The sequence below is a fragment of the Leuciscus leuciscus genome, assembly GCF_965113295.1.
Source record: "Leuciscus leuciscus genome assembly, chromosome: 12".
In the NCBI taxonomy this organism is placed as follows: domain Eukaryota; kingdom Metazoa; phylum Chordata; class Actinopteri; order Cypriniformes; family Leuciscidae; genus Leuciscus; species Leuciscus leuciscus.
This window is the reverse complement of record NC_138736.1, coordinates 2,216,462-2,336,461: the sequence shown is the minus strand read 5'-3', so window position 1 is coordinate 2,336,461 and position 120,000 is coordinate 2,216,462. Positions and strand designations below refer to the sequence as shown.

General features: G+C 38.1%; 1 protein-coding gene across 1 annotated transcript; it reads right to left on the bottom strand.

Moving 5' to 3' along the window:
- Positions 1-10,930: 10,930 nt before the first annotated feature.
- Positions 10,931-81,343, bottom strand: angpt1 (angiopoietin 1). Its single transcript, XM_082185908.1, has 9 exons — positions 80,268-81,343; positions 47,479-47,634; positions 46,939-47,060; positions 43,481-43,722; positions 34,826-34,953; positions 33,375-33,476; positions 30,040-30,206; positions 15,459-15,589; positions 10,931-11,750 (listed from the first exon to the last, which is right to left on the bottom strand). The coding sequence occupies exons 1-9, from the start codon at positions 80,604-80,606 to the stop codon at positions 11,587-11,589; spliced, it is 1,551 nt and encodes a 516-aa protein (XP_082042034.1). The 5' UTR covers positions 80,607-81,343; the 3' UTR covers positions 10,931-11,586.
- Between the last annotated feature and the right edge of the window lie 38,657 nt (positions 81,344-120,000).

Here is a 120,000-nt window from a genome sequence, read left to right as displayed (position 1 = left end):
TGCGCATTCTTGGACTAATCCAGTTGCCGTAGTCAGCTGTGCTGTGCATTATGGGATGAGGAGAAATGTTTGTTGACAGTCTGCACTGTAGGCATGGCAGCTCGCGGACACACTTGGAGTAGTGAGGAGGTGCGGCGCCTGATAGAAATAATTAACGTTATTTTCGAGCCGCATCCTCGCTTCATTCTCAAATATTATTGTTTGTCTAAAGTGGTGTAGAAAAACGATATAATAAAATATGACCAGGGATACAATCAGCCCACGCAGTCGTCTCTCCATAACAGCGGCGTGTTGTCTGCCGGATTTTCCACCTCTTTGTTTACTTCCGGGAGTTCTTTTGGAATTTTCCCGCACGTTAATTATGACCAATCGAAGTGCAGTTATGGAAATGCGTTCGAACCACATCTGGCCAACGAGTGATGTGGATGTTGTCACGTGACTGCATTTTGGTTCGTTTTATCAACTCATGAACTGATTCGGACCAGAGCGATCAGTGTGAAAAGGAACCAAAACGCCTGAAAAATGCTACAAAGTATCATTTTTCGCCCTTGGTCCGGAACTACAGATGTGAAAGCACCCTCGGAATACTTTTTACTTGACAAAGGCCTATTATCAGATTCATAAAAAAGATTATTACATTTTTTAAATATTTCATTGAATTTATTACATTTCAGTGTTAAATTTGTTTTAGGCCTATATATTATATTTTTAAATCTTATTTATTATGTTTTTATAAAAAATAACAATTAATGTTATATATATGCATACATATACACATATACAAGGCCTAAAACTAACTTTTTGCTACACCTGTCACCTGAATATGTACCGGCCATAATCATGATTTACCGGCCATGAACTGTTTTTGCTAAAACAGGCAGTGATGACACAAATAGATGACTACATTTTAGAAAATAGTAACAATTCACAATTTTCAGGTAGAGAAATTTAATGATGTAAGCAAATGTAAAATAACACTGCATAGTCTTCACTGTATAAATTAAAATGAAATGATTAATTAATCCTTATTAAAGTTACAAAAGTTATTCAGTGAAGAGCAGTGAGTGATTTTTTTCTTTGTCTTTTGTTGTTTGATTAACATTAGAAACACAGGCCGCTGGGTTATCAGGCTGCTTTACACTGATACTGACACACATGATTTACTTTCTCAACTGTTTACGTTCACTTAAGGCATAACTGACTATCCTTACCAGGATACTCGCTATTTTTGACAATATTGTATAAAAAATGTGCTGATGTTCAGGAAAACAATACTTAAAAACAAGAACTTATATGGAGACTTTTTTTCACCGTATCTTGGTATTTGGAAGCATTTTTATTAATTTTGGGGCATTAGAGTATTTATATACATATATGCATATTTATGCTATTTTTCCTTTTTCAACATAATGTATTTCATGTGAATGTATATATTTGGAAGAATCTGTCAATCCTCAGAACACATCTTTATGAGTTTGCTCCTGAGTCAGCATCCCTATGGAGAAGTGTTAAGCAAACTCAGCAAGCCATGACCTCATGCTAGAGAACTGTGTGTCAGACACTGAATCCACCGAGGATACACTCAGAACATCCATTACAACTTCCCGGAGAAGCACAACTCCACATAACTGTATTAAAACATGGATGCGATCTGAGAGTTCAGCTGGAGATCTGAGAGAGAGAGGAAAACATGCTTTCTCTCCTCTACGGAGAGCTTTATTTAAAAGATCTTTCCTTCGTTGTGTGTTTTACATGATTGATTGTCCTTCATCTTTGCTGTGCTGTAATTGCTTTCCTTTGGGACATAATGGATAAAAATGTATTCTTACACAAATACTGTCTGTCCGCTCACAAGAGGATTTAAAAACCTTTTATTAACATGTGACGGTTTGTGCCTTCACTTATCTTTACACCGAAAAGGATGATGTTGTGCATACAAAAAGAGATTTTTATTTTAAATCTGTGTTTTTCAGCTCAAGGCCGCCCCCTTGTGGTCAGAAACACTTGCTTTATGTTTTTTTTTCTTTCTTCTTCTGTGTTGATTTATATGCCGTTTTTGTTGTGAATTATGTTTGCTTTGTAGGTTTCATTGCTCAGGAAATACAGAAAAAGTCAGCCGATCACTTCTGAGCCAAAGTTATTATAATTAACGGTAACACTTTATTTTACAGTGTCCTTGCTGCATATGTTACATGTACTTACCATAGTAATAACAGTAAATTATGCATAATTACATGCAACTAACCCTCAACCAAATCCTAATCCTACCCTAACCCTATAGTAAGTACATGTATTTGCTTAATATTACTCAGTACTTAAATATATAATTACACTGTAACGACACTGGGTTACACTTTATTTTAAGGTGTAATTGTTACAGTGTAATTATATATTTAAGTACTGAGTAATATTAAGCAAATACATGTACTTACTATAGGGTTAGGGTAGGATTAGGATTTGGTTGAGGGTTAGTTGCATGTAATTATGCATAATTTACTGTTATTACTATGGTAAGTACATGTAACATATGCAGCAAGGACACTGTAAAATAAAGTGTAAGGTAATTAACTAATATCTCAATGATACTAAAATAACAGTGTTCCAGCTCCCAGTTACGGCCTCTCAGCCTTTCCTCGACGTGACTGGAATACAAAACGGTTCTGCAATCCCGTATAATAAAGTCAATGAAAGCAAACTGGCGTTTTATAAAGGGCTCTGTGTCACTGGGGATCGGCGCTGGAGAAATAAAGGCTAATGCCACTGAGCAACCAAACAAACAGAGGTTTTCTCAGTGGGAAGGAGCGTCCCGCGGGTCTGATTTAGCTGTGGTTAACAGTACGACCGGGAGTCTGACGAACAGCCCTTCGACTCCATCATAACTCTTCTCCTCTTATTACCTCACCGCCTCCAAATTGAGTTTCACTCTTACGCTCTCCATCCATCCATCACCACCAACACCTTGTGGACTTCTAAAGTGAGAGAAGTCCCAAACCACGGACTGAGTGTTTACACTGTCAGACTCGACATCAGCGCAGGCTGACGATGCCAAGCGGGGAAACCTCCAGGGCAAGCCATCTGTCGATAGACTGAGGATCTGTATCTGTAAAACCACGGATGTGCACGGACTGCATTTTTAAAATAGTGATGACCCTGATCAACAAAGTGCTGACCTTTCGATGCATATTTAAAATGAATCATTTATTCAATGGTGTCGCAATGAGGTTGTGCGTTTCTCAGGCACTAGTTGACCCAAAAAATGAGAATTCTGTCAACATTTACTCACCATCATGTTCCAAATCCTGTTATTTCCATTCTTCTATGGAGAACAAAAGAAGAAATTTGGAACAATCTCATTCCAATGTCAAACCTATAAGGGTCAATGTGGTTCTAGAACTCCAGGGTTTTTCCCAGTAAACAATTACCGTCTCTCAACGTTGAAATATGGTTGAAAATAAGTCGGTCCTCCTTGGGCTTTGTTTCCCGAAACCTCCTTAACTCTACGTCGTTCTTAAGTTACACCTTACCTTATCGTTAATACATGTTTCCCGAAACCTCCTTAACTCTACGTCTTTCTTAAGTTACACCTTACCTTATCGTTAATACATGTTTCCCGAAACCTCCTTAACTCTACGTCTTTCTTAAGTTACACCTTACCTTATCGTTAATACGTGTTTCGCGAAACGTTCTTAGTCAAGTAAACCTTCTGTAAGTCATACGTTCGGAAGGTTGGTCTGGACCACTCTTAGCTTTACCTTATCACTGTTGCAGGGCTATACTAATATAATACACCCAGACAGTGGTCAATTAGGCTAATTCAAGTGTTTTCATGCAAAGAATAAAATTGTCATTACACTGATTGTTGTTAGATTTTTAATTATATTATTATACAATATTATTAATTTAATTTAAAGAGTGCTTTTAAAGGCCAGTGAAAGCATAGGCTACTGTCAGTTAAGTTCTATTCGGACGCTGATATTGTTTCGCATGGGCTCGTCCGGTATTTTAAACATTTACAGGGGTAAGTCTGTGATTTTAGTGCCGTCCAAATCCACAATATCAGTGTTTTTTCTCACCCAACCCGCGTAAAAATCCCTGGCCAAATTAGTACCTACGATTTTTTGACAAACAGGTCGTGTGGTGATTTAATTGCCGTCTGAATCCACATCTCTGAGTTTACAAGAAGAGATTCAAAATCCACTGTTTAAATCCTTTTTGATCACTGCCGAGCACCGTACGTTAGATGTACACTTTTATTACTGAAATGCTGGAAAGTATTTACAAGAACAATATTTCATCGCAGCTCCACCTCAGCGAACAACAATGGGAAAGAGAAGAAAGCACGTAAAAATTTGAAATGGCAGCAATATATGATACAATTTAAAAATATGTAGGCTAGGCTATTATAGTTTGGATTATTTTTTATAATATCCCATGAGGCCTAATAAATGCAATTTCAACAATTTCTGAAGAGCTTCTTTTATAAAGAACACCGCTTTCTCACATAAACAGCCCCTGCACGAGAGAATAACTGATTCTCGAGTCATCGATATCAGCAGATTCAGCAGCAACGCCACGAACAGCACCAGGTAACGTCACACGTAAGAGGGTATATAAGTCTTGGTTTAAGTCTTATCTCTCAGATCGCAAACAATTTGTTGTGCTGGGTGGCTGTAGATCAGAGGTTGGTATGGTAAAATATGGTGTACCTCAGGGTTCAATTTTAGGTCCTTTACTTTTTAGTCTATATATTTTTCCACTTGGCCAACTCTTGAGGTCTCTTGATCTCGATTTTCATTTATATGCTGATGACACCCAGATATACATTCACTCAAAGCCTGATGTAAATGTAGCTGTTACTCACCTTTCTAACTGTATTGCAGAAATCAAAAATTGGATGTCTGTTAATTATTTATGTCTAAATAGCGATAAAACTGAAGTGATGCTGATTGGTTCGTCTCACCAGTTACGTAGTGTGAAATCTGTAGCTATAAATGTGAACGGCTCTGATATACAGTTCCAATCTAAATTAAAAAAACTTGGGAGTCATTTTCGATTCTAATTTAACTTTTGACCTGCATGTACGTAATACTGTTAAAGTTTCATTTTTTTCATCTTAGAAATATATCCAAATTACGGTCCATGCTGCCTTTTTCTGTAGCAGAAAAATTAATTAATACTCTGTTTTTTTCTAGAATTGATTATTGTAATGCCTTGTTGGCGGGAGCATCGAAATCTATTCTGCACAGACTTCAGTGGGTACAAAATAATAATGATAATAATAAATTTAAACAAAGATGTCTGCGATTTTGAAGTTGGAGGAGAAAATGAGATTACATTTTTCGCCCTTCCCTTCCTCTCTGAACCGGAGTACACAGACAAATAACTTTGATAAATGATGTGACGCGTGACCTTTCCAACGTGATGACATAATGCGTGGCACATCTCAGAGATGGTTCACGACCAGCATTTGTGGTTAAAAAGTATATATAAATATTTTTTTAGAAAATGGCCGATCGTTTCTCTGGATAAGACTCTTATTTCTCGACTGGGATCGTGTCGAGACTTTGAAGCTGCATTGAGATGGACATTTGAACCTTCTTTGAACATTGGAATAGTTGGTTGCCATTGAAGTCCATTCTGTGTAGAAAAATCCTGGAATGTTTTCCTCAAAAACCTTCATTTCTTTTCGACTGAAGAAAGAAAGATATGGATATCTTGGATGACATCGGGGTGAGTTAATTATCAGGACATTTTAATTCTGAAGTGAACTAATCCTTTAATCATGTTGTGGTGTGTGACGCTCTCGTTCGCTCTATAGTGTCGTCTGTTCTCTTGTCTGATCTGGCGTCAGGCCTGATGTTCATCAGCGGACCGTTTCTCTGGGGTTCCTGCAAAAGAAAACCTTCGGCTTGTGCAAACAGGAAAGGATCCGTCTTCAGAAACGCCAGTGGAGCGTTTGAGTCGGCCTTCACTGGAGACTAAACGATATCAATGTGTCATCAATACACATGTTAAACTATCTCTCGGAGATGCAGAGACTCTTCTGTTTTATTATGTTGTGTTGAATCCATTGCACATCCTGAATGAGTCTTGATTCTCCATTGTGCCCGTCTGGTGTCGAGGGTGTAGTGGGTCAGTTCAGGTGTTGAGGGACACGTGGAGGTTTACAAGCGCCCGTCGTTTGCTCAACCCTTCGATTAGTGTGTAGGAATGTCAACTCTGGGGGTTTTGTCCGTCCCGACAGCATCGCTTGACACCTCTGCAATCCGTCACGGCCGAGAGCTCACAGAACTCACAGAACTCCCGACACAAAGGTGTCTCGCTCGCTCAGGGCCCGTTCTACACACAAATTGCTCTTCTTTATGTTTTCTTCTTCTGCCGTGTGTAAATATTGTGTCTATAGGAGCGACGTGACTCAAATAGAAAACGCTGAATAGCGGCGTGAAAGAAAAAAGAAAGACTCTGGATTCCAGAGCATTAGGAGTGATCGGGGCACACACAAAACCTTCCACACATCCCAGCATGACGAAACTTAGTGGATTTACTAGTTGCCATATCAACACTGTATGTAGAGGGAAAAAAATTCGCCAAAATTAACATTTATTTAAGCATAGCAAAAGTACATTTTCATCTCTGTTTTTTGGTTTTATTTAAAATTAGACACATCTGATATTATTTTAATCTTATCTCTGTTATATAACAGTTGAGATCGTTCTTTAATGCTGATCTAACCAGCAGAAACACTCGCCGGGTTCAAACCCCAGTTGCTCAGGCGGGGCATGTTGTCACACTGCGTTACAATGAGCCTCTATTAGAACTATGATATTCTGTTCAATACTTTTATGAATTCTATTGAGAAACCATGAGAAAAAGGTGAATAAAGACTGAGAGTCAATGTTCAGAAATTATTAATTATTATTATGTTTTGAACTATGCTGTATGCTGTATATAAAATCTATAGATTTTTAATGATGAAAAAATGCCCATATTTTATATGAAAAAGTTAATAATTGTATTTTATTGAGAACATTTTTTAGTTTGTCTTGTATATTTTTTGATTAGATCAGATAACATTGTAATCTGTCATATGGTCATGTTATAATGTGCTCCACCTATGGGGCATGTTGTCACATTTCACTTCCATTCTTTCAGGGTAAATCAAGAAATAAATAAACACTGTATTAATGAAACAATACCACATAATTGTACCAGACATGTTTGAAATTGATGTAATGTAAAATAAATACTCTGAACTCTAAGTAGGTTTACACAAACTGAGAAAGTCAGAAAGCGTGAGGTTGTGCCCCGCTCTCTCGTTTTCCAGCACTAATCTATCTAAAGATTCTTACATCAAGATACATTTACTGGAGAAGCAAGATGACATTAAGTCTTGTTTTTAAAAAGAAAAACAAATCATCAAAATTAAGTGAGTTTGTGCTTAATAGTACATAATAAAAGCACTTAAAGGATTAGTTCACTTTCAAAAGAATTTTTGCTGGTAATTTACTCACCCCGATGTCATCCAAGATATCCATGTCTTTCTTTCTTCAGTGGAAAAGAAATTAAAGTTTTTGAGGAAAACACTCCAGGATTTTTCTACACAGAATGGACTTCAATGGCAACCAACTATACCAATGTTCAAAGAAGGTTCAAATGTCCGTCTCAATGCAGCTTCAAAGTCTCGACACGATCCCAGTCGAGAAATAAGAGTCTTATCCAGCGAAACCATCGGTCATAAAACAAAAAACATACAAAAAAACAATTATACACTTTTTAACCACAAATGCTTGTCTTGTACTATCTCTGAGATGCAGATGAATTTTAAAAAAAAAAAAAAAAATAATAATAAATTAAAACAAAGATGTCGGACGATTTTGAAGTTTTTGAGTTTTTCACCCTTCCCGACCTTTCTGATCCGGAGAACACAGACAAATAACTTAGATAGATGATGTGACGCGTGACCTTTCCAACGTGATGACGTAATGTGTGGCGCATCTCAGAGATGGTACACGACGAGCATTTGTGGTTAAAAAGTATATATATATATTTATTTTTTTTTATTTTTTTAAATGACCGATTGTTTCTCTGGATAAGACTCTTATTTCTCAACTGGGATCGTGTCGAGACTTTGACGCTGCATTGAGACGGACATTTGAACCTTCTTTGAACATTGGTATAGTTGGTTGCCATTGAAGTCCATTCTGTGTAGAAAAATCCTGGAATGTTTTCCTCAAAAACCTTCATTTCTTTTCCACTGAAGAAAGAAAGACATGGATATCTTGGATATTTTGAAAGTGAACTAATCCTTTTATTAATTGAAACAAGAACAAGTCTCATTGGAGTTTTTGCAGTGCATTAATAAATTACTAAAACACTGTTGATTCAGTTAAGCATGAGGCATCAGTTTCTTTTATTATTTGAACTAACATCATGAACATTGTTACAAAGGACGAAGTGTTTAAATAACATGACAAATGAAATTTAAATGAGAAAAAAAAAAGTCCAAACCATTATTGTTGCTTTAACCACATCTTTGTTCATTCAGAACATATTGATGTCTCTGCGCTAATGAAACATAAAAAGTAAAGCAGTGCTTTCCTCTGAAAAGCAATTTCGAACACAGTATTTGGAGTGTGATCATAAACATGCCATTCTGCAGCTGAGAAGCCAGTTTATGGATTTACAATAAAGTACCTGTTTCCAGTAAAATGCTCCACGCTGTAGACAGTAGTAAACTTACTTACAGCGACACAGAAGAATATTATCAGACTTGTTTGATGAAAGACAGAAGCGAGTAGAACTTCTGTGAGCTAAAAATAACATCTCTATACAATCCTGCCAACTCAAGAAAGAACATTTACAAAATTATGCTTTTTTTCCACAAACCAAAACAAAATGTATGTACATTTGTAAAGCGTGGTAACACTTCACAGGAAGGTCTCATTAGTTAATGCATTAACTAACATAAACTGTGTTCATTTACCTTTGTTAATGTTAGTTAGTTAAAATTAAGGGTGTAACAATATATCATGTCACAATATATCGCAATACAAAAATGCAACAATATGTATCGTGGATAGTGACAATATATGTATTGTGCATATTTCACCCAACATAAAAATGTACGTTTTCACCCGCAATGTAACACCAAATTTTGCATTTTAATTTAACCTTTTATCATGTCTTGGAGTATCTCAATAATATCGTATCGTGAGTTCAGTATTGTGATATATGTATCGAATCGTGATATGAGGATATTGTTAAACCCCTAATAAAAATACATCTGTTCAATAAAGTTCATGGGAGAATTAACAGATGCAACTTTTTTTCATTGTTAGTTCAGCAAATGGACCCTTCCTGTAAACCGTTACTGAAACCCGGGCCGTTCACAAGAACGCGCGAGATGAAGCGCTTATGGAGAAGAATGCCAGGTTTCGGTCAGCTTTAAAAGTTGAAAACATGATTATCATTGTCATATTCATATCATGTTATTGTCTGGCGCATGTTTGCATGTGAAATGATTAAAAAGCCGCGCAGTGGAATGAAAAACATGAGTGGAAGAGAATGCAGGATTTACAACCAGCTGATGTTTCAGTGCAAAACAAAAAGCAGCAAAGAATGTTTAAATACAAAAACTGTAAAAATAGAAAAAGAAAAAGCATTCTGTGTGATCCGGCCCTAAAACCACAACATTAAACTTCACATAAATGAAACTCAGGCGCTTACCTGACTCCATGAAAGCTTTTCCTTTCAATAATTCACAATTATTCAACACTTCTGCAAACCTTAGGTTCAAGGATACATGTGAAAGATCATCCAAGCTTGTCGGTAAGAATAACACCGCTTTAGAGAAGAAATACTACATATAAAACTGCAAAACATTCTTAAAAAAGACAATATGGTATGAATGAATTAAAACAGTGTTATTTGTGTTATACTGCACCAGTACCATATGTGCCATTGGCTTTAGTTCATCAGTTGTATAACGGTGATTAATATTAGATCAATATTTTTTATGGTGTTATCTGTAATATCTTTGGCATGCATTCAAAATCTGATGCCAAGCAATGTTGTGTTCACAAAAGTTCAAAGCCATTAATAATATTCACTTTGCACACAGCACAGTATTTCCGTCTTGTTTTCCAGATCAAGATACATTTACTGGAAAAGCAAAATTACTTTTCTGAAGAAAAAATTTAATAATCATGAATATTAAGTGAGTTTGTGCTGAAAACAAGAAAAAATCTGACATATTCAAAGGGAAAACAAGATGATTTTTCAGATTTTTGACAGTGTCAGAAAAATCATCTAGTTTTCCCTTTGAATTAAGATTATTTAAGCATAAACTCACTTCATTTTGATGATTTTTTTCACTAATTTTGCTTCTCAAGTTAATGTATCTCAATTTAATCTATCTGGTAACACTTTATAATAATGTTCAGTTGTAAGTCATTTATAAGTGGTTAGTTAATGATGACATTAATTCATAAATGATTAGCAAGTAATATACTAACATTTTATGTATGTTTTGTAAATTCCACACAAAAAAAAAAAAAACCTTTTATGAAACGCATAGTCATGTTTTGTAAATCCCCCCCCCCCCCCCCCCAAAAACAAAAACATTTATGAAATGCATAGTCATGTTTTGTAAATGAGTAGTTAATCATTAACTAATCAAATGTAAATGACTCATAACTGAATCTACAAAACATACATAAAATAATGAACATATCACTTATTAATCATTTATGAATGCATAGTCATGTTTCATAAATGATTAGTTAATCATTAACTAATCACTTGTAACGGAATTTACTAAACATAGTATATCACTTGCTAATCATTTATGAATAAATGTCATCATTAACTAACCACTTATAAATGACTTACAACTGAACGTTATTATAAAGTGTTACTGTATATATATATATTTATTTTTATTAAATTGTTTTAATGGAAAGCAAGTAAGAATATGTTTTTTGCAGGCTGGAGGACGGCTGTGCTATTCTTTGCTGAAAATGTTCCTTGTAAAAGCACTGTAAGTCACCTTTAACGCTGCATGCTATGGTTTTCTTCACTTTGACAGGAATAATGTACAAAATAAAAAAAGTAATAATATACTGGGTTAAAAAAAAAGAGCATAAAAATGTGAAGTAAAGTATCATAACCCAAATATAACTGTGCAACACGTTTGTATAAAACATGAATATGTCCTTTTAGGATACTGGAGGACATTCAAGCTGCTTTAAATTCAGGTTTGAGAGCCAGACGATCGCAGGGCGACGCACTTCCATCAAAGGTGATGTGTCTGCATTAAAACAATCCACCGGTCCTGAGTGACAAGTGAATGGCACTTGAATTCATACCTCTGATATTTAAAAATAAAAGCCGAGCCAAGTCCGCTCCTGCCCTAAATTCCCAGGGAGTTTTCCATCTCTCCGTGAAGGTGTCAGGACGGCCTCGTATTCCCAGGATTCCTGTTTCAATGAGTGTTATCTCACATTAATGCTGCATTATACGCAGGGCAATGTCACAGGCCGGAGAAATAACACTTTTCCGAAGCTTTTGTGGGTTATTTGTGGAGGACTACGAGAAGTCGGCCGGTCGGATCATCATGACAGTGGATCGGAGAGAGTAACTCGGGCCTTTAAAATAGTGCCACTTGATTCCATTGAATTTTCCGACATGTTGTCCTTGTCTGTAGTAAACGCCGTTCAGGTTGGATGGACCGCAGGCATCATACCACCATCCTAACACACACACACACACACACACACACACACACACACACACACACATTTACAATCGTTAATGCAGTTCTGTAGCAAATTATGAATCTTGTTTTCCAGTGCAAATATCTAAACATTATTAAATCAAGATGCATTTACTGGAGATGCAAAATGACTGAAGATCTTAAGTCTTGTTTTCTTTAGTTTGTGCTTTAAACAAGAACACACATCTGTCAGTGGAGTCAGAGAAAGAAACTTAATTTAAAGGGAAAACGCTTATTTTTTAAGCATAAAGTCACTTAATTTTGATTGTTTATCTCCCCGAAACAAGACTTGTCATTTAGCTAATCAATTAAATCTTGATTTAAGAATGTTTCGATATTTTTAATGCAAAACAAGACAAAATGACTGAGTAAGATCATTATGTTTTTCTGTGTATGCGTTCAGTCTCACAGTATCCTGAAAGAAAGCGAACATGCAATATGATATAAATCATATAACAAGTCCTTTTCTCATAAAGATACAACCACATCACATTAAAAGCCACTGTTGTCAAGGACAAACTTGCAATGCGATACAGTGGAAAAAACAACAACGAGTATGAGACGCAACAAAATCAATCCAAAATCACTGCCAATCAGAAGAGTTTGTGGGCGGAGTCTCTCTGCAAGCGCACCGCACTCAAATCCAAATCAATCTAAAGTCACAGCCAATCAGAAGAGTTTGTGGGCGGAGTCTCTCTGTAAACACACTGTACTCACAACCAAATCAATCCAAAATCACAGCCAATTAGAAGAGCTTGTGGGCGGAGTCTCACTGCAAGTGCACTCTATTCGCAACTAAATCATTCTAAAATCACAGCCAATCAGAAGAGCTTGTGGGCGGAGTCTCTCTGCAAGAACACTGCACTCACAACTAAATCATTCTGAAATCACAGCCAATCAGAAGAGCTTGTGGGCGGAGTCTCTCTGCAAGTTCACTGCACTCACAACTAAATCATTCTGAAATCACAGCCAATCAGGAGAGTTTGTGGGCGGAGTCTCTCTGCAAGTTCACTGCACTCACAACTAAATCATTCTGAAATCACAGCCAATCAGAAGAGCTTGTGGGCGGAGTCTCTCGGCAAGTGCACTCAATTCGCAACTAAATCATTCTGAAATCACAGCCAATCAGAAGAGTTTGTGAGCGGAGTCTCTCTGCAAGTTCACTGTACTCACAACTAAATCATTCTGAAATCACAGCCAATCAGGAGAGTTTGTGGGCGGAGTCTCTCTGCAAGTTCACTGCACTCACATCCAAATGAGGGAAAAAAAATCAATTTTTCTGACTCCACTGACAGATATTTGTTCTTGTTTTTAGCACAAACTCACTTATCAGAAAACAATACTTAATATCTGACGTACTTTTTATTCTCCAGTAAATGTATCTTGATTTAAGAATGTTTAGATACCTGTGCTGGAGAACAGGACACAAATACTGAGGAAGAACAGCTTTTTTTCCACTCATCTGGCCTTCAATTAGACACGTACACACACAACATGTGTCCGCATGGTGCCCATTTTAGCACGTCTCTTTCCCATTAAGGACTCGAGGTTCACTTCACAGGCTCACATGCCAGAGAGATCTGTGCCATTTTACCAGCCGCCCGCGAGCCAACATCGCTGCTCTCTGTCACGACTCTCACTGACACAGTAAACTGACTGGATGCTGATTCTACTTATTTCTCATCTCATTATCTGGGCGAGTGCCTCGCTGTGTTTTATAGGCTTGTTAACCACACTGCATAACAAGAAATGAGGCAACAGAATGATAAAAAGTTTGATTTCATGATATAAACCAGAACTGGAACCAATATATCTTTCATTAAAGCACTTACGCTACAGAATTTAAAGGGTTCTGCTTTTGAGGCATTTCCGCGATGTTTTTTTCATTACAAACTCATTAAAAATCTTTCACCGCGACACTATTCTTTTTTATTATTTGCATTGCACAAATCCCCTTGCATATACAGCGTATTTATGCATGTCACCCTACTGTAAGTCTCATATTTATTCTCATCCTGATATTAAATATCTCAGAGATGAATCACTGTCAGGGCCCCGTTTAGATATTGGCCACCAAGGACGGTGAAGGTGATGGCAGATTCGGGTGGACAGGATCGCTCTCAGTGCCGGCTTTATTAAATGATTCACAGTGATTTGAGACCTAAAGGCTTCCAGGATGAAAAGCATAAGCTGTCGGTGGTCTGAACCCACGAGGAGAGACTACACGAGTCCACAAAGACCTCATTACTATCACGGTTTATGGCAGTTCCTCTGCCAAACACAGAGCATGAGGTGTACACAGACACACACTGTGTTTAGACTGGATCCTACTGTCTGCACACTTCACAGAGTCTATGTAGAGAGTGTCATTATACTAGCTATTTACGTAGGTTATGATGATTCATGGCGCTCGGGTCCATTAGTGGTTCTTAACTCTTGATAAGTTGTTCCGGCAATACGTGTTTTCACTGTTACACTGCAAAACATGCTTTTCTTACTTAGTATTTTTGTCTAGTTTCCAGTCCAAATATCTAAAAATACTTAAATCCAGATGCTTTTACGAGATGAGTAAAAGGCCATAAGATGTTATGTCTTGTTTTCTGTGGAAATAAATCCAAATTAAGTGAGTTTGTGCTTAAAACAAGCAAAATGATCTGCCAATGGGGTAAGAAAAATAATCTTGTTTCTGTTTGATTTACAGTAAAGTCTGTTTTGACTTATTGGCAGTTAATTTAGCTTTTTTTAAAGCAGCAACTCACTTAATTTTTATTTATTACCCCAGAAAACAAGACATAATATCTTATGGCATTTTACTAATCTAGTAAAAGCATCTGGATTTAAGAATTTTTAGACATTTGGACTGGAAACAAGACAAAAATACTGAGCAAGAAAAGCTTTTTTTTTGCAGGCTGTTGCGCGTCCCAAATCACAGCCAATCAGAAGAGAGTGTGGGCGGAGTCTCTCTGTAAACACACCGCACTCACAGCCAAATCAATCCAAAATCACAGCCAATCAGAAGAGAGTGTGGGCGGAGTCTCTCTGTAAACACACTGCACTCACAGCCAAATCAATCCAAAATCACAGCCAATCAGAAGAGAGTGTGGGCGGAGTCTCTCTGTAAACACACCGCACTCACAGCCAAATCAATCCAAAATCACAGCCAATCAGAAGAGAGTGTGGGCGGAGTCTCTCTGGAAGCGCACTGCACTCACAACCAGATCAATCCAAAATCACAGCCAATCAGAAGGCTCTGTTTTTTCTTTTGATATATTGACTGTTTACATATTCATACAACAAAATATTATGGGAACCATATGATCGAAAATACTGGTGGGAAAAGAGTTAAACATTAGCAAAGTTTTGCAGATGTGAATGGAACTCAAATACACTGTTACTGAGTGATCAGTGTATTTCGACTCCTGAACAAATGACTCTTATGAGTCCGTTCTTTTCAGTGAATCAAAAACATACAGTGTGCAACTTTCAATTCCCACACTAATGACTGTTACGGACCAGTTGTTATTAATGAATCAAAAGCACACAGTACAAGTACATTTTGATTACTAAATTCTCCATTTGTATTTATTCAGCACTAATGTCAGCCTCTTCCTGAGAATCATGGGTAACTGCAAAAGGAACAAGATTGGTTTGCAATAGATGTTTAAATGAGAAGTGTGTGTCTCACCGCCGCTGAGCATCAGCGCACACTTGCATGTGCAGTTGTCATTGTCGACGTCTTTAGTGCTGAAGTCAGTGCCGTGGATCGCCAAACTGCTCTGCCGGCCCGCAGTCCCACTGTGGCTCTTCAGGAACAACCTGAGAGAGAGAGAGAGAGAGAGAGATTTTTAAACAAGGAGGCCTTGGATTTACTGCCAGAAACATCCATGAGTGATTTACGCAGAATTCCTTCACACTCATGACCCACGTTTCCATTCCTGAGAGTTAGCATTTTTCCCATGTTCATCTCTAGTGTGTAATGTTGCTGTTTGAGGATGAAAAAGCTCCAGCTCTTCTCTATATCAGTGTCAATGTTCCTGAACTCCTGAAACGCCTCCATTGTAGTCTTGAGTTTTTTCCGGGAACGAACACGTCACAATATTCCTCATTATAATAATTCATACACAGAATAAAGGGGCGGGGCCTGGTTGAGTTAGTTAGTAGTGTGTTAAACTGGCGGTTATGGGAAGGGCCGGGGACATTTCCCAAACACACTCGAAGCGCTCGACCAATCACAACACACTGCTCCTGCCGACCAATCAGAGCACAGTGTGCTTTTCAGAAGGAGGGGCTTCATAGAGACAGGAACTAAACGGGGTTGTGTTTCCCGAACAACGGCGTAACTTGCTGCTTCACTATCATAGTACGATTCATTGTTGAAGAAATCAACTAGTCACGACTGTTTCACAAAACTGTATTGTCGCAAATTGGTCGTTCAGACACGTTGGATAATGATGTCACGCAGGAGTAATAACTACTTTTAATGAATCTGTTTGAGATCTAATTAATGCTAGATGTTTTGCTATAAATTACAGACATAGCATCTGAGGACTATTTCTCATTTTTCTCAGTTATTTTGCTTTATTTCCAGATTCGATCATAGACTCGTTCTTACACTAGAGCTCGTTCACACATGCGCACTCTTCAAAAATGACGCTTTAAATCTCTTTACAAACTAAAAGGCGTAAATGACATTTGTATGTATTCTAAACAAAAGATACAGATTGTACTGAATGTCAGCTTGATTATTTTACTCAGGATAAGGATTTATTGAGTCCACATGTCATGCAGGTCGAGATCTGTCGCTCAAACACACAACTCTGTGATGATCTTTGCGAATGTTCGTTGGAACGATGTTTTCGGGAAACACCGACTCGATGAACGGCTGATAACGACGGAACTTGCGACCATAGTTGGCTAACGATGCTTTCAGGAAACACAGTCCTGAGCGTTACTGACAGACTGGGAAGAGAGGAGCTGCAACAATGGAGAATATGAGGAAAATAATCAACATTCAAGCAGGAAAACCTGTTCTAGTAGAGCCTGAAAGTAAAAGGGCATTGGCTGGGAAAGCCCATACCGTATACTCCAGAAACCACACAGAGCGTGTAACTCAACTCCATCCATCCACACTTGAGGATTTTAACCACAAATTCACAACCTTCACTTAATGCAGGCTTGGGTTCAAACGCTTAATTGTGTGCAGCATTGACGCCCAGAGTTTGGTGGTTAAAGGACGGCCTTTGATTTTCCCATCTTGCTTCATTGTGTCACCAATAGTTCTGCCCAAGGTCTTAACCTGAGGGTTATTACCCCTCCGACTAGTTTTTTTATTTATTTTGATCCAAAGTGTCATTCTCTGAGCCAAAAAACGAAACTGCATAGGCATGCCAGCAATGAAAGGAACACCAAATGAAACATGTACAGCCCCACAAAATCATTTCCTGAAAGTCATCGCCACAAATAAGATCAGACAGTAGAGATTGAGCTTTATAAATCTCCTCTAAGATGAATCTTGGAAAGAGACTTGGAAAATGTATTGTATTTTAGGGATGTCCAAAGAGGCCAGTGATGCAACAACAGGCTTTAGAGGCCAAGTGTGTGATTCTCGCTCTTATTGTTAAGTGGGATTTTTTTTCCCTTTTTTCAATGTTTTGTTCCTCACACTTCATCCATCTCACAGACGTTCTTGTTACACACTGTCTAATCACTTTAAAGCCACCCACATCAAATAATGCTGCAAACATCGTTCGGTGACATCATGCTCATTAAGATGAAGTGCATCGTTGCGGTCTCCAAACCAAGATTAATGGACTGGTTGTTCGCGGTTTCTGCGTATGATCGATGTATTCTGTTCTTCGCTGACAGGCTATATTTTTACATCTTATATTAAGACACAAGTGCAATACCGACTGTTCAGAAAGAAAGCATTCTTCACTTTCTGTCATACAAAATGTCAAACTTGTCAACACACAGAGAGGAAATAAACTTCCTCGGGATTTGAACAGCCGACGCAAACATGTTGCTGCATAATTTGACTTGTATCTCTGCATATAGTGCTTAAAGGGGTGGTATAATGCCATTTTCACAAGATGTAAAATAACATCTTGTTATGTATGTGTGTGTGAAGTTTTAGCTCAAAATACCCCACAGATATTTTTATATAGCATGAGGGTGAACAAAAACGCACTGTTTTTGTGACTGTTCCTTTAAATGCAAATGAGCTGCTGCTCCCGGCACAGGGGGCGGAGCTTCAAGAGCTTGTGTTCTTTTACCTCACACAGACACACACTGAACATTTCAAAAACTTTCAGCCTTTTGTGTTCAAACCGGAGTCAGACAATGATGGAGAGACTCTAGAAGAAGAGACAACATGTAGAAGCAACAGGACATTTCTGAATGGTTAGTTGATGAATTTATGTAGCTTATGTGTAGTTATCTTTAGTCATTGATTAGCATATTCTGTCTTGATAATCTATAAATCGTGTTCTGGGGGCGGGGTTTATGTAAATTCTAGGGTTGGTGATGTCACTAACCCGGGAGGAAGCTCGTGTAGTCTCTACCAGCCGTTTGTTGTAGTCCTTAAAAAGTGATTTCTTTAAAAGCAAATATCTCCGTTTGCTTTGAACTTTGAGCGTTGTAACTTTGCAGATGTTGTTTATGCTCAAACAGCAACATTACACACTAACTAAAGCTAGAAAAGTCTAATCATAATCAACCACCCCATATAATTTTCACTTCTTCATAGACATTGGTTGGGGAAGATACCACATTTAAATCTTTTTTTTATTAATGTAAATTATTAGAATCTTTTTTTTTACATTTTACATTATTGTTTATTAACATTAAAATTAACATTAAAATTAGACCTGGCACAAAATGCACAAAAAAGAAAGACAAAATGTGACAATACTATATGCTTAATATACATTAAGATTGTGACAAGTGTGCATTAAAACACTGATACTAGCTAGAATATGATCATTCTTTCTAAAATCAATCTTTGTCTCATGCAGTGATGCACATCATAAACCATCTAAATGTGAGCTATAAATTAATTTTGATTGAATGTTAACATGCATACCAATCAATTGTTTTGGGGTCAGTAAGAGTTTTTGAAAGTCATCTCTTCTGCTCTCCAGAGCTGCATTTATTTGATCAAAAATACAGTAAAAAATTGTGAAATATTATTACAATGTAAAATTACCATTTTCTATGTGAATATATAATGAAGTGTAATTTATTCCTGTGATCAAAGCTGAATTTTCAGCATCATTACTCCAGTCTTCAGTGTCACATGATTATTCACAAATCATTCTAATATGATGATTTGATGCTCAAGAAATATTTATGATTATTATCCGTGTTGAAAACAGTTGAGGAAACGTGATATATATATATTTAGGAATCTTTGATAAATAGAAAATAAATAAAAATACCCCATAATTTATTTGAAACTGAAATCTTTTGTAATATTATAAATGTCTTTACTGTCACTTTTGATCAATTTAATGCATTCTTGCAAAAAGAAAAAGAAAAAAGAAAACAACAAACTTTTAAATGATCATGTAAATTGATAGATCCGAAAGTGCTTTTCTAAAGTGTTTGCTATATAAATGTGACTCCCTGTAGACAACCCTGGTTTAAAGCCTTGAAAACTATAATATCTTTATAATTTCTCTGTGATATAAAAGCATGATCAATGCTCTCACACACATAAACACACGACCGGGTGAATCAACACACACCTGCTCATCTCCAGCTTCACCTGAAGGCCGATCTCAAGTCTCTGAGTTCACAGAAGAGCAATAGACTCGCAATCTCATGGAAATGCGTCTCTATAGCATGTATTGTGTTTATCGTGCAATTTGTACGCGAAAATTAGTTTTCATGTGCATGATACACACTTTATTGCACACCACTAATTCTACCCAGACGTATAACACACACACACACACACACACACACACACACACACACACACACACACACACACACACACACACACACACACACACACACACACACACACACACACACACCCCACACCACTACTAAACATACCCATGCATATCATATGCACGTAAAAACTCATTTTCGCGTATAAACTGCAGGATAAACACGTGTGCTATAGAGATGCATTCAGTGTGACCGGGTTGTATATATATAGACTGTTACACTAACGCTGTTGTGTGTCATGATGTGGTCTTTGTTTCAGTCTGAGCTCGAACATCTGTACGGTCAACAGAACACAGTTCATCTAGACTTCTTCTCGCCAGCCTTAATGAACTTTTGCTGAATCACTCCAAGCCTTACTAGGAAAAGCTGTGATGAAAACCGAGATTTATTTGGTGTTGCACAACAGCCCAGGGGAAGCGTTCTGGTGTCCGGTCTTTCTATTTTCCTAATGTGAAATGATGGCAGTTGTGTAGCGTTCCTCACCGGATGATGTTTACACAGAGTAAAGGAGGACGTATGGATGTGTTTGTCTAGATGAAATCTACATTTCTTGAATGAAATGAAGTGTTCATCAGATGAACATGCTCCACAAACCCAAACTGTTGTTCGGCAACACAGACTCAAAGCATCTGTGGTTAAAAAGTATATAAATGTTTATTTTTTTAAAATAAAATGTCCGCTGGTTTGTGTAGATAAGACTCTTATTCCTCGGCTGGATCGTGTCGAGACTTTGAAGCTGCACTGAAACTCACATCTGGACCTGTTGGACCCCATTGAAGACACTATATGGAGAACAATCCTGGAATCTTTTCCTTAATGTCATTTTGACTGAAGAAAGAAAGACATGAACATCTTGGATGGCGTTGGGGAGAGTAAACTATCAGGAAATTGTAATTCTGAAGTGAAATAATCCTTTAAATAAACCACCTTTAAAACGGGTCATTTAAAACAGAGGCTCAGAATGAGGGTTGAGATTAGACAGAAGAAGCACATCATTTTTTTTTCAGTACAGAAAGCCCAAACACAGGCGTTTTACAGTAGAGGAGCGGAAACACAACACCCGAGTGCTATAATTCACGTGCCATAGGGGTCCGTGTGTCACAGCAAAGCTGAACTCCTCGCCAGAGACTGAAAATAAAAGCGTTATATACTGTTTCCTCTCCGAGGCTGAGGGACATGTCAGAGCTCCTCGTGTGTGATGAGCGTGAGGACCAGCGTTACACACACTCCTGTATATATGGCCTTTAATACACACAGAGCAAACACTCGACAATCCGGCAGCGCCGACATTTCTTTCATTTGCTACTGTGGAATTTAAGGAAAGCATAATAAATATCCAGAAGACACTGACAGTTACGCTGCAAAAAATGAAGTTCTTCCTCTGTATTTCTCTCTTGTTTTCCAGTACAAACACCGAAACATTCTGAAGGCGAGACACTGTTTCATGCATCTGTCAGGTCTGAGATTTGGGGATTTTTAGGCTTTTTAAAAGTTTTTTAAAGTTTTTATTTTTATTTATTTTTTACGTTGTTTTTAAACACTTTTAACTGTATCTTTTAGAGCACTTTATCTATGTGCATCTGTAGATTTATATCTTTAAAGACCGTTTTCTCTAAACGAGTTTTTCCTCCTACATTGAGCCAGAAATCTCTTACACACACCAAACTTTACAGTTTTATTCTCATCTATATTATGAAGGTTTTTACAGAGGAGTTTGTTCATATATAATTTTCTTGATTTTATACAACATTTTATCCCTACAAAAATTGAGAACATATTTTTTTCTGGCTGTTGACAGTGTTTTCTGATCGAAACATCGAGAAATCAAAAATCCCCTCAGTAAAAAACTTTGACTAATATGTCAACAAAATCAAACGAATTTTAAACCCGACATCATCCAATGTTCAGATGTTTGTTTTATAAATGTATGCGAATGAGTGCATATTTAATTAGATAATGCCTCATTTGCATATTTAAACATAACATTTCAGAAAACTTGTAATACTTTTTATTTTATAAATTTTTTGCACTTATTAATGTAATCAATCAACTGGGGAAGTGTGTTGATATCTATTAGTTGTTTTGTTTTGTTTTTTTACCTGGGCTGTCTTGCCTTAAATACAAGAGATATTTACTGGAGAAACAAATTGATTGAAGATGTTTTATGAAAAATGGCTTAAAGGTTTCATCTCGCAGGCGAAAGCAACAAATGCTATATTTCACTGTTACTTCTTTTTGACCTCATTTGGAAATAACCTTGAGCAAATCATGTACAAAAGTTGGCTGTCAATAAAACAGACCTTTGAAATGTGTGTGTGTGTGTGTGTGTCGTTTTGCTGACAGCGCTTTGGAAGAAGCCTGTGATATTGATAGTACACACTTTAAATGCTTTAGCAGAGAATTCACAGCCTACAGTGTGTGTGTTTGTGCCAAAACCACCGTACAAAATTCACACCAGACACAGCTGAAGAAACCTCTGCTAAATCTGTGGATCTCAGACTTGGCTGGATGAAAGAGTTATTAAATCAATATTGTTTCATCTGCTTCAAGGACAAACATATACAGCCGCAATTAAACCTCTTCAGGACCTGAAAAGCAGACAGATGCTGTATAACCTCACACGTGTCTGTGCAGAAACACTCAATACTGGACTGTGGCATTACCATGTTTCAGTGTCTATATGCTCTATTGAAGACACACAGATTTGACTGAGGTGCTTTCAGTTTTAAAGTATCTTAATAAATACTTTAATCTGAAAATGAACCAAAACACACATATACACACACACACACACACACACACACACACACACACACACACACACACACACACACACACACACACACACACACACACACACACACACACACACACACACACACACACACACACACACACACACACACACACACACCCAGGTTAACCAGCAAGACTTGGTGAATCCGCTGCACTGGTAAACACTGTGTCTCTGCTGGCACAAACCAGTCTGGACTGAGCTGGTCTCCGCTGGTCTTTAGCAGGGATACACACACTCCACTCCATCAGTATACACACACACTTCACCCCATCAATACACACAGCAGTGTAAACACAGGGAGTCTGGGAGTCTGTCAGTGCTGTGGGCATTGGCTCCGGGTCAGTGGCGTCCGGCCCAGGAATATGAACAAGACCCCCCACCCCCCCATGACCCCATTCCTCAGGGAAAACACGGCTCTGGATCCCGGATACTGACCCACACACACTCTCAGAGGAGAAGCTGCTCTACTTCAATAGTCCACTTTAGACATTATTCTAACTATATCGTCACTGTCGAGCGGAAACATTGTATCTCCGTATTTTGTCACTTTTACTTTTTCCTCATAAATCGTCACTATTGCGTTGGTCATCCTTTACGACTGGCTGTGTGTTCTGCACATATTTAACCAATTAAAGTATTAAAAAGAGCAAAAGAGCTAGTGATTAAACCGCGTAACTCCATTGGCTCTTCAAACTGTCAGTCAAACCTCATAACTCCGCCCACCTCTATCATGACACATTCTGGAGCGTCTCTGCTTGATTGCAATGCAAGGGTAAATAAATACATAATTTTCTTTACCCAGAAACACTATCTTTATAAAGGCTAATGTTTTATGTATTTGAGGAGCGAAGAAGAGTATCCAGCATTTGTCAGAGTCAGAGCCAATAGTGTCTTAAACAGCCTGTATGAAGCACTTCATCTTTAATAACATGAGATTTTGGCCAAATGACAGAAAAAACTGAGCGCCCACATATAGCTACAGTGAACCGTATAAGCTGTAAATGGACATAATGCACTTATTACTGCCTCTAAAGACGGACAATACACGCATGTCTGATATTTGCTGGTCAAAAACATCATAACTCCATTTAAGCTTAATTTTGGTCAAATGTTAATAATATAATGACACATGCAAGTGTCTGACCATATATAACACCACAATATCAACTCAGATGTCACAGTGTTTAATCATTTAAAAAATACAGTGTTTTTTTCCATTTCCTGAAAAGTAGCGGTTCCGTCAGGCAATTTAGGGGTTCCCATCACGGGATTATTTTATAGATTTAGTTTTAATTAATACATTTTTTATTTTGATAAAATTTTATGAATAAAGCAGCTTTTTTTTAAATAAAAATTAAACATGAGAATATTATGCATCATAATTTAAGACATTTCTCCTTATATAGAATCTTTTTAAATTCAAGAACCCTTAGAGTTCCAAATAGAACGCGACTGACACATTGTATCCTCAATAACTTTTCTTGTTGCGCCACCGAAACAAAACACTCTCGCAAATTCCAGCTCGCATAAAATTGTGCCCATTATGAAAATAATCTAATTCATTTTGAATTACGGTTAAATATCATTTTTCAGCTTTTGCTTAAGTGGAGTAGCTGGATAAAATGCTTCTGCTCGGCAGGAGATTGGCAATATACTGTAAGTTATGATCATATTCAATACAGTGATGTCGAGCGCTGTACAGGTGCCAAGAGAACATTACCAGTGTTGAGCTTTTGAAGCAATCACTCTCAAGATCCATTTAACTGATTATTACACTTCCCGAAATGAAATCGCTTTAGGATTCATAAGTAGTGTAAACACGAGTGTAATACGAGCTGGTGTTTATCAGCAGAATCTGCAACAGGCAAGAAATGAAATACACAATATAAATGGTGTAATGGGAGTTTTTCCTCATTCTTCATGTTAGTTTTCTCTCTTCTTTTTGCCTTGCTTCAGTTTTCTTATCCAGATTAGACTATTTTATCTACATCATCTGTGGACCGTCTCAGTCTCAGTTTCGTTTTGACTGGTGAACAACAGACAGCGTTTGATTTATTAGGGATTTTGCAATCATTTGTTTGCATCAGTCATGATGGACGTGCGGTGGATCTGATGAAACAATGCATCCATTCAGCCCTGAATATTAATATAATATATATAATCAATCAAATACACCCGCAACGACAACACTGGAAAATATCAAATGCTCTGGATAAAGATCTAAGACATCTAGGTTACATATGTAACCCTGAACTGCCTATTTATGTATTTATTTATGATGTTTTTAAGTATGAAATGGACTCTTTCTCTGCCTCCAGGTATTATAAACCTACTTGTATAAACTGTGAGACCTCATGATGACAGATAAACATTTTTACATGCATCTTTCTGTACATGTGCGATATATCACTCTTATGTATTTCTGTGCATACTTTTAATATTATATTTTCTAGTGAGTGTGTGTCACAGTCATTGATCATGTTCACAATTGCTGTCATGGTCTGTGTGTTCAGTTTTCCAGAAAACAGTTGTAGTTTCCACTACATAAGCGTAAGAAGTGTGTATCGGGCAGCGCTGTGGTCAGTTAGCGCCACCGAGGCATATCACATTTCCTAGATAACTGGACCTGAGGTTTACCAAAAGAATGCACAAGACCTGGAAAAAATATATATTTGGAAAGATTGTTTTCTCCATGCCAGAGTCAGATTTTCATCTGGTCTCAGTGTTTACACTTGAGGATATCTAAATCTACACTTGATTTTTTTGCTGAAATATTCTTGACTTAAATTCATATTGTAGTACAGAGGTTAAAAATACACGCACACACACACGCACACGCACACACACACACACACACACACACACACACACACACACACACACACACACACACACACACACACACACACACACACACACACACACACACACACACACACACACACACACACACACACTGTTTGTATACACACACACTTTTGGATGGTAGTTATTCATATTTACATTATCAGAATAATATATAAAAAGTGACTGAATTTGACCAAGGAGTAAAAATGATCTCAGTTTAATCGTAACATTAGAGATTTACTATTGAAATCATTAAAGTGTCAAATCTAATATGCATTTGTAATATTACAGTCTAATAATGCTGACTGATTTGCTGGATCACACCTCTCACACCCCTCATATACCCCGCATTAATACGCCCGGTCCTGCATGCCGAAACTTGGTAACGCGAAGAAGAAAAAAATAGATGGTCATTATAAGAAATGAATTGTTGTGAGCAGCGTCTAGATTCAGCCAAGAGCTCTCTCACCTCAGCCTTTACCCTCAGTGCAGTTTGGAAATCATTAGGACTAAAGAAAGGTAATAAACTTGACAGTTAGTCCTTTTCATGATTTAGGTTTTGGGATTACGCTCCACTATTTCTGTGTGCAATTACTTCTGTTCTAAAGCTTTAAACGCAGTGCAAACATTTCCTGACGGACTGGAAAGTCTCCATGTTGGTTCTGACAAATAGAAATGCTTGTGCATCGTAATATGTTAAGCTCTAAATTATCCTTTGTGGATTCATGCACACGCTTGCAGAATTTTAATGTGCTTTTATGAGCCATGTCTCCAATATGTATGTGTGTGTGTGTGTGTGTGTGTGTGTGTGTGTGTGTGTGTGTGTGTGTGTGTGTGTGTGTGTGTGTGTGTGTGTGTGTGTGTGTGTGTGTGTGTGTGTGTGTGTGTGTGTGTGTGTGTGTGTGTGTGTGTGTGTGTGCGTGTGTGCATATGTACAGTATGTGTGCATGAATTGAGCACAACTGGATCCTGATATGCTGGAGTTCCCGCCAAGCTTTGTAAGGGATTATTTTCTTGTCTTCAAGTCATTCCAAACATGTCTGATTTATTTTTCTGTGCAACACAAAAGAAGATTTTCTTTTTTAAGAGTCACAATGCATCCAAAATGGCATATTGTGTAGTAGGGACTACATTTGGTTAAAAACGTGCTTTGTGACGTTCTATAGAGTGTGAGCGTAATCCATATGTACTATTCTGTCATTATTAGGTGTTTTTCACCCACTGTTTTTTTTAATACTTTGTATTCTGAGAACATATACTGTTTTCGCATACTATTTAATTGGATTTTGGATGAAGTGTCAGTGTGTTTTTTTGTCAGTGGGGTCCAGTGTTGTTTTGGACCCCATTATGTTTCATTGTAAACTGCAAAAAGAGTTTGTGTTCCAGTACAGATATCTAAATATTCTTAATAAATCACAATACATTTACTTGAGAAGCAAAGTGATGTACGATATTAAAGTCCCCCTGTGGTGAAAATCCAGCTTTTAATGTTGTTTATGTGTCATTGTGGTGTTTTTAATCTGCTTTAAGACAAACCATGTGTAAGTTCATAAGTCGACACCATTGCTGAGTATTTCCTCCTTAAAACTGCAGTGAACCAAAGACAGTCTCAAAAACACGCTTTGAAATCGCTGGTGTTTCTGACGTCACAAACTACCTTGTAACCAATCAGATCAACGTGTGATCGTCAACCAGTGGATCTCTGAGCTGAGTGAGTGAGTGGAGGCGGGGCTCATTTGCATATTCATAGAACCGCGTATACTAAATGAGCCAAGGGTGTCGAGTTACATTCAAGATATTTTAAGGCATTTTTCATGTTAAAAACGTTTAAATATGTCATTTTGGTGATCAAAGATGAGTTTTAAGGAATACAATGATTGACTATGAAGACTTTAAGTCTTGGTTTCTGAAATAAAAACTATTCAAAATATTTCGATTTGTGTTCCACAGAATAAAGTCACACCGGTCTGTAATGACACACTGTAAGGGATGTAAAGATAAATGTAATCTAATCAATGATAATACATGTTATAAATGTAAATGATGACAGAATGTTCATTTTTGTGTCAACTAGCCTGTAACTAACTTACCCTTTACCTTCCTCTTCAAAAGAAAAACGAAAGCAAAACACAAACCACACTGGAACAGCATAAAAATTCCTTCGCATAAAGAAAAATCAGGCTGTGAACATTTAAAAGCGACTGTACTAGATAAAGCATATCTTCATAGTGCATCTACTGGTTGTGCTTTTTATAAGCACAAACTAAAAAGGTTCTCAAGTCGGAATCTGAAGGTCTAATCTGAATTTCCAGAAGTAGCAACCTCTTGCACACTTTGTGTTGGGCCACAGAAAGGGTCAGTATTCTCAAGAGGCAGTGAGTGATTACCACAGCATAACCGTTCGAGAGAACACATCTATTTTTAGAGATGAGAATGTTGATTAGATTCCTGAAACTCTCCACTACAGGCCGGCCAAGTGTGCAGGCCTGCTGAGATACACACATCTGAGGTGTGTGTGTAGCCGAACACCTGCCTGTGTGTGTGTGTGTGTGTGTGTGTGTGTGTGTGTGTGAAGAGTCAAAGAATACACACACACACACACACACACACTATATTATAGACTTCAAAATCATCATATTAGAATGATTTCTGAATGATCATGTGACACTGAAGACTGGAGTAATGATGCTGAAAATTCAGCTTTGAACGCATGAATAAATTCCTTTTTAAAATATATGACAGTAGAAAACAGTTATTTTAAATTGTAATAATATTTCAGAATATTACTGATTTTACTGTATTTTTGATTAAATAAATGCAGCTTTGGTGAGCAGAAGACACTTAAATCTTACCGAACCCAAAACTTTTGAACGGTACTCTGTATAAAAACCTAAAATCAAAGTGTATGTATCTTTTGTGTACCTATCTTTAACTAGGGGTGTAACAATAAATTGTGTCACAATAATATCGCAATACAAAAATGCATCAATATGTATTGTGGATAGTTCACCCAAAATAAAAATTACTGTGAGAGAAAGAATTCAAGTTTACAGAGTTTTAGTGTAAGTACTACATTAAACTACTATATATAATGTTGGATATAAAGTTCAAGTCTATTCATTTACACCCACAATGTAACACCAAATTTAGCATTTTAATCAACAGTACATTTTTTGATAACCTTTTACCATATGTCTTGGAGTATGGCAATAATATCGTATCGTGAGTTCAGTATCGTGATATATGTATCGAATCGTGACATGAGGGGATCGTTACACCCCTATCTTTAAAGGGGTCATGACATGAGAAACCAAATTTGCCTTGATGTTTTGGTATATAAGAGGTCTTTGTACCATTAAAAGTTCCTGCAAGTTTCATAGCTTAAGACGTCCTCCCCATTATAAACCAAGCATTTATTTACTCAAGCTCTAATGACAGCTCGTTGGGGATCCATGGTAAGAAGTGATGTCACGGTATGAGGTGACGTACCAGTCGTTTGCATATGACCGCCTCCAGCGCGAGACAACTACGCCTCTTTTCGCCTCTTTTCGCATCATACTCCACAGGTGTTCAGTGGACGTGCAGCGAGTGTCTGTTTACAGAAGATCGCGATGACGCAGATGTGCTGATCCTGGCTGTGGACAAACAAGATGTTTGAATTCGCTGCCGAACGATCCAGACGTCAGGGAAAAATGGATGCAGTTTATTCTTTGCGGACGTCCCAGTCACGACGGTGTTCATTTAAGTGTGTGTTCTCTATATTTCTAGGATGACTGTTTTGAGAACAAATCGCAGTGATGCTGGCTTTGCCAGAAAACCTTTGCTTAAAGATCAGGCCGTGCCGACTATTCTGGGCCCAACGACGCCGCCGCAAACTGTAAGTAATGTATTTCATCTTAAAACTACTTTTAGCCAATGACGTTAGCCAATCATAACAGTGGGCGTTACCGCTGAACTCTTAAAGGGGAAACACCCCCAAAACAGACTGTTTGAATCAGAGGATGAGAAACAGGGTGGGAAAAGGTCATAAATCACTACAATATTTTGTTTGTTTTTATCCAAAAAACTATAGTAATACTATAATTGCACCTAAGGGAACATAATAAAACAAAAACAAAAACCATGTCATGTCCCCTTTAACATACAGTAAATGTAACTTTGAGTGCAATGACAAGATGTGTAACTGGCTGTGGCAAATAAACAACAAATACTACAAATAACTACAAATAACTACAAATAAACTACAAATACTACAAATAACTACAAATACTACAAATAACTACAAATAACTACAAATACTACAAATAACAAATAACTACAAATAAACTACAAATACTACAAATAACTACAAATAACTACAAATACTACAAATAACTACAAATAACTACAAATACTACAAATAACTACAAATAAACAACTACAAATACTACAAATAACTACAAATAACTACAAATAACTACAAATAAACTACAAATACTACACATAACTACAAATAAACAACTGCAAATAGACTACAAATAAACTACAAATACTACAAATAACTACAAATAAACAACTACAAATATATATATATATCATTATACATGAATGCATATGCATTTTATAATACATATGCATTATACTCACACTCTGTAATACATTAAGAATAATGGAGAAGAGACAGTACCTGTAATTGTGTTTTTCACTGTCGATGTGGAAACTGTCGTACTGGGAGAAGGCCTGGTGTCCGTCCCAGTCGCTCAGCTCCACACGCAGGCCGAACTGCCTCTGATTGGTCAGAACGTGAACGAACTCGTTTCCCAGCCAGTGTTCGGCTGACACACTCCCGAAGCCCTAGCAGAGAGAGAGAGAGAGGGTCGAGTGAGGGTCAGGTTAACCATCGACTCGGGTCACGGGAGGCCTTGGATGAGACAGTGGGAAAGGAAACCCTGTCCAAGATATTTCAAGCCTAATAGAATCAACACAGGGAATGAATTCCACAATTCATCATTTTCTGGAGATAATAATTACAGATTTCCAGAAATCTTTGACACACGAGGGGTATCAATAACCACTGGTCCGTTTCTGAGCCTGAATGTTCAACGGCTGCATCAGATCTGGAGAGACTGTGAGAAAACACTCTACATTATGACATCTACAGGACTAATTTATGATTTTTTTGTGCAATGCCAATGAAAAATGCAGAACTGTGTATATAGCATATAATTAAACATGTGCATGACTTGAGTCTCGATGAGAAGGAGTGTGTTCTCTCTTGTAATTCCTATGCACACAAACACACAGACCATTTAACAGTCTGGTTTTTGCTTCCAAAAGATGTTTTGGACGAGTTTTCATGTGTGTAATGGATCCATTGAGCTCTAAACAGCTGGAGAAAGGCTTCTGAAACATGTCATAATGCAGTGCTGGAGCTGACAGTAATAATTACAGTGCGGCGTAACAGAACCAATACAAGCCTTTAATGAGGAACATCTGTAATCAGTAAAGCTTTCTCTGCATTCCTCTCTGCGTCAGCCGAATCAACACATTACCAGAGATCACCAGATTTAACATGCGCTTCCATCACTTATTATCATGCAATTTCTTTCCTATTTGATTTTTGACATAATGTAGCTCTATAAACAAAAATAAAAAGGATAAATTTAAAAAAGGATAAATAAAAGCAGTAGAAATCACGAATGATAGTCAGATTTTAGCACGTTTGTCACCATCACATAATATTTTATTTTTTATTTTTTATTTATGGTACAAATTTTCCCATTAGATTTTTTGACATAAATTAGCTCTGATGACACAAATAAAACAAATAAACAAACAAATACATACATACATAAAAAAAACAAAAAAAAACACAAGTGCAGGATGGATTTTAACAGTTTTTTTTTTCATTTGATTTTTTGACAAAAAATTGCTACAATAAAATAAAATAAAATGATATTTAAAAATCATAATTTTTTTATGTTGATTATTTTTTATTTCAGTTTTAGGCTTAGTTTTATTTATTTCCAGTTAATAATTTTAGTGCTTCAACAAGGCAACTTTTTAAAAAGTTTTATTTAATATTTACATTATTTCAATGAACAGAAATGTTTTCAATAGTTTTAATTAACGATTATTATAACCCTGGTTATTTATGCGCTAGGCGAAGTGAAGATGATCTGACTCATGTTGCGTTACAGTAATGATTAATTCCTGGCTCGTGGGAGCCGGTGATTAATGAGCAGTAAATATGAGACACATATGAGGGTCTTTACCCTCTGAAAACCCTGGTAAAGTGTGTGAAACCTGACGTGTTTTGCGTAACCTGCGTGTGTTGGTGTTGCTGGGTTGAACTGATCGTCCCTGAGAAGCTTTCTCGACACGAGAGCGTTTCACACGCAGAAACCGCATCGTTCCCTACAGTGTGTGAACACAGTGAGTAATGTGGAGGAACAGTTGATATCCAATCCTCTAAAACAGGGAGTTCTCGAGTGTGTGGTGTTCTGTGCAACACAACATCGGCGTCTCAACAACTCACTCGGTTGCTATGTTTCAGAGGAACACTGCCAAAACCTGGAACAATTCTTTCCATAGTTTAAATATCTGATTCCATTCTGATGAAGAGTTTCACCCATCTTCCTTTGGGAAAGTGTTTGGGGAAAGAGAAATATAAGCGCTGATGGAGCTGATAGGGATTGGCTGGAGCGGATACTCCTATGAGGAGAGGTGAACTTATTCCAATACTTCATTAGATCCAAACCAGGGAATACAAAACTACAAATAAAAACTGAGTGAGGAGTGGAATGACTGAGTTTATGCAACTCAGCCTCAGAGGTCCAGGTCAAGACATGCTGTAATTCATCACATCCAATATTAGAAGAAGAGGCATGTCATCAGATCCAGTCAGTCATCATGTGTTATTCTGAGGGCAGGTGGATCTATTCTCTCTCTGCCTCTGTGTCTGAGCACTGAACATGTTGCTATTCTTAACACAGCGCAACACAGATGAACGTTTGGATCTTTTTGTCCTACGTTTGGAATAAGCATATTTGAGCTTTGATGTTAGTGGCAAGGCCAGCACTGCATATCATTTCATTTGCATTATGTGTATGTTACAGTATGTTTGCTAGCTATCGGGTGTGACAGCATGTCAGAAAGTTCTGCAAACACTTATAAAAAATAACAACAATAATTATAAAAAATAAATAAATAAATAAAAAATGACATTAAAATTCTGCTAAGTTTGTGATTACTTTATATATAATACCAAAGACAAAATGCAAAAATAAAATAAAATCATAACAATTTTTTTTTTTAAATACAGCTAGGATGATTACTTTCACTTCTATAAAAAAAATAAAAAAATAAAAAGCATTAAACCAAAGGCAAAAAAAAATTTTAACAAGTAAAATAACATTTTAAATGCAGTTAAGGTTGTGATTACTTTCACTTCTATTAAAAAATAAATATATATATAAAAAATAAATAAAAATAAAAATAAAATAATAATAATAAAAAAAATCAGTAAAACAAACGCACATAAAAGTCTGTGTATGGAAACAGCTACGCAGTGTGTGAGATAGACTTGTATGTAAACCTATAGATGTAAACTAATAGACTAGTTAGCGTATGCAACGGAATACAGCATCACGTCTGAAAGTTAGCATGAGTGTCATAACTGTGTCGAGAAAACAAATCCAGCACTGACGTCCCACTTTATACGACTTCTGGGTTTTATAATGCTCATTTTTTTCCAATAAAGAATAAGACTGACTATAACAATGACTATATGTGTCATGCAAACTATCATTCTGAAGGCTAGGAAGAATCCCGTCATCCATGGTTATCCTTCACTCTTCTGAGAGTTAATCAGAGACAGATGAACAAAGAAGATATATGGTACATATGCACAGCTTTAAAGAGAGAGAGAGAGAGAGAGAGAGAGAGAGAGATGAAGATCATGCGAATCGTTACAGGAAGAGTCAACCTGAGGTTAGTGGGAAGGATTCTGGCTTTACGCACCATTTTATATTCTTTCCATGTTCTTTGGAAGTCCACGCTTCCATCTTCACGTCTCTGGATGACGGTCCAGCCTCCGCCTGCAGACTCCATGTTGCAGAACACCTGTTCAGAGACACACACACATCACACACACACACACACACACACACACACACACACACAACCGTTTATCTTGACCTTATGGATCCGCATATCCTTATAACAACATCAGAGTGATTAGACAGTGATTAGAGGAGAGGAGCAGACCTGAGATCAAACCTGGGTGAAATCGAGCACAGTCACCTCACACACACACACACACACACACACAGCTGAACACACACACACCAACCTGGTTGCAATTACTCCAGTATCACTGGCTGGAGCAACACTGAAAGCAGATATTCAGGGGCATGTTTATATATTCACAGCCTTTAACACACACATTCACACTGTAAAAGGTGAAAAAAATTGCACTTCTACCTCACCTGTCACAATATTCCTCATTATAATAATTCATACGCAGAATAAAGGGGCGGGGTCTGGTTGAGTTAGTTAGAAGTGTGTTAAACTGGCGGTTATGGTAAGGGGCGGGACATTTCCCAAACACAACCAATCACAACACACTGCTCCAGCCGACCAATCAGAGCACAGTGTGCTTTTCAGAAGGAGGGGCTTCATAGAGACAGGAAGTAAACAGAGCGTTACTGACAGACTGGGAAGAGAGGAGCCGCAACAATGGAGAATATGAGGAGAATAATCAACATTCAAGCAGGAAAACCTGTTCTAGTAGAGCCTGAAACTACATCAAGACTTTATTATGCATAAAAGGGCATAATATGTTATTTTTATTAATGACTTTTGTTGGTCTATAATACAGTCAGTTTGATTGAGTCATATTAAATATTTTTGGATAGAATAAAATTAGTTACTTGACTAAAAGGGGATGAATTATCCCTCTCTATTATATATAGCGAGAAGTGTCGAAAATTGGCCGTGGGTGTGTTCTCATATCAAAAAAATAATGCAAAATAAAATTATAATACAAAAATAATTCAAAAAAATGTAAATAAAAATAAAAACAAAATAAAAACAGTAAAACAAATGCAAAATAATAAAATAATAAAATAAAAAAACTAAATAAATTGAATTCAGTTAAAATGCTGCTAAGATTGTTTTTACTTTCACCTCTATTAAAAAAAGTTTTAAAAAAATGCAAAATGCAAAAAATAAATAAATAAATAAATAAATGCAGCCAAGGTTGCGATTACATTCACTTATATTTCATATAATATTTCAGTAAAACAAATGCATAATACAAATAATTAAATAGAATTCTTTGACTGTGTGATCCTATGTGCAATTTTGTGATTTTTGCAAAACATGACATTTTTTATGACATTTACATGACTTTTACGTGACTTCTGTGTTTTTGTTTAGTTTTTAATATGAAATTGGGATTGGATTCCTACCTTTTTCGTCTCTTGTGGGCTAATGTTGATCGTGTAAACTCCATTTTTCTGGAATCCGGCTTGGTAGAGGTCGGCACAGTCCCGAAACTTCCTCTCCTCGTCAGCTTGCTTTGTGCTGTTTGGCACCACTGAATACACACAGAAAACATGTCAGAACCAGCAAAAACATAAACCACCAGCGAAATAATAAATCAGGCTGTTTATATTGGTACACACACAACGGAAAGCACCTCTGGATCTGCACTGAACAAATAAATCAGATTCACTCACTCTCTCACTCATATTCAGCCAAACAGAACATTTTCAACAAGACAGCGATGATGCAGACACACAGCCTCCTGAAAACCTGGCAGCTGACAGCTATTTGACAAGCGCTGGTTTTAATTTAATTTAATTTAATTTAATTTAATTTAATTTAATTTATTTTATTTTATTTTATTTTATTTTATTTTATTTTATTTTATTTTATTTTATTTATTTTATTTATTTTATTTATTTTATTTATTTTATTTATTTTATTTATTTTATTTATTTTGCATTTATTTTGTGCATTTCTTTCACTTCTTTTAATAGTAATCACAACCTTAGCTGCATTTTAATTTAATTTATTTTGTTTTTAACACAGAAGAGGCTTATTTATGAATGAATAATTGTGATTGGCAATGCGTAAACAGTATTTATTTCTTCATCTTCTGTCAGCATGTGTATAAAACTCTCTGTATCTAATATCGGTTTCATGCTACAAACCCATTCAAACAGATCAAAATATAGCAGAAAATATCAATGTTGTAAAGTATTGCTCGCTGTGGGATAAATCACATGTAACCCCTTCAAAAACATATACTGAGTTAATGGAATAAATAACACAGGGCAAATTCAAAATATTGTATCATTTTTCATGCAATATTTCCAATCTGGATGGAATTATTATGAGATTAAAAAGGACAGCAAGTACATTGGTGCGTTATCAACATAATCTTCTTCCAGTGACTGACATTTTTCCGAGTGTGAAAGTGTTTTAATCAAAGCGTGGATCTCTGGACTCCGACAGCTGCGTCTCTCTACATCTGCACACAATTACAACGCCGATATTTTGAAACCAAGCAAGAGTCTGCGGACAAAATACTACAAGCTATAAATTTCAAGTTCCTGTTATAACAAGTGGTTTATATTTACCCACCGTGTCCCAGTTATATAGAAGGACATTCCTTCCGATTCCCCTCTCCTCTTTCCTTTCACTGTGAAAGATCTGAGTTTTCACACTAGTGCTGTTTCTTTTATTAACAAGACAAAGAAATAGACCAATGACATATCCAAACAAGTACACACAGAGGGGAGAAAAGAAGAAAAAGAGGAGAAAAAGAGCAATATATATATATAGGTAGAGTAATAATTTTAATGAATAGGTTATTCCAGTGTGATATAACAACATTTTTGATTATATATATATATATATAGCTCTTGCCCCCCTTTTTTTTCTTATTTTTCAATTTTTTCCCCTATGAGTAGATATTCTCATTGATCTTATATATAGGTCTCACACACTCGTGTTGTGTGTGTGTGTGTGTGTGTGTGTGTGTGGAAGAACAGGAGATTCACTGCTGAAGATCTCAGTTCTCACACACTCAGTTCTCACACACTCGTGTTGTGTGTGTGTGTGTGTGTGTGTGTGTGTGGAAGAGCAGGATATTCACTGCTGAAGATCTCAGTTCTCACACACTCGTGTTGTGTGTGTGTGTGTGTGTGTGTGTGTGTGTGTGTGTGGAAGACCAGGAGATTCACTGAGAGTGTCAGGGCTGTTTAGGCAGAACTTTGATCCTGTCGTGGGACGGAGGGCAACTCTTCATCCAGGGATGTTATTCCTGCGCTCCGGTTCAGGATTGAGTGTCAGTGACGAGGATCTCCCGCTGTGACGGAGAGGAACTTCTGAACCACTGAAGCCCAGCTGTGTGTCAGACGACCGGGATTTACCGCTTTAAAACAGCAGGACTGAAGAGAGCGACACGAGCAACGCTAATCAAAGAGGATAAAGCCTAATGCTTATTACTGTACGTTCAAATAGATATATGAGAAATATAATATGATATGATTAACGATACGATAAAATAAAAATACAAATTAAATAATTTACAAATTTTTTTTTATTTTTGTATATATACTGTATATATAATTGTATATGTATAAATATATATATTAAATTAAATTAAATTAAAATGTATCCCACAGAATCTCTCCAGATCCTTCATTCCTCCATACAGAATCTCTCCAGATCCTTCATTCCTCCATACAGAATCTCTCCAGATCCTTCATTCCTCCATACAGAATCTCTCCAGATCCTTCATTCCTCCAGAAAGAATCTCTCCAGATCCTCCATACAGAATCTCTCCAGATCCTTCATTCCTCCATACAGAATCTCTCCAGATCCTTCATTCCTCCAGACAGAATCTCTCCAGATCCTTCATTCCTCCATACAGAATCTCTCCAGATCCTTCACTCCTCCATACAGAACCTCTCCAGATCCTCCATTCCTCCATACAGAATCTCTCCGGATCTTCATTCCTCCATACAGAATCTCTCCAGATCCTTCAATCCTCCATACAGAACCTCTCCAGATCCTCCATTCCTCCATACAGAATCTCTCCGGATCTTCATTCCTCCATACAGAATCTCTCCAGATCCTTCACTCCTCCATACAGAACCTCTCCAGATCCTCCATTCCTCCACACAGAATCTCTCCGGATCTTCATTCCTCCATACAGAATCTCTCCAGATCCTCCATTCCTCCATACAGAATATCTCCGGATCTTCATTCCTCCATACAGAATCCCCCCAGATCCTTCATTCCTCCATACAGAATCTCTCCAGATCCTTCATTCCTCCGTACAGAATCTCTCCAGATCCTTCATTCCTCCAGACAGAATCTCTCCGGATCCTTCATTCCTCCATACAGAATCTCCCCGGATCCTTCATTCCTCCATACAGAACCTCTCAAGATCCTTCACTCCTCCATACAGAATCCCTCCAGATCCTTCATTCATCCATACAGAACCTCCCCAGATCCTTCATTCCTCCATACAGAATCCCTCCAGATCCTCCATACAGAATCTCTCCAGATCCCTCATTCTTCCATATAGAATCTCTCCAGATCCTCCATTCATCTCTCCAGATCCTCCATTCCTCCACACAGAATCCCTCCAGATCCTCCATTCCTCCATACAGAATCCCTCCAGATCCTTCATTCCTCCACACAGAATCTCTCCAGATCCTTCATTCCTCCATACAGAATCTCTCCAGATCCTTCACTCCTCCATACAGAACCTCTCCAGATCCTTCACTCCTCCATACAGAATCCCTCCAGATCCTCCATTCCTCCGTACAGAATCCCTCCAGATCCTCCGTACAGAATCCCTCCAGATCCTCCGTACAGAATCCCTCCAGATCCTCCATTCCTCTGTACAGAATCCCTCCAGATCCTCCATTCCTCTGTACAGAATCCCTCCAGATCCTCCATTCCTCCGTACAGAATCCCTCCAGATCCTTCATTCCTCCATACAGAATCTCTCAAGATCCTTCATTCCTCCAGACAGAATCTCTCCAGATCCTTCATTCCTCCATACAGAATCTCTCCAGATCCTTCATTCCTCCATACAGAATCTCTCCGGATCTTCATTCCTCCATACATAATCTCTCCGGATCCTTCATTCCTCCATACAGAATCTCCCCAGATCCTTCATTCCTCCATACAGAACCTCTCCAGATCCTTCACTCCTCCATACAGAATCCCTTCAGATCCTTCATTCCTCCATACAGAACCTCTCCAGATCCTTCACTCCTTCATACAGAATCCCTCCAGATCCTCCATACAGAATCTCTCCAGATCCCTCATTCCTCCATACAGAATCTCTCCAGATCCTCCATTCATCTCTCCAGATCCTTCATTCCTCCATACAGAATTCCTCCAGATCCTCCATTCCTCCATACAGAATCCCTCCAGATCCTTCATTCCTCCACACAGAATCTCTCCAGATCCTTCATTCCTCCATACAGAATCTCTCCAGATCCTTCACTCCTCCATACAGAACCTCTCCAGATCCTTCACTCCTCCATACAGAATCCCTGCAGATCCTCCATTCCTCCGTACAGAATCCCTCCAGATCCTTCATTCCTCCACACAGAATCCCTCCAGATCCTTCATTCCTCCGTACAGAATCTCTCCAGATCCTTCATTCCTCCGTACAGAATCTCTCCAGATCCTGCAGATTCCCAGATCCATGTTCTCTTCAGTTCAGCCCACTCCTCTCCTACAGGGTTTAGGTCAGGGACTGGGACGGCCATTGCAGACGCTTGCTTTTGTGCTCAGTGACACATTTTTGTGTTGATTTTGATGTTTGTTTTGGACCGTTGTCTGGTTGGAAGAACCAAACACGGCCCGTTATAAGATCTCCAACAGATTTTTTATTTGTTGGTATTTGATGGAATCCATGATGCCATGTCTGTGAAGAAGATGTCCAGGACCTCTGGCAGAAGATTAGGATTATTTTACACATAGGGCTTTTTCATCCCTGTGTGAACCAACCGCATATTAAGTGTTTTCTGCCAAAACGCTCATTTTCTGTCCATTTAATGAATATTTTGAAAGGCTGAAGGTTTCTTGAGTTTGGAGTTTGTTGTAACGGATGTGAGGATTATACAGCGATGTTTGCAAAACATCTGACAGCGTCTGGATGAACACGAACATCTTTACATGTTAATCTGAGCTATTAAACAGCGTGTGTTCTGGCTCATACAGTTATACTCACAATATTTATTTACATTTGAATTCTTGGTGGTTCAGTGGGAACTTTAGTTTGGGACCGAGTTTATGTGAAAGGAGCAGTGATTTTATAAATCAGGATTCTCTACACACTCGCGCACACAAAACACAGTTTAAAATGAACAAGAACTGAAAATCCCAGTGCGGTGTGTGTTGGCGAAACCAATACTCTAACCACACACACACACACACACACACACACACACACACACACGCACACGCACACACACTGACGACAGAGTCTGATTCCTTCAAACGGACGGAGAGACCGTGAGAATAATGACCACCAGCTGAACACGCAGAACTCAATAATGAGTATATTTAAGAACATTTCCAAAGCCATAAACCATACAAATCATAATGTCAATCTTTAATATCAATTTATATTTGCATGCAGAACTAAGTCAAAGTTCGTGCCTAGAAAACTTCATTTACAGACAGAAAACAATATTTTGCTCACTAAAAATGATTGATGCCATCGAGTAAATAATAATTAGCAACTAGGGATTTATTACAGGCATCCATAGAGGAAAACGCTTACATCTCATAATGCAAAGTTATATTTTTCATAATAACCCGTAATAGTGCAATTATTGCAATATAAAATTATAATTATGAACTGTGTGTGTGTGTGTGTTGCAGACAGAGACTGACGGTGCCGTTCTTGCTACCGATACGTGCGTGTGTGTGTGAGAGCGTGTATGTGAGTGAGGAAGGATGTGTGTGTGTGTGTGTGTGAGAGAGAGAGAGAGAGAGAGTGTGTATGTGAGTGAGGATGTGTGTGTGTGTGTGTGTGTGTGTGTTGCAGACAGAGACTGACGGTGCCGTTCTTGCCACCGATACGTGTGTGTGTGTGTGTGTGTGTGTGTGTGTGTATGTGAGAGAGAGAGAGTGTGTATGTGAGTGAGGATGTGTGTGTGTGTGTGTGTGTGTGTTGCAGACAGAGACTGACGGTGCCGTTCTTGCCACCGATACGTGTGTGTGTGTGTGTGTGTGTGTGAGAGAGAGAGAGAGAGAGTGTGTATGTGAGTGAGGATGTGTGTGTGTGTGTGTGTGTGTGTGTGTTGCAGACAGAGACTGACGGTGCCGTTCTTGCCACCGATACGTGTGTGTGTGTGTGTGTGTGTGTGTGAGAGAGAGAGAGAGAGAGTGTGTATGTGAGTGAGGATGTGTGTGTGTGTGTGTGTGTTGCAGACAGAGACTGACGGTGCCGTTCTTGCCACCGATACGTGTGTGTGTGTGTGTGTGTGTGTGTGTGAGAGAGAGAGAGAGAGAGTGTGTATGTGAGTGAGGATGTGTGTGTGTGTGTGTGTGTGTTGCAGACAGAGACTGACGGTGCCGTTCTTGCCACCGATACGTGTGTGTGTGTGTGTGTGTGTGTGTGTGTGAGAGAGAGAGAGAGAGAGTGTGTATGTGAGTGAGGATGTGTGTGTGTGTGTGTGTGTGTTGCAGACAGAGACTGACGGTGCCGTTCTTGCCACCGATACGTGTGTGTGTGTGTGTGTGTATGTGAGAGAGAGAGAGTGTGTATGTGAGTGAGGATGTGTGTGTGTGTGTGTGTTGCAGACAGAGACTGACGGTGCCGTTCTTGCCACCGATACGTGTGTGTGTGTGTGTGTGTGTGTGTGTGTGTGTGTGTGTGTGTGTGTGTGTGAGAGAGAGAGAGAGTGTGTATGTGAGTGAGGATGTGTGTGTGTGTGTGTGTTGCAGACAGAGACTGACGGTGCCATTCTTGCCACCGATACGGACGGGACGTCCCGCAGGAGTCATTAGGTTTGAGTAATTGAGCCAGAGGTCAGAGGTCAGGAGAACGACCTCTACACTGGAGCGAGAGCTGGTTAAGATCTGCATTCATCATCACTGGTTTGGTAATATGTTCTTGTGTGCACAATTATAATTTTTTTGTTAAAATCTCAGAGAAATCATGTTATGTGTCTCGTTACGCCAAACCACAGTGAACCTAAACTCTATTTTATACGCTCAATTGAGGCACTAAATCAACCCAGCGGTTCAGAAATAGATCAAACTAAGCTGGACTCAAACATGCTCTCGTTTAGTGTGATTGGCTGAAGTACAAGTGTGAACGTCTAATCCAAGAGAGATGCAGGGTGTTCCAGTGTGTGTGTGTGTGTGTGTGTGTGTGTGTGTGTGTGTGTGCGCGTGCGTGCGTGTGTGTGTGTGTGATTTTTGCAATAGGCTCATTGGAAAAGATTGCCTCTATCTGCTCAAAGACCGTGTGTGTGTGTTGCAGACAGAGACTGACGGTGCCGTTCTTGCCACCGATACGTGCGTGTGTGTGAGTGTGTGTGAGTGTGTATGCGTGTGTGTGTGTGTGAGTGTGTGTGTGTTGCAGACAGAGACTGACAGTGCCGTTCTCGCCAGACGTCTCAGGTATATGTTCTGTGCCGCAGAGACGAGGGGTCGTGAGGTCATGAGGGTAATGAGTTCAGGACACTGACTCCTGCTGCTGTGAAGACAAGCGTGAGGGTTCGAGGAAACGACTGTGAGCTTGCGCTGTAACTCAATCAGAGGCTGTCTGACACTCACTGGACTGTTCAGCGCAGGCCGTGTGTTGAAGCGTGATAACACACATCCGTTGAGCTTCAAACGTCACGTTTAACCAGAAAACCACACACTTCACACCCACCAGGAAGAGGCTTTCCTCACTGATAACATGCATGTTTTTCTATCTCACCATTCCCTGCTACACTTATAGTTTTGTTTCACTTCCTGGTTGACGTGTTTTTTGAGCGTGTCTTGCACCACTTTTTGTTTAGTTTTGTCCTGGATGACTTGGTGACACATGAGGTGAAACAATATATGAACAAAATGGTGATTTGAATGAATGAATGAATGAATGAATTATTTTATCTATAAAGCCAATACCCAAATCCTGACCGAACAATATTTTATAAATATATAGGAGTATTTAATTAGAAATGTATATATGATATATAATTCATATCAGCCCAAGAACAAATCCTGATCTAACAAACAAATAAACAAATAAACTAATAAATATTTATTTATGATTTTATGTATGAATTCATATACCTGGAACCAAATCCTTTTCCAAACAAACATGAATACATTTATAAACCCCAGGCCAAACAAACAAACAAACAAACAAACAAACAAACAAACAAACAAACAAACAAATAAATAAATAAATAAATAAATAAATAAATAAATAAATAAATAACTATTTAATTATTATATTATATTTAATTATGTATTTAATTATGGTATTATATGTGACCCTGGACAACAAAACCAGTCACATGGGTCAATTTTTTTAAACTGAGATTTATTCATCATCTGAAAGATGAATAAATAAGCTTTCCATTGATGTATGGTTTATTATGATATGAAAATATTTGGTCGAGATCCAACTATTGAAAATCTGGAATCTGAGGGTGCAGAAAAATCGAAACATTGAGAAAAACTCCTTTAAAGTTGTGCATTTATGTTATATACAGAAATAAATGTTTTATATATTTATGATAGGAAATTATATCTTTACTTAATATCTTAATGAAAAAAAATCGATAATTTTGACCCATACAATGTATTGTTGGCTATTGCCACAAATATACCTGTGCGACTTGTGACTGGTTTTGTGGTCCAGGGTCACATATATTAATGCATATGAACCTAAGACCAAATCCTGACCTAACACACACAAATAAACAAACAAACAAACTTAGAACCAAATATAATCCTGCCCTAACAATTAACTAATTAATAAAATGTATTTCTCTAATAATAACATGCACATGGCTCTTGGTCCACAGCTAGGAGTTCGTCTCCATGAATAAAGAGTGAGGGATGTGTGCTCTTACGTGCGGTGCCGGCGTCCCGGTTGCAGAGTTGGATCAGGTTGCGGACGGTCTCCATCAGGTCCTGCTGTTGTGTCTGCAGGACACTAGTGTTCCCGCTGGCTCGGGTCAGCTGATCCTCCAGCTCTCGGATCACTGAGCTCTGTCTGCTGACCAGCGCCTGTAGACTGAGCTTCTCCTCACGCACGACCTCCAGCTCCTGCTGGTGCCGGTCCTCCATCTCCTGCATCTTCCCCTCCAGGAACCTGAAACACACACCAGATCATCATCTAATGCTCCATACACCAGATCATCATCTAATGCGCCACACAACAGACCCTCATCTAATGCTCCACACAACAGATCATCATCTAATGCTCCATACACCAGATCATCATCTAATGCGCCACACAACAGACCCTCATCTAATGCTCCACACAACAGATCATCATCTAATGCTCCACACAACAGACCCTCATCTAATGCTCCACACAACAGACCCTCATCTAATGCTCCATACACCAGATAATCATCTAATGCGCCACACAACAGACCCTCATCTAATGCTCCACACAACAGATCCTCATCTAATGCTCCACACAACAGATCATCATCTAATGCTCCACACAACAGACCCTCATCTAATGCTCCACACAACAGATCCTCATCTAATGCTCCACACACCAGATCATCATCTAATGCTCCACACAACAGATCATCATCTAATGCTCCACACACCAGATCATCATCTAATGCGCCACACAACAGACCCTCATCTAATGCTCCACACAACAGACCCTCATCTAATGCTCCACACAACAGACCCTCATCTAATGCTCCACACAACAGACCCTCATCTAATGCTCCACACAACAGATCCTCATCTAATGCTCCACACAACAGATCATCATCTAATGCTCCACACAACAGATCATCATCTAATGCTCCACACAACAGACCCTCATCTAATGCTCCACACAACAGATCATCATCTAATGCGCCACACAACAGACCCTCATCTAATGCTCCACACAACAGATCCTCATCTAATGCTCCACACACCAGATCATCATCTAATGCTCCACACAACAGATCATCATCTAATGCGCCACACAACAGACCCTCATCTAATGCTCCACACAACAGATCATCATCTAATGCGCCACACAACAGACCCTCATCTAATGCTCCACACAACAGATCATCATCTAATGCGCCACACAACAGACCCTCATCTAATGCTCCACACAACAGATCCTCATCTAATGCTCCACACACCAGATCATCATCTAATGCGCCACACAACAGACCCTCATCTAATGCTCCACACAACAGATCATCATCTAATGCTCCACACAACAGATCCTCATCTAATGCTCCACACACCAGATCATCATCTAATGCTCCACACACCAGATCATCATCTAATGCTCCACACAACAGATCATCATCTAATGCGCCACACAACAGACCCTCATCTAATGCTCCACACAACAGATCCTCATCTAATGCTCCACACAACAGATCATCATCTAATGCTCCACACAACAGATCATCATCTAATGCTCCACACAACAGATCCTCATCGAATGCTCCACACACCAGATCATCATCTAATGCTCCACACACCAGATCATCATCTAATGCTCCACACAACAGATCATCATCTAATGCTCCACACAACAGATCATCATCTAATGCTCCACACAACATATCATCATCTAATTCTCCACACACCAGATCATCATCTAATGCTCCACACACCAGATCATCATCTAATATCAAATATTATACTATAAAGCCCTTTAAATTATATAATTATATATTAAATTAGTTTTTTAATGACCCTACATGTTTGATAAAACCATACAATTATGAGGAAATGTTTTATATATTTTTAAATATTCTAAATATGGGGAAGAACAAACATTAAACTTCTTTAAGGTATTCATCTGACAAAATGATTTGGCAAAAAAAAGGCAAATTACAGCTAAAGGTTTTATTGTATTATGCAAAAAAAAAAATGCATAGAAAAACAAAAAGCTGACAGGAAAAAGCACATTGACCACAACATAATCAGTTATTAATATTTCACTGATTCTCTCTTGTTTTTGCATGTGTTCATAATTTCTTTGTATAACAGCCTGGCCAAAAATTATATCGCACAATTTGGCATGTTTAATTGCATTATTATCAAAATTAAAACAAGCACCGTTATGCAATATGCTTTCAAAATACTGTAATGATATTTGAATAAAGGGTGAAGATGTCAATTTTCCTCACTTCTGGCCACTACTCCACTTCAAATGTTCTATGATACAATAATGTTTCTTTATTGCAATTGCTTTAGTCATAAAGAGCAAATACACACACTTAGATAGTACAGATAATCATATTGCATGGTTTGTATGTGTGTGTGGATCCAGGTAAACAAAATGACTTATGCAAGAAAGTTGAAGAACCCCTGGCTTCATCAAGACTTGATTTGATGATACTATATTTACAGAATGTTTCAGTAAAAGAAATGGAGAGCGCTTCATTACAGCTGTAGTGAATACTGACATGATGAATGAAGTCAGACTCTATAATTCACAATCCATACAAACACTGGGGATCAGTGAAAGTCTTAAATGGATCCAGGTCTTAAATCTCGGAAACCTGATGCTGGATTCACTCGCTTATTACAGCAAAATCCAATCCACATAAATAACTTAAAATAATGCATTCATTTTAGACTGGAATCGGATAAAGTAATAACGTCAATCTATATAAAAGGATGAATAATTACATCAACATTGGTAACGAAAACATGCAACATAATAGTTTTTTTTTGATTTCTTAAATAGGATGCTTGTTTGTGTTCAACAACAGCTGGGCTCAAACAGAGCGATCACTGGGAATTAAAGCCCTGAACATGTCCTGTCAGACCAATCAATACATCCCAAACTGGAACGAGCTCCACAAGTTTGCATTGAACTCATGTTCTCTGAGGATAAAGTTGACCGGCTGGTCACTCGTGTCTTGGCGGGTTCCACCGGACGGGATCGAGCGAAAGCCTGAGAGCTGGCGATGTCAAGAGTTGAAAATAATTTTGTGAAATGATCTGTATTGTGGTTCTGGCATTAGAATCTGTGTTTCCTCACAATTTTACAGGCGAGTGAGACTTGAACATCTGTACTGGCAGATCATACAGTGAGACGACTGAAGAGCAGTCACTACTGTACATATATACGAAATCTGTGTTTTCTGCCTCAGTCTTTTGTGCAGTGTTGAGAAGCAACACATTAAAAGTAGCAGCAACGCTACTAATGTAACTATATTTATCAGTGGCATTAAAGTAGTAAAAACTTTCTGTCTGTCTGTCTGTCTATCTATCTATCTATCTATCTATCTATCTATCTATCTATCTATATCTCCATGTTTCATATATTGGTGTGTGTGAGGGGTTGTTGGAGTGGGATGTGAGTGTTTGAGGTTTTTACCCATTCTTGTCGTGGATCTTGTTGATTTCATTAATCTGTATCATGAGTTGTTTCTCCAGCTTGTTGGTTGATAGTGAATTCTCCAGTAGCTGAATTTCCAAGCGTGATGTCTGATTTAAAACCTGAAAACAAGGACATTCCAATAAAAATACAGTAATCCTTCCGCAAAAACACAGACCTTATAACCATTAAGTAAGTTAATACTAACGGAGCGGCACCTCATGAGAAGTCATAAACAGAACCGCTTTACCGCAGAACCATACGGTAGCACTTATGAACAGTTATTCTCTCAAGTCAACCTCTTATTTGACAAATCAGCAAAACACAACTTTACCATATCCCTCTGTGTCCCATTGAAGCGCACAAGTCATAAAGAGAGTCAGCAATAAAAACATTAGAATGATACATAAAAAGAGACTGTATGTCTAAAGCGGCACGAGTGTTTTTCTTGGCTTATTGAGAGACGCATTAAGGGAATACATAGGAAAAAAAAGATAGTTGGTGTAATGGAGCATGAAATGTGTTCTGGGAGGAAGATACCTGTGTCTCGACATCGGTCAGCTTGCGCGTCTGCTCGGCTGTTTGCGAGAGAAGACTCGTGCCCATCTCTAACATGGCCGCCGTGTGGTTGTGAACGGCACTCTGTTGTAACTGCACCATCTCCGTCTTCATATTGTCTTTCACGTAGTTCTCAATCTGTGACGACAAGCAAAAAGACCATGTTTGAAAACAGACATATTTATGGACACTCTATGAATGTTTTTGCATTATATGAGAAAATAATAACCCAAGTGGCTTTTACTACAAAACAAAAACACTGAATTTTAAATTGTCCATTGACTATTAAAGGTTCCTAATTTAGTTTTTGAGTATCCTACAAAAGATTTACATGCATCCGAGGTTAAAAAAACACACATTTTCTCATAATATACTGTACATTTCAGCATCAGCTCTTTTCTCTCAGTGTCTGAAACGCTTCGATCAAGGATTCAGTCTCTCTAAACCCCGCCTCTCTGACAGCTGCTCTGCTCTGATTGGTCAGAAAGCAAACGCTCATTATCATATCTGAATCTCAGCTCTTGACACACAGTGATACGAACAGTAACGATGGCGTGGGTTTCACCGTATCAATATCATCAAAGTGGATTTGCTTTGTCAGCAGAAAACAGCGTCTTCTCGACACGAACAACACGAACCAAACTCTTCCAGTCTCAGATACACTACAGTGTTTGAGGGCGGAGCTAAGAGACACCGCTCAGCCAATCAAGAGCATAGACTGGCATTATGCAAATGAGTTTCAAACCTATGTCGGTTCAGCAGGAAGTGAGACTGAATTACTGACGACTCGTTTCAGTTCAGAATCGCTTCTTTCTTTTAGGAGACAGTATCTCTGCACTTTGATCTTTGAAGCTTTGCAGAACTTTTACATTCCCAAGCAGCTCAAAAAAGCATAATACTAAATGCCAAAACTAAAGTAAAAACCAAGCTCGGATGTCAACACGACCTCTTAAGCCTGATATTATGGATTCTCCAGTGGCTGTAAAATCCATTGAGAGGTAAAACACCCTTAACTTGACAACTCCAACAGTCCTAAAGACACTTTAACACCCAGAGCACATGGAGGGTCTGACAAACTCTTTAAGAGGCCAATAAAACGAAAGGAGACACCATTCTGCACAAGGACACGGGGGTAATCAAACCCATCACAGTTATGACTTCCTTTAAAAAAGCCACACAGTAACTCTTTAAAGAAAGGACATTTCCATGTTGGCATCATTTTAAAGGAATGTCTTATCTAAGCCTCTTCATGATGACCTCGAGCGGCTCAGTTTTAAACGAACTCCAACAGAGCAGTAACAACTTCTTGAAGAGCCAGCCTTAAAGGTAGTGGAAGCAGATGTGGGTCATTTGTTCAGAGAGGAAGAGATGTAGATATCTATACGCTCGGCTTTATCATGAAGGCTTTCATTCTAATCTTCTATAGCTGGAGAGATGACAAGACCAGAACAGGCTTTACAAACACAAAGATACTTCTGTTGATTAAACCTCGAGAGATGCCCACTGACACTGAGGTCATTAGAAACGACTCGAAACATATTTTGTTGATCCTGGAATAACATTCCTGTCCCAAACTTTAGTCCTTACCCTATCCCTACCCCTAAACCTAACCCTACCCATAACTTTCCCTAAAATCAGAGGGAAATGAGAGGTGAATAACACTGATGTTGAAGCACCTCACCCTGGGTCTAAGCCTAAACTTGACATAAACTGTAAACTTGTCCCTCAAATCTGATTGGTTGATTGGAAAGTTGTTCCAGGATCCACAAAGATGTTGATCCAGAAACATGTGGTACTTGGTGAAATCACGTTCACCCTAGAATTATATCTATGCTCATCACAAACCATCAGTTTCTAAACCTGGTGCTGAGGCTGAAAAGAGTTCAGTTTTCCTGAGAAATATTGCACATAATCTGCAATAATTGAGTGTTAAATAACACAAATGTACTTTATACTCTCACTTCATTGACCAATGTCTTTTCTGCTGGCCTTTAATGATCCAATTCAACTATAATAACCAGCAAAAATGACTTACACTGTTTTTGTTGCTGAAATCAGTGTTGAACTTATTTTCTTGAATTTTATTGTGAAAGGACCTTTACATTCGGCAAATAATATAACTTTTTTTGTTGTTGTTATTAAAAAACAAACATGCAAGCTCAGCCCAGGTGAGAAAAAGTAATCTAAAAGTAATGTAACGCATTACTTTCCATAAAAAGTAAATAAGTAACCCAGTTAACTAGGGAGTAATGCAATATTGTGACATTTTACTTTTAAAAGTAACTTTCCCCAACTGTGTGTGTGTATCTATCTATCCATCCATCCATCCATCCATCCATCTATATATATACACATACCATATGTTTTCATGTCTTTTTTATATTTGTCACAGTCATGTTTTCTGTTCTTTCATGTGATCTACTCAGGTGGTTTCTCTGGTTTGTTCTTGTCAGGTGTTTGTTAGTTCTGTCTTAATTATCTTAATTATGAATATCTCACAGGTGTATCTTGTTAGTCATTAGTCTTTGTGTATATACCCCTCATGTTCCCATTGTCTCTTGTCTAGCTTTGTTTTATGTAACACACTGTGTGGCATTTATTCATGTCAATATTCAAGTCCAGTTTCTTCAAGTCATGGTTCTGTTTGCTTTGTATGTTCTGTACTCAAGTTAATTTAACTCGCCTTCAGTGGACGATTGTTACAATGTAAGATACATATTTCTCATACACCGCATCATTACATTACAATTATCAACTTATTGGCGTGAGCTACACTGCTTCACTCTTAAACTTGTTCAACTAACAAGCTGCATCTGGGTTATATGTACATCAGGACCCGTCACTAAGCGAAAACGAAACACCCTGATGTGTGACGGAAAATATCTGACTGGAAGACACTTTAGCAAATCGACTGTGACAACAGAGTCCACTTTCTCCATGAGTCCAGCTGGCCATGTTGTTCCACTTATTAAATCATGAACGATCCCTTGTGAATCCACTGAAGAGAACAGACCAACAGGGAGTCGCATTTTAACAAGACTTCACCACTAGTCAGACCCCACGTCCGATTCAATTGCAGTTCAAGGACCTGATTGTCACCATGCTTTAATAGCATTTCAATGAACAGTTTTATCATATTTATAACTGCTCTAGTCATTCCCACAAGTTTGCTTTGTTTCGTATGAAGGAGTCAAACTCGGCATGCACTTTAAGATGAACACTTTAAACTGAACACTTTAAGATGAACACTATAAGATGAACACTTTAAGATGAACACTATAAGATGAACACTATAAGATGAACACTTTAAGATGAACACTTTAAACTGAACACTTTAAGATGAACACTAAGATGAATATTTTAAGATGAACACTATAAGATGAACACTATAAGATGAACACTATAAGCTGAAAACTTTAAGATGAACACTATAAGATGAACACTTTAAGATGAACACTATAAGATGAACACTATAAGATGAACACTAGATGAACACTATAAGATGAACACTAGATGAACACTATAAGATGAACACTATAAGATGAACACTTTAAGATGAACACTATAAGATGAAAACTTTAAGATGAACACTTTAAGATGAACACTATAAGATGAACACTTTAAGATGAACACTATAAGATGAACACTATAAGATGAACACTAGATGAACACTATAAGATGAACACTATAAGATGAACACTATAAGATGAACACTTTAAGATGAACACTATAAGATGAACACTTTAAGATGAACACTATAAGATGAACACTATAAGATGAACACTATAAGATGAACACTATAAGATGAACACTTTAATATGAACACTATAAGATGAACACTTTAAGATGAACACTATAAGATGAACACTATAAGATGAACACTATAAGATGAACACTTTAAGATGAACACTATAAGATGAACACTTTAAGATGAACACTAGATGAACACTAGATGAACACTATAAGATGAACACTATAAGATGAACACTATAAGATGAACACTTTAAGATGAACACTATAAGATGAACACTATAAGATGAACACTATAAGATGAACACTATAAGATGAAAACTTTAAGATGAACACTAGATGAACACTATAAGATGAACACTTTAATATGAACACTATAAGATGAACACTTTAAGATGAACACTATAAGATGAACACTAGATGAACACTATAAGATGAACACTATAAGATGAACACTATAAGATGAACACTTTAAGATGAACACTATAAGATGAACACTTTAAGATGAACACTATAAGATGAACACTTTAAGCACATATATTTCGGTTAATCGTTGCCCTGCACTCGTTGTAGTTTTAAAGTTTTGAGCACTTCAGCTTATGACTCCATCCAGAGATGGGCTGAGATATGAAGTCATTGTGATATAGATATTAAACAAGAACCCAAATGAAAGGGTGTGGAGATCTATCTCTTCACTTGCCGTCATCTGCACACCAAACAACTGGGAAAAACACCAAATTCCACCTGTTACTGCTTTAGCCACCAGCAACTTGTCATGTAGAATTAACATTACAGACGGCAGTGATTATAAAGCCAATGCCTTTGTTGTACGTAATAGTCGATATAGTTATACAGATACAAGTGTCTCTTTACAATAAACAGACAAACCTTGACGGAACAGATTGGAAGGAATACAAAAGGATAAGACTGCAGGCTGCAATTCGATCAGTAGTTTTGCCGAGACGTTTGAACTATGACATTGAGCTTCCCAATCTGTGTCTGCGTCTTCCATTAAGCTCTCTCCACGGAGAACACGCTTGACTGGGATCCAGTTTAAGAGGCTTCAGAGATGATGTTGGCCAGAGCTTTGCGAGCGAGTTAAGTCACCTTCACAAGGGTGTGGAAGCGTTTCTGGTGGCCTGGAGAAACATTAGACCAGAGATCCTTTGCTTTGCCTTTCTGAGGGAATTTCGCTCATTCCCTAAACTAGCGGTGGAACAAAGGAAGGAGAATCAAGATTACACAAACAGAAACTTGGTGTTAAAAAACTAGTAGAGGAAGCAGTAAAGGGCTTTAGTGGGTGTATAGTTATTCCCCACTTCCATTCATAAATAAACGTGCCTACCCAAAGACAACAGATGAGGTATAGGGAAATAATCCTGTTTTTCAATTGGTTTGAGTCATTTAACTCTTTCCCCACCAGAGTTTTTTTTTTTTTTTGCCAGCCACCGCCAGGGTTTTTGATCATTTTCACAAAAGTTTCATGACCCTCAGAATATTTTGTTGTATGAATATCTGAACATGCAATATGTCAAAAATTATGTATTTTTTATTTTATTTTTATCAACACTTGAACATGGGTAAGTTTCATAAATAAATACAAATATTTGAGCAAAAAGCTGAGAAAATATTTTTTTTGTCAAAGACAACATCCAGATCAGATTCAGAACGATGATCAAAACACATATGGAGTAAATCGAGTCCATCAACACCCTAAAGCTCCACAGTCCTGCACACATGCAATGTTCACGCCAATGACGGTTACCATAACGATAACTATAACGATAACTATATTAGCATTCACACCTGTTTATTATTATAAGCGTGCTGCAGTTTTGCAGCTTTGGACGCAGGATGGATTCTGATTGGCTATCAATGTTTTTATCTCTAATCAGCTGAAAAAAGTGATTCATACAGTCAAACCAAACATTATTCAGACACCAGATATCATTTTTGATATTTTTTACAAGTGTGTGCAGGACACTATAGTTCATTTATGTAAGTGAGGAGAGCAATATAAAGTAATCTGTGACATATTATACCCAAATATTCTTCATACAGTGACATTTATTACATTTTGGGACCACAAAAAATTGGGACACTTTGAGCTGATCATGTTTTGCTGAAGTGTTTTGTCTTTAATTGCTAATGCTCTTTTTACACACAGACTGAACAAAATGAAGCATTGCTTGGTGATTGGTTGAGCTAAACTGGTATTATCTAATTGTGTAGTTAAATTTAACAGCTGACAGATATTCAACATAATTCATGTGTGAGACAGTCTAACAGAAGGACGGACAAAACCAGTCAAATATCAACTGAGTTCTGCTCATATTTTAGTACCATTTTCTAAACTATAGCGAATAAACTGTGATAATGTGAGAAATGTTGAAGGTGTCTGAATACATTTAGGTTTGACTGTATATTGTTATCATTATAGCTGTGCTTGTGCATATCTTGAACTGAATATGAATAAAGGCAAACCCTGTGAAGACTGTCACCTGCAGTGTGTCTCAGAGATGTGTGTGTGTGATGGAGTCGCTACACCTGGGGATTGTCTTACGTCTCACACTCGCCCACCAGCACAGGGTCAGGCCGAACGAGTCGAGGTCAACCGTATCAGCGCTCACAGATCTGACCCGAGAGCACTCACGTCTATATCCATATCACTGCAGCGCTTAAACTGCTCCGCTAAACATCGCAGATTGATTGTGTTTATTTGCAAAGTGCAGCGATGTGAGAAAGTGAACGGGCGACGTGTTCAAGACACACACATTTCAGAGGTCAGAAAGTTCCTGTTAGACTTTTATTTCGTTTTTCTATTGAAAGTTGTGCATGCAAAAATGCAGCAAATGTATGAATCACCAAAAATCTGTCAAATCTTTATTGTCCACATTTAAAAAAATAACAGTAAAAGTGTTGATAGTCAAATAGTATTTTTTATTTTATTTTTTTATAGTTAACGGCATCAATAATATTTGTTAGTTTGTAAGTACTGGTAATAATACAACTGCAATTACTATACATAAATAATATGGAGAATAAAACTGTGATTATTGGCTCTTGATAAACTATTGAACGGCAAATTATAAAGATTTGCTTGATTTGAGTTTGTATGACTTTTCAAGAGTATAAATGTATTTGAAATAGAACGATTTAATCAGATGTGAAATTGATATTTTACTCAATATCAAAGTTACCTTTGTTTGTTCGTTTTTTTTTTCTAGTTTTTCCCCCCCTTTTTTTCTCCAGAAAATCAATTATTTTTGTAACTGAATCAACTTTAAATATTATTATTATTATTATTATGAATATTAATACATTTATATTTATGCTTTTAGCATGCTTTTATCCAAGAGAGGAACAAAGCAATTCGTCAAGGAGCCAACAATATTCAATATTCAATTTTAAATGGCAGGGTTTATGTAACAACTAGATTAGGAATAATAATGATGATGATGATGATACAATCTAACTAGAAGAAATATTCCAGTTAACATGCATACCATAGAGGGTTAAATGATTCCATGCAATATATATATATATATATATATATATATATATATATATATATATATATATATATATATATATATATATATATGAAGAAAACTTTAGACGGACTTAGACGGACTTAGAGGCTTTTGCATCTGAAGTCTTCATACACACACACACACACACACACACACACACCACACACACACGCACGCACGCACGCACGCACGCACGCACGCACGCACGCACGCACACACACACACACACACACACACACACACACACTTTTTAAGTCCTTCAGAAAGAAGGAAACACTCCTTCCCAGAGTGATCTGTGGAGGTGAAAAGAGTCTTTACTCATTTAGAGAGTCATCACTGCCGACCTGCTTAAAGAGCCACTCAATCACCCAGCGGCGCAGAACATCCCTGAACTACTGGCTGACACGGGACTGTAAACGTTCCTGTCTCTGAGAACCACAGGTCAGGTCACATGATGAACACTGAGGTCAGTGAGAAGGACTGCAGTGACGTACGATCGGCCCTGTTTCTGTCCAGCATGCTTTATGACAGCGGGTTTATGAGCATCCAGAGCTAAAGCAACATCCACTACTATATAAACCACTGTGGACAAATGAGTTCTGTGTTTGATGCAACAGATTTAATATTGTACATCATTAAAAGTGTCTTGAAGGACAATGTCTTTTTAGATGATAAAGTTCTTTTCAAAAATTATTTTTTTTCTCAGAAAAGCATTCAATTACACACACACAGACAGAGAGGTGTGTGTAGAGTAATGTATATATATGAAGTCTCTTCTGCTCATCAAGGCTGCATTTAATTGATCAAAAATACAGTAAAACAGTGAAATATTATTCCAATGTAAATCAGCTGTTTTCTATGTGAATATATAGTAAAGTGTAATTTATTCCTGTGATCAAAGCTGAATTTTCAGCATCATTACTCCAGTCTTCAGTGTCACATGATCCTTCAGAAATCATTCGGATATGATGATTTGATGATCAAGAAACATTTATGATTATTATCAATGCTGAAAATAGTTGTGCTGCTTCAGATTTCAGTGGAAACTGTGACTAGTTTATTTTAGGATTCATGAATTTATTTGAAATATATGTTTTGATCAATTTAATGCATCCTTGCTTAATAAAAGTATAATTTTTTTAAAATATATATATATATAAAAAATACTCTGTACCTGCAAGTCAATTCAAGCATTAGTACATGATAATGTACAGTATACATGAGCGTAAGATGTCATCAAAGATAATTCATATATAATAGTAGGAGGAATCAGCAAACACAGTTAGAGCTGCTCTAAGAGATGTCGGGTGACGTCACTTCCTGTTGGCGTTCGAAGTATCGTCAAACAAAACGGAGGCTAGCTCGACCCTCCCTCCTCCTCATCCCGTCCCCCCTCCCCCGCCCTTCAGTGCTTCCTGAAACAGTCATGAATGAGGCAAAGGCTTTTCCGATGTAATGTGTATTTCCCTATTCTTCGTTATTTGTTCATCAGAACGTCGTCTCTTTGGTCGTGTGTCGGCCATATCAAAATTCAAGAGAATATAATTCTGACGTTAGTCGTTGTCGTTGTCTAGGACAGGGGTTCCCAAACTTTTCCATGACAAGGCCCCCCAAATACCACTAGGTTCTGGCCAAGGCCCCCCTTTTGCAGGATGTGTTATTGAACCCATCAACAATACTACAGCAAATGTAGAAATAAATAAATAAAACATCTAGGTGAACATCAGATTATGTGATGGTGTTTGATACCAGCCAATCAGAAAGATTATAGAGATGCACCGATTACAATTGTCTAGGCCGATTCCGATTTGTCATTGAGTTTGACCTGCCGATACAGATTTTAGTCGATTCCGATTTCCTTTTTTCTAACCACTTTACAGCACACACAAATATTTATTTTCTATATATATTTATTTTTATAAAACACCACTTTTACCCAAACTGATTAATAAAAACAAAGTTAAAATTTTCTATAAATATTTTTGAGTCTTCATTTTCTTTTCTGACATGGCCTGATCCAGTTCTTGTTAAAACACACTATACATGCAAATTATGTGCATTTTAGGTACTTTTTGTGTGAAATCATATTTATTTTGTCTATCAAAAGTGTGCTTTAACTTTAATTGAGCGTGAGCAGCGCAGCAGAAATAGCCTCGGCGCCAAAACCCTCAGCTTCACTAATGCTCACGCGACGCTCCTGCTTGACCTGTGTTCTGTGTGATGCTGATGTTGCACGATGTTAATCATGCGCCGCTCGAGTGCATTTGACCGGCATAAAATCTGCATATGTCAGACTGAAAATCACGTGAAAATCAGCTAATTCCGGTCACCAGCCGATCAATCAGTTCATCTCTAAAAGATTAGCATTAAAAGTATAATGTTCAGATAGGCTATGCAACAAATTATTATAATGCTATTTCATAACAATACTCATATTATTTTTTGTTTTTTTAACTTTTTTTTCCTGCAATTTTTTTCCCCAACTTGCTGCGGCCCCCACTTTGAAAACCCCGGGTCTAGGACATCTCTCCTCTAGCTAACTTCCCTCTTCATCCTTCTCTCTCCTCCACCCCCCACACCCCCCTTCATGTGCACGTGCACTAACCCCCCACCCCACACCCCCAAATCATTCTTGTCGGTTATTGGCTGGAACACTGTTTGTTATGTTTCGTGGTCCAGGCTGGGCCAGTTTGTTTTTGTTGCCGTTTGTGGAGCCTGTAGTGTCTACAGAGACCGCGTTTCTTTACAGTGTGTTCAGGGGACAGGCAGCTAGCGGATAGTGAGGAGATGTTTGCTGTGTGTGACAAAATAAAATACAGCCTAAAAGACGAGTGACATCGCTTTAAATATCCACTATCAGCTGATACACTTTTCTTTTTAAATGCATAATTTGTGATGCATCACAGAACTCAGAACAGGTCAAACCTGGCTAATCTCTCCTGTGTTATTCAGCGAGACGCTCAGACACGTGTGGCGACGGGAACAGTAACCGCTGATTGTGTAAATTAGCATCTATGACTGTAGTATCTGTAATTAGAGTTAGATTAGCTCTCACTCACAGTGTAATTTAAGACCAAGTGAACACACACAGCTATTGTACTCACGGCCATGTGTGTAGAGTTTGTGTAGTTGGACAGAACTAACTCAAGCTTACATTAAATCATACAGATTGCTTCTACACCAAACCTCAGAGGGCTTGTTTTGCAGAGGGTGTGTGTGTGTGTGATTTTGTGTAGCAGAGACTAACAGAGAGTTAGACAGATGTTGTGTAGCAGAGACTAACAGAGAGTTAGACAGATGTTGTGTAGCAGAGACTTACAGAGAGTTAGACAGATGTTGTGTAGCAGTGACTTACAGAGAGTTAGACAGATGTTGTGTAGCAGAGACTTACAGAGAGTTAGACAGATGTTGTGTAGCAGAGACTTACAGAGAGTTAGATGTTGTGTAGAAGAGACTTACAGAGAGTTAGACAGATGTTGTGTAGCAGTGACTTACAGAGAGTTAGACAGATGTTGTGTAGAAGAGACTTACAGAGAGTTAGACAGATGTTGTGTAGCAGAGACTTACAGAGAGTTAGACAGATGTTGTGTAGCAGAGACTTACAGAGAGTTAGACAGATGTTGTGTAGCAGTGACTTACAGAGAGTTAGACAGATGTTGTGTAGAAGAGACTTACAGAGAGTTAGCAGAGACTTACAGAGAGTTAGACAGATGTTGTGTAGAAGAGACTTACAGAGATTTAGACAGATGTTGTGTAGCAGAGACTTACAGAGAGTTAGCAGAGACTTACAGAGAGTTAGACAGATGTTGTGTAGCAGAGACTTACAGAGAGTTAGCAGAGACTTACAGAGAGTTAGACAGATGTTGTGTAGCAGAGACTTACAGAGAGTTAGACAGATGTTGTGTAGCAGAGACTTACAGAGAGTTAGCAGAGACTTACAGAGAGTTAGACAGATGTTGTGTAGCAGTGACTTACAGAGAGTTAGACAGATGTTGTGTAGCAGTGACTTACAGAGAGTTAGACAGATGTTGTGTAGCAGAGACTTACATAGAGTTAGACAGATGTTGTGTAGCAGAGACTTACAGAGAGATAGACAGATGTTGTGTAGCAGAGACTTACAGAGAGTTAGACAGATGTTGTGTAGCAGAGACTTACAGAGAGTTAGACAGATGTTGTGTAGCAGTGACTTACAGAGAGTTAGACAGATGTTGTGTAGCAGAGACTTACAGAGAGTTAGACAGATGTTGTGTAGCAGTGACTTACAGAGAGTTAGACAGATGTTGTGTAGCAGAGACTTACAGAGAGTTAGACAGATGTTGTGTAGCAGAGACTTACAGAGAGTTAGACAGATATTGTGTAGCTGTGACTTACAGAGAGTTAGACAGATGTTGTGTAGCAGAGACTTACAGAGAGTTAGACAGATATTGTGTAGCAGTGACTTACAGAGAGTTAGACAGATGTTGTGTAGCAGTGACTTACAGAGAGTTAGACAGATGTTGTGTAGCAGTGACTTACAGAGAGTTAGACAGATGTTGTGTAGCAGAGACTTACAGAGAGTTAGACAGATGTTGTCTAGCAGTGACTTACAGAGAGTTAGACAGATGTTGTGTAGCAGAGACTTACAGAGAGTTAGACAGATGTTGTGTAGCAGTGACTTACAGAGAGTTAGACAGATGTTGTGTAGAAGAGACTTACAGAGAGTTAGACAGATGTTGTGTAGAAGAGGCTTACAGAGAGTTAGACAGATGTTGTGTAGCAGTGACTTACAGAGAGTTAGACAGATGTTGTGTAGCAGTGACTTACAGAGAGTTAGACAGATGTTGTGTAGCAGAGACTTACATAGAGTTAGACGGATGTTGTGTAGCAGAGACTTACAGAGAGTTAGACAGATGTTGTGTAGCAGAGACTTACAGAGAGTTAGACAGATGTTGTGTAGCAGTGACTTACAGAGAGTTAGACAGATGTTGTGTAGCAGAGACTTACAGAGAGTTAGACAGATGTTGTGTAGCAGTGACTTACAGAGAGTTAGACAGATATTGTGTAGCAGTGACTTACAGAGAGTTAGACAGATATTGTGTAGCAGTGACTTACAGAGAGTTAGACAGATATTGTGTAGCAGTGACTTACAGAGAGTTAGACAGATATTGTGTAGCAGTGACTTACAGAGAGTTAGACAGATGTTGTGTAGCAGTGACTTACAGAGAGTTAGACAGATGTTGTGTAGCAGAGACTTACAGAGAGTTGAGACTTACAGAGAGTTAGACAGATGTTGTGTAGAAGAGACTTACAGAGAGTTAGACAGATGTTTACAGAGAGTTAGACAGATGTTGTGTAGCAGAGACTTACAGAGAGTTAGACAGATGTTGTGTAGAAGAGACTTACAGAGAGTTAGACAGATGTTGTGTAGCAGAGACTTACAGAGAGTTAGACAGGTGTTGTGTAGCAGAGACTAACAGAGAGTTAGACAGATGTTGTGTAGAAGAGACATACAGAGAGTTAGACAGATGTTGTGTAGAAGAGACTTACAGAGAGTTAGACAGATGTTGTGTAGAAGAGACTTACAGAGAGTTAGACAGATGTTTACAGAGAGTTAGACAGATGTTGTGTAGCAGAGACTTACAGAGAGTTAGACAGATGTTGTGTAGAAGAGACTTACAGAGAGTTAGACAGATGTTGTGTAGCAGTGACTTACAGAGAGTTACAGAGAGTTAGACAGATGTTGTGTAGCAGAGACTTACAGAGAGTTAGACAGATGTTGTGTAGCAGAGACTTACAGAGAGTTAGACAGATGTTGTGTAGCAGTGACTTACAGAGAGTTAGACAGATGTTGTGTAGCAGTGACTTACAGAGATTTAGACAGATATTGTGTAGCAGTGACTTACAGAGAGTTAGACAGATGTTGTGTAGCAGAGACTTACAGAGAGTTAGACAGATGTTGTGTAGCAGTGACTTACAGAGAGTTAGACAGATGTTGTGTAGCAGAGACTTACAGAGAGTTAGACAGATGTTGTGTAGCAGAGACTTACAGAGAGTTAGACAGATGTTGTGTAGCAGTGACTTACAGAGAGTTAGACAGATGTTGTGTAGCAGAGACTTACAGAGAGTTAGACAGATATTGTGTAGCAGAGACTTACAGAGAGTTAGACAGATGTTGTGTAGCAGAGACTTACAGAGAGTTAGACAGATGTTGTGTAGAAGAGACTTACAGAGAGTTAGACAGATGTTGTGTAGCAGAGACTTACAGAGAGTTAGACAGATGTTGTGTAGCAGAGACTTACAGAGAGTTAGACAGATATTGTGTAGCAGAGACTTACAGAGAGTTAGACAGATGTTGTGTAGAAGAGACTTACAGAGAGTTAGACAGATGTTGTGTAGCAGTGACTTAGAGAGAGTTAGACAGATGTTGAGCTGTAATAGCTAAAGCTCATAGTTAACCTTTACAACCTCAATCCCCGGGGCGAGTTTACAGACGCTCACTCAATCACACACACTACTTTAAGGAACTCTCTCTCTCTCACACAATCACACACACAAACACACACTCACACACGCACACACGCACGCGCACACACACACCTGCATGCACGCACACACACGTGTGGTGTTTTTAATTTGCTTTAAGACAAACCATGTGTAAATTCATAAGTCGACAGCATTGCTGAGTATTTTCTCCTTAAAACTGCAGTGAACCAAAGACAGTCTCAAACACACGCTTTGAAATCGCTGGTGTTTCTGACGTCACAAACTACCTTGTAACCAATCAGATCAACGTGTGATCGTCAACCAGTGGATCTCTGAGCTGAGTGAGTGAGTGGAGGCGGGGCTCATTTGCATATTCATAGAACCGCACATACTAAATGAGGCAAGGGTGTCGAGTTACATTCAAGATATTTTAAGACATGAAGAATTTTAAGTATTTTTTTTATATTTTTTTATATGTCATTTAAGTGATTAATGATGAGTTTTAAGGGATAAAATGATTGACTACAGGGGGACTTTAATGCTTTTAAAGTGCATTTGGAGTCTGTCCCAATCCAAGTTCACTGAATATGGAAAAGCAGCATGAACATAATTTCCTTGAGTGTTTTATGGAAGAAAGAAAGTCATATGAGTTTGTAATAACATAATTTTGAGTGAATTAACCCTTTAATATGGAGCCTCGGACAGCGTCCAATCAATCACCACAGACAGCAAACGGACTGTGATCATTTCACTAAATTATCTATATTTATCGGCGCAGTTTGAAGGCTACACGCAATGTAAATCTAAACCAACCATCTTCCAAACAATTTAAAGCATCGCCCGGGTGCCACGGCACAGTCAGCCGCAGTCAAACATTACATTTTGAGATCTGGCATATTCCCAGCTGGAGTTGTTTGGTATTACAAATCCCTGAGATATTTGGTGTATATCTGGGTCCCTCGCTGCAGAGGTTCAGAAAGGCTTGATATTTCAATTCCAATAAAACGAGCTCTCGATTTAATGTGTGATTGTGGAAACCTTTGATTGTTATGTTAGTCGCCTACTAATCTCTGTGTCAGATGTGGTTTGAAACTTTAGATGGAAATCTAAAACACAATATGGTTGTTTAAAAGCGATGCACACTGAGGGTTCGGGAATGGCAAAATATTAAAGTCGAGGGAAGTGAAGAGGTAAATGTATATGTTAATTGGTTGCACAGAAACACAATATCAAAACAAAATCACCATCGGTCACAGCAGCCGTCGTAATCTAAACATATGACTCGAAATAATGGGAAAAAGAAAAGGAAAAAAGTACTTTTACAGAAACAAAATGAGGTTTAGGAAAGCATGACTACGTGCCTCAGTGTCTTAATGCACATCTAACATTATATGTCAGAACAATTAGTGCACGCCAAAATTACATCTAAAAATCTAGAACAGTTTTCACAACTGTCTCGCACTATTACCAGTGATCATTGGAAATAAGTTCATCAATGCGAATGCATTAAAATAGATCATACATATATTCATATATTAGCATAAATATATTAAAGATTGCTTACCAAACAGCATGAACAAACAATGATGCCAAGAGGACGAGAACTGGATCTGCACAGTCTCTCTGCCAACTAAGGTTTCATAGGGAGGATCAATCTCCTATAACACCAGACTCAACTTTGAACATTAAAGCAACTCATAAATCCATAATATCTTAATCATTGATCACCTTTTGGAAAGGGCGAGCGCTCTGTTCTTTCAGCTCATTCATTTTTATCTGTCCAAAGCCACTGTAATTGATACTGATCTATAAATACCACAAACACAGAACGAGGGCCCATCTGATGAGAACACTGATGTGTTGCACCAAACCCAATAAAACACAGGCAGAAAAAGGAATTAATATTCACTATCCCCTCTGGAAAACACGAAGTTCCGTGCGGGACAGAAGAAGATGGAGAGGCTGTTTGCTTTGACTCGGTGAGAGATGAGAAGACGCTTCCAAGAGAAATGTTAGCTTTGTCTTTTTGACTTTGGTAGCACGAGGGGGAAAGTGCTTGTTATTATTATCAGTTCTCTGTAAATGGATTTTTTTAGTGTCCGTCTAGACAAGCTGTAGAAAGATTATTTAGACTTTAAACTGGTTCGACTCAATATACTATAAGTGCTGCACGAAGACAAAAACAAGGGTGTTTCATCAACGACAGGCGCTTTTATGCCCCACGGACTCGTTTTTATTATTATATTTTTTATTGGTTACAGAAAGAACACAATATAACTATCGTGGAAACTTTCACTATGCCAACATGGCAACTTTTTCCTACTTTTTAAATGCATTTTATATAGAGTATAGATTTGTACAATTTTACCCAGACCCAGACTTTCAATCTAGAATTATGAAAATTCATCATACTGTATGAAATCAAATGTCATATGATAATCTAAACCTGCATTATTTATTTATTTATTAAATATACATACTGTATATAATCTAAATTTATATACAATACATGTATATGTATATATATATATATACAGTATATATATATATATATAGTATATATATATATATATATATATATATATATATATGAATTTGTTAGATATTATTTGGAGAAACTAGTGACAGTAAGAAAAGTGTTTTAGATATATACAGTACAGGCCAAAAGTTTGGAAACATTACTGTTTTTAAAAGAAGTTTCTTCTGCTCACCAAGCCTGCATTTATTTGATCAAAAATACAGAAAATAAAATAAAATAAAATAATAATAATATTGTGATATATTATTACAATTTAAAATAATTGGTTTTCAATTTATTATACTTTAAATTATAATGTATTTCTGTGATGCAAAGCTGAATTTTCAGGATCATTACTCCAGTCTATCACATGATCCTTTAGAAATCATTATAATATGATGATTCATTATCAAAGTTGGAAACAGTTCTGCTGCTTAATATTTTTTTCATAACCTGTGATACTTTTTTAGGATACTTTGATGAATAAAAAGTTTTTAAAAAAAGAAAAAAAAGAAAGAAAAAAAAGAAAGAAAAAGAAGCAAATGTTTTAAAAATAGAAATCTTTTGTAACAGCAATATCCACGACTGGTCAGTCATTTGGGGTCAGTAATTTTTTTCTTTCTTTTTTTTAAATAAATCAATACTTTTATTCAGCAAGGATGTGTTAAATTGATAAAAAGTGATAGTAAAGAAGATTTATATTATTAGAATATATATATATTTTTTGGAATAAATGCAGTTCTTTTTAATCTTTTATTCATCAAATATATTAAGCAGCAGAACTGTGTCCAACACTCATAATAAATCAGAATATTAGAATGATTTCTAAAGGATCATGTGATAGACTGGAGTAATGATCCTGAAAATTCAGCTTTGCATCACAGAAATAAATGATAATTTAAAGTATAATAAATTGAAAACCAATTATTTTAAATTGTAATAATACATCACAATATTACGGGTTTTTTTTCTCTGTATTTTTGATCAAATAAATGCAGGCTTGATGAGCAGAAGAAACTTCTTTCAAAAACATTAAACATATCACTTATCACAATAAGTTATATATAATTTTATATATAAATGCATATAAATGTATCTTTCCTGTAGCGTCGGCGTTTGCAACGCCAAGGTCATGGGTTCGATTCCCAGGGAAAGCAAAAACTAATAAGAATGTATGTGTGTACCTTATAATGCAATGTAAGTTGCGTTGGATAAAAAACGTCTGCCAAATGCATAAATGTAAATGTAAATAAGTTCACAGAGTCAAAAACGTCCATATTGAAGAAACACCCTGAAAGTCCCTCGAGTGTAAACCCTGATAACCCTGCAACAGCTTTAAATCTGCTTGTCAGTTTGCAGATACACATACAATAAAGCAGATATCATATGGCATAAACTCATATTTATGTTCCTTCTGCATTTCTCATGTGAAATCACATTGACAGTGGAGACATATTTTCCAAATGAGATTGTGTATGAATGTATATTTGCTCAAATCCTCAAATTACAGGACTCCACTCGTATCTCTTTTGCCCGAGTTGGTTTTTCAAATTACTGTGATTTCCTTGAATTACCCTGATTAATTATGTGTATCTGAATATATGGGAGAGGAAATGTCAGCATTTACACGACCCTAGAAAAAAAAGAAGGAAACAACAAACAAACTGTACTGGAAACCAGTGATTTGCCCCATACCAGCCCTACAGCAGACCTCAGGTTTCCCAAAATGAGAACTGATCATGGGAACTTTTCTGCCATGATGGATCACAGGAGGAATGTGACTTTCAATGGCCTGGTAATCCCCCTGGAAACATTCTATACCCCGTTCGAAATCACACAGGGACATTGAGGAACATTATCTCAAAAATGTTTGGAGAGAGGTGTCTATTCCAGATTCTATTTTGGGGAGAACCTTCCCAAAGAATAATTTCCTTTCAAGGATATCCATGCTCAATTCAGAGTGTGGTGTGTTTGATAAAGCCCTCATAAATAATCCGACGAGGCTATCAGGACAATATTAAAGATGACTTATACTATGCCCTTCTACAAAGTCTTGATGTTGTTTTCAGGCTCTACTAGAACAGGTTTTCCTGCTTGAATGTTGATTATTCTCCTCATATTCTCCATTGTTGCGGCTCCTCTCTTCCCAGTCTGTCAGTAACGCTCTGTTTAGTTCCTGTCTCTATGAAGCCCCTCCTTCTGAAAAGCACACTGTGCTCTGATTGGTCGGCTGGATCAGTGTGTTGTGATTGGTCGAGCGCTTCGAGTGTGTTTGGGAAATGTCCCGCCCCTTACCATAACACCAGTTTAACACACTACTAACTAACTCAACCAGGCCCCGCCCCTTTATTCTGCGCATTAATTATTTAAATGAGGAATATTGTGACGTGTTCGTTCCCGGAAGAAACTCAAGACTACAATGGAGGCGTTTCAGGAGTTCAGAAACACTGACACTGATATAGTTAAATGTCTTTATAAAGACACAGAACTCAGCACTGAACAAAAACTCGAGCAGTGAGTGGATTCTAACCTCTGATTGGCCACTGCGTTTTAAAAAAATCATCAGATATGTCTGTAATTGGCTACATTGCTCAACGACGCACAGCAAGTTGTAAATAAAAACCTTTAATGCTCTCCAGAAACACAAATATGTATTGGAGCGTTTGCCAATTATGTTTCGCCATTGTAAAAAGTGATGACTTCACTCAAAAAAAGTGCCTTAAAATTTTTATGTAAATAAACTATTAAGTAATGTGGTATAAAGTAATCCAAATTAAGTCATGTGGAATTGTCAAGTTCACATAACTTATTTTTTTCACTTAAGCATTAAGTTAATTTACTTGATTCATTTTAAGGTCTACTAAATTCTTTTAAGTTAGTGAACTGAACACTTATCTGGCCCTCGCTTATCTACCTCGCGTATTGCTAACGTCCCCGCTGGATGTAGAGAACAACTCCCTGTGGAGAGACTTTGTGTAACTTTGCAGACCACTTTCATGCTCAAACAGCAACATTGTAAAACATCATAATAGGTTGTCTTTATGTCAATGATGTAATTTAACCATAGAAAGGAATTACAACTTCAAGCTCTCGTCCAGCATGGCCCGTTTGCACGTACTCTGGATGCTTCTCGGCCAGAACAACAGTCTCTCACATCGAAAGTTGGCCATGGCGAGCTGATTGCCTCATTTCAGACAGTGGGCAAGAGTGAGGCATCATGGTGCCTCTGTCCTGGTCCTTTATAAAAAGACATCAGCAGAACCGGTCCCAGTGGGGGATTACACAGACAGCTAGTGCAGAACTCAAAACAGAAAGCTTGCAGTGTTTTTGGGTACAAATTTTGGATGGAAGGGATTTTATCTGCCCTGTTGAGCTTGGCACGGAGTGTATCTGCCCATATAACAGATGTGTTTGCTGTGGAAATGCTGTATGAATGTGCTCACTGCAATTTGACACATGGTAAACTAGAAAATGTACAGCATTTTAACACAATGTACTGGCAGTTCTGAGAGGCGTCATGTGCCTGCCAAGGTATTTAGGCAAATGTGAAAGAAGACATGCTGAACTTGGTTGTCGGTTTGTAATTCCAAACATAATAACTAAGATAATCACAAGAAAACCAAACAGACAATCCTCTGCTGTCTCGGAGATATCCCACCAAATCACACAGAGACAAGATGGGGGACTTTATTTTTAGCAGAAAGGATAATTCTGAAGACTGTAAAAAAAATAAAGCAAAATAAATAAATAGTATTATAGTTATTTATTTATTATTAACTTTATTCATTTACTTTAATTTATTATATTTTATATTGTATTATATATTATATTAATATATACATTTAATTAAAATCTATATATATGTAGTTAATCTGGTTCATTTCATTATATATATTTTTTTTTTTTGGCTAGTAGAAGTTTTGAATGGCCGGTGACTTAAAAATGTATATATATATATATGAATTATTCAAAAGTAATATATATTATTCAAAAATAATGCATTCAAAATAAAAAATATATAAAAAAGTAAAAAAAGTATTAAGAAATAACATTTTAAAAGCATTATATATATATATGTGCAACATTTAGTTATGCATAGGCCTAAAAATGTTTTGATATATATCCAATTTTCCCCTTCTTTCCCCCTGGATTTTCTGTTTTTGTCATAATTTTTGATGGGGAAAAAACAATGGCATAGCAATGGTCTGATAACTCATTTATTAGTTTTATCTATAAAAGTGCATAAAATTGTGCATGCAGAAAGAGAAATGCATCTAAAAAGAGAAAACAGGCCAGAGATGACAGGCTCTTACGGACGGCCCGGCACAGACGGGGACTTGCTGCCTCGCTCATGGGATTGTGTTGTCACACTATTCAACGCTGTATAATTCAGAGGCCTCTTTTGTGTCTGTGCAAGTTGTTTTGTGGCCGAGCAGAGGGAGGGAAGAAGGGAGAAGAAAGGATACAAAAATAGAGTGACGGGAGGAAAGTGTGAGGGAGTAAGAGGAAGACTTCTGCATTGGTAGACAAGACTATAAATAAGTCGTATAAGAGAAAACGATTAAAACCAGATCTATCCACGCAAGCCTCATGCTCTTAAACAGCTATTAGTGTGTCTGTGTGTATGTTGCTTGATGAGATGAGCACAGGAACAGATCTGTAAATGACATGCCTGTGTCAAAACGCTGATACACAGAAAATCAGTCTTATAGACACAAGCCAGAGATCCATTCACACACACACACACACACACACACACACACACACACACACACACACACGCACATACACTCTTCACTCAGTAATGCATTCTCCTCATGCATTTTAAGAGGAGTGCAGAACAAGATGGCATCCTGCCAATGTCTGATGGTTGACATCTACGCTTTTAATATTCTTTTATCTCGACTGACTTTTAGTTTTGTTGAATTATTGACCTCATGAAATGGCCTGACTAGCAGAGTTTTCTCTTGACATTTCCTGTTGACATATTTCCTGTTGAAAAGGTTGTCCATCTTTTTAAAATACCCAACAGGCTTTACACTAGGGCTGGGCAATATGGCAAAACATATTATCACGGTATTTCTTTCCATATCATTCGTTACCGATATTTATCACAATATTCATTTACCATTAACAGGGAAGGAAATGGGGAAGGAAACATTGAGACCATTGTACATGGTGATACTTGTCAAAAATGCCAGATTACACTTTTAAATTTAAAGTCCCCCTGTGGTGAAAATCCAGCTTTTAATGTAGTTTACATGTCTACAGTATGTGGTGTTTTTAATTTGCTTTAAAACAAACCATGTGTAAGTGCATAAGTCGACACCATTGCTGAGTCTTTTCTCCTTAAAACTGCAGTGAATCAAAGACAGTCTCAAAAATACGGTTTGAAAATGCTAGACCGTCCCATTTGACAACACTCGATTCCACCTTCACGGTTTTTGAGGGATACAGCCTCTGAATGGAAACCAGCTAATATCTATTTCATCCCAAGAGGTGATTAAAATGCACTGTGAACTTCTGAGTCAAGACCTTACCTATGCCTCCATCACAAGGGTAATTGAACATAAATTACACAGAGTTACTACTTCTTGAGGCCATAGCTTGTTTTCCCCCTCTGATGGCATAATGTGGAACGATCTTTGACCCGCTACTATTAACCACTGGTTCAGGTTGCTTTCAGATTGATGAGAGTGAGGGAGGAGGTGAGCGGCTTTATATCGCCGTCTTCAGCAATTATACACAGGCCGTCCTGACAGACACACGGTTGGTACGAGGTGGAATGTGAGAAGCTGGACGAGGCCCAGACACGAGGCCCACACAAGGCCCTGACATGAGGCCCAGACAGGAGGCCCAGACACATGGCCCAGACGAGGCCCTGACATGAGGCCAAGACAGGAGGCCCAGACACATGGCCCAGACGAGGCCCAGACACCAGGTCTAGACAAGGCCCAGACACGAGGCCTAGACACGAGGCCTAGACAAGGCCCAGACATGAGGTCCAGACAAGGCCCAGACACGTGGCCCAGACGAGGCCCAGACACGAGGCCTAGACAAGGCCCAGACATGAGGTCCAGACACGAGGCCCAGACGAGGCCCAGACACAAGGCCCAGACGAGGCCCGAACAAGGCCCAGACACGAGGCCGACACATGAGGTCCAGACACGAGGCCCAGAAGAGGCCCAGACAAGAGGCCCAGACAAGGCCCAGACATGAGGCCCAGACATGAGGCCTACTCACGATGCCCAGACACGAGGCCCAAACATGAGGCCCAGACACGAGCCCAGACACAAGGTCCACACGAGGCCCAGACACGAGGCCCAGACGAAGCCCAGACACGAGGCCCAGAAGAGGCCCAGACACAAGGCCCAGACACGAGGCCCAGAAGACGCCCAGACACGAGGCCCAGACACGAGGCCCAGAAGAGGCCTAGACACGAGGCCCAGAAGAGGCCCACACACGAGGCCCAGACGAGGCCCAGAAGAGGCCTAGACACGAGGCCCAGAAGAGGCCCAGAAGAGGCCTAGACACGAGGCCCAGAAGAGGCCCAGAAGAAGCCCAGACACTAGGCCCAGAAGAGGCCCAGATGAGGCCCAGAAGAGGCCTAGACACGAGGCCCAGAAGAGGCCCAGACACGAGGCCCAGACGAGGCCCAGAAGAGGCCCAGAAGAGGCCTAGACACGAGGCCCAGAAGAGGCCCAGACGAAGCCCAGACACGAGGCCCAGAAGAGGCCCAGATGAGGCCCAGAAGAGGCCTAGACACGAGGCCCAGAAGAGGCCCAGACACGAGGCCCAGACGAGGCCCAGAAGAGGCCTAGACACGAGGCCCAGAAGAGGCCCAGAAGAGGCCTAGACACGAGGCCCAGACGAAGCCCAGACACGAGGCCCAGACGAGGCCCAGACACGAGGCCCAGACGAAGCCCAGACACGAGGCCCAGAAGAGGCCCAGATGAGGCCCAGAAGAGGCCTAGACACGAGGCCCAGAAGAGGCCCACACACGAGGCCCAGACGAGGCCCAGAAGAGGCCCAGAAGAGGCCTAGACACGAGGCCCAGAAGAGGCCCAGACACGAGGCCCAAACGAAGCCCAGACACGAGGCCCAGAAGAGGCCCAGAAGAGGCCTAGACACGAGGCCCAGAAGAGGCCCAGACACGAGGCCCAGACGAAGCCCAGACACGAGGCCCAGAAGAGGCCTAGAAGAGGCCTAGACACGAGGCCCAGAAGAGGCCCAGACACGAGGCCCAGACGAAGCCCAGACACGAGGCCCAGAAGAGGCCCAAACACGAGGCCAAGACATGATGCTGGCCATGGTTCAGACGAGACCCAGAAGGGCTGAGGGTGTCACGTTGTTTGTGTGGCTGAAAACCACTAAACCACAACGCAGACATAATATCCAGCCACATGCTGCTTAGGTATGAAGCAACCGTTGTTTCTTGTGCCTCCATTAAAAACAGTTATTGAAAATCAGGACTTGATGATAACATAGAAAACGTCTGCAAACATGCTGCTACTCTGCAAAGAATTTTTTTAAAGGATTAGTTCAATCCCCAAATTCTGTTATCAGTTAATCACCTCTATGTCGTTCCAAACTCCTGTGAAACACAAAAAGAGAAATTTAAAGAATTCTGCTGGTGGCTTTTTTCCATGCAAATGCACTGAATGGGAACTGAAGCTTCAAAAAGGCCTGCTTTCTCTTTTTTTTTATATACATTTTTCTGCATGCACAATTGCATGTACTTTTATAGATAAAACTAATAAATGAGTTATCAGACCATTACTATGCCATTGTTTTGTCCCCATCGAAAATTATGCCAAAAACAGAAAATCACGGTGGAATGAAGGGGAAAATTGTATATTTATCAACATGTTTTATAGTCTTATGCACCATTGAAGTATCATAAAAGTGGTGCACTGCAAAAAAATTATGTTCTTCGTCTTGTTTTCCGGTACAAATATGTAAACGCTCTAAAATCAAGATACATCTACTGGATAAGCAAAATGACTTGAGATATTAAGTATTGTTTTCTGAAAATATCATTGTGCTTAAAACAAAAACAAATATCTGTCAGTGGAGTCAGAAAAAAGATAATCTAGTTTTTCCTTTGAATTAATTTTATATTTCTGACTCCACTGACAGATATTTGTTCTTGTTTTAAACACAAATTCTCTTCATTTCTGATGCTTTTTTCCCCACTAAACTATGCTTAATATATGAAGTAATTTTGCTTCTCCAGTAAATGCATCTTGATTTAAGAATTTTTTGATATTTTAAATGAAAAGCAAGTCAACATATTAAGCAAGAACACTTTTTTTTACAGTGTGTCGGGAACATACTGAAATTTAAGTTTATATATAACTCATTTACACGGTCATTATAGAGGTAGAGATGTCTGATTCCTGAACTGATCCTTTTTGAGTCTGTTCTTTTCAATGAATCAGTTGATTCAGTTCACAAAACCAATCTGAATGATTCCTTTATGAACATTTTTCAACAATTTAAGAGTTCAGCTCTGAATAAATGATTCAGTCATGTTAACAGCTCACTGGACGGCAAGCTTATTGGCAAATAGATTAAATCGCAGTGTGTTTCTAACACAATAATTTGGTGTGATTTCAAAATAATCCAAAAAAGTCATATGGACCACAAATACTGTTTCAAAGTTTATTTTTCCATGGGCATGAAAAGTTCAATTCTCCTTTTGTGTTTCACAGAAGAAAGCCATACAGGTTTAGAATGTAAAAAAAAAAAATCAATATGGTCATGTGTGCTTGTGTTTTTATTATGTTTTTAATAATGTAACGAATTTCAACTTAAGTTATACAAAATTCAACTACTGTATGCAAGATTTTTTTTTTTTTATGACTTGAACAGAAAATTTGATTAAACTAAGAACAGAATTGATAGATGAAGTGTCTCTTTGAGGTTTGAAAACAACTATAAACTATCTGACAGTTTAAGACCAGTTGAAGACCTCGGCTAAGCTTGCAGACCAATATATTGTTTTAATGGAGAACATAATGCAAGATTGGCGTCAAGATTGGAGATCATTAAAAAATATCAGTGAAAAAACCCCTGATAAAACAAACTACTCCTCGAGTTCTGGCAGAGAGAGGCAAGACCTGTGGCTCGGATACAGCACAAGTGTTACAAAAACCTTCATGTGAGAATGATAAGAGAAAATATAACTCATCCAAATACTCTGCTTCACACACACACACACACACACACACACATTTTTGATTTCCCGTTCTCTCTCGACTCTGTCCTCTGTGCTTTCCCACAGGGAGGGCAACATTAACGCTCATTACTTATCTCCCTCTCTTTATTCAACAGTTTTGCAGTTCGGCACAAGAGTCATCCATAGCACTCTTTCATCCACAAATCTGATGCTTTGATTTGATTTCATGGAAAAGCTGATGTATTTAAACACTATTAAAGCTGAAATATTGGCTAACAGGGACCGGAGAAGACTTCTCTCTTGGGTTTATTAGTGTCAGAAGGTTCTGATTATAACGAACGAGTGGATAAAATAGGAAAGGAAATATACAGTAAACTTTGTATCAATGTGTATTTAAGATATTATGCTACATTTAGAACGTTTTCAATTATTAAAACTGTTGAATTGCATTTCTAAAATGAATGAGGAGCCAAACCTAACAGGAAAATGGACAAACATCTCATGATTTCTGAAATCACACACTTGCATTTCTAAATGTTATTACGTTCGATGTCAAATACTGAAAAGACCCAAGGTTAATCATACACAGTTAAAAAGAAGAAAATCTCAGAGTACGGAGAAAAGAAAAAGCTCAGGTTTGAAAGATGTCCATGTCTATTTCTGGTTCAAAACAAATTGAACAAAAGTTATATTTTAATTAAAAAATTTAAAGTGATATTTTTTAATGCCAACAGTAACAGCGTTTTCCAAAGGAAATACTCCAGGGCAACACAAATGCCAAAAGATACAACTAAATATTCTCATTTTTATTCAGCACACATTCACTTTTAGCCTGAGGAATTTCCCCCCCAAAAGCCCGAAACACCTAACGTAAATACAATGACAATTAAATTCACATTAATCCTGAAGCGAGCTGCACAGGAGGACAATTTATTAAAGTCACAGACTGAAATCTGAGCGCATAAATACATTAGGCTGCCTACAGTGAGCCGGGAGAGAGTTTACAAAATTAGGAAGACGTTAAGTGGCGTATTGGTTTGAGTTTCGGGGTGTAGATTTCAGGAAGTTTCTCTGCTCTTTATCAAACAGACATGGCAGAGGGAGCTTATTGACCCAGATGAAATACAGCTTGGGGAAAATTGCTTCAAAAATAGCATGGATCATCAAGACAGACTCAATTATTTTTTTATATTTTTTTATAAATAAATTTTTTTTTTTTTTTTAAGGTGTTCACTTGTGGTTTGACCTCTCACAGGTATTAAAGAGGACTTTAGTGTGTAATGTTCCTGTTTGAGGATGAAAAAGCTCCAGTTCTTCTCTATATCAGTGTCAGTGTTTCTGAACTCCTGAAACGCCTCCATTGTAGTCTTGAGTTTCTTCCGGGAACGAACACGTCACAATATTCCTCATTATAATAATTAATACGCAGAATAAAGGGGCGGGGCCTGGTTGAGTTAGTTAGTAGTGTGTTAAACTGGCGGTTATGGGAAGGGGCGGGACATTTCCCAAACACACTCGAAGCGCTCGACCAATCACAACAGACTGCTCCAGCCGACCAATCAGAGCACAGTGTGCTTTTCAGAAGGAGGGGCTTCATAGAGACAGGAAGTAAACAGAGCGTTACTGACAGACTGGGAAGAGAGGAGCCGCAACAATGGAGAATATGAGGAAAATAATCAACATTCAAGCAGGAAAACCTGTTCTAGTAGAGACTGAAAACAACATCAACACTTTAAAAATGTGTCTAATATGACTTCTTTAAAACTGAAGCAGTGACGTCTCTCTGTGGTGCTCAGATAAATGTGGCACGGTTGCGTGTAAAAGCTATGAAACAGGAAGGAAGAGCTTTTTGGTCAGTTAAATGAACGTTCATCCAGCTTGTTGCTTTTGGCTGCCTCTATCAGTAAAACAAACTCTGATACAAAGGAAGTCACCCTTAAAATAGCTCAGCCCTGCTTGGGCTTCATACACACGCTGTGTGGCCGAGTGAGGGTTCAGTCTTCATGAATACCATCAGTGACGGAAACCCTCTCGAGCGTCGGGATTAACCTCTCCGCTTTACTCGAGTCGAGGGTCGAGCAGAACAATGGTGAATTTCACAGGGCCTGGGTTCGAATGTGTGCTTCTAAATCTAAAGTGCTTGGCAAGACGCACTATCCTCAGAAACATGAGCTCGGAAAAAGTTCTCTTTGAACACGGAGTGTGAAGATCCATCACTTCCAGTCCCCTGACGACTCACACATGTGACATGACAGAAGCTTGAGCTTTTTCCAAAACGAACCTCGAGCCCTACTGACAGACTGAATTCCTCTAAATAGGCCATTTATGCCCTTTTCAAAGTCTACTAGAACAGGTTTTCCTGCTGTAATGTTGATTATTCTCCTCATATTCTCCTCTCTTCCCAGTCTGTCAGTAACGCTCTGTTTAGTTTCTGTCTCTATGAAGCCCCTCCTTCTGAAAAGCACACTGTGCTCTGATTGGTCGGCTGGAGCAGTGTGTTGTGATTGGTCGAGCGCTTCGAGTGTGTTTGGGAAATGTCCCGCCCCTTACCATAACCGCCAGTTTAACACACTACTAACTAACTCAACCAGGCCCCGCCCCTTTATTCTGCGCATTAATTATTTAAATGAGGAATATTGTGACGTGTTCGTTCCCGGAAGAAACTCAAGACTACAATGGAGGCGTTTCAGGAAGTTTCGAAACACTGACACTGATTTGGTCCTTATAAATGTCTTTCCTGATCAACTTAAATAAAAGTATTAATTTCTTTCAATGCAAAGTCCTTTGACTTTGATTATATGAAGAAGAACAGCCAGAAGATTGTGTTTCACAGAAGAAGGAAAGTCCTACGGGATTGGGAATGACATGAGGATGAGAAATGATTAGATATCCAAGGAACTGGATAATACCATTCTCTCAAATGTAAAAGCATCCCTTCATGATACCCCTGATAGTTTAAGTATTTGAGATTAGCTAGCAACGTCCACAAGAGGCTAGTTTCCTGTAACAAATGATTAAAGATCACAGTCAATCCACAACAGTATCCGTGCCTGCTTCTGGGATAATCCCTGGACAAACAGAAGCCACCTTTGACTGGACAGGAATGTTATCGGGATACGCTCTTCCCCCGTCCCAGATGAATTCCTCAGTAAACGTATGATCGACCCCACACAGACCCTCCACACCTCAGCAACACTCACTATCTGCAGTCTTTCATCAGCTGAGGCTCGAGCGCGATCCAGGATCACTCCTCAGTCACGGCTCGCTGGATGAAGACGGATAGACCAGCGAAGACACTTCATCTTCTGTCTGATGAAATATGTTAAATGCATCCTCATGTTCCTCCAGCACAATTATCCTGAAGGAGAACTGCACCTCACTCCACTAGAGCACGCTTTTCGGTGACACTTTACAATCAGGTTTCATTTGTTAGCATTAGTTAATGTATTAAGGCGAGACACTCCAGGTGAATAGAGTAAAAAAAAAATCTAATAAATATCACCATACTTCACCAGTTGATTGATTGCATTTATAAAAGCAAAAAAAAAATTGTATTACAAATTTCCTGAAATGTTATATTTAAATATGCAAATGAGGTGTTGTCTAATTTGCATACATTTATAGAACAAAAGTCGAATTTTCGCCATTTTTTTTTTTTAGGAATAAAATGTTGTATAAAATCAGGAAAATTATATATGAACAAACCCCTCTGTAAAAACCTTCATAATATAGATGAGAATAAAACTGTAAAGTTTGGTGTGTGTAAGAGATTTCTGGCTCAATGTAGGAGGAAAAACTCCTTTAGAGAAACTGCCCTTTAAAGATATAAATCTACAGATGCACATAGATAAAGTGCTCTAAAAGATACAGTTAAAAGTGTATTTTGGATGTTTTCTGTCCACTAGTCTGAAAAAACACTTTATGAGAAGCCAAAAAGCCCATAATCTCAAAATTGACAGATGCATGAAAAATCCAAGATTAATAAATGCTGTAGAAGTATTGTTCATTCTTAGTTCATGTTAACTATGTAGTTAAATAATGTTAACTAATGAACCTTATTGTAAAGTGTTGCTTTTCTTCTTCTATACCCGTCCTGTTATATTTCAATGTGACTTAAGTAGAGCTACCGAACAAGACAGCTTCTCCCTGCCATGATCTATTAACATCGTCTAATCGACGCTATGTTTTTTCCAGCTTAAAGTACATCAGTGAGGAGGAAAAGTGGCTTTACTAATGTTAGCAGATGTGCTTATACTCCTTCCACTATATTTTATGATAAGCCAGTTACTCACTGGTGTAGAATTCAGACTGTATGAACTGCCAAACGGCTTTCTTATGAACTCTGACACACTCAAATGTTCAAGTACGTCTTTTGATAGCATGTGCATGTCCTGGTAAAAAAAAAAAAAAGGCTTTTTATTTTTCTTGCTTTCATGCTTTTGTTTTTTAACCATTGCAGCATAATATTATTTCAGCTGAAATGCAGCCAAAAGAGATTTCGTATTCATATAAGTGTCTGGAAATACTAATCTGTGGCTGTTTTACATCCATCAGCATAATTAAGTTGGACGGCGCTGCAAAAGGAAGAAGAGAATGGAAATGCTGAGAAAAGCACGTGGGATTCGATCGTTTGGAAGGAACGCTTTAGATCAATTATGATTCCGTTCATGTTGCAGCCATAACTTCTGCTTGAAAACATCATGCTAGATTATTGTTTTAAAAAGGACTGGGCCACCCAATCTATCATTACATAACCTTGAGTCATCACGTTAATTCAACAACAACGAGCAGAGCATAAAACAGGTTACACTGAATATATATATATACTGTACTGTATATATACTGTACATACACACCCTTCTTTTAATCCATCATAATTTAAAAGTGCGGTTTGTTTTATGAAAATAACCAGATGAATTCTAATCTCAGAAACTCGCAAGTTCCCAATATTAATAAATATGAGTGTGTTTTAGATATAGTTTGTTTGTCTAATGAAACTGACGAAGACAATGTTAGATTAGTTTGCAATGCCAAGAAACGTTTGCTTGTTTCTGTCGGTGTTTCTGCTTTAGAAGCAATTATCATTAATAATTTGTTGACTGGCCGGTCTAGTCAACCCATTATAATTGAACTATAATTATAATTATAGCGAAATAAAAATCAAATAAGGTAGTAATTTAAATTATCATCAGCGTTTTATCAATTATACAGGAATGTATAAAATTACTACACAAATGCATGCAGCTATCTAAACAAATTACACTATTTTAAAATAAATAAATACATCTACAAGTGAGGTCCAAATGTCTGAGAGAACTAATGATAAAAAAGGTTTAATTTTATCGTTTTTGTTTTTAATCATTTACATATTTATTTTAATAAATGTAATAACACATTAGTTTGGTCTCAGATTTTTGGACATTTAATAAATATTATTATTACTATTATTACCATGGTAACACTTTACAATAAAGTTAATTAGTTAACATTAGTTAATGTATTAACTAACATGAACTAACAATGAGCAATACATTTGTTACAGTATTTATTAATATTTGTTAATGTTAGTTAATAAAAATCCAGCTGTTCATTGTTTGTTCATGTTAGTTCACCTTATGTTCACAAATACAACCTTTGATTTTAATAATGTATAAGTAAATGTTGAAATTAATATGAACTAAGATGAATAAATGCTAAAGAAGTATTGTTCATTCTTAGTTCATGTTAACTAATGAACCTTATTGTAAAGTGTTGCCATTATTAATATTATTATTATTATTGAATTCAATTCATTTATTTGTATTACAATTTACAGTGATCTGTTATCAGACGTAACTCTCTAAGTTATGTATTTCAGAAATGTACATACAGTATACAAATCACAGTTAGCTAAAAATGTATTAATTTAAACAATGTAATAATTTAAGGCAGAAACAATGAGCTCACTGAAGTCATGAATACGTGTTTGTTTACAAAAAGTACTCATTATGTTTTAATCAAATATAGTCATTAGTCATTTAGTGTATGCACAAATATTTTTGTTCCCATTAAAATAAAATTTGCTTCAAGGTTATGAAAAACAAAAGCAAAACCCTCTCAATCATGTGTTACGGAGTGTTGAACAAGCTGACGCTCTTAGAAAGCTTTAGACAGTGTTCTGTTCTCTGGCAGGACAGCTAAAGTTAAAGTTACAGTTTAGCCCATGACTATAGATCCTCCTCGCTCTTCCTTCAAACGCTCCCGGGGGTCCGGCTGACTTCCGGCTGACTTCCGGTCATTAAAGAGACAGCGCATCGACTACCATCTGTGTGACTGACAGCTCGACGTGTGGAGTCCACCTGAAAATCTGAACATCTGTGAGAGCCGCCAGACGCCGGTGGAGCGGGACGCTCCCGAGCACAGCGATGGTGTTGATGTAAATCAGCTTCTGACAGCTAAAGTGCCCAGCGTAAGGCTTTTAATAAGACGGGTCTGTTATTGTAAAAGCTCGTTCTCTGCCTTGTTGCAAAACCCGCAGTGCAGTGACCATAAAACTCGTCCTTACAATCTGCCATCTGAACATCGGCCAAGAGCGCAGCGCAGAGAAAACATCTGAGACGTCTCACTGTTGTCTAAACAATTCTAGACGACGATCGAGCGGCCGAAGTGCTGAGCGTCAGGAAGAAGCGCTGATCCATGTCGGATTTACACTCGTAAACACTTCTGACGGATACACAGAACGATAGACAGAACGAGAGAACGATAGACTGAACGATAGACAGAACGATAGAACGATAGACAGAACGAGAGAACGATAGACTGAACGATAGACAGAAAGAGAGAACGATAGAAAGAAAGATAGAACGATAGATAGATAGATAGATAGATAGATAGATAGATAGATAGATAGATAGATAGATACACAGAACGATAGAACGATAGACAGAACGAGAGAACGATAGACAGAACGATAGATAGATAGATAGAACGATAGATAGATAGATAGATAGATAGATAGATAGAGCGATAGACAGAGCGATAGATGGAATCTATATTTAAAAGTGCTATCTAAAATGTAATCAATCTTGATGGTTAACATGTAAAAACATACCATTTTATTATATTTTTCTTCAATAATAGTAAAAATGTAAGCAAAGAATATCTGTGAGCTGTGCCTGTAATCGTCTCACCGCTGCTTTAGACTTTATCTTTAGTTCTGACTCGCACATCCAAACTCTGAGTCTTCACACACCGAGCTCTACTCTTTAAAAACACTGTATTAACACACTCCTCTCTCCTCTCCATGAACACCAGAGTTTAATAGTGGGCACAGATGCCGATCCCTCACCTTCTGCAGCCACTGTGTGTAGTTCTCCATGACGTGCTCCAGCTGCTGGATCTTCTGGCTGGAGAACTCGTCTTCGGCTTGAGGAGCGTCTCGCTGGAGAGCGTTGGCGTTGTACGGCGTTCCCGTTTTAAACTCTCGACAAGCTCCCGCGTCGTTCTCCGGGAGGATGAAGGTGTAACTGCACTGTCCGTGTTGGATCCGGTGGTGTTTCCGACTGCTGTTGCTTTTCCCCGTGGAGCTTCTGAGTCCTTCCTCTGCTCCTCGTCTCTGATCGGCTCCTGCACAGTCTGAGAGAGCCAGCAGCGCTGCCAGACACACACACTGCCACACACACCACATGGCCGGAGCTGGAGGAGTGTGTTCAAGGGTTCGCTCGGGTGCTTTAGTCCGGAGTCAGGTGGAGTCAGTGCGAGGAGAGATGTTCACGTCTCTGGACCGGCGCCTGGAGGTCATTATTGATCCGGTCACCTGCTCAAAACACTCTAATAGTCACCGTTCTTGGGGAAAACTGAAGCTTTGAGAAACTGTGTGTGAAACGCAGTCATGAAGAACACATGAAGATGTGGTCTGGAGTTGTCAGACCTCCCCTGGCGCTCTCTCTGTGTTTGCTCTGTGTGTGTGACCGTGCGACTCAATGACTTTGCTCTGGGTTTCTAGCATGCTCTGCGCCGGCCCCTCGCAGTGACTGGAGAGGAATGTGTGCGTGTACGTGTGTGTGTGTGAGAGAGAGAGAGAGAGAGAGAGAGAGAGAGAGAGAGAGAGAGAGAGAGAGAGAGAGAGAGAGAAAAGGAAAGTGAAGCGTAGCGGGACCCCAGCGAAGAGGATGTTCTCAGTGCTTGAGGATCGTTTTACAAGCGTTCTGACCCTGTGTTTGTGTAGTAGCCCTGCCTCCTGTAACACACACACACACACACACACACACACGCACACACACAGACACAGACACACACGCACGCATGCACACACACAGACACACACACACACACACACATTTAGTGGACAGCAGATCAACTTTTACACTATATTTTCACAATAGATTTGGTTGTATTAAAGGGATACTTTCACATGGAATTGTTATCATTTATGTATTCTCATGTTTTCCATAGTATATATATTTTTTCTTCCCATAAAACTCAAAAAGAGAAGTTTAGCAGAAATGTCCATTGCCTTTAAATAAAAGTGAATTATGACCATAGCTGTCAAAGTATTTTCAGAGATTAAACACTCATTCTGAAAAGTTTTCATTCTGAACTCATATAAAGCGAAGATGTCGCTTCAAAAGATGTGGAATATAGTAGTGAGGTAACATGGATTGTTTTATATAGAAAGTGTAGCGTGAACATTTTGGATGGATGGATTGGATGGATGGATGGATGGATGGATGGATGGATGGATGGATGGATGGATGGATGGATGGATGGATGGATGGATGGATGGATGGATGGATGGATGGATGGATGGATGGATGGATGGATGGATGGATGGATGGATGGATGGATGGATGGATGGATGGATGGATGGATGGATGGATGGATGGATGGATGGATAGATAGATAGATAGATAGATAGATAGATAGATAGATAGATCAACACATGGAATGTGACATTGTGAAACTCTGCTCCAATCAGAAACACAAGCCTGTATTTCACAGCATCAAATTCTTGTTTCCATAAAAACAAACTGAGTCCAGAACTGAGTCTTCCAGAACTGAGTCCAGAACTGAGTCTTCCAGAACTGAGTCCAGAACTGAGTCTTCCAGAACTGAGTCCAGAACTGAGTCTTCCAGAACTGAGTCCAGAACCGAGTCCAGAACTGAGTCTTCCAGAACTGAGTCCAGAACTGAGTCTTCCAGAACTGAGTCTTCCAGAACTGAGTCCAGAACCGAGTCCAGAACTGAGTCTTCCAGAACTGAGTCCAGAACTGAGTCCAGAACTGTCCTGACGGAGGAGCTTCATCATCAGAGGAGAAGCGGAGCAGCCGTCGTTCATACTGACCCTGGATCAGCTTTCCCCATTCATACTCCAACCAACTATTGTGAGATAAACACAAAGAGCTGCTCTCAAACCGCAAGCCAACAGTTGGCAGGATACTGTGCTTGGAGACAGGAGGTCAAAGGTCAAGTTCCAATTAAAGCCCCTCACCCCCTACTATGGCAACCTAGCTGGCAGATGAAGACTGAACGCTCTTTACTACACTGAGTATGAGACAATGACTCAGTAATCCTCCTCCTCCTCCTCTTCCTCGCGGTTGCAGGCGCCCCGAGATAACGAGCCCAGAATAACACTGAGTCGTCTTAACTTAAAAAGCATGAGTAAACATTTCTCTGAAATCTGACGCCACACCCCCGTATCTAAACTATAGCGTCTGTTTCAGAACCATATAAGCAGCTAAATAAATGAATTTCAGATTAGAATGATAACTGTTAAAAAAATGATCAAATATAGTAAATTTAGAACTATTTTTATCTGGTGGCCTAAAAATGGGTCGCAGACAGCAGAGAAAAACAAGGCCAAATATGATGAAAAAGTAAGTAATATGCATCCTTAGTCAATTATTTTCAAACGTATTAATATATAATCATTATATAATAGTGTTATAATCGTCGGCTATATGACATTCATGGAAATATCGATAAACGTACCGTTTGATTGTCTAAAATGAAGCACTGATGAAGAAGAACTCCAGCTTTAGTTTCCCACTGAATCATGTTTACAGTGAAGCAGGTCAAGACTTCAAAGACCAGCATGATGAACACTATGATCCGCCGTTTACTCAAGTTTCCGGGAAATGCACAAACCGTGCATATATACACCGTCATAATTGGTTTGTGTAATCTACACACCAAAGTCTTGGCGGGAATGTAAACATAGAACACGCTGCGAGAAAACAAACACTGTATTCATGATGCCGGAGTTAACCGCTTACACTCCTAATGTTCTCAGCACACTCCACAAGATATATCATATCCCAACTTACTAAAGTAGGTTCTAAAACGTTCTCTTTAAGTTCTGAAAACGTTCTTTCTTCACACACAAATGATTCCATTTCATCGTTCTTCAAACATTCTTTGAGCGTTACTTGTTCTCTGAACATTCCGAAACAAGTAGTTATGTTAAAAAAAACGTTAGACTAACGTTGGAAACGTTATGAGGACAGGATTAAAGACCAGATTTTTAAAACAAACGTTCTATTAACGTTGTACTGTAGGAATGTGTGTGTTCACAACTTTGAGAAAACCTTTCCAGAACGTTCCGTGTTCGCTGGGATTGTTCAAGCCTTTATTGCACACTGAAGATTTTTAAATGATAAAGGATGATTAAATGTGTAGAAGGATAGACAGATGGATGGATGGATGGATGGATGGATGGATGGATGGATGGATGGATGGATGGATGGATGGATGGATGGATGGAAAGATAGAACGAGAGATAGAACAATAGATAGATAGATAGATAGATAGATAGATAGACAGACAGACAGACAGATAGATAGATAGATAGATAGATAGATAGATAGATAGATAGATAGATAGATAGATAGATAGATAGATAGATGTCATCTGTGTTCAAATAAATAAACAAGTGCTTAATCATAAAACAATGCAACTGTAGCAGTTTTTACAGTAATATATATATTCAGTATCCTGCAGACGACTCCAACACGAAGGCTTAGAGAAGCCGACACAGAGAACGCCACAGATAACACTGAGAAGGTGAACGTGTGGAGCTCTCGCTCGTCTCCACGGCTCTCCTGCGGCCAGACTCCGGCTAAACATTTACTCACAGGGGCTTTTCTGGCGGTGACGGAGCTGAACTGATGCCAGGACTTATTCATCCATTTCACTGGATCATTACCAAACACTGATGTGTCACACAGACGCATTCTTCCGTCTTCAATGGACCAGTTCAACCCGTCCACAACCCAGTTCAACAGAGAGGGGGAAAACACACTCGCACTAAAGCCTCTCCACGTCTCATTCATCGAGATCAACACTCACAATAGAAAGAGGAATTTCAACGGCGGCTGCACATTCTGAATGTTTTCTAACCATCGTACTTCACAAATCCAGTGGTGATCAAAGATGCACAAGTGGCTCTGAGTGTTTAAAATGCAAAACATGCTTTTCTTACTTAGTATTCTTGTCTTGTTTCCAGTCCAAATATCTAAAAATACTTAAAACAAGATGCATTTACTAGATGCCATAAGATATTATGTCTTGTTTTCTGGGGAAATAAATCAAAATGAAATGAGTTGTTGCTTAAAACGAGTAAAATGATCTGCCAATGAGAGAAATGATCTTAATTCAAACAGAAACCAGATCATTCCTCTGACCCCATTGGCAGATTGCTTGTTTGAGCAACAACTCACTTAATATTGATTTATTTCCCCAGAAAACAAGACATAATATCTTATGGCATCTAGTAAATGCATCTTGTTTTAAGAATTTTTAGATATTTGGACTGGAAACAAGACAAGAATACTAAGTAAGAAAAGCATTTTTTGTAGAGTGGAGAGAAACGAACTACAAAAAGAATAAAAGAAAAGACAGGAGAGGGAAAGAGTTTATCGTAGAGAAGAGAAAGACATGTTTAGTCTGCTTTCTCGCACCTCAGTCTAATTCTTCAGGACACACGGTTTGATTGACAGCTGGTTGTGGCACATGATGATGTCATGATCTGAATGAATGACATCAGCAGTTATTAGACTCAAACTCCTGCTCGTCTCCGGTCGGATCTCTTGGGCAAAACCAACGGATCAGACGGAGGTCTGGGATTGTCAAAGCAACCCTCTGTCTGCCGAAGTTCATGTCAAGTTTAGGGAATGTGCGCTCTTGTACCTGTCAATCAAACGCTGTCCAGCACATCAGTGTTTATGGCACTGATTACAGTGTGCAGATGTGCAGATCAAACAACTGCAGCATTATTACTGGACGGACGATCGTTTGGCATTACAGTACTTTATTAATGGAATCATGTCAGACATTTTTTTTCTCAGTCGCATTTTCATTTTCATAAGCATAAGCATAAGCATAAGCATAAGCATGCCTTTCATTCTTCATCAACAGTGAAGCGTGCAACCCACTGTGACATTCATAACACAATCCAAGCTGACACGTGTCATATACAATGGAAAACAATAGTTTCTTGCTTAGTACTTTTGTCTTGTTTTCCAGTACAAATATCTAAACATTCTTAAATCGAGAAACATTTACTTGAGAAGCAGCATGACTGAAAAAAACATCAAAATGAAGCGAGTTTGTGATTAAAACAAGAACGAGTCCGAAAAAATCATCTAGTTTTCCCTTTATGAAGTTTATTTTTCTTACTCATTTGTTTGAAGCACAAACTCACTTCATTTTGAGTGACTTATTTCTTTTTAGAAAACTTAAGATAAATATTTTTTCTTCTCAAGTAAATGCATCTTGATTCAAAAATGTAGATTTTTTTTTTTTTTTTTTTTAAAGCACAAAGCAACTAAATAACATTTTTTGCAGATTAAATGGTTAAAGTCAGACTGAAAAGATCAGGAAACTCATTAACAATAAAGTTTCAGATCTGTATTGATGTATTTATCTTTCTCCCATCAGAAAGTTGCAGAAGTACACACTTTCGTTTTAAAAGATTGCAATCTAATAATCACTATTAATTATTAGTTACTCATTAGCATGCATATTACTAGGATATTGGCTGTATAAAGCACAAATTAATGCCTTATTCTGCATGACAAAAGATCTCTTAATCCTGCCCAATACCTAAACTACCTTACTAACTATTAATAAGCAGTAATTAGGAGTTTATTGAGGCATAGGTTGTTAATAGTTGGATAAAAGTGAGAATTGGACCCTAAAATCATATGCAATTGCAAACTTTTTCATACTGTACAAACTCATACATAATGTATTTTCAGAAATTAGTTACGCATACTACATTGTAAAAATTATTCCATAATTATTCACCAACTTTATTTTGAGATACATGCGGAAACCATGTACTTTCTAGAATGGCATGAAAATGTTTCTGAAGTGAATGTGAAATAAATGCAAACAACCGATTTTTAAGAGACACTGTAGTTCTCTAGCTAAAACTTAACCCTTCGTTTCCAGCAGATTTGATTTATCTTTATGTTTTAGCACCGCTGCCATTCTCCATGGACTTTCCTTCTTTTAAAACCTGACTTCTCCGTTGACTATTTCAGCCACAGGGGATTTATTTCTCATTACCTTTATAGTTTGTGATCGTTGTGAAATGCTAGATATGGGTTCACTGACAAATGAAAGCTTATAGGATTGCCATCTTCACTGCCGCAGTAAAACTTGACATTTCCCCAGAACACGCTGGAACAGAAGCTGCGTGTGTATCTTCTTCCTCATCCCAGCTGATGTACGATCCTCAGCTTTCGTAATCTCTCTGATCTAGTGCTTGCTGATGTTGGGCTCTTATCGGTCCAGGCCACGGGAGGATCTGCTCCTCATAAGAGTGTTTACACTGAATCTGGAACCATACTTCATCTTCACAGAACCCGCACGCACTGAGACATGGACTGCATGAGAAACATGGACCAAACCTCCGGAGATGAAGTTTCCACTGAGGGAAAGTTATTAGGAGAAGGTGAAGGTCATAATATCATTCTTGAGTCGCAATTTAAACCATTAATCTTCGAGTTCCAAATGATGAAAAACTGGTTACATTTAAATTTAATACATTTTTAAACACATTTGAAACTTTTTAGTTCCAACTGATAAAAACTGGTTACATTTAAATTTAATAATTTTTTAAACACATTTCAAACATTTTAGTTCCAACTGCAAAAAACTGGTTACATTTAAACACATTTAAAACTTTTTAGTTCCAACTGCTAAAAACTGGTTACATTTAAACTGAATACATTTTAAACAAATTTTGGACTCGATATGTATCTAATCAGTGGAAAAGCAACAGGTAAATGTCCTCAAAATTTCGAAATTGCTACAAACAAACAAACAAACAAACAAAAAAACGGTTAAATACAGTAAAATACTGTTAAATATGCAGTTTTTGAAAGTAAAAAACAAAAACAAAAAGTAACCGTAAATTGACATTCTCAGAACTCCCATGTGTGACGTCTCACAATTGTTTTGTTTTTTTCACTGAAATGTTTCTTATCAGTTATGTACATTAGGAATATTCTAAACGTAAAAAAAAATACAGTATTAGTCAAAAGTGATGGCTCGAGGAGTTATTTATTTTTAATGACCCTACAAGTTTGAATAAACCATAAAAATATGAGGAAAATATTTTATATTTGTTTTATATTTTAAATAAGTGAGAAGAACAAAACGCTAAAGTTGGTTGAGGTATTTATCTGACAAAACTATTTTGCAAAAAAGGCAAACTACAGCAACAGGTTTTATTTTACTATGCAAAAAAATGGAGAGAAAAAAACCTGACAGAAAAAAAAAAGCATACACTGACTACAACATAATTAGTTATAAATATTTTGTTGGTTCTCTCTTGTTTTTGAATGTTTTCATAATTTTTATTGGATTGATAACCGAGCTAAATATCATGTCACACAATTTCACTGCATTATCATCACAAATATAACAAGCAAAATTACACAATATGCTTACAAAATCTTTTAATAATATTTGAATATAGGGTGAAGATGAAATTTTGTCATCACTTTTGGCCACTGTAAAATTACTGTAAGATTAAAGGCATAAATGTGTAATTTAAAAAAACAAGGACATCCCACACACTATCAATACATGCAAACGAGTATCAAAATTTAATTCTCAAAATTTAAGTCTCATGATCTTCCTTAGGCACATAACATTCCCTGATGAAGGTCATGAGACCGAAACGTTGCTAATGAAATTTTGATACTCGTTTGCAAGTATTGATAGTGTGTGTGATGTCCTTGTTTTTTTTTAGTTTTTTTTTACCTGACTTATTTGGTCTTCTCGCACGCACTTATTATCTGCAGGTGTGCGATGCTGATTGCTAATAAATGTGTAATTAAAATGTTGCTACCGTATTTTTACATTAAAGTTTTCAACTAAAGCTCTGGTTTACAAACTGCATTAATATGTTAATCTGATGCCCTTTAGGGTTAGGGTTAGGGTTAGGGTTAGGGTTAGTCTGGGTCATCAGAAAACAAGACCTTTTTAATGTTGGATTTTTTTACTAACAGTAAAACTAGAGATATGACAGTAAAAGATGAGGTGAACAGATTCAGGCAGTATTCAAACCTGCATTTCCCACATGAGCACCAAAACTGAAGATGTTTGGATCATTTATGCCAGCCTCTGAACTACAACACCAACATTACATTACGAATCAGGCCGTCTCCCTTCCCACAGTCACAGAATATATATATGGTGTAATGAAGGAAACATGCTGTGGTTTCTGCGGTTTGAGGCGCTTCCATGCATCGGGTTTCCATAATCACACGCATTATCCGCTAATCAGCGCGCTCAGATCCCGGTGTGTGATACTCTGCTGTTAGATGGAGGTCTGTCACTTCTCCACTTCACCTCCAGGGTAATGTGATCTCTCAGATGTGAAAGTAGCACATAATGGCTCTGAATCACAGGTTGACACACATTTGTCTGCAAACACACTAGCGGACACGTATCATGTGTGGGATCAGCTCGGGTTTGACGTCTGGAGAATCCCAGCTATCTTCTTACCCACTGATTTCACGTTGGCTTGCATGTTTGCATTCGGTTTGGTTACAACTCCGAACATGATGCCATTTGTCAAGGTGGATTTTCTGTGCATGGAAAGTTGCTTGTCATCTTGCACATGACATCATGCTGAAATGGTTTTATATACTTTACATACAACATTTTCAATATCAGATCTACACACACGTGTGGCTGTTGAGAGCACATTACTCATGCAATATGAAACACCCCAAACTGATACACCCTTTCTCATCACGAGGACCACTGTGACTGAGAGTTCCTGAACTCAATGCGAAGGCATAGCAAAGAGAAATATTATTACAATTTAAAATAAATATATAGTAAAGTGTAATGCATTCCTGTGATCAAAGCTGAATTTCCAGCATCATTACTCCATTATGAGGTGGTGGCGCAATGGATAAGACACATGCCTTTGGTGTGAGAGACCCGGGTTCGAATCCACTGTGAGACACCAATGTGTCCCTGAGCAAGACACTTAACCCCTAGTTGCTCCAGAGGCGTGCGACCTCTGACATATATAGCAATTGTAAGTCGCTTTGTATAAAAGCGTCAGCTAAATGAATAAATGTAAATGTAAATGTTATGATCCTTCACAAATCACTCTAATATGATGATTTGATGCTCAAGAAACATTTATGATTATTATCAGTGTTGAAAACTTGTGGTGCTTTCTGTAGAGAATCATGATACATTTTCAGATTTTTTTATGAATTTAGATCGTTTATTTGAAATGGAATTTAAATGTATTTACTGTCGCTTTTGATCTATTTAATGCATCTTTGCTGAATAAAAGCATTTCTTTAGAAGTAAGAAAAAAGACTGAAAATGTTTGAACTGTAGTGTACACTTACAAATCGTCGGTCCCAGTGTGGCAGTGTGTGTTTTTACTGTGTATACAATGCATATATGTTTATATACATATATAATTGGTCAAGTCATTCAGTCAGATTTGATTGTTGTAAATTGTAGTAATTATGGCAGGGTTTTGAAAGCTATATTGTTGTGTTTCACTGAAACAGGCCCAAACTTTCATTATACTACAGAATATGAATGGAGCCACATGAAAAATAGAGGAAAGTCAATAAACACACTCAAGTTAAACGTTATAAAACAAACTTTTAAGAGGCTCACCTACTCTAAAAATCATTAAGCAAGGATCATTTCAAACCCAAACACCTGGACTGTCAAAGCTTCAACACGGACGAGACAAACGGCCTCCGAAATCCTTAAGCTTCCGTTACATCTTTATCAGATTTAAAAGTAAATATTTAGTTTCTAAAATCTGAAAACCGTGATGCATTGTGGGAACAGGGAATGTGGCGATGGTCACATGCTGCATTTAGATTCCTTTTTCTTCCCATTTCATTGGAAAGTTCAGAGCAAAATCTCAGTCTTAGAAAAAAAGTTCTATTTAGACAAAATATTAGAGACCCTTTACGTCAAAAAGGTTCTATTTAAAAATAAATGATTGCATTATACTTGCATGTTTACATTTTTACTAGTTATAAAGTATGTTTACGAGCTGATTTAAAATTTAAATTAAAAATGAATAAAAAAAAACAATTATGAATATGTTAAAAACAAATGATCCCGTGATAGGAACCCCTAAAAGTCTCTATATATGAAGCGCCTGACAAACCCTTTTAAGACTCTATATAGAACTTCTAAGAGTGGATTAAAGCTAAGCTCAAATGGGACTTGAATCTGATTGTAATAAGATAATATGTCACAACTTGTCGTCTTCAAATTCTATGCTCACTGACATATGCTTTCTGTGGAATGATCTCAGAGTGTTTTGCGCTGAAATATGTGGCTGAAGTATGACCATATCGCAGTATCATTCTCTGATATTTAATTGAACAGGAATTATTTCATTTGATTCCAGATGAAAAGGTCTGATTGTTTTTAACTCCATGCCCTGGAATGTCAAGCAACATTGGAAACGTCACACAAATCACTTTCACACAGTCTCTCTGTATTTTGACGTGTCCTTGACACGGTAAGCTCTGTTGTGCATTCTTTCAGGAAACTAAGATGATTCAATAGTTTTGTTTTTGGTTTCATTATTACCCCACCCAGATATCGACCCCATTCATAGAACGGGAGGGCTAAAGTTTGCATTAAAGGAATTTGTTTCATTTGCATCTTGTTGCCAATTGCAATTCCCACTGACCCCACCAGCAGCAGAAGACAACGCCGGGTATTAACATGTGATTAGACAGAAAAACACACTTAACATAAACTACACTTGTTTTAACCTGAACATTTTCTCTATTTATGTATTTATATGCCCTTTCACAAGTGTTGATGTTGTTTTCAGGCTCTACTAGAACAGGTTTTCCTGCTTGAATGTTGATTATTCTCCTCATATTCTCCATTGTTGCGGCTCCTCTCTTCCCAGTCTGTCAGTAACGCTCTGGGTTGTGTTTTCCTTACAATGGCGTAACTCGCTGCTTCACTATCATAGTACGATACATCGTTGAAGAAATCAACTAGTCACGACTGTTCCCCGAAACTGTATAGTAGCAAATTGGTTGTTCATCCACGTTGGTTAATGATGTCACGCTGGAGTAATAACTTCTTTTAATGAATCTGTTTGAGATCTAATTAATACTAGATGTTTTGCTATAAATTACAGACATGTAATCTGAGGACTATTTCTAATTTTTCTCAGTTATTTTGCTTTATTTCCAGATTCAATCATAGACTCGTTCTTACACTAGAGCTCGTTCACACATGTGCACTCTTCAAAAACTACACTTTAAATCTCTTGACAAACTAAAAGATATAAATGACATTTGTATGTATCCTAAATAAAAGATACAGATTGTACTGAATGTCAGCTTGATTATTTGACTCAAGATAAAGATTTATTGAGTCCACATGTCATGCAAACAAGAAACTCTGCTTCTAACCACAGGTCGAGATCTGTCCTTCCAAACACACAACTTTGCGAGAATCTTTGCCAATATTCGTTGGAACGATGTTTTCGGGAAACACCGACTCGTTGAACTGCTGATAATGACAGAACTTGTGACCATAGTTGGCTAACGATGCTTTCGGGAAACACACCCCTGTTTAGTTCCTGTCTCTATGAAGCCCCTCCTTCTGAAAAGCACACTGTGCTCTGATTGGTTGGCTGTTCTGAAGTGAAGTGAACTTCAAGTAGTAGGGAGTAGTGAACACTGCGTAGGGACCCGGTCAATCAGAACACCAGGACCGGGATTGAGAACCACTGAATTAAAAAGTTCCATGGACGTTAAAGGTTCTAATTAATTAAAAATGTAAGTATTATACAATCATTTAAGACATTTCTCCATATCTAGAATCTTTTTGGCATAAAGGGCTCTTTAAAATTGAGTCAAGAGTCTATATGGAACCCCATTGAACTTTTTTGTTTTTGTCTAATATAGTGACCACCAGAATAACTCTTTAATCTATAAGAGGGTGATTCCTGTATGAAACATGGCACTTGCAACACCAAGGTCCCGGGTTTGATTTCCAAGGAATGCATGAACTGATAAATGTATACAATATAAGTGGCTCTGGATAAATAATGCATTAAAAACTAAAGCCGCTTTTCCTCCGTCAGGCCAAACCGTTCTCGGTTAGCCAACCATGCTGGGAATCACCGGGCTGAGAACGGTGTGTAATCATGCAGTGCCGAACCAAATATAAATAAATAAAATAATATATTTGGAATCGTTCTTTACCGTTTGGCCCGGCGGTGCAAAACTGGCTTCAGTTCCTCAGATATCAAACATTATATGTCAAGGCCACCCGCTCCACATCGCTGAGATTTCACCCCTGAAATCCAGAAATCCACATGATACAGAGCCAAGAAAACCTTTCAAATACAATCCAACACAAAAGCTGTTAATCAAAAAGACATTTAATGAAGGGGCAGCCATACATTATGCTCTGCATTACACAGCATTTCACTGCGAGGCATTCTTCAGGAGAAAAAAACAGAATCAGAGCCAAGAAAACATGCTTTGTCTCTGGCCAAAAGGTAAAATCTCCGTAACAAATGGTAAGACTAACATCAGTGGGAAAATAAATAAATTTTCCAGTGAACGCTGCGTTGAGAGCCGGTTCATCCCTTGAGCCGTCGTCCTTATTACTGTAGACATTTATAGACCCTTGCAAACTTGATGGAGACGAATGATTATGAAATTGATCCCATGGGTAATTCTGAGCACCAAATCGGGGGGCATATTCTCTTCAGAATATGATGGTGAACTATTAAATAAGTCATTGCGTCAGTGTTGCTTTTTATTGCTCAAACACAATGGGGTCGGATGACTGCGACTCCTCTTTGTGAGGCCATTCTAACACATTGGAGCCTTAAAACCATTAACCTTAATGCAAAACATGCATTTCATGACAGATCGACACATATTTACTGGAAGGCTACGAATTTGCTTTATTGACTTTAGCCATATATCAGCCATCACACATCCAAAATATGAACACTGCTAAAAACCAGAGCTGCTCGACTCTCATGATGGGCTGGAATGGGCTATAATTTTTGCTTTACAGCTAAACTTTTTCAGACATTCAGACAAACTTTATTTCAACAGCGAGTGCTCTTTGCCATTGCGCTTATTGCGGCTTTACCTGCAGCGAAAGCACAAGCGCCAATCTATCTGTGTTCACAAAACCATTCAGACTCGGAGTCAGCATGGCAAGAACCACCGTATGTACACAGAGACATATCATAAATTACAGGAAAGTTGCTGACCACTAAAATAACTTTCCTCCATCTTGCCACTGAACTCTACAGGAGTGACGGATCACATGCACTCCACACTCCTATTGGTTGCTCCCGAACGTAATTTGCATAAAGTTAAGCACATCTCAACTTTGTCTTGCCAAGGCCTGCCAAGAGAGCATTACAATAGTCCAGTCTGGAGAGAGGACAAGAGCTTGGATAAGGAGTTGTGTAGCTCTGATAGGAAGGGCCTGATCCTCCTAATGTTGTATAAGGCAAATCTGCAGGACCGGGCAGCTCTAGCAATGTGGCCTGTGAAGTATAACTGATCGTCAATCACAACTCCGAGGTTCCTGGCTGTCCTGGATGGAGTTATGGTTGACGAACCTACCTGAATGGAGAAGTTGTGATGAAGTGTTTGGTTGGCTGAGACCATGAGCAGTTCTGTCTTCGCAAGGTTTAGTTGAAGGTGGTGGTTCTTCATCCAGCAAGAAATGTCTGTCAGTAAAGCTGAGATGTGAGCAGCTACTATTGGATCCTCTGGCTGGAATGAGAAGTAGAGTTGTGTGTCATCAGCATTTCTGTGATAGGAAAAACCATGTTTCTGAATGACAGATCACTAGTGATGACATGTAGATGGAGAAGAGAAGCGGGCCTAACACCGAGCCCTGAGGTACGCCAGAAGTTAGATGTTGCTTTGTTCCTTTTCTTTTTCGGTTTGAAAAATAGAACCAAGAGAACTGAACTACAAGTGTGAACACAACCTAAGAAACACTTACATTTACATATATATAAGAGACTTTTTTGAAGAGACAAAAAAAAAAAAATACATAAAGGCCCCGGCTTAGATTAAGCTAGGATTAGGCCTTAGTTCAATTATGGCATTTAATTTATTTGTATTTTTATAAACATGCCTTGGTGTGCATCTTGATACAAAACAATGGTTCTGGCATATTTTAAGATATGTCAGTGCAAGTTACTTCCAGTTAAGATCGCTCAAACATGCATTTTAGTCTGTGACTAGGCTTAAGCCTTGTCAGTGAAACCGGGGGTATAAGATTGCATTAGAATAAAGTTAGTGTTAGCTTAATTTATTTTATATTCAGTGTTTATTTAAAAAACAACTGAATGAAACATTCACATATGCATATGGCACTAGAAACTGTCACCACAACACAGTTCAGCATTATTTTTCAAGACAAGTTGTAAATAAACTACTGTTGCCTCCAGGTGAAACGTCCATCTGTGGTTACTCACAAAATATGTCATATCATGCTCTATGTTTGCAAAGACTTTTAGCATGAAAAAATAAATAAAATCTAATTTGCGAGGAGAAAAAGCACAAATGCCCCAACACATGGTGTATAACCCTGTGACCTCGGGTCAGGCAATCAAACTGGCTTGTATTTGTTGATCTTAGTTTTCTGACAGTTTACCAAACTAGGAGCTTGTTAGCGAGAACATTTCCTAGTTTGCACAGATGGGTGACTATGTTACTTGTTTAAAAAAAATCTAATTGACAGGCTCTCAAAACTAGCCGGAGCCCAGATGTTTGCTTACTGTGCGACAAAAGGGAAGTCCTTCATTGCTTTAATTTGCTTTAATTTGTGCCGGGAAAAAACACAACAATTATTTTAGTAAGTAGTTATGGTAGTGAGCAGACATTACTAAATTACAGCATAAATAATGCCCTAAATTACCCAAAAGGTCTTGAGAGAAACACCTCCCAGGACAATTTTCAAAATAATAAAAATGCCACTTTATGTCTAAAATCCAGATTTCTAATAGCAGTTTCTAAGACATTTGAAATTCTACAATATTATATTATATTTTTGTCTAAGATAACAGTAAAATGATTAAAAATCAGACAATAAACTTTATGCAACTATTTTAAACATTTGTGTGCAATAACAAATAAATTACAAATAATAAATACATTTGCACACAATCTCCACTTCTTAAACAAGGGTCAACATTTTTTGTGAAAAAGAGAATGAAAGTCTTTCAAAGATCATTCATCTGACATTCTTTCAAAACTTGAAACAGATCGTATCCTGCAAGAGGAAGTAAAACAAAGAATAGAATTCCTATTTTCCAGAAAGAGGTTTGGATCTGATCACTGACATTTTAAAAACATCAATCTCTAACAGGAAAGAAAAGATGATTGATATAAACATTATGTGGAGCGCTGAGGGAGATCATGGAGTGAGATGTATTGACCCATTGTGAGGAGACTGAATGCCAAAAACCAGGTAAAGAAGAACAGGAAAGGAAAAGTGCAATCATAATTCTGATATTTCCATCCAAAAGCAAAGTGTGTTATCAATACGGTGCAGATATGCTTCATCAATATTCCCAAAGCACTGACGTATTTGCACAGTCCAACATTTACTTTTTAGGATAGCTTTTATTTGATTACTTCTAACAATTTTTTTCCTATACCATTTACTTATGAAATTGTTTTGATAACATGTTTTATATTTGTATTGTATATTTGAATATACTTTTCTTTTATATTGTTGTATTTCTCTTTTATTTTTTCTTATTTTTGTGAAGCGCTTTGAGATTTAACTTTTAAAGGCGCTATAGAAAATAAAGTTTATTATTATTATTATTATTATTAAAACCACTGTTTCCAATTGTTATGAAGTTTAGTTAGTAACCAAACAGTTGCTGGTCTCTATTGACTACCAATAGAATGAGAAAAAAATTATAAAAAAATACATTTTGATGACCAACATTCTTCAAAAAATCTTTTTTGTTTTCAACAGAGCAAAGAAACTCATACAGGTTTAGAACATCTAGAGTAAATGAAGACATAATTTAAAAAAATGTTGGTCGAATTGTCCCTTTAACCAAAGCATTTTTAATAGTTTTAGTTGCTGATAATAACCCTGCTGTACAACACAAGATTATTTGGATTAATTATTTGGCACAATATTTCGTCAAACGGCCAGAAGATCTGAAAATAATGTGTCTGTGTGTCAGAGGGGGAAACTCTTTCGAAATTACAGCGCACATTAAAAGACGAGAGGTCAAGACTACTGTCCCGTTCTGTTTATTAATTGTGTAACAGCATCAAATCCGAAAACTCGGAGATGTCTTTGATGTGCGGGAAACACTCGAGTCGGCCTGGAATCTGAAATATGCCAGACGAGACACTTTCCCTGTTTCCCCCACGGGTCGACGGGTCACGCTGGACACACTGTTGCTGTAGGTTTGGTTTTTAGCTTTGCTTGCCTTGACTCGTGTGCAAATATTTGTGCACATAGTCAGTGAGCAGGGACCAGCAATGGTTTATGGATCCATTCAATGTAGTATAAAGAAAAATAAACCATGAAGGACAAGTAATGAAGTGAGCCGATCGGTTATTGTAGCAGCGGCTGACGAGGGGACATCATATTCAGATTCACTTAATGTAAAGAAATCAGGTCGTTAGCTGTAGTAATCATGTAACTGTACATCTCGAACCCTTCAAGGAAAGCATATGCAGTTCACCTAAAAATACAGATTCTGGCATCAAACCTGTAAAGTCAAGCTCACACTACACAACTTTTGGCTAGATTTAGCTTTTATCCAAAGCGGAAAAAAAGAGAAAACAGAACAAAATAAATAAGAAATAAAATAAAATATAAAATATTTATAAATATTTATAATAAAAATATTTTATTTTATTTTATTTTATTTTATTTTATTTTATTTTATTTTATTTTATTTTATTTTATTTTATTTTATTTTATTTTATTTTATGGAATGGAATGGAATGGAATGGAATGGAATGGAATGGAATGGAATGGAATGGAATGGAATGGATAAAAGCATCCACTATGAATAAATGATAGAGTGTGTTTACAAGCTGCTTAATTCATAAAAATTTTCTCAAAATGGAAAATGAATTCAAACTAAATTAATTATTTAAAACTAAATCCATAAAATGATTGGCATGATGGGAACATCTAAAGGTTGTATATATGAAGCGCCTGACGAACCGTTCACAGAACGATGAAGCTCTGCTCTTTCTGACTTTGCTCTTTAAGCGCTGCCAGGAAAGCTCTCAGCACGAGGCTGTCGGCTCACAGAGAGTGGCTCTTTGGGATCCGGCCTAGTCTGTTTATCACTGCCACTCTGGGCAAAGTCACACAACTGTGTTGCTCATTAGCACAGGCTAAAGGTTAGCGATACACCTGTCCGACCCGTCGCATGAGGCCATCTTCCAGAACTACAGGCATCAGAAGGCATGAGGAATCACGGCTTCTCTGGCATACGCTGTGAAGGGCTTTGGATTACAGCAATAAAGGGCTCTCTGGGGAATTACTGCACTAAATAGCCATAAATTCGAAGGGAACATACTGTCAGCGATGGCTAAACCTGGGCCTAATGATTCCCTGACATGCAGAGTTCCTTCCATGGCAGACGAGTCCAGGAAAGAGCGAGCGCAGATCCGGTTCGCACATCAACAGATGGAAATTGTTTACCTTTGACAAATCAATCAATCAATCAATCAATCAATCAATCAATCAATCAATCAAAGTCAATATTCAAATAATAATTAATAATTATTAATAATGATTTTTGCATGTAGTAGATGCTTTTATCCAAAAGCGACAAAAATAAAATAAAGCAATCAAATAAAATACAATTAAAAAATATACAAAATTGAATAAAAAATTTAATTAAAAAAAAGTGTATTTTTTTATTATATTTTTATGAAATTGTAAATAAATAAATAAAATCAGGCAGTATTCACAGACTGGATGTGTTTTTTCATTGCTATATTCAATGCCAGGATCAGTCAAATATTATCCATATAAAACTCCCCCTAGTGGTTACTGTCTCATTCCCAGTCACACCATCATCCTCTGCTATTAATCAAGCCATGACATTTGTGACATTGATCATGTAAATCAGATGAGATAAAATCACATTTTAAGCTAAAATTGTTGTCCAGACACATTATTAGCAATAAAATTTGATTTTTTTTTACAATAATAATAAAAATAAAAATACATATTAAATGAGAAAGAAAATGCAATAGATTTTATTCAATTATTATGCTGATCATATTAAAAGCTTTATTAAATTATTTTACTTTTCCTAGTGGTGTGTGCGTGTGCGTGCGTGCTTGTGTGTGTGTGTGTGTGTGTGTGTGTGTGTGTGTGTGTGTGTGTGTGTGTGTGTGTGTGTGTGTGTGTGTGTGTGTATCATTTGACCTTTTTAAATTTATGACAGCGTAAGCTTCACACACAATCATCGACTCGCAGGCATTTCCTGAGCGGCTCTAGCAGAAACACTTCTAGATGAAGACGAACACATCCATCAGCTTCTGCAGAACTCAACTGCACTCTTCTAGTCAAAATGTAGAATAATATAAAAATGTACGCTACTGTTCAAAAGTTTGGGGTCAGTCGTTTTTTGTTTTGTTTTGAAAGAAATTAATACTTTTGCATTCATTTGTTGACATTAAAGTAATTTATAATGTAACAAAATAATATATTTCCAATAAATGCTGTTCTTTTGAACTCTCTATTCATCAAATAATCCTGAAAACTAAAATGCATGACGTTTTCCACACAAATCTGAATCAGCACAACTGCTTTCAACATTGATAATAATCATAAATGTTTCAAATCATCATATTAGAGTGATTTGTGAAGGATCATGTGACACTGAAGACTGGAGTAATGATGCTGAAAAGACAGCTTTGATCACAGGAATAAATTACACTTCACTATATATTCACATAGAAAACATCTATTTGAAATTTGAATAATATTTCACAATTTTTACTACATTTCTTATCAAATAAATGCAGCTTTGGAAAGAGACCTCTTATAAAAGCATTAACAGATCTTACCGACCCCAAATTCTGAACAGCTGTGTCTATATATAACCGATTGCAACAATGTATCAGATGGTTTTGATTATTCTAAAACTTACAAATATGCTACAATTGTGTTCTTTAGTATCCAGCTGTCATCACGCTGTTGCTATGAGGCGAGGGGCAGATAAATACCACTGACCGAGTAATGGGCCACTGCTCTATTAATAGAGATACTGTATGAAAGGTTTGGCATCACTAGTGTCAGTGCATGTAGTTCATACAATAATTTTTTATGTCAAACAAAGATGCATTACAGTAGAGTGTATTCTGCTAGTCTAATTATCAAGAATGCATGGGGTTAAATCAGAAGCAGGGGTTTCTGGGAGCCCGTGTTTATCTGCTGTTTTGTGTCGGGTCACGAGGCCTTATGAACGCTCACCCAGTTGGCAGTGAATCTTCGCTGTAATTCCCAGCATCCTCCATTCAAACAAGAGCTGGAATGAAGAAAACTCTAACACACACCGCTCTGAATTCAGATGACTCCAACAAAAGCCTAGATTCACACAACCAAATCTCCAGTACAGCTCATAAACTGCTTGATCAAAGCAGCGTGCGTGCGGAGTGCAACGAGAACTAGATTTATAAAGATTCGTGGGCTTTATTCAGCTTCGGCATCTGCACAAATAAATAATTTAAAACATTTTTTATTGCTTTCCGAATGCATTAGAATGAAGATTAGTTTGCCGATACTCTGGCAAATTGTCATTCATGTCAATCATTAATCACTAAAGTACGGGATGTGGTGCATTTTTATGCGTTTTATCACACAAAGTGACCAATATTGGGTTTCATGCCAGTCATTTTGAAAGAAATCTGAGTCTGGAATGAAACGTCTTGGACCAAGACACTTCAGATCCATGCTTGGAGAAAATAAAGATGATGATAAACTGAGTGCAATGGTATTATTCACATTTTATAATCATATGAACCTGGCATTCATTTATCAAAACATTTCCCATTAAGAAGTTGGCACTAAAATAACTTTTATTTTTATTTTTAACTGTTGGACTAGTCCTCTGTGTAAAGCCACGGCTCATCTACGGCAGCAGAGGTTCGGGATCTGCACAAAATATATTCTCAGCAAAACTGAGAACAGAAATTGCAGTCAAACCATGCCGGAACGGAAACGAAACAATACGACATCCGTTTTACTCTTCAGAACTTATTTTCATTTACATTTACAAAACTAAACATTAGAGATTTAACCCATTTAAATCATAACACTGTTTTATACATTTTCTTTTGTTCCTTACTCATTAATAACACATAACTGTTCAATTTGCAACCAGCAATGTCGTGTCTATTTATACAGTGCTTTATGCAATAAAGATTGTTTCAAAGCAGTAATAAACAGTGTTGCAAAATTCTTCAATAAGGAAACAAATTCAGTAACAATTATGACTTCAATTTCAACTACTAAATTGCCATTATTCAACTCAATTCAATTATCTTGTGTTGTTATATGATATTATTTCTGCTTTCCAAAAATGCATTAGCTTGTGTAGAAATACATTATACATACATATATATATACATATATATACATATATTAGGGCTGTCAAAAGATTAATCGTGATTATCGTATATATATATATATATATATTAGGGCTGTCAAAAGATTAATCGTGATTAATCGCATCCAAAATAAAAGTTTGTGTTTACATAATATATGTGTGTGTACTGTGTATAATTATTTTGTATATATAAATACACACACATGCTTGTATATATTTAAGAAATATTTGCATACATATACTGTCTATATTTATATATAATTTATATTATATATAAATATATATTTTTTATATATAAATTACACATTTTTCTTAAATATATACAAGCATGTGTGTGTATTCATATATACAAATTTAATTATACACAGTACACACACATATATTATGTAAACACAAACTTTTATTTTGGATGCGATTAATCGCGATTAATCTTTTGACAGCCCTAATATATATATATATATACTCAACACTTGTGCAAATGATTGCTTGCTCATTCTCTAATCAAATCTATACAATAAAACAATAGCATACAATAGCATTAAGATATATTACAAAATATTACAAAAAAAGCTTTTTGCAAACTCAGAATTGCAAATGTTGATCCGATGATGTCATTCCCAATACTCTATGCGAGTGGGGAAATCTGCAAACATGAAAGAGTTCAACAGCGCCGGCGTCTACGGGACTGGACAGGAACGTGTCCGTCATTTCTCAAAGACATGAACGCTTGGAACTCACATGTGCTATAGATAACATTATTCAGCTCAATTTAGAGAAAACAAAAGCCTTGAATGACATCAAGGGTGAGACTGAGTGAGAGAAACAGACTCAAAGAGAGCGATAAGATAAATCAAAAATAGGTTTACAGAGTGTGGACAGAGATTACCAGTAAAACATGCACTTTACAGACTGGATGTGCCAATAAATGATCCTGGCAAAGGTTAATTCCAACATCGACAGAACACGCTTTTAACTGAGTGTTACATAGTAGCTTAAAGGTGTCGGATAAGCGTCTTTTTCTCCTTTTCTTTCCCTCTTTTGGCCCAGGGTCATTTTTACAACCTCTATTTTTGTACGGCACAGGTCAACAGGCTGGAATGACGTTCATCTGAAACCCCAAATTGTGTTCAAATGTTGCCACACATTGATTGTGCCAGGCGTGAACCGCTTTTCCTGTGATTCCTGATTGGGCCCCTGGGAGCCGGACCTATTCACTATATCAAATATAATTGCATTCACAGAATGAGGTGTGATCGAGTCCCGCCTTCTAGCGAAAATTCAATAACCGAGTTATTGCAATTAATGGGCGACTGTGTTAACAAAACCGGAGTCTGACAAGCGCTGTGCAAATCCAGGAAATGATACATCCTCATTTATTTGTAATTATGCCGTATTGCTCCCAGATGCAGTGCATTATGGGCAATCCATCAGGGGTTCACCAATTGAGCTGGGGTTTGTTGTCCAGCGCTGACACGTTCACCTTTGGTCACTCTGTGTTTACTTTGGCCTTGACGAGCGCACAACTGTCTGTGTGACATCTCTAATGCGGGACAAATCCCGAGCGGTTGCTATGAGTGTCAACGGATGTGTCCATGCGATATCTATGAGGAGAAGCCAGTTTCACTCTCTTGGAAATATAAACTCAGCTTTCAACAGGTCACGCTGTTAACTCTTCCTTCACCATTGACGAGTGTTGTCCATGTTTTCACTGTTGGACGGTAGGGGGCGCTGTTGCGCATCTTCTGAAATAGTTTTTGGAAGCCTTTGTGTCATACATGCTGGAAAATCTGGCGAGGAAATAGTTAAAATACAAATCAAACTTAAAGGATTAGTTCACTTCAGAATTAAAATCTCCTGATAACTTACTCTCCCACACGTCATCCAAGATGTTCATGTCTTTCTTTCTTCAGTCGAAAAGAAATTAAGGAAAACATTCCAGGATTGTTCTCCATATAGTGACTTCAATGGGGTCCAACGGGTCGAAGCTCCAAATGTGAGTTTCAGTGCAGCTTCAAAGTCTCGACACGATCCAGCCGAGGAATAAGAGTCTTATCTAGACAAACCAGCCGACATTTTATAATAAATAAACATTATATACTTTTAACCACAAATGCTGGTCTTGCACTCGCTGTGATGCGACACACATTACGTAATCATGCTGAAAGGTCAAGCGTGACGTAGGCGTAAGAACAGACCCAGTGTTTGCAAAGCCGTGCAAAAACTGAGTCAAACACCATTTACAAAACAAATAAATAAATAAAAGGTAAAACAACAATGTCGGACGATTTTGAAGTTGGAGGAGAAAATGAGAGGGAGTTTTTCGCCCTACTCTACATTTCTGACCCGCGTGACCTTTCAACCTGATTACATAATGTGTGTCTCATCACAGCTAGTGCAAGTCCAGCATTTGTGGTTAAAAGTGTTTATTTCGTTATAAAATGTCCGCTGGTTTGTCTAGATAAGACTTTTATTCCTCGGCTGGATCGTGTCGAGACTTTGAAGCTGCACTGAAACTCACATTTGGACCTTCAGCCCATTGGACCCCATTGAAGTCACTATATGGAGAAAAATCCAGGAAATGTTTTCCTTAATTTCTTTTCGACTGAAGAAAGACAGACATGAACATCTTAGATGACGTGGGGGAGAGTAAGTTATCAGGAAAGTTTAATTCTGAAGTGAACTAATCCTTTAAAGCAATTCTCAGAATATGCCATTCAACATTGAGAGCATCTTCAGGGACTTTCCTTCCCAAACCAGGCAACAGCGAGCGCTCTTTCGTCTCGAACCGGCGCTGATCGCATCTGCTCAGAATCTGTATTTTCATTCCAGCTGTGAATGGAGGCTTTGTGTGGTTTGAGGGAAACCTGCTCTCTGGGAAGTGTCAGAAGGCTAGTACTTACATTGTTATCTGAAGATAGAGGCCAGAAATGGTTTCCAGACTCCAGCAGAAACACTGGACGGATCCGCCGGCACGTGCAGCGCTCGACACGTTCATATATTCATAAAGACTTTCCAATGGTTTGGCACCATTTCCAGCTTCAGGCTTGTCATTTCTCAGATGGAAATGAAACTTATATTGGCATGTTGGTGTCGGCCAAGTTCGTCCTATTAACAGTTTGTTTGGATCTATCCTGGTTCAGAATGTCACTCTAATAGACCGAGTTCAGATTGCCAGCATGTGTTAGCGGCCCTGGCACATGTTCAGTTCTTTTAACCTTTACCTTTGGAGCACAATTGCTCTCAGAGCACTTAGTTGAGCAAGCAAATACTTTCCCTCGAGTTTGGGACGAATGCAGCTGAGATCAGCAATGATAGCAAGCCGTTTCTTACAAATGCATTAGACATAATAAGTGTTTCTCATTGAAAACACCTCAGGAAATAATAATAATGTGTGTATATGACATCAATGAATACTAGCATTGGGGTCAGAAAATAATGATGTTATAAAGCAAGGACGCACTGATCGAAAGTGACAGTAAAGACTTATACAGTTATTGGTGAGCAGAAGAGACTTAAAGGATTAGTTCACTTGAGAATTAAAATCTCCTGATAATCTCTCCCCCACATCATGCAAGGTCTTTCTTTCTTCAGTCGAAAAGAAATGAAGGTTTTTGAGGAAAACATTCCAGGATTTTTTTCCATATGGTGACTTCAATGGGGTCCAACGGGTTGAAGCTCTAAACGTGAGTTTCAATGGTAGGCGGAAGTACCGACCCAGTGTTTACAAAGTGAATGAGCAAAGACAAACAAAGACAGTCAAACGCCCTTAAAAAAAAAAAAAAAAAAAAAATGTTAGACAATGTTGGACGATTTTGAAGTTGGAGGAGAAAATGAGAGGGAGTTTTTCGTCCCACTCTACATGTCTGAACCGGAACACGCGTGACCTTTCAACCTGATCACGTAATGTGTGTCGCATCACAGCAAGTGCAAGACCAGCATTTGTGGTTTAAAACTATATAAATGTTTAGTTTTGTTCTAAAATGTTGGCTGGTTTGTCTAGATAAGACTCTTATTCCTCGGCTGGATCGTGTCGAGACTTTCAAGCTGCACTGAAACTCACATTTGGACCTTCAACCCGTTGGACCCCATTGAAGTCACTATATGGAGAAACATCCTGGAATGTTTTCCTCAAAAACCTTCATTTCTTTTCGACTGAAGAAAGAAAGACATGAACATCTTGGATGATTTGTGGGGGAGTAAATTATCAGGAAATTGTAATTCTGAAGTGAAATACTCCTTTAAAAACTCATTGGACCTCTGACTGTTGAAAGGTGGTGTGTTTGAGTCTGAGCAACAGGACACTAGTGTTAGGCTTACACTAGTGTAAACTGTGCCAGAGTGTTTTTGTTACGTTTTCCTTTCAGGTGTAAAACACTAATCCCTTTAAAACAAATCGACTACAGGCCTAAACTCTCAGAAAGTTGCAGTAGCTAAAAGAAATAAACAGTTGTGTATAGCTTTTCACAAACAAAAGTGAAAATGACGTCTATGAAGGGTCCCTAAAGACAACAGAGACGCCTGCAATAGCACTTCAGCAAAACATTCAGAGACATTTTTCATCACTGTCCAACAAACAACCTTCAAAAGTGCATTTCTAGCCGAACAAGCTCGTTCTTCAATCCTGTGTGGCCATCAGTGACAATCTGACATCACCATCATTTCTATATGAATCTAATATCCAAGTCATAGATGTTGTTAGATATCATGTGTGGAAACAATGTGAGTGACTTTTCCTTTGCCATGGTTGTTTTCTTGAGATTTGAAGAGAACGTAATAAGTTTTGTGATGTTAACAATGCAGTCCGTCTATAAGTCTGTCTAGTCGTTTACATGCACACCGGTGCGCTGACGACTCACAAAATTCTGATTATTAAAATAACCTGTTATCCAGGTTTACATGCAAACCAATAAATAACCCGACAACGCAAGTAAACCGCATTTACAAGACTTTATTAATAAATCAGGTTATTTGCCGGTAGGGTGAACGTGATTTCAGGGGGTGGTAGTGGCGCAATGGATAAGACACATGCCTTTGGTGTGAGAGACCCGGGTTCGAATCCACTGTGAGACACCAATGTGTCCCTGAGCAAGACACTTAACCCCTAGTTGCTCCAGAGGCGTGCGACCTCTGACATATATAGCAATTGTAAGTCGCTTTGGATAGAAGCGTCAGCTAAATGAATAAAGGTAAATGTAAATGTAAATTTCACAAAGTACCACATGTTCCTGGATCAACATCTTTGTTGATCCTGGAACAACTTTCCCAATCAACCAATCAGATTTGAGGGACAAGTTTACAGTTTATGTCAAGTTTAGGCTTAGACCCAGGGTGAGGTGCTTCAACATCAGTGTTATTCACCTCTCATTTCCCTCTGATTTTAGGGAAAGTTATGGGTAGGGTTAGGTTTAGGGGTAGGGATAGGGTAAGGACTAAAGTTTGGGACAGGAATGTTATTCCAGGATCAACAAAATATGTAATAATTTGCGTAGGCCTATCTGATTCTGAGTATTTCCTTTGTAATGTCGGTTGTGATGTTAAATAAAGCATTAAAAAGAGAAGCAGAGTATTGCTGCATGTCAAACGTACGGCTCATATATTCTCCGCTCACGCAGTTGCTGATGCAGTATTTTGACTGAACCACTTCTTCTGCTGCACTTCTATAATTGTTTTGGTCAAGAAAGAGTCTGAGTTTGTGAAACATGTCCTCTTCCCTTACTGCAAAACACTCACTCTGTCTGGATGCGCTTAAATCCACAGACGTGTTTCTGTCACACATCACACATGTGCACTTCAACAAGTCGAAAGAAATCTCTGAAAGCTTTCCATGTTTATTTGGTGCTATAACTAGTAGCTTACTAGTTATAGTTTATTTGGTGCCAGTTTATTTGGTGTTTATTAGTTTATTTGGTGCCAGCCAATCAGAACAGTGTGTGGGCGGAGTCAGCCAATCAGAACAGCGTGTGGGCGGAGTCTCGCAGCGAGTGCACGGCACCAGAGAGTAATCTTGATGGCACTTGCAAGAAAATGGATAAGTAGCTCCATAATCAAATTCACAAATATTACACCATTTAAACAATTAAAAATACATAGGCTGAGTTACTAAAACAATCTTTGTGAAAGAATACACTTGTTTGTTCACAGTTTGAACGTTCTTGTTTCCATTTGTTTAATTTCAAGATCTGAGGTGAATTATCCAGTGTTGCTTTTACAGCCTCAAAGCTGGAGCACTAAATGATATTCAGAGTCACATTACACGCTTTTAAGATTAAATAAAGCACATAAACAGCACCTGAGATTATCATCGCCACACTTTGTGTTTGTTGTTCCAGCGCGACGCCGCAGAAAAATAGAAACCGTTTCTAAAGTAGAATCGTGGCGTGTCGCCGTCGCGGCTGGTTCCTCTTTGCTCCAAAATGTATTTTTAACTGCGCAAGAACATGATGTGTGGCATGAGAGCGCCATGGCTTGTGGGACGAAGCAACAGTAACTAAGGGAGGGCAGAAGGGTCAATTGAAGCGAATTCATACTTGTTATCTGGTGTGTTGAAGAAGTGTCAGGTTTGATCCCGACACCAGACACCACAGGTCTGAATTAGAGCTGAGAATGCAAAACACTCTAGACTTACAGTGATGGAATGTGTCTCGACTCTTACACACAGTCTCTGCAAACACACACACACACACACACACACAGAGAGAGAGAGAGAGAGAGAGAGAGCAAACAGTGAGCTGACGCTGCAGTGAATCATGGGGATTTTCCTGTTATTCTGCATGTCTGTCTCCAGCTAACGCATCTCCACAGAATACGTCCCAGTCCAGATCGTTTCAGTCACGAGAGTCGAGATGTCTTTCCTACATGTAGACGAAAGCGCTTTGACACTAATTCTTGCTCAACTGCTGGGAAATTCTTAAACCGATTCCTCAGAGAAACATAACAAAACAGGAAACTCGTACATTTAAGGTTTCAGATAACTTAGAAATCATGGCCTTTGCTATCTCAGTCACAGAGGATCTTCACGAGCACAAATGAGCTCCAGTCGGGATCCGCCAGCATCAAACTGACTCTGATTAAAGACTCTTGAGATTAGGGATTAAGGCTTTGTGTTTTAGGCCTGACGTAATGGGCCAGACGATCTCCTTTATCAGTCCTGCGGTGTCCAGCTCATCTTGAGGGGTAATTTAAACCTGCGGCTTTGAAAGCCCATTCATCAGAGAGGCACGCGAGCGGCCCGGAGCCGGGCCAGAGACACGGCCTGCATGTTAAAGAGCAACTATTATTATATTTCTCTCTTTAGTGTGTAATGTTCATGTCTGGGGATGAAAAAGCTCCAGTTCTTCTCTATATCAGTGTCAGTGTTCCTGAACTCCTGAAACGCCTCCATTGTAGTCTTGAGTTTCTTCCGGGAACGAACACGTCACAATATTCCTCATTATAATAATTCATACGCAGAATAAAGGGGCGGGGCCTGGTTGAGTTAGTTAGTAGTGTGTTAAACTGGCGGTTATGGTAAGGGACGGGACATTTCCCAAACACGACCAATCACAACACACTGCTCCAGCCAACCAATCAGAGCACAGTGTGCTTTTCAGAAGGAGGGGCTTCATAGAGACAGGAAGTAAACAGAGCGTTACTGACAGACTGGGAAGAGAGGAGCCGCAACAATGGAGAATATGAGGAAAATAATCAACATTCAAGCAGGAAAACCTGTTCTAGTAGAGCCTGAAACTACATCAAGACTTGTGAAAGGGTAGAATACGTCACTCAGGACTCTCTCAAATGCCACCAGATCACTCAGCAAATAGTTAGACTAAAAGTTTGACTTAATTATGCAGGAAAGGGGTATCTTATCTAAGCATGCAGAAGTGTCGTGTCGGGATGATCAAAGTTGAGCATGTATTCCTCTGTTCTCCAGAGAGAGATTGTCTACGGACGGCAGATAGCCTCCTCTGACCCCACAGGAGAACAATCGATCAGCCGAGGGTTTATCTGGACGAGGTGACGGTGAAGATGAGCAAAGCACACAGTCCCTAAGAGGCCGATAATGAGAACAAGATATTCAGAGAGTCCAGACTAAACCCAGACCAATACTAGACCTGCTATTATTTGGAGAATATATATATATATATATATATATATATATATATATATATATATATATATATATATATATAAAACCCCACTGAACCTTTTATTTCTAAGAATATAATATAATATATTATAATATAATATAATATAATATAATATAATATAATATAATATAATATGTCAACATTTGAAGTGGATCAAAAAAGAACGGGTATTGATCAAAATGCATGTATAACTTTGATGAAAGGTTTTGATCCACTTCAAATGTTGACTATTGTATAAAATAACGTAACATAACATGTAAAGTGATATAGTAAAGTTTGTTTTCCCTATTTTAAATCAACCTTGTCTTGTCTAGTTCATGTTAAATGGTCCTGCAGAGTGAGTGACAAAAGAATTTTAAAAAGTATAAATATTCCATGTTGCCTCTCAATTAATACGAGGTTATAAAACTGCATGAATAAAAGTGATATACAAGAATTAGTCAAATGCTTCTTGAAACAGTTTTAGTTTTAATAAATACTTTTGCTTGTCAGCTGTAAATAAATGATAAATGTTAGATAGATTATGTTTATTACACATATAGCGATATATATAGTTTGTATTTTAAAAGCATCTCTATATTGTTTCATTATGCGTAGAGAGTTCGCTCATAGTGAGCATCAATGCTCCCTGGTTTTCTATACTATATCTATACTTATTTGGCTACTTGCATTCTGTATTGTTTTCTTTTTTGTTTGTTTGTTTGTACATTTTTTCTTGCAATTTTTTTATTTTCTTGTATTTCCACGATGACCCTGACCAGCTTTACCAGCGAAATGACTGCTTTAATTTTAGTTTAATTTAAAAAGTCACTCTGCTGGACATCAACTTCCCACATGTGGAAAACACAGGCATCCAGGAACAGTGGACACTTCTAAATCTCCACAACACCTAATCTCTTAAACATCATACAATTACTCAGAGGTGGACAGAGTACATTTACTTGAGTACTTTACTTAAGTACACGTTTTGAGTATCTGTACTTTACTTGAGTATTATTTTTTCTGGAAACGGTTTACTTTAACTTCACTACCTTTGAAAGACAAATATCGTACTTTTTACTCCACTACATTTCTGTCGAGGTCCTTGAGTAGAGAGTAGTAACGTCAGTCAGGATATGCCCCCCCTAGGATAAGCCCTGCCTCCCCTGAGAAATGATCTGCCCATTTGATGATAAATTAAAATGTAAAAGTGGATTGTTTTGTGCATATTTGTCCATCGCTAGCAGATTGGTCTGACCCAACAAAACTCCAGTTTGGCGCTGTTTGACAGTGTGTGCGCGCTTCGGGCGTACGCGCTCAGAAAAAGTGCATCATGTGAGAACAGAACGCCAATGAAATGTTTACCTGGCAGAGCTTTAAAGCACAAGCATATAATAAACTCTTGTGATTGCGATATATATATGAATCTGTCAATAATAATAATAATAATAATAATATCATCATCATCATATTATGTTGACCTGGTTTAACTAACTTTTATGTGATAGCCCTATAGTCTAATAGTGTGCCTATATCTGGGTTCCTGGTTTAGAAAAAGATATGCACTAAAACAGATTGTGTAGTATAGCTTAATTTTGCGCCGATTTTTTCAATTGTTTATGTTGAAAAAATGACAAAGATGACATCCTGGTAACCCCTCTGGTTTTGGTGCACACTAGCTTATAGATAACAGTAAGGCTAACATATACTAAAAGCCACTTTAGGGCACTATTTGAGGGATCAGCCATTTGGGTGTCCGACACCATTGTGGACGTTATTGAGTGACTTATTCAATCTCACATTCAATCCCACTGGAACTGTGCTCTAGAAATACATGTGATATTGATATCAGATCAGAGGCATAAGGTCCTGTAAGTATTACATATAACAATGCAACAATAACAAAACAATGCATTGAAATTTACTTTTTACTTTTGATACTAAGGTACTTTTAAAAACGAGTACTTCTGTACTTTTATAGTTCTTTACAACTTTTACTTGTAACATAGTAATATTTGACCAGTAGTGTCTGTACATTCACTCAAGTGAGGAAGTTGTGTGCTTTGTCCACCTCTGCAATAACTCGTACAACAGTGATTGTAACAAAGAAAATGAATTTGTTCTCTGAAGATATAGGTACATTTTCCCTCTCCACTAACCAGTCAACCCCTCACCCGTCTGTGAAGAGGTCATGGATCGTGGCGTTGGGAATAAATAACGGATAGAATGTAATAGAAGTGGACGAGGTTCTGACGTGTGCTCAGGGAAAGCATTTCAACAGGTCAGAAGAGTCAGTTTTACAGGAGAGGTTCAAATCAATCAGATGTGAATAAATGATACACAACTGCCCTCTACTGGTGCAACCAGAATCCAGATCACTCATCCTTCAGGCACAGCTTGAGCTTTTCCCACTTGCTTCAAGATTGTGAAAACAAAATGCACAATTATCACATTAAAACACTTTATAGTGGCAAAATCAAATCAGGAAGCTAAAGCCATCAGATCTGAGAGCTAAAGACAGCAGTGGAGTCGTGATGGTGTGTGTGTGTGTGTGTGTGTGTGTGTGTGTGTGTGTGTGTGTGTGTGTGTGTGTGTGTGTGTGTGTGTGTGTGTGTGTGTGTGTGTGTGTGTGTTGTAAAGATGAGCTACGGTGGCCCTTAAGGGCCCTAAAGGCCTGTGGGAATGCAGACGTCCGGTCTGCTGAAGAGTCACTGACCGTCACGAGTCTCGAACCCCGAGGGAAAGATCAGGGGTTCCAACATTAACGTTAAACACTGAACATTAAAAGCCATTTCAATCTAATTCTTCTGTCCTTCACTTCCAAAAGGATGTGAACGATATGAAAGCAGTGACACTATGAGCCAAAATCTAATGAACTGGCACAAATGAATTATCTTCTGAATATTTAAAGTGACTTCATGTGTTTCCCCGCAGAAATCCACAGCTGGAAGAAGAAGAGAAGTGAAATAATCTCTGAACATCTGATGGGATCCGCAGCGCTTCTTAATGATCATGTTAATACCATTAAACACTTTCTCTTTCTCAGAGGGTCCATACGGGGTTTAGTTACACTTTATTTTAAGGAGTCATTGTAATTATATATTTAAGTACTGAGTAATATTAAGCAACTACATGTACTTACTATAGGGTTAGGGTTTGGTTGAGGGTTAGTTGCATGTAATTATGCATAATTTACTGTTATTACTATGGTAAATACATGTAACATATGTAACAAGGACACTGTAAAATAAAGTGTTACCGTTTTAATTTTTTTATGTGTGAATGTTTTAGAACATTATATGACTAAAACTATCACACAACAAACTCACAGTCAAGATAACCGAGTTGGTTGGCAATGCTACGCCACACATTGTCTTTCAAATCGTTGTCCTTGTAGTATGTGATTGGCTGAAGCCTATTCTGTCGCCGCAAAAGTTTAAAAAAAAATCGACATCGAAGCGAATAAAATAAAAGTCGTTTTTTCGCCGCTGCGCATTCGCGTTCGGTGTGGAAGCACTCATTACACAAACAGCTGATCGAAAAATAAAACCATCGCGCGAATGATTCGTGCGTCAAAATCGCGTCCAGTGTGAAAGTCTCAATCAGCTCCTCAACCGGTGGGCCAGTATACAGTGTACACACATTTGCACTTGTAAGGACACTAAGGCAGTGGCGGTTCTAGACCACAGTAACTGGGGGGGCCAGGCAGGGGCCACTTGTGCTTTTAGGGGGCACACCTTTAACATTCATCTTAACCTATTTTCAGTATTATTTCAAGTCATTTTTCACCATGTCATGCATGACTGCAATCTCTAGAAAAAGCTAATAAATTATATTAGCTAAGCTAATAAAACAATTTCAATTCAAATGAATGTTTCATTATGTTTAATTGTAGTGTGATATAATGATCAATAATAACACATTTTTAGCATCTAAGCACATCTAGGCACCTTTTTTTACACCTGGGGTGGGCGATATGGCAATAATATCATATCACAATTTATTTATTTTTTTCAGGAAAATCACGATTTTATCACGATTCTTATTTCATGTTGGTTTTACTATTTTGCATGTGATTGAGCATTACAGCCAAACTAATGTCCCTATTTTAAAAGCAAAGCCTTATAGGTAACAAAATATAGGTAACAAAATATAAAATAAAAAAGAATGGCAGACATATAGGCCAAAGTGGCGAAAATAAAAATCTTTGTCACTATTTTCTTTGTTATAAAAATTAAGAACAGAGATACATATTACACATACACAACTTAATATACAAATGAAATAAACAGTGCTTTATTTTTTCAGCTATAGGTGTATTTAACAGTAGAATTGAAGAAAGTAATTAAATGAACACATATGAAAATAAAACACAACAGACTTAAAGTTCTCAGTCAAGAGCAGTGAATGATTTCCTCTGTGTGTTTTGTTGTTTTATTAACATTAAAGGGATAGTTCTCCCCCCAAAAAGTCATAATTTACTCTCAAGTTGTTTTAAACCTGAATAAGTTTCTTTCTTCTGTTGAAAATAAACGTTATTTGAAAGAATGTGAGTAACCAAACAGTTGATGTACCCCTGTGACTTCCATAGTATATTTTTTTCCTACTATGTATGGAAGTCAATGGGGACCAGCAACTGTTTGGTTTTGGGTGAACGATCTCTTTAAGGACAAGCGGCAGCATGTTTATTATTAGGGCTACTGTCTCTTTAAGAACTGCACGCGACGCGTCTAATATACACGCATATGACAAGCAGATTTTAATTAATTTTCTCTGTTTGCTTTCACTTTAGACATAACCAACTTTGTTTGTGTAAACATTGTCTGTATTTGACAGTATTAGCGCAATATAAGACTCAAAAGATAACTTAGTCCAGTAACAGGCTTTTAGTGCATGTGCGCGTCGAGTGTACGCGCTCACTAAAGCGCATATTTGAACAGCGCATCAGCAGCGAATGACATGTTTAACCGGCAAGGCTTTAAAGCACATGCAAATAATGAACTTTTGTGAACTGCAGTGTCCCGTTACTCTGCGTTAACATTTGATGTGAATATACGTCGTGCTGCAGTGTAGCCTATAGATGAAGGCGCCGCAACTGATAAAATGCGCAGTTGTTTGGTGTGATTTTACGATTCCAAATTTAGGGGGGCCAGAGGGGGGGCCAAGCTTGGTGACACGGGGGCACTGGCCCCCCCGGCCCCCCCTCTAGAACCGCCACTGCTAAGGACATATGACGGGAAGATGACAACATCCTCATCGCACACCATCATTACTGGTGTTTATGAACAACAGCAGAACTGATATATTTCTGACATTATTGTTTAATGTTATTTAAAATACATTTTGATCAAAAAAAATTAGCTTGTCAGCTGTAAATAAATGATAAATGTTAGATTATGTTTATTACACGTGAAGTGATGTATGTTTATGCTGAAATGTAATTAAATAATGGTTTTTATTTAAAAAAGATCTCTATATGTTGTCGTTATGCGTAGAGAGTTCGCTGGTATTGAGCATCAGTGATCCCTGGTTTATATACTATATCTATACTTATATGGCTACTTGCATTCTGCATTTGTTTTCTTTTTTGTTTGTTTTGTTTGTTTGTTCTTTCTTGCAGTCCTGAGACCCAATTTTATTTTATTATTTTATTATTTTAATTTAAAAAATATATATTATTAAATTAAATTTAATATTTTTATTTATTTATTTATTTTACGATAATAATTTAATTTAATTTAATTAAAATTTTTATTTAATTTAATATAACAATTTTATTTTATTATTATTTTTATTTTTTATTATTTTTATTTTTTAAGATAATGACCCTGCCCACCAGTTGCACAGTACTGGGTGTTTACCAGCAGATGGAGTCATTGTGACATTGTTTCTCAAACTGCTCCACACTTTTCTCTTTGTTTGACTGGGACAAATGGCAACCCATCAGTGCAGCTCCTCTTTTAGCAGAATTCAGTGAGAAGTGAGAACACGGGGATACCAGCTCTTCAAATGCTAACTATTAATTTAAAAAAGACTGCATTTGTGTTGTGTTCCTGTAGCATGCAGACCTTAAAGAGCAAAGTGAATCTCTAATGTAACAGCACCACACATTCTCATTGTCAAGGTATATATGATGAGTGGATGTTTAATGAAGCCGATCTAATACAGAATGAGATGGCTCAAAGAAAACAGCATATTTTAATGAATTATTGTGGAAATATGGGGCTTTATTAATAACTAATAACTTAAGAAATGATGCATTGGTGGGTTGATGCCCGCCGGTACCTTTGTTGTTTAATAAAAGTGCATATTTTATTATGAATATCAGTTCCTCGTGCCTGGAGACGGTGAGGTGAGGATATTATTCCAGAAGACTGGCTTCAAATGAGACTAGATGAAAGGAAAAATAATCATTAAGCAAAAGCTCAGCGTTCTATTGTTATAAGCGAGTATGAGGTAATCGGCAAGATATTCCTGTTCCTTCAGGATAAAGAACACACCTAAACCAGTCCAAAAGACATCAGTTTAATGGGGTTTGACAGAGGAAAATTCCTAAACATTCCAAAAATGCATCATCAAATATGTGTGTGTGAGTGTGTGAGTGTGTGTGTGTGTGTGTGTGTGTGTGTGTGTGTGTGTGTGTGTGTGTGTGTGTGTGTGTGTGTGTGTGTGTGTGTGTGTGTGTGTGTGTGTGTGTGTGTGTGTGTGTGTTTGTACGGCTGGTTGTGTTTTGTGGCCGAGCCAATAGAAGCTTCATGTTGAAAATGTTCTCCGAAAATATTTGTGCTCGGTCGCTGCCAAGACTTATCCCAGAATCCCAGCATCTAACATAAAGGTTGGTGTGTGTGTGTGTGTGTGTGTGTGTGTGTGTGTGTGTGTGTGTGTGTGTGTGTGTGTGTATGTGTATGTGTATGTGTATGTATATATAACCAGTGAAGGAAAGTAGTAGACAGGATGTAACACAGACATTGGATTACTACATTATTACATTATTAAAGTGCATTATTAAGTGTTGTGCTTCATCGGACCACCCGGTACCGTCTGTTTATCATGACCTCATCATCCTCATCATCATCATCATCATCATCTGCTGTCTTTTAATGAGAAACGTTTCCCTGTAAATGTGAGCGTGATCAAATGAAGGTCATCCAGAGGCCTCGACTGCTTCTCTTCCTGAGCGAAACACAGATCTGAGATCTGAGATGGAGAGATGAAACCGAGAGGAGAACGACAGCAGGATCCATACGGCACATTCCAGCTTCACGTCTACTCTTATATCTTTATGTCTGTCTATAAAACCTCCCGGAGCGTTCGAGGAGGCAGAGAGGCTGACAAGGGAATTTCCTCCACAGTGTCAGATTCTCCCTCTCACACACACTCTCTGTTCTTCCTTCTGTTAAACCAAACAAATCTAAATATTAACTCATATGGGGAAAAACCCAAATGCTCTATTCAGACCGGATTAGTTTTAGCGAAATTCGTGTTTCACAGGTGTAATTTGTGATTTTATGCTTTAAAGAACAGGAATATTGAGGACAACAGGTTTATTCTTGCCTTTTTACTGGGAAAAACATATTAAAGGCAAAATTATATTTATATATTATATTTTATGCTGCCTCGCATGCTATCAGAAAGTGGTGATTACGAGCCCGTCGCATTCAAGAGCTTTGTTGTTGTAAAGAACAGTAATCATGGAGGACAACAGGTTTATTCTTGTCATTTAATTGGGAAAATCTCAATATTTTGGGGGATTTTGTGGATGATTATGATCAGAGTGTTGATTATTACACTATTGTGCTGGTATCTTGTCAGGTTTAGGACTGCAGTGGACAGCTGACTCCTAAAGTTTTTGTTATTCTTTATATTTTGTGCAGTGTTTTTTTTTTTTTGACTGCAAAGACAGAAATGAACATTTCCAATACGTTTAAATAAATTTGTACTTTTAATCTGCATTTTTACCTTTATAGGGGCAATTATTTTAGCATATGCATCATTTACTATGTCAAATTATTACATTTAATAGCTCAGAGGGACATGAATGCATTTAACCTGCAGTTAAAGATGCAGAAATAATGTTTTGATGTTTGAAAAATAAAACTGAAATTATTTTTAAAAGGTCACTTTTGATGAGCAAATCATTGAATCACTGATTCATTCAAACCACGATCACTTCATGAACGAAGCATTTGACTCTCTTAATGAGTGAGTCATTGAATCATTCATTCAACCATTCGTTCAAATGGACCGATTCATTCAGTAATGGAACTATTTTCGTTGGCAAATTAGAGCAAAACAGGCAATATTGTGTCTCAAATGTAAGTCACTTCATCGTTTTTAAACTATTGTATGAAATCATTATGGGCCCTATTTAATCTGAAACGCAAGTATCAAACGCGAAATGCAAGTAACTTTGTGGGCGGATCTCGGATAAATGACTCTTGCGCCCGACGCAAATCTAAAATGTGTTGGTCTGAAGTAGCTTCATTACTCATAGGTGTGGTTTGGGCGTAACATGAAATAAACCAATCAGAGCGTCATCTCACATTCCCTTTAAGAGCAGGCGCGCTTGTTCCATGGCAGCTTGCTATTATAACGGTGGATTTGCCAGACGCACGCCAGGAGCGGTTCACAGCCGAGGAGACCGACGTTCTCGTCAGGGCCGTAAAACACAGAGAAGTGACATTGGGGATGGAGAAACACACCCAAATTAGCTTCGGTTAAACAGGCGTATAATAATTTGGGTAAATGTGTAAGCTAGATTTATAATTATTTTCCTTGTAATAATGTATGATTTGCAAAAATGAAAACTGCTGCTTCTGTGTAGATGAGAGAATCAAAGTGTGTGTGTGTTGTGCACACGCTACATTGATTATGGCCAAGCATGCGCCCTTAAAATAGCATATGAATAACATGTGCAACGCGCCACTGACTTTAGACTAGGTTTATCCAGGTCTGTGGCGGAATTGTTTTCTGAAACTGCAAAATAGCACCAGGGAACGTTTGCGCCGGAACACACCTCCTCTTTTCGCTGAACCGCCCCCCGGGAGCGCAAGTTCATTCCCTAATTTACAGACGTGCGTCTGTGGAGGGAAAAGTCCGCTGTGCGTCGGGTGCAAAATAGGAATGATACATGCATCGTGTACAAAGTCAATTGAGCTGGGTGCAAGATAGGGCCCTAAATGTAAATATGCAATAGTTTAATGACAAGACAAGGAGATGTAGCTTTTGTGGAAAAAACTAAATCTCAGCAGCAATCGTTGTTTAATGAATGTGGGCCGCCAATCTCAGGAACTTGGGATTGATCCAAATGATCTTCCTAGTGGTAAATACAACTTGAGATGGCGAATTGATCCTGTCCGAATCTGCCATGTCTGTGTTAGTAAAACTTCCAGAGCAAATTACCTTCTGTTTTTCAGCAAGCTCAAAAGTCCTCAGAGAAATCGAATCCCGTCTGAATGCAAATGTCTGATGCAGTATTATATCGTAACGCCCCTCCTCGTGTGGTTTTTTACCAATATCCGAGCAACCGCTTGCCCAAATTAGCAGCTAACTGGAGTTTCCGTGGCACAATTGAGTTACTACAGCATTTTAATTAGTTAGCAAGGGTCTAGAGCTCTCGAGACCTAGAAGAAGGTCAAGCAATCCATCACAGGGAGGACAAAGAAACACATTTGCCAATAGCAGATTCTCAATTTCACTTAGACATGACTTCATCAAACCAAAACATCAGCACAAATGTCCCCGAGGAGGCGTTTACACATAAGCGTCTGACCCAACTGGACAAAATGAAACTTTTTTCCAAGTGTTTTCCTCTCGTCTGAATCCCTGAGGCTAGTCCACATCTCCTCTCAGTATCTTACTCTCAGTGTTACTGTCTAGACGCTGATTGGAGCCCTTGGCTTTGACAAAGATGATGTATTACAAGTGATACTCATTGGCCAAACTTTGGACGTCAGTTTAGCCCACTTTATTCCACAGCTGGTTTTCCAGACTGAAGCTCTGCGGTTCAGCCGGTTTGATGAGCGGGTCAATGTCAATCTGTTGAAATGAGACGAGAACAGGAGGTGTTGCATTGCCTCTGTGCCTCTGATCTCACAGTCCTTATGACATAGCATATTCACAGTTAGCAACTAGCTATAAACAAAAACTAAACATTTCATTGGGAGGAAAAAAGTCTTGTTTTGTGCTGAAAACTAGAAGAAATATCTGTAGCTCAAGTCAAAAGAGTCTCTCCAAGAGTCTGTGATAGTCTGGTCACGAGATTGTTGCTTTCATATATGAGATTGTATACTTGTTTCATCACACTGATCACGCAGAAATGTAATAGCACACATTTCTGAATGATTTGAGGTATCAATATGTGCAAAATTGTAATGTTTAACACCTACCCAAACGCGATGCGATAAGATTAAAGTGACAAGCAGTTTGTCTGTCCACACCAGACGCGATACGAGTACAAGACGCAAAAAAATCAATCAAGTCACAGCCAATCAGAAGAGTGTGTGGGTGGAGTCTCTCTGTAAGCTCAGTGCACTCACAACTAAATCAATCCAAAGTCACAGCCAATCAGAAGAGTTTGTGGGCGGAGTCTCTCTGTAAACACTGCCCCCGCAACCAAATCAATAAAAAATCACAGCCAATCAGAAGAGTGCGTGGGCGGAGTCTATCTGTGTACACATACTGCACCCACAACCAAATCAATCAAAAATCACAGCCAATCAGAAGAGAGTGAGGGCAGAGTCTATCTGTAAGCTCAGTGCACTCACAACTAAATCAATCCAAAATCACAGCCAATCAGAAGACTGTGTGGGCGGAGTCTATCTGTA

What these genes read in the sequence shown, in the direction of transcription:
- angpt1 (XM_082185908.1), bottom strand. Translation starts at nt 80,606, where the DNA reads ATGTGGTGTGTGTGGCAGTGTGTGTGTCTGGCAGCGCTGCTGGCTCTC. An exon ending in AAGATCCACGACAAGAATGG is followed by an intron (nt 43,723 to 46,938) that starts GTAAAAACCTCA and finishes TGTGTGTTTCAG; the next exon opens with GTTCCTGGAGGGGAAGATGC. An exon ending in TGCGCTGATGCTCAGCGGCG is followed by an intron (nt 11,751 to 15,458) that starts GTGAGACACACA and finishes TGTGTGTGTTAG; the next exon opens with GATGGTGGTATGATGCCTGC.